Here is a 116585-nt window from a genome sequence, read left to right on the forward strand (position 1 = left end):
GTCTCTGGCAGGAATAATTCGGGAGACAGGATGTAAACTGTTGGTTCGAATTAACGCCGGTTGGGGGACTGAGTCTAACACACCAAACGCCCCAGAAAAGACTATAAGGAAGGAACCCGCCCTGTACGCAGGCAGCCACCTTTAGGGAACCAGCCTCAGCTATAATTGAGGGCACCGGCTGATGACGTGTTCATGGGCCTGGAGGCGATTGGCTCCCCAAGAGGGGCGTCAGCAACCTAGGGGACCCAGAGCCCTCGCTTATCATCGCGATAGCTGCGACCTCGGTGCGGGATGGCCGCGGAGCCGGGTGGAAGTGCTCCGAGGCTCCGGGAGCCGGCTCTCGGGGCCGAGACATGGCCCGCGGCCCCGGACAGCTAAGCGGGCCTCATTCGGACACTGTCGCCATGCCCAAGAGAGGAAAGCGGCTCAAGTTCCGGGCCCACGACGCCTGCTCGGGCCGAGGTGGGCGAGGGGCGGGGCCGGGCGGCGGAGGGGGCCTGGGCTGCAGGCTCTGGCAGGGAAGACTCCACCGGGAGCGGCTGGAGAGACTTTGCCTGGAGTGTGAGGAGGCCTTGGTGCTGTGCTCTGTTTCAGTGACCGTGGCCGATTATGCCAACTCGGATCCGGCGGTGGTGAGGTCTGGACGGGTCAAGAAAGCCGTGGCCAACGCTGTTCAGCAGGAAGGTAGGTTTTCGCGGATCTTTTAAGAGAGCATTGGGTGTTGTATTTTCCTGGGTTTTGCCCCGGTGTTTTTCCTGCAGGTCTTTGGGCATCTGGCCATGAGCGTGTTTGCTCGTTTCACTGTTTGCTTTCTCGTGTTGGGGGTGGGATGGGTGTGTGTAGCCTTGCTGACAGGTTCTGGAGCCGAGATATTTCGTTTCCTCTTTGAGTTAAGAAAAACAACTAGTGACCAGATGGGGTAGGCATTCCTTTAGTCTCAGCATTGGGGAGGCAGGTGAATCTTTTTAAGTTCAAGGCTAGCCCGGTTTACACAGCAGTCTAAATAGTGAGAAACTGTCTCAAAAGAACAACCCCCCCCAAACAACAGAATTCCACACGACTTGGTGTGCTCATTACCTTCCTCTGTCACTTCTTGATATCAGTCCCTCCGTCTTTGTAATTTATATATATTTTGCCATGCAATTGACATCTATTACTTTGGCATATTTTCTTTTTGACATGTTCAAGATTTTAGCAGTTGGATCTCTTAGATTTGTGTTTTATGTCACATGTCTCCAGTGTAAGGACAGGCTTAAATTGGATCCTGTCTCTTTTAAGCCCTTGCTCCTCAGAGTTGAGGTGCATGAGAATAGACTTTGCTTTTAATGTCTGCAGGGCTCACAGTGTGTGAATTGTGCACCCTCTCCCGAAGTTGGCACTTGGAAGGAGTCAGTTTCTGCAACTTTAGAGACAGTTTACCAATTGCTTTCTTTCTTTCTTTCTTTTTTTATTATTAATATACTACAATTTGGTTTCAGTTTTTGTTATAGATCCTCAGCCCTCAGCATTCTTCCACATTTCCTCTCTCCTCCATGGTTGCTGATACATTGGCCAAGTGTTTTTAGATGGACCAGGTGCATTTACTTCTTTCCTTGTTTGCTCCTAGTAAAATCTCTTTGTGGCTTGGAAGCCTCCCAGGTTCCTGCAGAGGAGGCTCTTTCTGGGGTGGGTGAGCCGTGTGACGTCATAGACAGCAGCGATGAGATGGATGCTCAGGAAGAGAGCACTCATGAGAGATCAGTCTCCAGAAAAAAGAAGAGCAGGAGACACAAAGGTATGGGCTTGCTCTCCAGAGCTTTCTCAGTTCTGTCTGGAGTGATTGATGCTGTCTTTTTTCAGTGTATGGGGAGCTCTAAGAGGTGGTATTGCTATTATACCTGTTATTGTCAGTGATATCTCTCTTCCAGGGTTCCCCAATTGACAGCAATGTTTATTGCACTTTACTCTTTCTTAATTTTGCTAGGTTATATATATATGTATACGTATATGTGTGTATGTATGTGTGTATACATTTGTATATTTCCTTTATATATGTGTGTACATATATATATCTGTTTGCATATATGGATATCTATGTGTTCACATTCTTCAGAAATTTTCCAATTTATGCTTTAAAAATTTTAAAGGCTTTTTTTAAGTTATGGAATATGAGTTTGTCTACAAGTATATGTGTGCATTACTTATATTTTAGAGCATATACTTGAGTAGTTTTGCTATTTCCTCAATTGTTCTGCTGTCTTTAAGTGGAGAACATTTCCATCATTCCAAAAAGAATTCCCAAACCATCAGCATCACTGCTCCCTGTCCCCCCACCCGATGTGATTTCATTCTCTGCAGATGTACCTGTTGTAGAAGTTCCATACAAATGAAATGATAACATGTTATTTTAGTCTGATTTCTTTCACATGGCTTAATGTGTTTAAGGTTCATCCATATGGAGTATGTACCAACAGTTTCTTTTTCGTTGTTTTTTTGTTTTCTTGAGACAGGGTTTCTCTATGTAGCTGGCTGTCCTGGAACTCACTCTGTAGACCAGGCTGGGCTCAAACCCAGAGATCTCTTTCTTCTGCCTCTTGAGTGCTGGGATTAAAGGCATGCATCACCACCACCTGGCCCAACAGTTCATTTTTATTGCCTTGTGTTTGGCTATTTTGCATTATAAAGCAACTTCAGGGATAAGTTTTGTGTGGGTAAATGCTTTCATTTCTAATAGGTAATAAGTAGTCATGCAGTTTTTGGATTGTGTGGTACTCTATAAGTTTTTGAGGAGTCACCAAAATGGGTGTATCATTTGATACTTCTAGCAACAGCATATGAACATTGTTATATTTCCACATCCTTGTCTATACTTATTATTTTACTTATGAAATTATAGTGGATATCAATTATCTTTTTTATGTATATGTATGTGTGTGTTTGTGAATTATTTGCATGCCTGCAGAGATCAGAAGAGGGAGTTAGATTCCCTTCTGAATTTGTAGGTAGTTATGAGTGGCCTGATGGGCACTGGGACCCAAACTGGAAGAGTATCCATCAAGTGTTCGTAACTGCTGAGCTATTTCTCCAGTCCCTTCATTAAAAAAAAAAAAGTGTGTGTGTGTGTGTGTGTGTGTGTGTGTGTGTGTGTGTGGTGTATTCATGCGTCTTTGCATGCGCGAACTTCTGTCTCCATGTATGTATATAATTGTGTCTGTATGGGAACCCATGGAGGCCAGAATGAGTGTTGGGTTCCTTGGAGCTGGAATTTCAGGCATTTGTCAGGCATTTATCATGCCTGGCTCCTGAAAGAGCAGTGTCCTGGTTGGGATGTTTTTGTTTGTTTTTGTCAGCTTGATACAAGGTAGAGATATTTGGCAAGAGAGAACCCCAGTTGAGAAAATGTCCCTACCAGGTTGCCCTGTGGGCAAACCTGTGGTGTGTGTTCTTGATTGATGATTAATATGGGAAGACCTGACCCACTGTGAGTGGTGCCTCCCTGTCCGATGGTCCTGGCTGATGAAATGACTATCTGAGTTCAGTCCCTGGGACCCACATCAGGAAGGAGAGAGACTCTCTGACCTCAACGCACATACTATGTCCTTATGCCCTCGCACATATACACATTCTATGGCATAAGCAATAATAATAACAATAATAAAAAAGGGCAGGGTGACCAAGCCATGAGGAGCAAGCCAGTGAATAGGACTTCTTCATGGCTCCTGTTTCACTTCCTGCCATAACTTACTTTAGTGACAAACTGACCTGAGAGTTGTAAGAAGAAATTAAACCCCTTCCTCTGTTGTTTTTGGTCATGGTGTTTACCACAGCAAAATAAACACCTTAAGATAAGCAGTAAGTGCTCTAAAGTTTGGAGCCATCTCTTCAGCCCCAGTGTCTGTTTTTTTTTTACATGGGCTTAGTAATAGTTCCTTTACTAGTGGTGATAGTGATGATGGTGGTATACACCGTTAATACCAGCACTTGGGAGGCAGAGGCAGGTGGATCTCTATGAGTTCAAGGCCAGTCAGTTCTAGGACAGCTAGGTCTACACAAAGAAACCCTGTCTCGAAAAACTAAAAAAGCAAAAACCAAAAAATAAATAATAGTTTCTTCATTTCTGTTAAAGAATTATTGGAGTTAATAGTTAAAATATACACAAAGGGACGTTGAAAACTTAAATGACATACAAATAGTTGTGTTTTAAAGGCCTTTGATAGATGGGAAGATGGCTTAATTGGTGAAGCACTTGGTGCACATACATGAAGGCATAAGTTCAGGTCCCCAGCACTCATGTAAAAAGACAAGACTGGCAGTGTGGGTGTGTGGCCCCAGCAGTGCTGAGGCAGAGGTAGGAAGGTTCCTGGGGCTTGCTGGCCAGCCTGCTTAGCTGGATCCTGGTTGGTGAGCTCCAGGTTCAATGAGAGACTTCATCTCAAAAAATGAGGTAGAAAAGTAATTGATGAACCTCTGGCTTTCAAACACACATACACGTGGTTACACATGAAAGTGTATACACACATGTATATACACACAACAAAGGCCTTTAGTACATTAATAGAAGATTTAATCAGCTGGAATTATCAGAAGCCATCAGCTTGAGGGGCTTCCTTGGACTCCTTTCTTAATGCATAAGATGAGAGAGTTGGGATGAATACCTTTAGGTATATGTGTAATAGTGGAACACAGAATATTGTTCTTTTTTCTGTTTCAGAGGACCTGGATGGGGCTGGAGGAGAAGAGTATCCTATGGATATTTGGCTGCTGCTGGCTTCCTATATCCGTCCTGAGGACATTGTGAATTTTTCCCTGATTTGTAAGAATGCTTGGACTGTCACTTGCACTGCTGCCTTTTGGACCAGGTTGTACCGAAGGTGCGACCACAGAGTGCCAGTGTTTTCTCTGTAGCTGATTTTGTGCTGTTTGTGAATTGGAGCTAGGCCCAAGATGATGTGCTCTTCTCATTTTCTTTACTCTATGCTTTGGCGTGACCCTAGCTTTGAACCTCTTGATACCTCTATAAATTTTATGTTACTGATTCATGCAGGTGATTGTTTTCTCTATGGTTGCCACCTTACCTTGGCTAGTGCCTTTTGTTTTTGTTTTTTTCAAGACAGAGTTTCTCTGTATTGTTTTGGAGGCTGTCCCGGAACTCACACTGTAGACCAGGCTCGCCTCGAACTCACAGAGACCTGCCTGCCTCTGCCTTCCGAGTGTTGGGATTAGAGGCATGCACCACCAATGCCTGGCTTTTTTTTTTTTTTTTTGTAAGCAGTATTACTTCAGACCTCAGAAAGAACTTAGATTTTCCCTCAGAGGTTTATCTTATTACAGTAAAAGTGCTAGATTTTAATATGGAGTACAGAGCTGTAGTGGACTTCTGAACTGTTGAACTGTCGTGGGACAGATGCTAAGTGCTGAGATGTCTGACAGGGAACCCAGCGGCTCTTCGCCAGGATGGGTCCTCTTTGAGCAACTAAAGTATATTATACTGTCAACAGTAGAGGCTTGTAATTCAGTAGAGCCTGAAATAGTCCAAATTTAACCCAGAAAAGGTAGAAAACTACAGAGTTACAAGGTGAAGAAGCAAAAGCCGTCAATAATGTAAGGAGATGGTGATGGTAACAGTTTCTGTGAGAACTGGGCAAGCTGGTATCCAGCAGTGGAGTAGTGGAACAAAGTTCACATGGAAACCAGGAGTCCTAGGGGACTGAATAAGAGCAGGAGAGACAGGTCACATATTGGTAGGAGTCATGTGTCATGTTTCAGGCACTACACGCTGGATGCTTCTCTGCCTTTGAGGCTTCGACCAGAGTCCATGGAGAAGCTGCGCTGTCTCCGGGCATGTGTGATCCGGTCTCTGTACCATATGTATGAACCATTTGCTGCTCGAATCTCCAAGAATCCAGCCATTCCAGAAAGCACTCCCAGCACACTAAAGAATTCCAAAGTAAGTGAAAATTGCTGTTGGGGTTTGGCTAATGAACTCTTGTATGGTGGGTCTGTTCCTGTGACTTGTTTATAGCTTCTTGATGGGGAGGGCTGTTGGTCCCAACCTATTAGGGTGCTAATATAAAGTTTTAGGGTTCAGAAGTTTTGTTTCTCTCAACACATTTCTGCTGTTCTGGGCTAGTTTATGCTATCTTTTCTTCAAGCTTTCTTGTGCTTTTAGTGTATTTCTTAGTCTCCAGCTTATTTTTATGCACTGTACATTTGACCAGTGTAGACAGAATGGTTTTGATAGTTTGGGTTAGGAAGAGCAGAAATTGAATGGTAGGTGTATAGTTTTCACAAAGTGCTTAGTCTTGAAACACATAGCATCAGGAACTCAGCTGATTGTCTGTTTTGTAATGTAACCTTGGCATCTGAGATTCCACTTCATTCTTGACTTCCTTTAAGGATTCTGGTATAGACATCTTCACTTGGTAAGCCCCGACCAGGCTTTTGCCAGGCTGTGGTAATTTGTCTCAGACTATAAGGTACTCCAGGTCATAGATCTTAGGATTCCAAAGTCTTCCTGTTTTAGTCTGCTTTTATCTTAGGAGTCTCTGCATAGTTTATACACTATATTCAGGTTTCTGGTATTCTGAATAATAAGTAGGTCTATTAGTCCTTGGCCCATTTTCTGCTCCCTGGTGAACACCTTTACCAAGCTAGATGAATGTAGTCATTATGGTTATTTAGGCAAGTTGATCTCTTAGCCCTTGTCTTACTCAACTGATACTGTGTAATTTTCTTATCTTTTGAATTTGTAGGTAATTATTACAACTCTGTTCTGCCCACTCTAGTCCATTCCATAGCACTTCCTGTTCTCTTGTACTTTGCCTTTTTGCTTGTATAGTTATATGCTTCTTCTCTCCTAGTTGAGCTCTAAGGCTATGTTAATTCCAGGAATTAAAAGGTACTGTTGATTTCAAGGTAACCAGATCGCCCTGCAGCACTTAGCAGTGGAGGTCATCAGGACCTTTGACCTAACCCTGTTTGATACAATGCTAGCTGATGGATTTAGGGAAGGAGTAGTGTGTTGCATGAGTAGAGTTTTACCCTGAAGCTGCTTCTGCTTGTAATGTGAGTGGACAGTGTCCCATCTCACATTTACAGTGTCTTCCTCCCTAGAAGCATTTAATACTATTCGATTAACTATAAGGAGAGTGGTAGTCATTGCAGAGTTAACCATGCCAGGTATGGAGCAGGGCAGCATTGATTGGGCAAACTCCTCATGCCTGACACATCTTAGCGGCTCCAGTGCACAATGCAAGGGCTACTGCTTACATTCTAAAATACCCATATCTTTACACTCTTATTACCATGTCTTTTTTTTTTTTAAAGTAGATTATGAAGCCAAAGTGGATTGAAAAATAAGCTCTTAACCCAGGTAGTGAGCACAGGCTACCTGGCACCCTCTTTTTGTATTGTTAGAGATACTCTGGAGAGGATACGGGTCCTGTAATGGCAGATGCTTGATGCATGGCCTCACCACTTACGTGCCTGTAATTGCATGGCACTCGGTTGCCAGCATGCCTAAAGGAAGTTGTCCCATATCCTGGACACCAGCTTTTCGTATTTGATCCCCTCTCTCTCTTTTCAGTAGCATAGCTTGTGTGGGACACTGGAGCCGTTGTGATGGCAGCAGAAGTGTTTTCCCCTAAAAGCCAAGCCCATTATTTTTGATGGAGCAGCAGGACGTACAGGGCATGTCTGAAGGCAGGACAGCTGGCACGGCGGACGACCCACCCCTTGCCCCCTGGGAGGTACTTCACTTCTTGTGCTTAACCCTAGCTATAGCCTGACTTCAGTGAGGGGCTTGCTTTAGACTGAATTCAGCTTAGCTCATTGGTTTCCATAACAGCTGTCTGTTCCTAGAAGGTCCTGAGTGGCTTGTTCCTGTTACAGGCTAGCCCTCCTTGCCTGCTTTGTGGCCTTGTTAACCATCTTGCCTGGTGGCTACTTGCTGCCTTTATATTTTAATGTAGAGCAGTGGCTGCTGAATCAGAGAAAATGCCCCACACTGTAGATACATATTTCTGTCTTTAAAGATGAGAACATAGGGGTTGATCTTAGTAAGCCTCTGAGGTTGACTTGTATTGGTCCCTCTTCTCCTTCCTGAATAGCATTGTGACTGTCTTCATGGTGCACCAGTGTCAAGTTGGGGTCTGTGTGTATCAAAGTAAATCCTCTGCATCGCAACTGTAGTTGGCTTTAGAGCTGTCAGAGATATTTTTGCTTATTAACTTTTTATTACTTAATAAATTTTAATATCATTCCCATAGTTTATTTTTGCTTTTTTTACAGTGCTTACTTTTCTGGTGCAGAAAGATTGTTGGGAACAGACAAGAACCAATGTGGGAGTTCAACTTCAAGTTCAAAAAACAGGCATGTATCCTTTTTGTCTCCGTATTTTTATAAATTTAATTTTTTTAAGATGATTTATTTGGAGAGCTGGATGGCTTGGAGGGTCAGGAAGTGTACTGCATTTATAGAGAACCCACGTTTTAGAGCATCTAGTACCCTCTTCTGGCCTTTTAGGGCACCACACTCATGTTCCAACCACTATCCACACCCTCCTTAAAATGAAGAGTTTTTTTATTTTGTATTAGTTTTTTTGTTATTGTTTTTGAGACACAGTCTATATATCTATGTATCCCTGACTATCCTGAACCTTGACCATGTAGACCAGACTGGCTTCAAACTAGCAGGGATTTACCTGCTTCTGTTGTCTCTCAAGTGTTCAGATTAAAGGTGTGAGCCATCATGTCTGGCTTGTCTATTGAGTGTCTTGTCTGTATGTGTCCATGTGCACTATGTGTATGCCTGGTACTTGTGTTGGCCAGAAGAAGGTGCCAGATTCCCTGGAATTGGAATTATGGACAATTGTTAGCCTCTATGTGAGTGCTGGGAACCAAACCTGAGTCCTTCAAGAATAGCAAGGGTTCTTAACTGCTGAGGTGTCTCTGCATCTTTCAGATATCTTATTTCATGAGTTTCATCATGTCTTAATCCTTTTGTGGGATCATAACAACGTACCAGAGATTGGGTTGTTTATAAAGAACAGATATTAATTTTCTCATAGTTCTGGAGGCCAGGAAATCCAAGATCAAAGTACTTGCATATTCTGTGATGAGGCTCTGGTCCTTTTGTTTTCAAAATAGTGTGCCTTATTGTACCCTGTGTATTCTCACATAGCTGCTGTGATGGGAGGCTAAAAGGGACTGAATTCATTTTAAAGCCTCTGCCCTTTTTTTTTTTTTTTTTTTTTTGAGATAGGGATTCTCTGTGTAGCCATGGCTGTCCTGGAACTCACTCTGTAGACCAGGCTGGCCTTGAACTCACAGAGATCCGTCTGCCTCTGCCTCCCAAGTGCTAGGATTAAAGGCGTGTGCTACCACCACCCAGCTTCCATTTCTTATATGACCGTAGATTAAATTTCAAAATAAATTTTGGAGGAAACTTTTTTTTGGGTTTTTGAGACAGGGCTTCTCTGTGTAACTTTGATTGTCCTGGAACTCGCTTTGTATATCAGGCTGTCCTCAAACTCACAGAGATCAGGCTGTCCTCAAACTCACAGAGATCCCCCGATCCCCCTGCTTGTCCTTCTGCGTGCTTGGATTAAAGTGTTTGCTATTAGTATTTTATATTGATGTAAAAAAAAAAAAAAGGAATAGCAACTTTGGTTTGTTACCCAAGATAAACCTTGAAAGATTCCCAGATCAGAGAACAGAGCTATAAGAGGTGTGTGTGTGTGTGTGTGTGTGTGTGTGTGTGTGTGTGTGTGTGTGTAGTTTTGGCTCAGTAAATAAAATACTTGTCACAAGCATGAGGATCTGAATTTGGCTGCTCAAACCCATGGAAAAACTGATGTGGTGGTGTGCTTCTGTTAGCCCAGTGTGGGCAGGTGGAAATGTGCAGAGTGCTGGAGCTCACACATCTACCCTCACACACCCCACTCCCACCCACATTTTGTGGGCAGCTAAGGAAAATTAAATATGCATAATACCTTGCTGTTCTATTGCTGTGAAGTGACACCATGACACTGACAGTTCTTATAAAAGAAAGCACTTAGTTGGGGTTTACAGGGGGTTTCAGAGGTTTAGTCCATTATCATTATAGTGGGAAGCATGATAGCATACAGGCAGATACAATGCTGGAGAAGTAGCTTGAGAGTTCTCTTTTTTCCTCCTGAGACAGGGCTTTTCTGTATAACAGCCTTAGCTGTCCTGGAACTCGTTCTGTAGTCCAGGCTGGCCTTGAACTCACAGAGATCTGCCAGCCTCTGCCTCCTGAATTCTGAGTTTAAAGGCGTGTGCAACCACCCAGTTAGTACTTTGAGAGTTCTACATCTGGATCTGAGCCTGGCTTGGGCTTTTGAAACCTCAAAGCTTACCCCCTTGGTTAGGGTTTTTATTGCTGTGAAGAGACACCATGACCATAGCAACTCACAATGAAAACATTTAATTGGGTTGGCTTGCTTACAGTTTCAGAGGTTCAGTTCATTATCATGACGGGGATAATGGTGGTGCTAGAATTGAGAGAAATATATCTGGCAGGCAACAGGAAGTCGACTGAATCACTGGACAGTATCCTGAGCACAGGAAACCTCAAAGCCCACCCCACAGTGGCACACTTCCTCCAGCAAGGCCATACCCATTCCAACAAAGCTATACATCCTAATAGTGCTACTTCCTGAGATTATGGGGACCAGTTACAGTCAAACTATCACACCTGGTGGTGACATACTTCCTCTAGCAAGGCCATATCTATTCCAATAAATCCACACTTACTATTCCCTCCCAAGTAGTGCTACTCCCTGATGACCAAACCTCCAGAGTACTGGAATTAAAGACATAAATAGTTATAATTTTAAAAACATATAAGAAAACCAAGAGCAAAATGAGAGGAAGGAAAGTAGGTAAATCATGGTAAACTATTCAGTGGTTGAGTATATATAAGAACTTTTTATGTGTATAATTATATATTTAAAAGTTAGGGAAGGGGGACATTTTAGAAATGTACTGAAATTATTTACATACCCTTTGGTCAAACATTTAAGGTATTTAGGCTAGTGAGATGGCTCAGCAGGTAAAAAGGCACTTGTCACCAAGCCTGATGACCTGAGTTCATTCCTAGAGCCCACATGGTGAAAGAAGAGAGCTGACTTCATGCGTTGTCCTCCAACCTCCATCCAGTCACTGTGCACATGTTCACCCACATATGTAGAGACAGACGCACATGAAATAAAATAACCATAATTTTAAATTTGAATAGTGATGATATCCATGGTTTTATATCTGAGGAAATTTGGGAATGCATTGCCAAAAATTTTGTTCAAATATGCTTATTCTGTCTACTGTTGCTTGACTCTGCCTATGATCTGGGTCACAGTGAAGATCTGCTTTTTCTCTCAAGCTTATCTCCTCTACTTAACTCACTGATGGGCTGTGTATAGTTACTTATCATCTCTCTCTCTTTTTGGTTTTTCAAGACAGGATTTCTCTACTAGGAGATGGTGGTGCACACCTTTAATCTTAGTGCTTGGGAGGCAGAGGCAGGCAGAAGATCTCTGTGAGTTTGAGGCCAGCCTGGTGTACAGAGTGTTTCAGGACAGCTAGGGTTACACAGATACACCCTGTCTTGAAAACAAACCAAAAATTATACATATAATTACATTGTTTCCCCCCCTTCCCACCCTATAAACTGACCCATGTAACCTTGACACTTGCTGTCTTTCAAATTCATGACCTCTGTTTCTTGATTTTTTTTTTTTTTCTCCCTGAGACAGGGTTTCTCTGTGTAGCCTTGGCTGTCCTGGAACTTGCTCTGTATACTAGCCTGGCCTTGAACTAACTCCTAGAGATCTACCTGCTCCTGCCTCCAAGTGAAGGCATGTGTCCCACTGCCCAGCTGCTCTCCCTTCTCTTGATGATAGCCAGTGCATAGCTTTCAACATTGAGCCATCTTGCTGGCCCCACAGTTTTTAACTAAAGTGGTTCTCATGAAGAAATGTGGCTCTCATGTCTTTGTAAGAAACTCACAGTCTGTGCTATCAATTAGATACCTTGTTTTTCCTGAGGGGAAGCCCTAGCAGTGGAGAAATGGGACAGGAGACCGGAATTACTGCAGGATACGGAATGCTGAGAGTTCTTTCGTCCTGATACTGGTGAATCCTGTTTCATGGTATCTGGAATTTGGAGTTCTATTCTGCATCTGTTCCTTTTCTGCAGCAGATACTCTGAAGTCTGACAAATCACATGGAATTTGCAGCCTTTCAAACATTGGGGAGTGGCTGTTAGAGCCATTTATTATCAGATGGTGGAAATATTATCAAATGCATATAGACCCATTGCTATATTTACTAATCTAAACATGCACTTTACCTTTTTTTTCCTATAAAAGATTTATTTATTATGTATACAGTGTTCTGCCTACATATATGCCTGTACTGCAGGCCAGAAGAGGGCACCAGGATGCATTGTAGATGGTTGTGAGCCACCATGTGGTGCCTGGGAATTGAAATTAAGACCTCTGGAAGAGCAAGCGGTGCTCTTAACCCCTGAGCCATTTCTCCAGCCCCTCTTTCCCCTTTCTTAACAGGTAAATTAATCTCTGCATTGAAACCAGTATGTATGCAGAAAGATGACAGAAAATTTTATCTCATGAACATTACCTGTTGGATTTTCCTTCATAACATCTTTAAGAACATACATATATTTCCTCTAAACCATTAGATTAATACTTAACCCTCCTTAGTCCCCTAGATTAAAGAGCAAGTGTATGGACCGGTTGCAACCACCCATTCAATATGAGGATGTTCATACCAACCCTGACCAGGATTGCTGCCTGCTGCAGGTTACCACCCTCAATTTCATCTTTATTCCTATTGTCATGGGGATGATATTTACCTTGGTAAGTGGGGGATTCAGCTCTTTTATAGATTCTCATTGTGTCTGTAGTTTGAAATTGATTTGTCGATTTAACTGTTGGGAAGGAATCACTGAAGAATAATAAAGCCAAAAATTAAAACCAGAATAATGCACATATGCACCCCTTCTCTCCCATCAAGTGACTGTACACACACCAAAAACAAAATAAAACCCACAAAAGAAAAAAAACAAAGCAAACACTTCCCAAATAAAAACAAAACAAAGTCTGAAATCAGACTTGCATATTAGAAAGACAGATATGGGGAGAGGCTAATTATTTATTTATTTTTTAAAAAAGATTTATTTATTATAAACACAACACCCTGCCTCCATGTACATCTACACATCAGAAGAGGGCACCAGATCTCATTACAGATGGTTGTGAGCCACCATGTGGTTGCTGGGAATTGAACTCATGACCTCTGGAAAGAGCAGTTAGTGCTCTTAACCTCTGAGCCATCGGGGAGAGGTTAATTATATCTGAGGATGTTTTCTTGTCTCTTAAGGGAAGGCTTTTACATCTTCCTACATGTGCAGGGATCATCAGTGGTTGAAAGATGGTGCTTTGAAGGGAGCATTGGTACACAACACAGTGAGCACTGTCAGGACCTTGGGCATTCATGTACTTCCATAATGGAATATTAAAATAGAGAGAACTAGCTCTGTTCTTATGTGATGCTCTGATTCTTCAGAACATGGCCAGTAGTTAGAGGAGTAAATAATATATATGCCTATAGGGTATATTATCCATGGTTCAAAAATACTTGTTTGGATAGACTGCCAGAAAGTTCATGTTATTTAGTATTTGTATTCTGTATGTCTTAGACTTAAGTTCAGCGATGTGTGCAGTTCTTCTCTATGATGAAAAGGCTTAATTTTTTAAATAATAGATTATGTGTCATGAAGATTTAAATAATGCACAAATTTATTAGGAAAGTATACGTGACTCAGACTGCCACTGTCCTATAACTACAATTAACCTTCTGGGGACTGTTTCTAAAGTGTGTCTGTTTATATGTTCAAGTATGCATCCTCTTGTAGCTAGTTTTCTAGTGTTGAAATTGTATCTTAATACTGTTTTTATCATAGGCACTTCTCCCTCCTTTCATGTTATGCCACATTAATGACCTCACAGTTATTCGTATTCTGTATATGCCATACTAATTCTGTATAGACCTACATATAAATACTTGAAGTATTTTTTTCTTTTTTGTTGTTGTTTTACAAAACAACGGGTTCAGGCTTAGGTTTCATGTATTAGATTTCATGCTTGACTTATTCATCAGTATCTTAACAGAATTCCATCTTTATCCTATATGTATAATACAAATGTCTTTTGTGGTAGAATGTGTACATGTATCCTAAGTTACTTATCTATCTGTAAGGCCCTTTAACATGTTAGATACACAAACCATTAATTACTCTTATAAAAATCATCCTGAACCTTTTTTGTCTTTACAAATGTGTTGGTACCATAACTTAAAAGATGAACCTTGAGACTGAACCAAGGTGTATTATGTGTAGACCAAATCAAGAAGAGCCCAACGAAACCAAGGTTAAATTAAATACTAAACATATTTCAATTTAAATGCTGAATGTGCCTTTCTCTCGTAGTTTACTATTAATGTGAGTACAGACATGCGGCATCATCGAGTGAGATTGGTGTTCCAAGATTCTCCTGTCCGTGGTGGTCAGAATCTGCGCAGTGAACAGGGTGTGCAAGTCGTCCTGGACCCAGTACACAGTGTTCGACTCTTTGATTGGTGGCATCCCCAGTATCCATTCTCCCTAAGAGCATAGTTACTGCTGCCCATCCCTTGGGACAGCTTCCAGTCTAGTCTGTTAGTAATCAGATTCTGTTTGGAGGGGCAGCTGGACTGTATATCTGATTAGTGATGCACATGCTGTTTGGGTTCCTGGGGCTCCGATTACAGGAGGTGGAAAGGTTGAATCAAGAGGAAAAACAAGTATGATTTATAAACGTTTTAATGTAAAGTTTGCATATTTCAAAGGAGAACCCTGGCCTCATTTTCTGTGTTAAACCCCAGCTGGTGCTGTTGAGTTTGTTTTATTCTTTTATCTCAACAAAGATGGATGATCTTGCACTAGGGAAAAAATTAGACTCTTACTTTTCAAGCAAGGAAGTTTTCCCTTATGGATCAGAGGAACCCAGAGGTTTAAAATGGTTGCTCCATTGTTGCTGCTCCTCAAATTCAAGTGAATATTTTTTTTCTTTTCCCTTTACCCTTCTCCAGAAATAAAGCAGGTGACAGGACTGTCAGAATCTTACAAGATTGACTTGTGCATCTTTTTAAAAAAATGCTTTCGGACATTTATTACATGAATATTGATTGTTTTGCTGATTTTGTATTTTGGGTTTTTGTTTTATTGCATGAGACTGATAGTGATGGTTATGATTATGTGCCCCTGGTACTATTCTAAGAACTTAATATATTGTGTCTCTAATCCTTGTGTCTTTCAAGGTAGTTGAAACCTTTCCCGTTTTATGGTTGAGAAACTGAATCAGTGACTTATCCAAGGCCAGAGCTGCTGGTCCATGCAGAGGATTCTGACCCGTGTCTTTTTTTGCACAACTTCAAAGGCCAGTCATTTTTCTTGTGGTACACAGTAGTAAAAAGGAGTAGGCAGAATGTGATAAATAAAGAAGAGAATGAGTTAGTTTGAATCTTTCACATAGACATGCATTAACTGAAAGGTAAAACAATTGAAGAAGAATTGTGTTTGTATTAAATTGTTAGAAAGCCTTTATTGTGCTAAAGGTCATTTTCAAAAAATGCACTGCATGTTGAAACCAGCCCTAAACTAGAATCAATTAGTGGCTTTTCTCTGCCCTGTCCTGTACTTTACAGCCTTTGCTTTTCTTTTTTAAAATCATCCTGTGTGGTTTAAGGAGCCTGGTCTTCTTTCTGTCCATACAGAAGTATTGACACCCTCCTTTGGTCAAAGTTCTGTCACTGGCATGCTCTGAGAAAAGGATCATGGGTGGTTTTTTTGTTTATTCTTTTGCTAAGAAGAAAACCTTGTTTCCTTTTCCTCCTGAGTGTGGCAGGAGGTAGGTAGTAAGACAGTAAATATTCTTATATTCAAGATCTTGAGTTCAACCCCCTAGTCTTCAGTCCAGCTTCCCTGCCTCAAAAAGGAGTCATCTTGAGACTCTTACTTTAGCCACTCGAAGTGTAAGGATTACAGGTGTGAGTCACCAGACAGGACAGAGACAATGTTCCTGAAACATAAAAATACTATGGGATAGGCACTATTGTGAGCTAAACTGCTAAGATAGTGTGTTGGTTTTTATCACTCTCCCTACCCCACACTATTTAAAGAACATTCTTAAGAAGCATCTGTTTAATATTACTGCCGACAGCTAGCCTTACCCCACCCCAAGGGGAATATTAATGTTGGTTGAACAGAAAGTGAGCCTGGGTCAGTAAAACAAACAAACAAACAAACAAAACCTGGACAACCAGAATTTGGGTATTTAATTACCAGAAGCAAACAGAAACCCAAGGTGAGCCCTTTACAGATCTCTGCAATCAAAAGTTTGTTTCTTTGAAGCAGAAGGAAAGAAGCACAGTCTGGAGTCCCCGAACAAAGGATGCCCTGGAGCAGGGATGTTGTCCTGGTGGGTGTGTCTCCCCTTTCAGGGTTACTTAAGGGGGGAAATAAATGTGGCTTACAATTGTTTTCTGAGTGCTTGTGCCAAACTCCATGGTGTGGTGATAGGTAACTGTATTCTGCCGTTGACGTTACTGTCTCTGCTGTGTTCTTAACACGTTGCCAACACTTGGTAAAGTGGTTCTTCATGGTTGCCATGGCTTCAGTCTTCCTCAGCTTTGGCTGAATTGCCTTTTCTGGCATTATTCATGTTTTGTTAATGGAAGGATCTGAGGAGTCTCTAGGATTGCCTTTTGGTAAGCACTAGACCACCTGGAGAACAATCGGAACTTTGAAGACTAGGTCTAAAAACTAATTTTCACTTCTTCAAATATATAGGTGTATACTATATACATATATGTAACTATATATGTATGTTTTTGCTCAGAGGGTAAAAAAAATACAAATTTAGCTTCTGCAATCCCTTCTGCAATCCCTATTGGAATTACATTTCCTTGCCTTTCTCTAAAAATGCAAAGAATATGTCGACTATATTGGGAGAAAATGATTGAAGGCTTGGTTAACTGATCTCAGTTACAACTTATGCAGGATGTTGCTGTTACAGAATGTGCATAGATCTGTAAGTGCATAATGCATGTATAGAATGGTTCTTCGATGCTGGGTGGTAGTGGCTCACACCTTTAATCCCAGCACAAGGGAGGCAGAGGCACAGACAGATCTCTGGATTCAAGCCAGCCTGGTCTACAGAGTGAGTTCCAGAACAGCCAAGGCTACACAGAAACTGTCTTGGAAAAAAAAAAAAACCAAACCCCCAAAAAAACCCACAGCTAGCTCTTCACACTTACAACAGTGCTTATGGGGGTATTTGTAAAGGATTTGAGTAGGCACTGTAATGAAACTTCACAAACCAGATGGTAAAGATACATTAATAGCCACGGGGGCAGGGAAAGGGAGCAATTCAGGAAAATAGGTTTAGCTAAAATTTGTCAGAATTTTGGCATATGAGCATGTTTTTTCATAGGATGTATGTATCATAGACAAACACTTCATTTTATAGTAACAGTGTTAGGACAGTCACATGCCTGAAGGCAAATCATAATTTACTGAAGCACATACTGTGAGAGTAGCTGGGTTTCCAGTTTCTCTATTTAAAAACGTGTGAAAGGTGACCAACTACTGGCCATTTAGGGAACAGGTTAGACTTGGTAGTGAGGTCCAGGGGGAGAAGCGTGTAGGATGTGCTGTGCATTCTCAGTTCCGAGGCCTAAACACCTACCAGATTAAATACTGGCCCTGCCCTCTCAGGCCCAACCAAGATGGCGCACAGTATCAAAGCAGCGCCCTTGTCACGTGTGAACCCGGTCTAGGGAGCGCCAGGGTGTTGGGGGCGTGGCCTAGGGGAGAGGCGGCCAGGCCCCGCCCCTGGGGGGTGGGGCCGGGGCATCCGCGGAGGAAGGGGGGCGGGTCCTAGAGGCCGGGTACTGGGCGGCGGAGGCTGCAGCTACCTTTGCGCGCTTGCCTCTAGGACGCCTCGCGCTGCCGAGGTCGGGGGCGGCGCCCTGCTGCCGCTGGGCCTTCGGCGATTCCACGCAGGTGAGCGCCCACAGCCCACTCCACTGGAAAGGATTCCCCTTTCCTCAGCTCCAGCTCCCCAGGACAGTTTGAGGAGGAGTCTCTGTTAGTGCGCCTTGGGAAACAGCCTCTGATGGTCTGGATGTGTCTCTGCGGGGCGCGGGTTTCGTCGCCCCTCGCCTTTGCTGTGCCCTGTGCCCTTGGGGATGAGAATGGGGGTCGATGCCCGTTTTGCAGGGAGGGCGTAGAGTTCGCCATCAGCTCCATCGCCTTCCTGGGAGGGGGCAGCCAGGTTGGACTGCGCCCCCACATCCTCTCCAGGAGTCAGAGCAAAAGCGCCTTTGGGCTTGGGGGCCAACTCTGCTCCTTTGGGCGAGCGCTTGTGAGAGGCTGAGGTCTTCGTTCTTCCCGGGGGTCTTCATCCCTCTCGCGTGCCTCTTTACGCCCTTGGTTACTATCGTCAGCTCTGCATTCCTGGAACTGTCAGGGTGTCAGGCCGTACCAAAGATGCCCCCCATCTCCGCAGTGCTGGGGCGGTGGGGTGGAAGGAATGGCTAGTCGAGGCCTGGGTGGGGGTGGGGATGAGGGTGGGCGCAACAGGAAAAGACGTTCGTAATAGAGATTCCTGAACTGGTGTGCCGGGTGGGGGGAGGGTGAGGGGCTTGCTAGTGAACACAGTAGGGGGATTACCCAGCACGGATGTTGAGGGTTTTATGGTGGGTAGGAAGGGAGGTCGGGCTGGAGGACTTGGAAATGTGTTGTAGGTGGTTTCTTTGAGGAGGAGGAGGGATCTAGGACTAAGTGCCACTAGGTGCTGATGTCACCTTTGAAGAGAAATGTGTTCGAGAGGAGGAGAGTTGAGGCAGTTCTTCAGTACTTGTTCATGGAGAGCAAGTGGTTAAGGGGGCTGTGCTTAGCCTGCCGATTCACTCCTGGTGTGAGCTTGAGGAGGCTCCTCCAGAAGCCAGGTTTCAGGGACTCCCTGCAGTCCTTTCCAGAGTTGTTGGGATTGGCACTTGGTACTTTGTTCAATATTGAGTAAACATTTATTGGACACCTACTATGTATCAGGCACCGTGCTAGCTACTTGATCATCTAAAAGCAGTTTAGGGCTACGGAGCAGATGAATGGTTCCTGAAATATTAGGCACTATTCTTCTATATACAATTCAGTTACATTGCTAGTGGACTGGCAAAACAAACAAACAAACAAACAAACAAACAACTGGATTTCAACCCACAGGATCCCCATCACTGACCATATAGTCTTTGGTAAAAATGACAGCTTCAGTGATTTTCATTGGCTGTTTTCTTAGCGTTTGTGCTAAGGTCTGAGGAGGCGCCCTGAGATAAATGATGTCTCAAAGTAATGAGATGAGGGATAGTACATTGGTTGTTATGGCTGTGGGGGCCCTAGATGCTGTGCAGTAGGACACCATCTCCGGAAAATGAGTGGTAGAGGAGACTGCCATGAGGGGAGTTCTCATCTGGAGGTGTTTGGGTCTGTGCTGCTGAGCATGTCATGGTGTCAGTATAGAGCTCTGCCCCAGCAGCTGGCTTGTAGAGGAAGGATTGGAGGGGCAGAGTAGAGGTGGCAGGCAGGCAGGCTTGCTCTTGGGTTCCCTCTGAGTTGATGGCTGAAATCAATGAGGTTTGCCGTGGTACCTTTCTGAGCCTCTGAGGATAGTAAGGCTAGAGCTAGGGAGAAGATGGGCTGGGACGGTGATGAGGCAAGGGCGAAGGCTCCTCAGGGCCAGGGAGCTGGGTGCCAAAAGGGCTTTAAGATACAGGGAAGTTAGCTGAGACCTCGTTATGCCAGAAATGCTCTCCCTTGGACCTCAAAGAGTTGTATTGCATTAGGTTGGTAGAGGATTTGCTGTATGAACAAGGTGTGCTGTGGTGACTGAGCAGCATAGAGAGGTTGTGTGAGTGTACACATGCATGGTGTGCATGCGTGTGCTTGTGCAAATGTGTATGCTGGAAATGAGGAGTCAGAAAGACTGAAAGAGCAAAGTCTGCCAGAGTCTGGGTCCCACATAAGGAACTGAAGAAATGGAGGAGAGGGAGTGGGGTCAGAGGGAGAGACAAGTGCGTATTGCAACCACATAAGTCACCATCTGTCCCCCTCCACCACTCCTGGCCTGCTAGCTCACTGACCTATAATTAGCTCTGGAGGGCATACGGTGCTGGCTCACAGAAGTGTGGCACTTTGGGTGGCCAGCAGAGTAAAGAGCAGTGGAGGGGCTGTGGGCCTGTGCTGAGGACCGTGTACCCAGGCCCATGACCCATCTGAGCAGGGCTCTGTATTGCTGATGTGGGAAGGGGCTGTAGGGAACTGAGAATGTCAATGAGCTGGAGCTGCTGGGGGAAGCGGTGCTGGGACAAGGCTCTAGGGGAGGGTCATATGAGACTTGGGGCCGGCAGACCCTAAGGACTCTCCTGTCCACTCCCGGCTGCCGCCCCACCACACAAACATGACTGCTGCCTGGTTTACTCCTCAGATTGCTGGTGGACTGAGGTGCTGCAGCATGGGGGCTTCCTTCAAGTGTTTTCTGCCCTCCCAGGAGAAGTCATTTCTAGCACAGGGCAGTGGAGTGCCTTTCGGTTGGGGACCGAGAGGCCTTAACTTCGGGTCACTTGCCCTGAGACCTTATGTTGCTCGTACTCCAGGTGGTGTTTTTAGCACCGACCCCAGTCCAGACCAGAGGCTGCTCAAATGCTGCTCTGTACAGGTATTCTCCCAAGAAGCCCGTGATACATCTTACGAGTTTCCTGTGTCTGTAACAGTACTCTTTGAGTGAGTATTGAATTGAATGGAAGTCATCGGTCTTCTGGTCCCCTGGGTTCCAGGAAGCAGCATCTCCTGGCAATTAAGATGTTTAACTTGCAGCAGAGAAGTGCTGGGATGCAGTACCATATTGTTGCATTCCGATGGGCGAACTGGCAGTAGATGACATGGAGATCCTTAAATCTGCCACAAAGCAGAGTATTTGGGCTTAGATTTATGACCTTGAATGATAAAAAAATGTGTAGACATAGTGCATCTTATATATACATATTTTATTAATTATAGAACTATGTAACATGTTATTGTATGGCTGTTTTAAGAAGCACTCAAATACTTTTTAAAATAATGTGGATGGGTGTTTTGTTTATAAGTATGACCACGTACCAGATGTGTGCCTGGTGCCCATGGAAGCAGAAGAAGGCATTGGATCCCCTAGAACTGGAGTTATAGATAGTTGCTAACCCCATGTGGATACTGGGACTCTGAAAGAGCAATCAATGTTCTTAACCACTGAGCCGTCTCTTCATCCTCCTGAAATGTATGCATACGTTTTCTCTCTCTTTCCTTCTTTCCCTCCTTCCTTCCTTCTTTCCTACATGAGCTCTAATTGGTCTTAATAATAAAAACCTGGGGCAAATGCTGAACGATCAGAGAGAGACAAGAGCAAACCACAGCCAACTCTTACCTTGCTAACTCTTCAGTCAAAAGAGGATGAGTTCCTGTCTCCTCCTGCTTTATATTCCTCACTCCGCACAGCCATATCACTTCCTGTTTGTACCTCCAGACCTCCAGACCTCCATATCACTTCCTGTTTGTACCTCCAGACCTCCAGACCTCTATGGTTAACTACAATTTATTTATTTGTGACAAGGTCTCTCTACATAGCCTTGACTGTCTTGGATCTCAATATGTAGACCAGGCTGGACTCAAACTCACAGAGGTCGACCTGCCTCTGTCTCCTGAGTGCTGGAATTAAAGGTGTGTGCCATTTTTCATGGCTACACTTATGTACCAAGCATTCTCATGACTACATGCTCACCTATTTGGCTACATATGATCCCCTCATTCTCTGTTTCATAGACACTCATACACATGATGTTTTTGACCACACTCGAGCACATGCACGCATAAACACTCACACGTGCACACACCCCTCTTACAGGGCTTGCATTTCGCAGTAGTTCTATGCCCTGATGCTTCACCCTGACACCTGTCAGCACTCTGACCAGGACTGTTGGCTGCAATGTGATAGCTCCTTCATGTTAAGACTAATGCAGTGACTTCCGAGCACTTATTTTTCCCATGCCAGAGAACATTTGTCCCACATAGATCCCTGGCTTTGAAAGATTTTTATTTTCCAAATATATCACACACATTGCTTTGTTTCTTCTTTTGAAAACTATTTGAGAACACTTGTTTCAGTGGATGGCTCTTATTAGGATGGGATGCTTGGAATGGTTTTTGTACTCAGTGATGGAGAAGCCAAGGGCTGTGTTCAGTGCTGCAGCCTTACCTCTTGGCTTGGATAATATACAGTCTCCATGAGATGGCTGGAATGTGAAAAATGGTTGACAGACCCCAGAGTTAGCTTTGTGACTGTCCCAGGTTTATTGTTGTGGCTCTATGGTTGGAACTTCACTTTAACAAATCAGGAGGATAGTATTTAGTATCTTATCTTAATAGACAGTAATGAAACTAGGAATTGTCAAACCATGTGTTAGACTAACATCCCTTTAATACAAGTGCAACTGCAGTCAAGTGTCCTGTAAAATGATAGATTTGTAATCGATGAGACTGAGGTAAGAAAAGGGGGTTTGTGGACCGATGAGATGACCTAGTGGTTAAAGGCACCTCCCACGAAGACTGATGGCCTGAGACTGAGCCCCAGACACCACAGTGGAAGGAGAAAACAGACTCTTGAGAGTTGCCCTCTGACTCCCACGTGCATGCTATGGCATCCATTCACCTGGCCTCATATATGGACACAACAGCAAATAGAATTTAAAAAGATAAATAAAAGAGAGCTCAGAACCCTTTGAGTTGGTCACACTGCTTCCACCATGCCTGCCCTTGAAAGTACCTTGTCAAAAAGTCAGTTTACAGCCTTTGAAGTTGGAAAGAGTCATGATCACTGGAATTGACTGTCATAGAGGAGGAACTAAACCATCAGGTGTGCCCAGGGTAGACCTGGTTTCTACCAGTGTCCTGGTGTGGTTGTTTGCAGTACCTTCCTTCATTGTCAAGAGGGACTTAGATTGGATGCTACATTGTGTGCTCACAGGCGAAATGAATTATCTTGGGAAGAAATGACCCATAGCTGGCTTCTTAGGGAGTAACTAGAAAATTGGACTTCAGAGGCTCTGGCCGAGGAGAGCTCGTTGGGTTAGCAGGTGCCTCCTCGTGTGCCCACCTGAATGTGCCAGGCATTAGGGAGGGCTGAGTGCCGAGGCTAGCAGCTGGTACCAATTTGTACTTTGATCACATGACCCCCTTTCAGAACCCTTCTTGGTCACTGTCTCCTGTGAACTCTTGACAACTTGTGAGATCCCTGAAGTGTTGTGTATTATGTCAGATTCTAAGTTCTAAACATTTGTAAATCTTTGTCAGTTTTAGAAACTGGAATGCAGAGGTCTTATAGGAGGTGCAGAGAACTGGACACCTCTGAAGAGTTTATGTCAGACTGCTAGCAACTGTAGCAGATCTAGTCCAAGTAGATCTAGTCCAAAACTTTATTCTCTGGGAATGGCTTCCTGATGTCAGATGAATTTTGATTTTCTGACAGTATTTTGGGTGGGATCATCCTTGAGGGTTCCAGGAGCCGTTGGTGCTAAGAGTTAACACAGTTTGTATGGCCAGAAATTGGTGTCTGCACTTCCTGGATGGTGACTGGAAATTCTGTGCCAGCTGTCTGAAGTGGGGGCTGCTAGCTATCACTCAAATCTCACAGAGGGATACTGAGGCTCAGAGAGCAGTATCTTCCCAGGGTTACACGAACAGCCTGCTCCAGAGTCTGCCTTTCAAGAGAGCAGAGGCCCCAGGGTGCTGGTGAGAGAAGAGGGAGTTAAGTGACCATAATTCTGGCCCAGAATTTCCTCCTTGGAGTTCCTGGGAGTCCATGAGGGATGAACTTCTAGAAAGCATTGCAACCATCCCACAAGCATGCTCAGTTTCTTTCCCATGAAGACTTGCTGTTAGTCTCCAAAGCGGCCTAGGGTTCTTATGTAGGGTCTACCTGTCTAGATGATGTAAGGAAAGGCCAGTGCCACAAAGAGGTATAAATATAGGTCTCTAAAGGGCACCGCTCACCATTGGGAGGGGATCAGACAAGGCTCTATGGATGAAGTGCGGGATGAGCTTGGGTGTCCAAGTTCTTTAGGAGAGGCAGGCCAGGCAAGGTCTTGGGGGTGATGAGCTGGACAGAGGAGGAGGAGACGCTGTGGCTGAGAAGAAAGGAGGGGTGAGCAGGATGAAGACATGAGCAGAGAGATGGTTGTTGGTGCCACTGAGGTTAAGGGACTCAGAAAAAAGAGTATAGTGTGCAGGTGAGTTGGTGGTGGGCGACACAAGGGGAAGCTTAGAACTCTGAATGGAGCCAGCGGAGGCAGGAGGAAGTGATTTGGGTGTGTGGATGGGGCTCTGGAGACAGGTCATGCTAGTAGGGAAATGATCAGGCCTTCCCCAGACTTGAAGAGAATGTCAGAGGAACGTCCCAAGCTAGTTCTCCCCCCTGATGGGTGTGACAGGGCATTCTTAGGGGCAACAAGTAGCTACACCACTTATCCTGGTTTTTCCTTTTATCTGTGACCCCAAGTCCCAGTTATCACATCTGAGACATGGGAAGAGGGATTGTGTCTTCCTTGTAAGGAATTGTAAGGATGAAAGTAACACCATTCTAGCATGTGATAAATGCTTACGCATCATTGTGGCAACCATCATTGGCATTTTTCTGGGTCACCACTTCCATGTCCTTAGACTCCCATCCTCCCTTAGTCTAGGGCATATAAGACCCCCTCCACCTTGTCCTGTTGCCTTTAAAGAGGCTCCTGCTCCCCTGATGCTCCTTTTTCCAGGTTGTGGTCTACTCAGGCATGAGCATAGTTCTGAGCAGCTTGGCTGTATTCTTTGCTATGCTAGGCAAGTGGTGTGGCCTGCCATCTGGTAGGGCAGTAGGGAGCCAGGCCTGTGTGAATATATAGCTAGCCAGAGCATCAGACTGGAGTGGCCATCCCTCCTAGGGGAAAGTGGGGGTGGCTTTGGGGAAGCCAAAGATGCCTCAGAGACTGTCTTTTATGTTTATGAAGCTAGAGGCCTACTTTCCAGGCACCCCTCCCTCCTTAACACACACTCACACCCACTCACTCTTGAGCCTTCTTCTGCTGTTCACAGCCTGCCCCACACCCTTCCTGGCAAAGCCCCTTGAAAATGCTGGCTTTGGGGACTGGCACTTTCTCTTCTGAATCAAGACCTGTGAGTTTGGGAGTTGCAGCTTCTGCTAAGCTGAGATGATAATTGCACTATTTAAAGCTGTCCCTGGAACCAGAGAAGCCAGGTGTCCCCAGGTGGCTGGTCTAGAGCTCCTTCTGCTTACCCACTGTGTAAGGATTGGGGTGGGTAGGAGGCCCTGTGTGGACCTTTAGGACTTTCTGCCTGGATCCTTTCTCTGGGCTTATCTCCTGCCGGCACTATGTGCCATTTCACCAGAGGAAGTAGAGTTGCCACCTGGCACCTAGTTTGCAGGGAAGCTGGGGAAAGGTTCTTAGCTCCAAAGTTGACTTGTCAGTTGTCAGAGTGGCCAAGAAGATTTGGGGAAGTTGGGTTGGACCAAATAGCCAGCACCTTATGCTGCTTATGCTGTTCACCCTGGTCTCACCTGGGGACCAACATCATTCTTTTTTTTTCAGTTTATTTATCTATTTAACTATTTTATGTGCATTGCATTAGAACCCCTGGAATTGGAGTTACAGACAGCTGTGAGCAGCCATGTGGGTGCTGGGAATTGAACCTGAGTCCTCTGGAAGAGCAGCCAGTGCTCTTAACTGCTGAGCCTCTCTCCAGCCCCTCTAGCATCATTCCTTTTCCTCCTCCTCCTCCTCCTTCTTCATTTTTTGTTTTGTCTTTGTTTTTTGGGACAGGGTTTCTCTGTGAAACAGTCCTGACTGTCTTAGAACTCACTTTGTACACCAGGCTGGCCTCGAACTCACAGAGATCCACCTACCTCAGCCTCATGAGTGCTGGGATTAAAGGTAGGCACCAACACTGCCCGACTCTAGCATCTTTCTTTCCTTTTCTTTTTTTTCTTTCTGAGACAGGGTTTCTCTGTGTAGCTTTGGAGCCTATCCTGACACCTGCTCTGCAGACCAGGCTGGCCTCAAACTGACAGAGATCCCCCTGCCTCTGCCTCCTGAGTGCTGGAATTAAAGACATGTACCACCAATTCCCAACTTTCTGGCATCTTTCTTAAAAGGAACTTTTCAGATGAGATGGGGTGCCATCACGTGACATGGCCACGAACAGAAGGATGAGGCAGGTTTTCCTTATCTCAATATGAACATGGTTCTTTCTCTGCCATGGTAGGGTGCTTTCTCCCCAAAGCCAGATGAAACAAGGGTTGCAGGTTCCTCTCACAGCCCAGGCCACAGGAGTAGTACCATGCCCGAGTCCATCCTGGTAGAAGTGCACCCAGATGTCCTCAGGTCTGGCTCTAGACTTCCTTTGTGCTATACTGTAGGATGCCCAAGAATCTGGCCCTGAAGCCATCTGCAGGGTGCAGTTGTTTCTGAGACTATTCTCCCTCTCCCCACTCCCCTTCCCTCATCTCGTTTCCCCCAGACTCTCTAGTGCCCAAGATCAGGGCCTGTGTATAGTAGGTAAGCCCTGTATCACCGAGCCACACCCCGAGCTCCATGCTGTTCTTGTCCACAGAATTGCTTCCACACAAGGGGCCTTAGCTCAGCCTTCTCTCTTCTTCCAAGCTAAAAGAAACCAAACCAAACCAAAACAACAACAACAACAAAAACAAACCAAAAAGCCAAAAACCAAACCCTTGAGGAAAAAAATTAAGGGGTGATGTGGGGCTGCAGAGAGAATGTGAGCCTGTTGTTGATGAATTTGGAGAGGGAAGGCGGGGCCCTGGGCCTGTCAATCTCCCAACCTGGAACACTCAGGGTGAAGGGCTCTGAAACACTGGGTAGGAGGAATTGCCATTGTTAGCATCCCCTAGGGCAGCTTATCAGAGTGGTGTTCCCAGCTGCCCTGGGGTGGGGAGGGAGTGTGCCTGCCTGAACACAACTTTCCATCTTGGTTCAGCTGGCAGAAAGGATCCCCATGAGAAGAGTCCATGTCTGTTTCTCCATCTGGGAGGATGTGTATGTGCTCTAGCTAGGTTCCTCCTTGTTCCCTTCTCTGCCTCTCTTACCCCATCTCCCGCTGTGTGTGTGTGTGTGTGTGTGTGTGTGTGTGTGTGTGTGTGTGTGAGGACATGTGCACGTGTGCGTGTGTGGTGTTGGCTTCAGCTGTGGCTGAACTCTGGAGTTTTCTACCTGCTTCTCTGTCTCCTCCTTGTCCCCCATTTTTGCTCATTTTATTAGGACTCTGTTTCCCCATTGGATTCAGCTCTGCCAGAAGCCTGTCTCTGATCTCTCCCTCATACTGGCTCTTGACCCTCCAAGCTGCCCATCTTTACCTGTTAAAGTAGACATAGGCTGCCCCCGTGTCTGTAGACGGGGTGGGTGAGGCAGGAAGGACAGCACCACTTATGTGTCATTGTGCGGGGGCCTTTATGCAGTTTCAGAGTTCTTCTCCAGTGGGCCACCAGAGGACACTCCGTCTGAGAACTGATGAAGATGTTGGTCTCCACTTGGGCAGGGAGGTTGAAAGCTGATGGTAGGCAGAGAAACTCCTAGCTGTATCCATGTCCAGCCTTCCTTTGCTGTGATACCAGCCCCTGGGCTGCGCATATGCTCATGCCTGGCTGGTGACTGCTGGTGGCAGCAGCAGTGGGGAGTTACTATACCCAGGGAGTAGACTCATGAGTACGCTGCCTCACACAAGGTCTCCCTCTGGAAGCACACTCTCATTCCCACCCCCAGATAGACCTGGGGTTTCTCTGTCATTCACCCTCCAACAAAGAGGTGGAGGCTGTGAATCTCCTAGGTTTGCATGAATTCTCCTTGGCAGACTTCAGAAGTGGGCAATGACTACCAGCCTAATCCCTGAATTATGGCATCCTAGCAGGTCAGGGCTCTCTGCCTGCCCCAGTGCCCAGGCTGTGCCTCTCTAAGACTTCAGTGCTATCTGAGTCCAGCCTCTGTGGGACTCCCAGCCTCCTAAGCCTTTTAACCCCTTCTGTACCTGCCTTGGCTTGGATGTGGAAGCTGTGGGGACAGGACAGAGACCCCATTTTCTCTCCTCCCACCTTCAGGTCTCAGGAGGACTCTGGGCAGCCTGCCGCCTGCTCCCCTACCGCTGACTGAATCATTTCTATATTTGGCCAGCAAGCCACGTGGGTGGGGAACCACTGCGGCTGCACTTCTGACAGCTGCAGGGGTGGGGGGCAGGGGCCGTAGCACAGAGGCTAGGCAGGAGGCATGTGCATTCTTTGGGAAAACTAATGAGGTACCACCAAGGTGAGTAAGCCCCGAGAGGGGCCATGTGCCACACCCCGTCCTCTCCCACTCAGGTTCGGGGCCTGCCTCTTCTGCCCCTCCCCTGATGCCCTTTTCTCTCCAGCTGGTCCTCACAGCACTCTCTTCTCCCACAGACCACACCGCCCTCCAGAAACCATGGGTGTTGCTAGACCCAGCTGGGATGCTGCCAAGCTCTGGTGCTCAGTCTAAGACAAGGGCTGCCTCCCAGCCCGGCTCGCCCAGCCTGTCATGGCCACACGCCGATGCTTCCCGCTTGTGTGGGGACACAGGGCACCCAGCCCCAGCCCCGAAAGGTTAAGCCAGTCCTTCTGGCTCCATTCCACAGGGACACTGCAGGCCCTAGGCTTCTTTCAGAGCAAGAGCAACTGATGCCATGGGAGAAACCCCTACCCACCCGTCTACTTGCCTGGCACTGCCTGTTCTGAGACCCACGCCCTGGGTCCTTCTGCAGGTGCCAACCCTGTGAGCTCTCCCCATCCCCTGACTTGACGCTGAGAAGGCTCTGTCCATCCCCATCATGTGTGAGGTGATGCCCACAATCAATGAGGGGGACCCCCTGGGGCCCCCGCACGGTGCCGATGCCGACGCCAACTTTGAGCAGCTGATGGTGAACATGCTGGATGAGCGAGAGAAGTTGCTGGAGTCCCTTCGGGAGAGTCAGGAAACTTTGGTAGCCACACAGAGTCGGCTCCAGGATGCCCTTCATGAGCGAGACCAGCTCCAGCGCCACCTGAACTCCGCCCTCCCTCAGGTAAGGATACAGGCTCTCTCTCCCCAGCTCTTTTGAATTCAACACCTTTGTGCCTTCAATTCCTCATCTATTTGAATACCAGACAGTGGAGTTCACGGAGTATTTTTATCTCCATGTTCCTATGTAAACCCTTTCCCTCCTAAGTGCCACTGTCTAGACGGGCTTTACCTGGAGAAATGAATGCAGAAGGAAAATCCTGCAATGACTGCCAACAATAGGGAGTCCAGACTACCAGTAGGTGGCACCCTAACCTGGAAAGAAACCTCATTTCTAACCGCTTTCTGACCAGAGACCGAGAGTTGACAGCAGTGGGAATCAAGGAAAGCAGAGATCGGAGAAGCCTTAGTGACTGTCTTTTCCAGTTTCCCTCCCATGCAGATGAAAACAAGAGACCTCACACAGACGACTGTAGGCCAAGCTGAACCTCAAAGCCAGGTGCCTTGCATCCCGTTCCGTGGTCTTCAACACCTCCAGTAGCTAAAACTTAACCACCATTTACCGTGCACCTTCTGTGGGCCAGGCATTCTGTAGCGATTATCTCAACAGATTCTCACGATGAAGCTGTCACTCTGTTCTACCAAGGAGGAAACCAAAGCCTAGGGGGATCAGTCAGTTGCATATTGCAGCAGGAGGGTTGTGAACCCTGACCCCCAAGACATTGTCTTGTTCTCTGTTTTATTTCTACTTCACTGCATGGGCTCTGGAAATCTGAGTTGTTTCCTGCTTAGTTGGGTAGCTGTTCAGGGGTGGGGTATAGTGGGGTAGGGTGGGGATGCATAGAGGCTGGAGTCAGAACAGAAGCATGAGTTATCCTGTAGCTTGTGAGAGAAGGTGCAGTCTGCCCAGTCACCGGGTCCAGGGAGGCTGAGATTTGTCTGTTTGTACGTACAGTACTTATGGAATCTACTTGGCCATCCTGCCCTCTCCACCTCTTCTCAGGAAGAGGTGGGTTTGGATGTATTGTACAGACCACCCTGAGCCAGTGGAGATGCTGCTTGGATTAGGAGAGGCAACCCTGAGATGCCTCATAACCTAAACCTCAACTGCAGGTCCTTTCTCCAAATTCAGGGAGAACCAGGGCTGGGTCTGGATTGGTGAGTTTCGACCTAGGGGTCTGGAGTCTTGTGATGGTTTATCACTAAAAACATGGGCCATGGTGGAGAGTTGATAGTGCCCATCACTAACCCTGGGTGATGTATGCAAGGTTACACAGCTGACTGGGGGAGAGCTGAAATTTGATTCCAGGTCTTCCCAACCTTTTTCATTTGAAGCTTCACAGTGATTGACAGGATCTGATGGTGTCTCTCATCACCTACACACAGTGATTGATTGACAGGGATCTGATGGTGCCTCTCATCACCTACACACAGTGATTGATTGACAGGGATCTGATGGTGCCTCTCATCACCTACACACAGTGATTGACAAGGATCTGATGGTGCCCTGTTGAGATGGCCTTTGGGAGTGGAGTGTGAACTTATCAGGAGGTGGCAGAGGGCTGAGTTATGTAAGGGGAGGGAGTCCTGCCCAGCGAAGGTGTGGTGCTTAGGTGTTTCGTGGGTGTTTGGAAACAATATGACACACAGGTGGTCTAGGTCTTAGAGTACACAGAAAAAAAGCCATGAGAGGAAAGTCTGAAAACTAGGAGGAGTTTGTACTTAACTCTGTGGACAGTATTATCCTTTGGGGGATTCTCCTGGCAGCAGGCTATCAGATGGGTTAGAGCTAGAAAGGGGGGGCACAGCATCCTAGGGTAGGGAGACAAGGTAGCTGCCCAGCTTGGGGCAGAGGAGAGGAGAGCATTATAGCCCTTTAGGTATGGAATGGTATCATGAGGTGTGGGCATGCCTTCAAGTCCTTTCTCTAGGGTGTGTGTGTGTGTGTGTGTGTGTGTGTGTGTGTGTGTGTGTGTAAACTGAGGGTCAAGGCAGCATCAGACTCAGGCTTCAGCTTCCAGATAATGAAATAGTTATCTTTCCTTCACTTTGGTTGTGGCCTTGATAGAAAGGTAGTCATCAAGGGTGAGAAGCCTTCTGTTTCTCCTGCTCTGCATTTTGGTCCCTTGCCACTTCCTTCTGTCCCTTTTTGCCTGGTCTGCAGTGACAAGGGGGTACTGCTTTGAGAATTCTTCCTGTGATTGTGAATTCTTGGTTTTTAAGGGGGCTGCAGAGGAGGGTGGGGCCCAGCCTCTATAGTATGTTTAGGCCACAGGGTGCTGCTATTCATCTGAAAATGGATTTTGGGATGGTATGGCGTCACCAAGTCAGTGGAATGTGATGGGCCTGGAACTCCAAGACCAGGCACTCTCACTAGTTGCTCATCCTCATAGAAGAGCAGGGGTTTGGAGAGTTGTCCCTAGGAAGGGACAGTTAGTGTATGCCATCAGATGCTGGACCGTAACCCTGGCCGACATCACAGGGCTGTGTGCCCTTCTGCTCTCATGTGGGTGGGCCCTTCAACCCATTTGTTTCACTGGCCATCTGCAGCTTGCAAAGTCACGGGGACGGGGTGGGAGAAAACTCCTGGGAATCACGCACGTGTGAACTTTCTAGCACCTTCTTTTCTCCTTTAACTCCCATCAGTTTCTTTGTGGGCCTCATTCCACGAGACACGCAGTGAGTAGCCTGCCCTCCACGACTCCAAAGGAGATGGCTAGAGCTGCTGGAGAATCACAAAGACTGAGTGGGGGGGAGAGTGTGTCTGGCCACTGAAGACTGGAGAGGCAGGCCGTGCAGCGCAGACTTGGTGTCTTAATCATTTCTGTGTAGTCCTGTTTCCTGGAATCCTAATATGTTCTTCACCTTGAGAAGCTCACATCAGCTGCAGGCTTCCTGCCCTGCAGTGGGGACAGGCTGGGGTCTGAGGGAGGTGGGCAGGTAGAAGTGAGGGGCAAATAAGACAAGCCTACCATATATTTGGGTGTTCAGGGCACCAGTTGGAGGTGAATCCCATGAACTGTGGGGTCTGGGGGGACTTTCAGGAATTTGCCACTTTAACTCGGGAGCTAAGCATGTGTCGGGAGCAGCTTCTGGAGCGGGAGGAAGAGATATCTGAGCTGAAAGCAGAACGGAATAATACAAGGGTAAGTAAGGGGTGGCCTTGTGTGTGTGCACTCCCTGACCTAAATACAGAGCAGGCAATGCCTTAGCTAGACGGGCTCTGCCTCCCATCCTGGGGCCATGGGAAGACTTCTTAGTCCCCTGTACTGGCTTCTTATTTGTGGTTCCTGGGTCATAGCAGGGATGAAGTTCTGGAGAAGAGGCCAGGGCAGCCAAGCTGGGGTCTGGTGTTGAGGACATTGTACTTTGTGATTCTGTGGGCCTTGCTTTGTAGCCCTTGGGGCACATGTCCATGGTCCTCCCTCCTACCTTCCCCTGCTCTCTGCCAGCTGCTTCTGGAACATCTGGAATGCCTGGTGTCCCGCCATGAACGGTCATTGCGGATGACGGTGGTAAAGCGCCAGGCCCAGTCACCTTCGGGTGTCTCCAGTGAGGTGGAGGTGCTGAAGGCTCTCAAGTCACTATTTGAACACCACAAGGCCCTGGATGAGAAGGTACCCACCCGCTCCGCCCTTCTCCCAGTCTATCCAGGCTTCCCCGAGTCACCTGCGCTCCTTCCTGGGCTCTCAGCACCCGCTGTTAGGGAACTCGTCTTCCAGAGCCCCTCCCACCACTGGCCTAGTTTCCAGTCCTACTAGGTTCTCTCCTGAACCTTTGCCTCTCCACAGGCCCTATGCCTGACAGTAACAGACCAAGTCTATGCTGCCCCAGCCTGAGTTCTGTGGGGATAGCTTTCTTCCTCCATCTCCCCCTACCCTGGGTAGGTTCGAGAACGGCTCCGGGCAGCACTAGAGCGCGTCACCACCTTGGAGGAGCAGCTGGCAGGAGCTCACCAGCAGGTAAGCTGCCTGGCTGGGTTTGCAGCTCCGAGACACCCAACTGGTTACCTACCCTCTTTGCTTCACTGTGCCCCTCCTCAGAGTTCTGCCTGCCCCGACTGGGGGCCAGGGGTTGAAGCTAGGCCAGGCATGTCTTCCCAGGAGGCATGGAATGTGCCGGAAGTCTCATCTTTGACTTACTGGTTTTTTGGGGGGTGGGGTTGGGGCTGTGTCCTATAGGTATCTGCCCTGCAGCAGGGGGCAGGAGCTCGGGATGGAGTGGCAGAAGAAGAAGGGACCATGGAACTGGGACCAAAACGCCTGTGGAAAGTGGGTAATGGGGAATTGGTTAGCAGGAGCCTGCATACCCCAAGACAGGAATGAGAAGTTCTGCCCCCCTGGGTTCAGTAGGAAGTTGCTTAGATTAGATTTAGGGTTCTCAGCAGAATTGCCACTTCTCTTTCCCTCCTCACTCCTTTGCAAAGTAATCTAAGGATTTTCAGTTTTGTGCTAATGCACATGATGTGCGTGTCCAGTGTCAGGCAGGGTTCCTTCTAGCTCTGAGCCTTTCTTTCCCTGATCTGCCCCTTCCTGGGTTACAAGAGGTGGAGCTAAAAGGAAAAACTAGAAACAAGAGATAACACAGGAGAGCAAGGGTATTCGTCCATTATCAGGAGTGAGCTACTAGGCTCGGTGGGAAGAAAGAGGACCTGGACCTGAGCTCTAATGTGGGGGCAGAGCTATGACCTGTGGGCATGCATTCCTTTCTCCCAGCCTCCCTGGGATGGAGCAGGGTGGGGTGTGGGATTCCCTGCCTCTTTGGCTGATGGTTCGCTGTCCCTGGAGGAGGACACTGGCCGGGTGGAAGAGCTACAAGGACTGTTGGAGAAGCAGAACTATGAGCTGAGCCAGGCCCGTGAGCGGCTGGTCACCCTGAGTGCAACTGTGACTGAACTTGAGGAGGACCTGGGTACAGCCCGCCGAGACCTCATCAAGTCCGAGGAACTGAGCAGCAAGCATCAGCGGGACCTGCGAGAGGTGGGCAGGGGCCCAGGCCTGCTCTCAGTAATCGCGTCCGACTGGGTACAGGTGTTGGCACTGGGGAGGGTGTGAAAAGAGGTCCAGGCACAGCTGGGGAGGGTTAGACTGAACACTTGGCAGGGTCCCGTGTGAGGAGGAAGAGGGGAGGGTTGGGGCAGGGCCAGAAACTGACAAGAGGAGTACAGATCGCGGCCCTTTCTGGGCTACGGCAGCCAGGTGCTAGTCCCGGAGGTGCAGATCTGAGACGGGCAGGGAAAGGCTGGTGACCTTTCTTCCCATACCCTCTGCTCTACCCAGGCTCTGGCTCAGAAGGAGGACATGGAAGAGAGAATTACCACACTGGAGAAGCGCTACTTGGCTGCCCAGCGAGAAGCCACGTCCATCCATGACCTCAATGACAAACTAGAGAATGAGCTGGCCAACAAGGAGTCCCTGCACCGCCAGGTAACTCCTGCAGGTGGAGGGCGGTGACATGGTACCTGACCCTGGGGTCCTGATGGTCATGTGGAAACTATTTGTTGGTGGCCTAGGAGCCCTGGGGATCTTACAGGTCCATTTGGGAAAAAGAAAGTCAGGCACCTTGGACAGAAAAGAACCAAGATTGTTTTGGTCGGTCACCTGCTCCCTGCTGAGGCTTGGTGATGGGGGTGGACCTAGCACTCCGTCTTGACTTGCTTTCTTCTCTGTACGGCCAGTGTGAGGAGAAGGCCCGGCACCTGCAGGAGCTTCTGGAAGTGGCAGAGCAGAAGCTACAGCAGACGATGCGCAAGGCAGAGACTCTGCCGGAGGTGGAGGCTGAGCTGGCTCAGAGAATTGCAGCCCTCACCAAGGCAAGTGGACCAGGGGCCTGAGGTCCTCTACCATCTCCTGTGTCCTAGGTTCTTGTGGGGCCAGGCAGGGTTGAGGAGCGTGGGAGCCGCATCAGGCTGGGGCCAGGGAGTTGGTCCTCAGTGTGAGACATCATGAAGCACACTACCTTTTGTCTCTCTCAGTTGGAAGAGTAATCCTTGCCCCCCATTACCTCTCAAGGCAGAACTGCCCCCCCCCACTCCCAACTCCCCCACCTCCCTTTTCGATACAGGGTTTCTCTGTGTAGCTCTGGCTGTCCTGGAACTCACTCTGTAGACCAGGCTGGTCTCAAAATCGCAGAGATCCGCCTGCCTCTGCCTCCCAAGAGCTGGGATTAAAGACATGTACCATCACTCGGTTTAGGGAGAGTCCTTTAAGGAGAAACCACTACAAGGATGCAGAGTACTTATATCATTATTTATACCATTCTGATGGATACATCTTTTTGTTTGAGGCTTTAGGATTTTCATCTCTGGAAAGATGAAATCCAAGAGGAGATACCATCAAAATCTGTGTGTCCCTGAAGGGGAAGCAGGTAGAATTTTAGGCTGAGCACATCTTTCTTTTGAAAGAAATTGAAGAATTGAGCATTCTAGACATAGAGACCATCTCTGGTAGCTTAAAATGAATCAAAGGTGGATATAATTTTACCTAATGGAGAGGTGCCTTTGTGGAGCAATGATCTCTGAGAGACATGCAGGCTGGAAACCAGTGGGCTTTGGAAGAGAGAAGGAAATGCGTGGACCTAGACATATGGTAGTGTAATCAAAGAATTTCGGAGTCTTGATTGGTGGGAAGCTCTGGAGGTGGCACTGATGTGTGATGACTGTGGCTACCTCCAAACCCTGGGGAAGAAGGAACCTTGAGCATGAACGCTTGACCCAGAGCCTGAAGTTTAGAGACTTCCAGTGGGGCAGATGGCCCTCCAAGGACAGGACTCACAGTCTTGACTGTGCCTCTGAAGACCTGGGACCCCATCTGCCCCTGTCACTGACAGACTCTATGACCTCTCCCCAACTGGGCCGCAGTGTCCTGATCTCTGTGATGGTGGAGTTGGCTAGGGTAGTCACCATGGTCTTTCCAGACCTAGAGTGGGGCACTAGATTTAAGTTACAGTAGAGGATGTTGTGTGTGGGATGCTGAGCAAAAACTGACAAGAAGGGGTGGGCTGAAGTGAGTAATGTGTTCAAGTGAGTCATAGCAGGAGGGTTTTAAGGAAGGGTTTCCTGACTGTAAGAGATGCAAAGTTCTGGGTACCTTGTCAACAGACACGGCAGGGTTTCCATCTCTGGAGATGACGGCCAGGAAGGGAGAACTTTCCACCTGGGCTTGTTTAGTAGTAAAGGTAACAGCCACAGTGAGGCCAGCGTATGGCATCCTTACTGTACTTCCATGTTTACCATGGATTATTCCTTTAGACCCTGTGAAGATCCAGTGGGCATAAGTTTTAAAGTTAGCTCTGAGCAGGAAGGAAATGGGAAAAGGAGACAACAGTTCTGCTCCAAGATGATAGGAGAGAGCTCGGTTTTTGTAGCACCTGTGACCCTGGTCCCCAAGACCACCTTGACACCAGGGTGTGTGGCAAATGGGGCCTGAGCAGAAGGAACAAAGACCTCCAAGATGACTGACTGTCCCTGCACCTAGGCCGAGGAACGTCACGGCAACATTGAGGAACATCTGCGGCAGCTGGAAGGGCAGCTGGAGGAGAAGAACCAGGAGCTGGCAAGGGTGAGGATGCCCGTCACTCATCTTGGCCTCCTCTCTGTCTCCAGGGCGGTCTGTGGAGCTCAGAAGAAGGGCCAGGGCAGGGGAAGAGCTTGCCCAGGGGCAGGAGGTGGCTCACAGTTAGGGAGGAGCTGGTTCAAGAGCTGGAGAGAAGAGTCCCAGAGGGCAGATAAGGGGACAAGCGATAGGCATAGAAACCAGGTGGAAATGGATGGTTCTGGAGGAGGGTGGTGAAAAGCCTTGAGATGGCCTAGTATAAGATGAGCGGGCTGTGCAGGTGCGTCAGCGGGAGAAGATGAACGAAGATCACAACAAGAGGCTGTCAGACACCGTGGACCGGCTGCTTAGCGAGTCCAACGAGCGCCTGCAGCTCCACCTCAAGGAACGCATGGCTGCCCTGGAGGAGAAGGTGAGGGGTCTTGGGTAGGCTGGGTGGGCAGGGTGAGCATGAGGCTGTGGCTGCCTGAAAGGGCTGAGTCAAGGTGGAGCCCAGTTGACTGGAGTGGGATTGAGACGTGGCAGTTAGCGTGTGTGGTTGCTGGAGGTGGTGGGGTATATAAAAGCACAGGGTAAAAGGCCACCTGGGTCACGGCTGAGGAAAGCAGGAGCGTTGCTGGCCAGGGAGGGCCATGCTGTCCTGGAGAGGCAGGCTGAGAGTGGGGTCACTGGCCAGTCAGGGCCCCTGGCTCACAGCTGCTCTCCCTCAGAACACACTGGTCCAGGAGTTGGAGAGCTCCCAGCATGACATAGAAGAGCTGCACTGCCACAAAGTACCCAGCTGCTGCCTACCCTGCCTGTGTGCGAGGGAGGCCCCAAGCACAGTGCCTGGTGGCCACACAGTTGCTCTATGCTGGCTTCTCTCAGTTCATGCGCACACTTTGCCATTGCCCTCCACTGTTGCCCAACACAGTAGCTGCAGACCATACATGCACTTTATCCATACAGAGGCTAGAGAAATGGAGGCCATGGACCTAGGCCACAGCGTTGGCTCAGACTCTGGGCCCACCGAAGAATCTGGTGTCTGTAAGGAAAGGGTCCTACACGCTGGGAATTTGTCCTTAGCCGTGTGTGGCACAATAGCCTGGTCACCACACGCTGCTGCTTGGCTTCGTTTGCCTTGCATTTGTCTGGTGTCGAGGGTTCAGCTGGCTGTAGCACTTTTCTCTGGGTTGGGTCCACTTCCGGCCTGGCCCCTTGCCACTCTCTGCTCATCTTCCAGTCACACCTCTTTTCTTTGATGTCATCTGTGGCCCCTGGCTGTGGACTTTGCAGTGCATTCTTCTACTGTCCCCAACTCTGTTGCCCTCTGCGCCCCTCTCTGACTTCCACTCTTCCCTCCCTGCCCCTCCCTGGCCCCGTCCCACCCTGGTCTGCCTGGCACAGGGACGCCTGTCTGAGGAGATTGAGAAGCTGCGCCAAGAGGTGGACCAGCTGAAGGGTCGAGGGGGGCCGTTTGTGGATGGCGTCCACTCCAGGTACTAGAGTGGGGGATTCAGTGCATGCTGGGTTATGGTCCTGGATGGACCTTCTGAAAGGAGATCCCTCACCAATACACTGCCTTCTATTCAGGATGGGAAATGGGCTCGGAGCGCTTGGCCAGTCCTTCAGCTCATGTGGGCACTTAGGAAGGGAGCACATGTCCTCTAGGCGGCGCTGAAAGGCAAGGAATCAATGGTTCTCTGCTCTGGGAGTAGGCGGTGCTTCCTGGCTCCTTGCCAGAGGCTGCACGCGTGCACAAGTGCATACACGATACACCCTTGAAAGGTTCGCTGAGCTACATGCTCTCCCCTATCCCACAGGGCCCTCTGTAGAGTTCACCACCTACTGTAGTTCTTTTGAGAGACCATTTTTAGGATTGCTGTTGAGAGCCCAGGACCACCCACATTCAAGTAGGAGACAGTGGACAGAGAGACATCAGGGAGAGTAGAATGGGGCAGCAAACTCTCCTTCCTGTTGGGAGTAGAGATGCCGTGTTACTCCTGTGGCCGTGGCATCCCCTTACCCGAAAGCATTGTAAGGCATGGTGAGTGGGGCTTGCAGCCACACTTTGTGAAGCAGTTGGCATTGAACTCACTTCTTAGCTCAGCGAGGTAGGATGAGGACCACTGCTACATGTTCTTGGCTCCTGGCTGTCTCTGTAAATCGGAGTCTCTTAGACACGCTGTTCCCTTCAGTCAGTGCTCTTGATGTCTCAGGGAAGCTGGCATTCGCTATTAGGAAGGCAGTTAGGAGAAATATACATGTATGTGTGGATGGGCAGTGTTTCAGAGAGGGAAAAGGATGCTGGGCTGGAGGTGAGAGGCCTCTGGAGGTCTGAGGTGGTAGCCATGTAAGTTTGCCAGGAATTCTGCTCTTGTATAAGGAGGGGGATGGAGAGAAGGGAGTTAGGATAGTCCTAATTTCTCCTTCCCTGCTGGTTGACCAGATGGAGCAGGCCCTCAACGAATGAGCACACCAAGCCCTTTGCTACTGCTTGCTTTCCTTGCTGACTGGGAATTCTTGGCTTTGCCTGTAGAATCACTAGATTCTTCTCAGAACTGAGGTTGGGGAGCTGCCTAGGTGCTCCGTCTTTCCAGGAACATGGCATAGATTGTAGGCTCTGTTGCTTCTCTGTATTAGACGCCATCAAGGTTTCTGAGCTGAGAACACAGAGTAGGAAGTATCACAAAGGAGGCTTCTAGATAACCCAGACACTGTTCCTGGGACCATAAACTCTTGTGCCTGGATTTTACACGTGGGGCAGCCAGAATGGATTCTGTAACCTGAACCTGTGATGTAGCTTCAAGGTTCTCCAAATCTTCCTGGGGATGCAGATGGCACATCAGGGTTGAATGTTAGCCAGGTGTTCGGCTCAGATTATCAGGAAACCTGGAGAGAGTTGCTAGAGAGAAGACCGAGAAACAAAGCCCCCAGAGTTAAAGGCTCTTAGCACTCCTCTCTTTGGATTCCTTTTCATCCCCCAGGCCAAGAGCCCTCCTGCGTGGCTGCTGTCACAAAGCCTGAGGTCCTCTACTTGAATGTCACTCTGACAGGGAGCTCAGCTTTTTGAAAGCATCCTAATCTACTTCTTGCCTGGAGAAGATCCTACTTGTGAAAAATGGGCCACAGCTCCGTATAGCTTTTCCCCTGGGTCAGTTGACCCCTGAGCACCAGAGCATAAGTGGGGCCTTGTGTGCTCCCATGGCAGCTCTTCTGATGTTTGGGACAGCTGTGTCCCAGACCGCTTCTCTCCAAACTGGTCATTCCCCAGTCGCTGGGCCCTCTAAGTGTAAGCTGGGGCCATCAATCTTCAGGGCTTATCTTTTCCCTCTTGCCACTCAAGGTCGCACGTGGGCAGCGCATCAGATGTGCGGTTCTCTCTGAGCACAGCCACACACGCACCCCCAAGTCTGCATCGGCGCTATACAGTGCTGAGGGAAGATTCTGCCAAGGTAAGGGGTGGAGGGATGTGTGTGTGGGTCTCCCTGGGGAATTTGGGGTTAGTTCGGCCGTGTGTCTGGCTCCAGTTACACAGACGACTGGCGTGTGGTGCAAAGCCTTGCCCAGCCTTGTCCCTTGTTAATGACAGCTGCAGCCTTGGAGTTGGGGCTCTTGTCAGCTGCAACAGCTGTCATCCCCCCTTGCCTCAGCCTCCTGGGGGGCAAGAGGTAGGGGTGGAAGAGGGCCAGTGGTCCCTGAGGCCCCCACTACAGCATGTGTGCGTGTGCCTGGGTGTGCACTGTTCATTTCTGGTGGCCAAGGGGGGGGGGTGGCAGGGGTAAAATGGAATTAACAAGCTTCCTGGAACAAAATCATGGCTTATAGTGGAGAGGAGGGAGAGATGACAGATTAACTGGCCCTGGGGAATGGCACCTGAGAAGCAGCTGCCAGTTTCTGAGCTGTCCCAGGGAGATGGGTGGGGGGTAGGCGGCGAAACAAGATAAAGAGCAGAGGAGAGCCACTGCCCTCCAATTGTTAATCCTTGTATGTTCTAGAACTCTAGAAGGCATGGATGGACAAGGAGGGAACACCTAATCTGATGGGGGAAAATTTGTCTTGACCTCTAAATTTGATGTGTAGGTGTGTTAGTATACTTGGAAGGCTGAGGCAGGAGGATTGTGAGCCATTTGGAGCAACATGGCAAATCCCCATGGGAAGGAAGGGAGGGAGGGAGGGAAGGAGGGACGAGAGAATAAAAGAGAAAGCAGGCATGCAGGTGGACATGTAGGGAGGTAGGCAGCTGGAGAGCTTGGAGGGAGGCAGGTATGTAGGGAGGCAGGCAGAGAGGCATGTAGGGAGGAAGAGAGGCATGTAGGAAGGCAGGCAAATCTGATCACAGTCTGAAGGCCTCTTTCTTTTCTACCCCTCCTGACTTTACTCTGCTGTTTACAACCAGGAGCTCCTTGCAAAGGAGATAGCAGCTAGAACATAACCCCGAGGGGGACACTGGGGCCTTGGGTCAGCGAGAGTGTGTTAGAGCCCTCTCTGGCCATTTTTCAGTATGGGATGAAGGTAGGCAGGGTCCTACTGCCTGGCTATCTGGGGATCTTATTGCTGCTCCTTTTGTTTGCTAAGGACTGGAAGCCATCACCGCTGCCAGGGGTGTTGGCCACTACCACCACCACTGCCTTTGACAGTGACCCTGAGATCTCTGATGTGGACGAGGATGAACCCGGGGGCTTGGTGGGCACTCAAGTTGATGTCGTCTCACCTGGTGGCCACTCTGATGCCCAGACACTGGCCATGATGCTGCAGGAGCAGCTGGATGCCATCAACCAGGAGATCAGGTGGGATAGGGGCGAGGCTTGCAGTGCCTGGGAGGATGGGCCTTTGTGTTGGGACACCCAGAGTAAGTATCGGCTCCCGTCCCTTCTTACAGCTTAGGGCCATAGTCAGGGATGCTCTGTGGCATCAGGCAAGGGTTTAGACTAATCCTGACCCCAGAGGGGCAGGGCTACAGATGACTCTAGGTGACATGTCTCCTCTCTAGCCCAGGAATTGCTGGATTCAGGAAGATGGAACTGTCTGTGCTCCTGGTATTCAGTTTGGCTGCAACAAAGCCAGCTAAGGGAGGGAGCTTCGTCAATGTTATGGTCATCTGGGAGGGGTCTAGTGACTTGTTCAAAGCCACATATTAAGTGGATGAACCAGGATCCAGATTGAGGCAGAAACTCCCTAGTGCCATGCCTTTCATCTCTAAGGAGACGTCAGAGACAGGGGAAAGTTGTCAAAACCCTAAGCGTATCCTACCTTTTTAATGAGCTTCTTTCTGTCACTGTCATGCAGTGAGGTGAAGTTGACAGGCTGATGAGGTCGGACTTTCAAATTTGAGGAGTCAGCATCAAGGCACACAGGCCAATACAAGACCCCCGTGTTCAACTCTGCAGAGTAAAACTGTAGGGGCAGCTGCAGTTCCTGCTCACAACCACCTTTTTTCCCAAAGAAAAAGGGCATCTAAACAGCTCCAGGGTGGGAAAGGTGTCCTCTCAGAGTGAGGACACGTCCCTCTCTTTGAAGCATAGTCACCATCTCTCTATCAGTGTGTGTGAATGTGTGTGCACACCTCTCTTTGAGTGCCTCCAGGCACGACACACCATCTCCCTGTTTCCCTGTTTGGTCTCCCCTGACAAAGATGAGTCCAATAATGGTGTCTGTTGAGAAAATGCTCAAGGTCACTCCTGTAGCTAGTGCAGGTCAGGGATGCCCACTGAGTTCATTATAGTGCATTAGCACAGTGCCTCCTTCCCAGAAATGGCGTTTGCTCAGCTGGGAAGGTGGGGCCTGTGGGTATCGCCCACCTTTGGTACCAAGGTGGCGGCACCTAGCAACGCCTCCGCTTGGTCTTCTGAGCTAACGGTCGGGTCTGGTTTGTTGCCCTGCAGGATGATCCAGGAGGAGAAAGAGTCCACTGAGCTTCGTGCCGAGGAAATTGAGACCCGTGTGACCAGTGGCAGCATGGAGGCCCTCAACCTGACACAGCTTCGCAAGCGCGGCTCCATTCCCACCTCTCTGACTGCCCTGTCCCTGGCCAGTGCATCCCCTCCACTCAGCGGCCGCTCCACACCCAAGCTCACGTCTCGAAGTGCTGCCCAGGATCTGGACCGAATGGGGGTCATGACCCTGGTGAGTCTGTGCACCGATCGAGAGGCCCTGTGAACCCTAGGCCTGTGCTGGGGAGTTTACACGGGAGGCCTGATCTCTCTCCAACCCTCTGGCACCCTTTTCCCATGACATGGCATACTAGGTCACCAGGATGCCTTTCTGGGTAGGAGAGGGTTTGTAACTTCTCTGCTCCCTCCCTTGGATGACCACAGAAGGTTAGAGCCATGCCCATTGTCCAGCTGCTTACTCTTCTTCAGAGGGAGCCATGATTTATCTTTCCAGGTTCTCCGTTTGCTGTGGTACATTTTCCAGGCTGGTGTGAGCCCTTGACTCCTCTTCTGTCACCCTAAGCAGGCTCGCCCTTTCCTCTTTCTCTTTTTCAGCCCAGCGACCTAAGAAAACATAGGAGGAAGCTGCTGGTGAGTACTTCCTGGTACCCAGATACTAGCGGGTTACGGCTCCCAGGCCCTCCCCTCTGGGCTTCTGCCCCCAGCCCTGGGGTCTGAGTTGACCTTGAGAAGCCACAGGGCCTCTCTACTGTTCTCCGATCTCTGCCTTGGCTGGGCTGGGTAGGCAGGCTCCCCTGCTCTCTCCCTCTACCCCCTGACAACCCCACTGTCTGTTCAGTCGCCAGTGTCTCGGGAAGAGAACCGAGAGGATAAAGCCACCATAAAATGTGAGACTTCTCCTCCTTCCTCACCCAGGACGCTGCGGCTAGAGAAGCTTGGCCAGTCAGCCCTGAGTCAAGACGAAGGCAAGAGGTAAATGGGGCAGGCTGCAGTCTGGTCTTTGTCCCACAGCCTCTGAGGGGCTGCATCTCACCTGCTACAGGTGCTTGACGGCTTCATTTCTCTCTGGGACACCATCAGGCGTGGATGTTCCCACATCTTCCTTGGTCACCTGCTTTGGTCGTCACGCTCCCTCACCCCCACCCACCCCAGCGCTGATACTTAACCCCTTCCTGAACTCTCTTACTGTAATTGAAGTGTATCTCTTCTTATCCACTCCCTCCCGCCTGTCATACTGTAGTGCCTTGGAGGGTCAAGACAGCAACCCCAGCAGCAGCAACAGCAGCCAGGACTCGCTGCACAAGGGTGCCAAGCGCAAGGGCATCAAGTCATCCATTGGCCGCCTGTTTGGGAAGAAGGAGAAGGGCAGGCTGATCCAGCTGAGTCGGGATGCCACAGGCCATGGTCTCTGCCCCCTTCACAGCAGAGGGCTGGGCGGGCATTGGGGCATCCACAGCAGGAGGGAGGGTCTGCTTCTGCCCAGCCTTGCTCGCCTGTCTCAGGCTTATAGGTGTGAACCAAACACCAACAACTCTCGACTGGAGAGATGAGGTTTTCTTAGAGCTGGGTCATGCTGGGCCGGTTACCTCGTATGGTGGCATGCCACAGTGGGGAGTCTGTATGGAGTCAGAGTTGGCTCCCTGCAGATGTTTCCACTCTGGAGCGTCTCTGGTGTGCCTTATAGGACCTGCAGGGTAACTGTACTAGCTCCCTAAGAGTTGGGTCCCCTCTAGATTTTACTTCTAAGTCCATCTGGTTTTCACAAGACTCAGGATGAAATCTGCTTTGTTTCCTTACGAGGGATTGAATTCAGGGCCTCCTCCATACTAGACAAGTGTTCTACCATTGGGCTTTGTCCAGAGCCTTTTGTTTATTTTAAGACTGGGTTCCACTGTGTTGTCCAAGCTGGCCTTGAAATGCACTCTGTATTCCACACTAGCCTTGAACTTATGATATTTCTGCCTCAGTTTTTCAATAGCTGGGATTATAGGCCTGAGCTACCAGCCTGGGTCTAATTATAACTTACGTGTTTTTTGTTGTTGTTTGTTTATTTGTGTAGGTGTGTATGTATGTGTGTGTGTGTGTGAGAGAGAGAGAGAGAGAAGGACAGAGAGAGAGAGAGAGAGAGAGAGAGAGTTGCTATGTAGCCTTGATACATAGCATAATGTATCATGCTATGTTTGTTACATAGCCTAGGATGGTCTTAAACTCGTGGTAAGCCTCCTGCCTCTGCATCCTGAGCACTGGGATTGCAGATTCTCTGGCCTGGTAGTTTTTTTACTGGACAGGAGTGATCTTCTGTCATCACGTGGCGGTGCAAAGCTTTGGGCACGCTTGGCGTGTGGAAGGCACACGATAAACGTCTGCTTTCCCCTTCCCTTGTTCCGCCCCTCCTTTCCTTTCCTCCCCTTTCTCTCCCTCCTTCTCTTTCCATCATTGCCCCAGTCATTGGTTCACACATCAAGTAACCCCAGTTCAGCACAGTACAAGGGGATGGTGCCATAGCTCTTCAGGAAGCCTGGCAGCTGATTAAAAGTGAAAAACCAAGGAGATTATTCCCAAACACTGTGCTGTGGAGATGGCCAAGGTGCTTCAGGACCCAGCAGTAGCTGTGGAGGGTCTGGGGACGAGGACAGGTTTTTCTTCCCTGGGCAGCTCTGCAGCGGAAGCTTGTGCGTTTACTGAATTTAGCTAAGACAAGAAGGGGATACTGGGAGAGGGTGCAGCTTAAGGAGGGAAAGCTGCAGAGAAAGGGCTGTGCGTGCCACTGTCTGCTCCAGTAGAGGAGGGAGAGGTGGAGAGATGGGGGCAGCGGAATGGATGGCTAACCCAGGCCAGCTCCTGATAAGAAGAGAGTGAGAAGCCCCCCGGAGCAGTGGGAACATTGCTGAATCAGAAGGAAGGAACTTTTGGACCTAAGTGTATAATTAGACCTTCCCCGACTTCACATTCCAAGGAAGGCGTGAATCAGAACACAGCTATCTGAGTGAAGAGGAGGATGGGGAGGGTGTGTGTCTCTGCTCCAGATGTGAGAGCCTCAGCCTGGGAGTAAGGCAAAGCACGCAAGAAGGGTGTGTGGAGCCAGCCTCAGGAGGGTCTGCTTGGTGGCAGAGGCATGTCGTGAGAAGTTGTGTGATTTCTTGCTCCTCGCACAGTACTGACACCTAAGTAGTTTCTGCATTCTCCACATCTGGTGCCATGTGAACCAGAGTGGCCAGGCCTACAGTGACTTTAGGGACAATGCCCTTTCTCAGGAATTCTCCAGAGTCTCATCATGAATCTGGGAGATCATTAATAGAAGAGAGTGAAGAGTGTTCCCCTTTGTAGTCTGTGCAAGTGAATGCACTTGATGAAAGAGACTGATATGCAAAAGCACACCCAGTGTGTGTGTGTGTGTGTGTGTGTGTGTATGCGTGTGCTGTCAGTGCACATAGAGACTGTTGGGAAATGAAAGCGTGTGGGGGTGAGCACAGAGAGAGACAGAAAGGCAGAGGAAGACAGACATACACATGGAGAGAGAGAGGGAGAAAGGGAGAAAAAGCGGGGTGTGCATGCGGCTAGAGATATTGCCCAAAACTTGTTTTATCAAGTCAGGATAGTTATTTCTGAATTCTTGTCCATGTCTATTCATATTTACCCAGGATGTAGCTTAGAGAAGTCAGGGGCTCTGCCTAGGGTTCTAGAGTGGGACAACTCTGGTCCGTCTCTCTGGAAAACACTCCTAGGACTGAGGATCCCCAGGGGATAAGCCAACTGGTGTCACTCTGGGGCTGCCTGGAATGTGGAGCCTTTGGGAGACATCCCTGGGAGTAAGCAGGAACCCTTCAGACTTGGCTGGGGTGCTGCTCTGTGCTGAGGAGGCGTCTGCTGCTGCTTCTTGGTTTCCTTGGCCCAGGCCAAGGCAGAAGCAGAGTGGCTGCTGACATGCCCATGTCTTCCTTTCCAGTTCTGCTCACAGACTCGGAGCTCAGTCTGCAGGAACCAATGGTGCCTGCCAAGCTGGGAACCCAGGCAGAGAAGGACCGGCGACTGAAAAAGAAGTAAGAGCCTCTGGCCAGGTGCAACTAGGGTGGCCAAGGCCCCCAGCCACTTTCCTTACCATGTTTTGTCATAGACTGAGCTCAGAGAGACAGAGCCCAGCAAGGCTCAGCCCATGTGGGCACATCTGAGCGGTCCCGAGTTGAGAGCAGGGTCTTAGGTTGATCCTAGGGAACAGGAAGCAAGAGGGCTGTTGGAGAGTAATCTGACCCATGGTTCTCTTGCAGGGCACATGGAGATGGCTAAGTCAGTGTGTGTGAGGTGTGAGAGCACTGTGGGCATGGGGGGTGTTCCTGCCCCACTTGGAAGTTTCATATTGCTTCAGGCATAGAGCAGAAGAATTCAAGGGTGGGAAGCTGGGGAAGTACGAATGCCAGCTCCTGGCCCAGCCTGGAGTGGTCTCCAGGAGTCAGCCTGGTTGAGAGGGAAAAAAAAAAAAAAGACTAGTGAGCCTGTTGTTCCTCCCCCAAGACACCAGCTACTTGAAGATGCTCGCCGAAAAGGAATGCCCTTTGCTCAATGGGATGGCCCCACGGTGGTCTCCTGGCTGGAGGTGAGCCTGGGCAGGGGAGACACTCTGGGATCTGGAGGGAAGACCATGTGGGGTAGGTTTGTTGGTCTCCCCATCTCTACCCAGGTCAGGATAGTCCTCTCTGAACTTAGGTCTCTTGTGTCTGCTCTTGAGGTTTGCTTTGCATCTTTGTTTGGTGAGATAAGGACTTCTGGAGCAGCAGGCATGACGTCCCTATAACTTTACCAGAGTGTTTCTCCCAGATGAATACGTATGTGCCATGCCAAGAAAAAGGGAACACATTACAGAGGCATCAGCTTTCACAGGCAGAATGACTCTTCCAGCAGGGTGCACTAGGAGTAACCACCCAGGTGATGCTGAGTATGCTCCATGTCTGCAGCTCTGGGTAGGGATGCCTGCCTGGTATGTGGCGGCCTGCCGGGCCAATGTCAAGAGTGGTGCCATCATGTCCGCCCTGTCAGACACAGAGATCCAGCGGGAAATTGGCATCAGCAATGCCCTGCACCGGCTCAAGCTCCGCTTGGCCATCCAGGAGATGGTGTCACTGACTAGCCCCTCAGCCCCACCTACCTCCAGGACTGTGAGTAGCCTCCTTCACCCTCACATCTACAGAGGTCCTGATGTAGTGTTTTATACAGTCTCCCATTGGTCTCTAGGAAGAGGGGAGCATTAAGGTCTTTCTTAACTTCCCATCTCCACAGAAGGCTCTCCCTGGTCTTCAGGAGAGTACAGTGTCAATTCTAGGAGGATCCCAGGGGGTCTGGTTCCCTGCCTCCCATGGACCACCCATAGGCTCCATCTCTCCATGCCTGCCTGGCAATAATTGCATTTCAGATCTCTGGAGAGTTTCTAGGATGGGCTGCTTAGAACTAGACCATGGGGAGCTGTGGGCTGGACCCATGGGTGGAGTTGGGGGAAGAGAGAGTTGTACTTGGGATCTCCCGCTGGGGATCCAGGACCAGGGTGCTTTCCTTTCCTCCTGCAGTCTTCAGGGAATGTCTGGGTGACCCATGAAGAGATGGAAACTCTGGCAACATCTACCAAAACAGTGAGTCTGCCCCTTGGCCCAAGAACTCCACGGGTGCCACTCATGAAGATTAAGAGAAGAGTGTGGGAAGCCAGGAGGACTGGCAGAGACCTAGCATCCCTGATGTTACCCATTCTGTTGTCAGGGTGGAAGTCTGTGGGAGGGCAAGGTGAGTTTGGGAGTCAGTGTAGTGTGCATTGGAGGTTCTGTTCCAGGGGCCATAAGACCCTTAACAGCTTTGCACCACAGAGGGCTCAACCCTGTTGTGGGCCTGAGTCACCAGCTCCCCGTTCTTGGCTTGGTCCTTGTTGGAGTAGGAGGGAAGACTGGGAGTGCCTGGCATCTTGCCAGTCAAGCCTGGGAACTGTGGAAGCATGTTTTTGCCTCACAAATGTATTACCCTCACCACAAACATGCATGTACACATCAGTTTTCTCAACTGTCCCAGTGAGCTTGTCCTGGTCACCTACAAGTTACTGGGGTATCTTTTCCCCTCTTTTGGGGGAGCCTGGGTGGAGGCTCCAGGTTTCTTGACTTTCGTGTCTCCCCTGACATGCGGCACTGGTTCCTGCTAGGACAGTGAGGAGGGCAGCTGGGCCCAGGTAAGACCCCTCCCTCCCTCCCTCCCTCCCTCCCTCATCAGAATTACTCTTAGAAGTCAGGGCAGCATCCTTCCACCAGGCTCTCTGAATGGCACAGCTGGCCGAGTCCAGTGTGTGCATGCGCTTGTCAATTGTGGGGCCATGGACAAAGTTCCTGCCCCCCCCGCAAACTCCCTTTTCATTCCCTTCTTGCTTTCCTAGGATGGCATGTGAGGAGCACTGGGGGGCTGGGCCCCCAGCATGCCAGACCCTGCACAGTTCGATGCTCTTTTCATGAACGATGAAACTTAGATTCATACAGTTTTCTTCCATTCCTTATCCTTCCAAAGGACACCCTGGTGAATGAGCCTTTCACTCCTTTACCTCGTGAGCACATACTCATTTAACACCTACAAGATCGGCCCTTCTAAACTTTCCAAATGAGTGAAGGGATAACACTAGCAGTGTAATGGATTGGGAGGACAATGTTGACAAGCGCAGGGACGTGTGAGGTAGTTGTTACTGTGGTGGAGAATGAGGCAGTGCAGCCATGCTTGTTCTTACTGGCCACACCAGTGACAGCACAACCTCCTGATACGACACTAGAGGCATCAGAAATGTAATGCTAAGAGAAAATGCTGATCCTGATGGCTTTATGGAATTTGATAAATCAAAAAAACACACCAAGCTAATGACTGTATTGTTCAGTGAATATATACTCTGACAATTGTAAAGCCTTGTTTCCAAGGGTAGAAGAGTGGTAGAAAATAAGAGTATAGCAGTTTTGCGTGGGGAGGGCCATGTGGAATGGAATGCCAGGGGAAGCGTAGAGGCTATACTAGTTCTGAACCTGGATGCTGACCTTGGAGGGTAACTTCATTTGTATCCTTGGTAGTAAACGTACGTGGCATACAATTTCACATATATCAGCATGTAAAATCTCCTTTAAAATTAGAACTTTTCAGTCTGGAAACATCTAGCAGGTAAGGGAGAGGTGGTAGAGGTGCTACCGAAACTGAACCCTTAGAGATCTGAGTGGTCGAGGAGCCCCTGGGGCTGTCATCCAGAGGCATTGAGACATAGTGCAGGCCCCATGAGACAGGTGGCAGTGACCTGGAGAATTCCTGGAGAGGCGACAGGCCTTAGGGAAACAAGCCAGCTGTCCAGACACAGGCTACTGTCCCTTGTTTGGTTTTCTGTCTTCAGGTAGCACTTAATCATTCCTTGGACCATGGAGCCAGCTGTTCCCCAGAGCCAGGCTGTCATTGTTTGCAGATCCAGTGTAACCTGGGCTCTTCTACCTCAGCAGGCTTGAGGCCAGCTGAGATAAGGGAGGCAAGGTGTCCACACACTGCACAGGCAGAGGTGACAGGAAGGACTCTATTTTTTCTGCTCCTTGCTCTTGTTCGCTGGTGTAGACAGCTGATAGCGGAGCAGACCTGGGTCATTTTGAGACCCTGAAATGCGTCTATCACTTCCCATCACTGCCAGACCTTAGTGCAAACCAGCTGTGAAGTGTTACTGAGCAGCTTGCCCTTCCTCATGGGTGGAGGGAGGAGTGGCATTCCTCCCAAATAGATATGCCATCGCTAACCTGTTGGCACTGCCCCCACCATGACCTCTTCCCTCTCGTGTCCCCAGACCCTGGCCTATGGAGACATGAATCACGAATGGATTGGAAATGAATGGCTGCCCAGCCTGGGGCTCCCTCAGTACCGCAGTTACTTCATGGAGTGCCTGGTGGATGCACGGATGCTGGATCACCTCACCAAGAAGGACCTGCGGGTCCACCTCAAGATGGTGGACAGTTTCCATCGGTGAGCGAGGCTGGAGCTAGAGCCACCACCTAGGTGTGGCCTCTCCCCAAGCCCTGGGCCTCTGTTTCCCTGCTATGAAACTCTCCCATGTTCTTGTCCCATTCTGCAGTTTGTGAATTTGATCATGTCGCCTTTAACCCTTAGGACACAAGTCATTTTTTCATTAGCATCATCTTTGAGAGTTCCCTCTCACTCTGAATTTCCTTGCTTGTCTTTGGGCTTGCTGACTTCTCCGTGTTAACCAAGAAGGCTTACAGTGAATCTGGCACTGAGTTTAGGCACAGTATTTCTTCTAGGTTGTGTCGTCATTGTGATGAAATACCCTGTCAAAAGCAACGTAGGGAAGGAAGGGCTCATTTTGGTTCACAGTTGCAGAGCACAGCCCATCATGATGGAGGCATGAAGAGGGCAGGAACGGGAGGCAGCTGGCCGCTCTGCTCCAGTAGTCAGGGAGAAGAGGGAGATGGATGCCGTGCTGTGCTGGTTTTCTCCTTTCTAGACAGTCGAGGGCCCCACCCCAGGGACTGGCGCTACCCACCGTTAGGGAGGACTGTCATACCTCAATTAGTCTAACCAGATAATCCCTCAAAGATGGGCTACAGGATAACCTAATCTAGATAATTCCTCACAGAGCCCCGAGGCTCATGTTTTAGACAATTATAGATACCCTCACACTGATAATCAATATTAAGCATCTGTATTAGTTTCTTTACTGTTGCTGTGATTTAAAAAAAATGCCTTGACAAAACAGCTTAATGGAGAAAGGATTTATTTTGGCTTACAGTTCCAGACCATTATGGTGGGACAGACATGGCAGCAGGCAGGGGAGGCAACGGCTTAGGAGCAGGAAGCTGGCTGATCCTATCACGTTTGCACCTAGGAAGTAGAGAAAGAACAGTGAGTGAGGCCAGGCTGTAAACCTTCAAAAGCCACCCCCAAGGCTTATTTCACCTAATGAGGCTTTGCCTCCTATGAGCTCCATGCCGTTTCCAACCAGCGCCGCTATCTGGAGACCAAATGTTCAAACACAGGAGGGACCAGCGCACCGCCACAGGGACCATGGACTCGCTGCGCTTGTGTATCACCAGTGGGGGTCCCTCAGCTTTGGACCTATGTCCCTTTATGCAGTGTCACTTAATCCTTGTCTTCTTTGACTGAAAAGATCTGTCCAAACCTGTCATGGTGGAGGTCCCACGCTGGCATCCTGGGAGCAGAATTTGGCCTAGAGACATTTTATTTGGCCCATGTGTTTTTTAAAATCATGAATTTGGTTGCCAGTATTTTGGTTTTGTTTTAATTTTTATTATGTTGTTATTTTATGTGTATGGGTGTTTTACCTGCTTGTATGTCTATGAATCAGGTGTCCCTATTGCCTGTGGAGGACTGAAGAGGACATCAGACCATTGTGAGTCATCAGTGGGTGCTGGGAATTGAACCAAGGTCCTCTGGAAGAGTTGCCAGTGCTCTTAACCACTGAGCCATCTCTTCAGGCTCAGCTGCCACTGTTTTAACAGGAATTTCTATCTAAATGTCTGGGATCCTGGCTTCTCTTGAAAAAATGGGAAGTTCCATGGCCACACTGCAGCCTGGATGCAACAGCCCCTCCAGCCTGCTTCCCAGCTAGCGCATGAACGACAGCCAGTATCACGGCTTACTCCCAGTCAGCACTGCAGAGTGGGGCTGGTGGGGATGGCTCTAAGAGCTGACTGCACTAAATGTTCTTGCCCATCTTCTTGTAGCCCGACTTGCTACTTAATCCAGGGCTTTGCCTCAAGCAGATAGTAAGACTTTTCTAGTTTTTGTGACTTTTCTAGTTCCTTCAGGACTTTGATATGCCACAGAGGTTTAAATATGGACAGGATCTGGTTAACCACTTCATGGATGAGGTAACTGAGGCATAGGAGGGAGCAGTAGCTTAGGGATGATGACAGAGCGCAGGTGGAAGGAACTAAGTCTGAGGACTCAAGTTCAGTCCTGGGCCCCTTAGCCTTTCTGACCCCGCAGCGACTTGTGAGGGCTGCCGGGAAGCTAAGCTACGTCTTCTCTGCCCATCACCCCTCGCTGAAAGGGAGTCTTTTGTCTTTGCCTGGGAAGCTGCCAGACCCAGCTGCACCTGTCTCCTCCAATGTGACTGATAGGCAGGAGATGTGTTGCTCCTCGGCCAGCCTGATGGACTGCAGGGATAGACCTCCAATCTTACCAGGACAGCAAGGGTCCTCCCTCAGCCACACTGTGAGGAGAGGGGAGAAAGCCAGCCCGCCACGTACTATAGGGCAGCTCCTCGGGTGCTTCAGGTTCCCGGGTATCACCATACACTTCGCCTCTGCCATTCACTCAACACTCCAATAACATTTTCTTTTTGAGTTTGGGACAAGGACTCACTCTGCAGCTCATGCTGGCCTCAAAATCACAGCACCTCTGTCCTGTCCCCCAAATACTGGGATTACAGGCGTGAGCCCTCATGCCTGGCCTTAAAAGCATGTTCTTAGGTCTGGATTGTATTCCTTTGTTGCAACACTTGGATCTTTACACAGGCAGTCAGGCATGCTGACAGTGAGCTTTACCCCAAGCCACCCCTCCCTGTCTTTGAAACAGGGACTCATGTGACTCAGAATGGCCTTAAACTTTCTGTGTAGCCAAGGATGACCTTGAGTTTCTGATCCTCCTGTCTCTACTTCCAAGTGTAGGGTTTATAGGCATGTGCCACTGTGCCTGCCTGGCCCCCCTGGCCTTTTTTGTATTTTGAGACAGGGTCTCACTAAGTTGTCTGGTCTTGAGCTCATTCTGTAATAACCCTTGAACTTGGGGTCCTCTTGCTTCAGTCTCCTGAATACCTTGGATTACATTTGTCCCAGTGTGATGAGCTGCTCACCATTGGAGGGGTTTCTGGTGTGGAAGTGCTGTAGGGTGGGTGAGTCCAGATTTGGAGGAGCTCAGATTAATGGCTGTGGGGTCCCTTCTAACCCAAGGTTCTCTGCCTGACTTGCTATTTATTCACCACTTATTATGACCTGCTGCTCTTTTGGTATAGTTAGTAAGTTCTGTAAGTTGTTTCTATGACCTGCTGCTCTTTTGGTATAGTTAGTAAGTTATGTAAGTAGTTTTCTCGCATCCTTAAGCACTTATAGAACACCTATGATGTTCTAGAGATTTATGACCAGTTAAGTTAAACAGTCCCCTGACCTCATGAAGTGTACATTCTGACTTGGCAAGATAAGATAGTTAAGGAGCTAGGAAAAAAATTAGGCCAGGTTAGTGTGTGAGTGTGGGGTGGAGGTGGTGCTGGAGTATTGTGAGTCTGCTGAGTTGTTGAGCAGGAGACATTTGAATAGAGACAGGTGAAGAAAGCGTGAACGATTTAGAGAAGGGGTGGGATGTCCTAGGCATAGCAACCAGTGCAAAGGCCCTGAGGCACCCAGGCCTCAGAGTCTTCTGTGTGTGAGGAACAGCACGGGAGTCACTGTGATTGCAGCACACAGAGCACGTTGGTCAGGGATGGGGACATCTTTGGCATCTTGTAAGCCATCAAAAGGACTGAGTGAGATGGCAATATGAAGGGGAGTATCTTAGATTTCCTTTTCCTTTGATTGTGAGTGGTGGTTAGTCTTTACTGTCCCAATGCCTGCAAAGAAGGGACATGCTAGTTTCATCCAAAGCCCTTCCCCAGCCAGGGCCTTTGTTAGTTTCTTCTTGCTGGAACAGAGTACCTGACACAGCCTGGGAGAGAAAGGATTCATTTTTACTCCTGGTTTGTGCCCTTGTGGAGAGGGAAGCAGAGAGAATGTCTCGGCTCTTATGCTGTCTCTGGCTCCCCTTTTATTCCATCTGGTTCCCAGCCTGTGGGATGGAGCTGCCCAGATTCAGGATGGGTCTCAAACCTCCCTAATCACCTCTGGAAATGCCCTTGAAGACACATCCAGAGATGCGTTTGACTAATCTGCTAGACTAGGTGGTGCGTTCTAACCAAGGTGACAGTCGAGACCTTCATAGGCCCTTCCTCCCTGAAGTAGGGGGGCGTGTAAGCAGCAGGAGGTAGAAGTAACCTCAAATCAGGCACAAGCCCTGGGTGTTCTTTGTGCCGGGTACCGTGGGTCTGTACCGAATGGGGGTCATGTGAACGGGAATGTGGCCACACCAAAGCCCTGGCTTAGGTGCTGTGTGCCTACAGAACCAGTCTTCAGTATGGCATCATGTGTCTGAAGAGGCTGAATTATGACCGGAAGGAGCTGGAGAAGAGGCGTGAGGAGAGCCAGCATGAGATCAAGGGTAAGCTGGTCTGGCTTGGGGAAGCTTGCTTCCACCTCCAGTCTGGGGCCCAATGAGCCTCAGGGAAGACTCAGATCTGAGAGGTGACTACGACCCCAGCCCGTCGGATGCAGTACACACATTCCGTCCACTCAGATGGAGTTCCACGTCCCTCAGACAGTGGCTACTGATGTGACCTCTGGGATGGTGCTGTAGACTGGTGTGCTCATAGAAGCTGGTGACCTGGGGGAAGGGGGACAGTTAGTTGGATGGTAAAGAGGCAGGTTTTAGACAGGACTCTGAAAGCAGAAAGAATAAGGTAGGTCACTTTGGCCTGGGGTGGGAGAATGACCCATTCTGGGACTCCAGGAAGAAAAGTGTTGTAGCTGGCAGAGATGCAGTGAGGTGACGCTGGCCCAGCAAGAAGCCAGATGCCGTGGAGGACAGAAAGATGTGGGAAGTTAGGGATGGAGTAGGAGCTAGGGAGCCGGGTAACTGGGCCTCTGCGTCTAGGGAACGACTTCTGTACCTGGAAGAGCCTGGGCCAGCCATGTTGTCTTCTTGTTCATTTCTTCCTCTACCCTCCAGATGTGCTGGTCTGGACCAATGACCAGATGGTCCACTGGGTCCAGTCTATTGGGCTAAGGGACTATGCAGGAAATCTACATGAGAGTGGTGTACATGGTGCTCTGCTGGCCCTGGATGAGAACTTCGATCACAACACCCTGGCCTTGGTTCTGCAAATCCCCACACAGAACACCCAGGTAGTCCTTCAGTCAGTCAGCATCCACCTATCCTGCATGCATGCTTTTATGCGTGCGTGCGTGCGTGCGTGCGTGCGTGCGTGTGTGTGTGTGTGTGTGTGTGTGTGTGTGTGTGTGTGTGTTTTGGTCTATCCTAGAGGGTGCAGTGTGCTCAGACCTCTGAGTGGTCCTGGTGCATTGCCAAAGCTCCTTAGGGAATGTGTGTGTTTCACATACAGGTATTTGATATTTTTCTTGTCACCACGAGGCTGTGGGTCACTCCAGGTCTTCCCAAGCCTCTTTCATAGCTGAGGCTTGGTACTTTCCTTTTCTTTAAGTTGCTTCTCTGACCCTACTTTTCATAGAGAAGAACAAGCCCTGGGCCCCGCAGGGACCATAGAGCCTGTATCTACTGCAGGGATCTGCTCCTGGGCCTCTAGACTTCAGCAGACTAAATATACCAGTGGGCACAGTCCAGAGACACTCCCTACCAGGGCTTTGCCTTCCTGTCAGCAGCTCAAAAGATTAGACATCTCCTTCCATTACATTTCTTAATTATTATTATAACTTTTATCAAGGAATATACCTACATTATCTTGACCCTGTTTATATTTTTGGCCCTTCTAACTTCCTGTGGGTGATGGATTCTAGATGCACTCACAGTTGTGTAAAGTGCTTCTTGATTTTAGTTGTCCTAAATATGCCTCTGTGGGCTCCCCCTGGGGAAAGATCCGCCTCTTCCTTACAGTTTAGCTTGGTGAGGATGTTTGTTATGTGACCGGTTCTCCCCTTTTGTAAGAACTGTGAATTTCATAAACTCTGATTATATTGCCTCTGGGCCCAAGCCTTTGTCTCTCTAGACAGAACGGTCTTAATTCTTTTAGCCTTCCCTTGTGTAGACTGGCTGCTGCCCCTGATCATTTTAGCTGCCCTTGTCTGAACTGTTTGCAGCTGTCAGATTGCTTTTGAAATTCAGCCACTAGCTGTGCTGGCTATTCTGGGAGCAGATACTTTTTGGCTTGAGGGAGGGTGGGGCTGTGTTGTCTCTTGGTTCTGGACAGCGTTGGCCTTGGTGGTAATGGCAGCATTCAGGGCCAATGTGTTTGTAGACTTGTCTGCTGTGACCCCTACTGACCAGTCAAAATACATAGCATGGAACCTTTCTTTTCTAGTAAAAGTTTGGATTTCCTCCAAATGCAATTTCTCTACACTTGCCCACCTCTAACTTCATTTGCAGGTTTCCTGCCTGCTCAGGCAGGGCTCTGCAGTTGATACACGTACTTTTAACCTCTCACGATCCAGGAGGTATTTGAAATGTTACAACACTTTTCCTTTTTGATCATTTGTAAGGCATAACGCTCCCACTCTGACAAACAGTATCCTAATAGAATTCTGTGCTTGATATTCCCCCCCAGAAATGGGCTTTCTCTTTTGAAAAGTTTCTGCACCCTTGATAAGCCTCTCCGCTGATGCAACAATCCAAATGAGACCAAATCAAACTGAATTAGAAGAAGCCCACATTTAATGGATACAATGCACCCGGATGACTTTCCAGTCCGCCAGAGAGGAGACAGGAAAGAGAGACTGAAAAACTACTCATTTGTTTTCTTGGAGGCAGTTTAAATACCCCGTGGGGGTGATCTTGAGCATCTCCTGGGTAGGGTCATCATTTGGCAGGCTTTCTGATACGCAACAGAGTTTGGCAAGATAGAGGAGGGGGTGTTGGGGTACCCTGATTTGAGGAGGGGTCCCCAAGCTGGATTCATCGCCCCAAGAATCAAGAGTCCACGCGCCAATTGATGCAACACGCAAGAGGCTTTAATTAGGCATCTGCAGATGGGCCTCTCGGTCAGCTTTTAGACCGATTGGCCCCGAGGTTCAATTACAATCAGCTTTTAAAGACAAAAACCACAAGTCTTTGGGAGGGGTCCCTATCTTGTGACGAGGGGGGGGGGGGGTTACGTGACTACTGACCAGGGGAAGTAGATATCTTCCTGACCTACACATTGTAAATTCCTCAAACCTTGGTAAGAGTTAATCATCTCTCCCTAAGTAAATGGTGGTTCCCACAAATCTTGTTTGCCCATCTCTGACACCCTGGTAAGTTCTTCACAGGTGGTCAGCAGCCCAGAATTGGCCTTTTGTGGGTTTACAGCCCTTCTGCAATTAAGGTTGCTAAAACATACATTCCATTCTGTGGTTTGGCCAGTTCCTGGGATGAGGTCCTTTGTTCACTTCCCAAGTTCTCTAGTGGGGTGCCCTCCCTGTTTAAGCTTATATTTTATTTCTATAAATTCGGGGTCTTTCAGGGGTTTAGGATGGAACTTCTACCAGAGCATTCCAGAACATACCTCTTTGGGTATGTGGATGCCAGGGCTGGCGGTGACGCTTCCACCATACCATCTTTCTCATTTCCTGTCTCAGAGTGCATATTTCCTCCTTACTTCCCCTCATCTTTTTCCTTCACCTTTCTTCCTTCTTCTTGTCCTCCTCTTCCTTCTCTCCTCCTCCTCCTCTTCTTTTTTTTTTTTTTTTTTTTTTGAGACAAGGTTTCTCTGTGTAGCCCTGGCTGTCCTGGAACTGGATCTATAGACCAAGTTGGCCTTGAACTCCCAGATCCATCTGCCTCTGCCTCTGTCTCCTGGGATTCAAGGCATCCACTACCACCACCTGGTATTTTCTTGACCTATTTATCTGACACAGTATGGAGTCCTTTATGGACAATGGTTGAAATACCTGGTGACAGAAAGTTTTGAAAACCTCACCATTTCTTTTTTCTTTTGATTGATTTATTTTTTATTTTATGTGTATGTGTGTATGTGCCTGTATGTATGTGCCTGTGTGTGTGTGTGTGTGTGTGTGTGTGTGTGTGTGTGTGTGTGTGTACCATATGCATGCAAGTGTTGCAGAGGCTAGAATTTTGTTTCTGGTTCCCTGGAACTGAAGTTGCAGGAAGTTGTCAGCCACCTGATATGAGTTCTGGGAACTGAACCTGAGTCCTCTGTAAGAGCAACAAGTGCTCTTAATGTCTGATGCACCTCTCCACCAACTCTGGTAGTTTCCTTAATAAGTTAATTTGAGGCGGTCTAGAAAAGTGTCTGTGTGCTACACAGCTCAGGGCTCCCATTATCCATGATGGGGAATTCTTTTAGTTTGAGTTTGTAATGTGCACGCTGTCAGATGACTTCATTTACTCCTAGGAAGTTTTGCTTACCCATGGTATGCATGCTTATTTCTCTTTCTCCTGCCCTCACCAAAGTGTAGTCAGCCATGGTTTTTCCTTAGAGACAAAATATAGGCTTTAAAAATATAATTTGTGTTTATTCATAGAAAATTGAGTATATTTGTACAATTTTTTGTCTACTGTTACTGCCTTCCAATTCCTACTAGTGCCTCCTTTCCTCTTCCCTCCCAAGTTCATGTCCTCTTTCTGTTATTGATAACTTGAGTCCTGTTAGTGAAGACAGTTTTTCCAACATAAAATCCGTCTATTCATGTGTTCTGTAATCCTCCTTTTTTTTTTTTTTTTTTTTTTGGTTTTTTGAGACAGGGTTTCTCCGTGTTGTTTTGGACCCTGTCCTGGAACTCGCTTGGTAGACCAGGCTGGTCTCAAACTCACAGAGATCCGCCTGCCTCTACCTCCCAAGTGCTGGGATTAAAGGCATGTGCCACCAACGCCCGGCCTGTAATCCTATTTTTAAAACGACATTTACTCTAATTTGTCCCATAAGAAAGGATCCTAAAGTTCAACAGTTTGACTTTTAATAGGACACTATTAGTGATTTTCTTGAAGCAGTAGCCTCAGGAAGATGTGTGAGGTTTCTAAAGAGTTAAGTGCACTCACCTCTTTACACCCCCCCATCTCTGCCCTCAGGCTCTAGGAAATAGTTGAAAGATACCATAAAGGGGGGAAATGAGATGACTCAGTGGAAAAAAGAGTTGACCACCAAGCAGGATGACCTGAGTTTGATCCTTGGGACCTGCATGGTGAAAAGAGAGAAACAATTCTTGCAAGTTCTTCTCTGACCTCCACAGTACATAGTAGCAAACAGACACACACACACACACACACACACACACACACACACACACACACACACACTAATGTATAATAATAAAAACTGAATTAATGGAAAATTTAGAAGAGAAACCATAAATGCTATTAACTGGAGCCTCTCTTTCTTTCTCTTACCCTGTGGGTTTTAGGCCCGTCAAGTGATGGAGAGAGAATTCAATAACCTGTTGGCCTTGGGCACAGACAGGAAGTTGGATGACGTGAGTACCTGGATATGAATTTAGAGCCTTGGTCAATGTAGGCCGGTGAGCAGTGGCTAGCCTAAGGGAGGAGAGCCAGCAGGGATGGGGAGGCATATTGTCGTGCATCAGTAAGCTGTGGGGAAGTCTCTATGAAAATCATTTGTGGTATCAAGACCAAAAGCCCGTGTTATACTTCTAGTATCTTCTACCTCAAGGCTCAGCCCTCTCAACCACGCATGGTCAAAGGTCGTCCCCAGAGGCTATATCTTTGGGGTGGCTCTTCTGTCTCTGTGTCTCAGACTCCACTACATCTCTCCCTGCTTGGTGAGACCGCAGCCTGTCCTCTGGTTGTGTGGCATTTAAAGACAGATGCTCTGCTGAGAAGCTGAGTGACAGCCTGCTCTCTGCTCCTCAGGGTAGTCGGCACTGCTGAACAAAAACTCAGGCCTTTGTCACCCCCAATCTCGACACTGCTGAACAAAAACTCGGGCTTTGACCGCAGGTCTCCTGTAACTTCACCCTTCCCTTTACTTTTGCATCAGGGCTTCCCGTTGGGTTCAGGGAAGACTTTGATGGCCCTGCCAGCCCTTTCTCCTCCTCTTGACCTGTTTCCCTATCACCAACTGCCTTGACCTTTCCAGTCGCTCTGCCTTACCTGACCGTGCTTTAAGCAAGTTAGAAAAGAGCTGGGAACTGAGGCGCACAACAGGGAAGCACTCCGGCTGTACAAGCAGATGACTTGAGTTTGGCCTCTGAAGCCTATAGGAAGGTAGAAAGAGATAACCAGCTTTACAGTTTTGTCCTTCAACTTCCACGGATGCACTGTGGCATGTATGCCCCCATGTTTATTTATAGGTTCTCCGTCTTCAGACCTTGATAAATTAAGGAATAGGACTCCAGCTTTCCATTCATTTAACAGTTTCTGAGGTAGGCAGCATTCCCAGACACCACTCGGGATCAGGGAACACATGCTTTGGAAGAACAAGAAATCATGTGTTTTGTTCCATGGGGCATAGGGCACCACAGAGAGAAAGGAGAAGAAAACAGGAGTAGAAAACATAACGAAACATCCTGCACATGCATGTAAAATGCTTTTGGGACAGGCCTATGACAGAGTTTTAGAAGTGATTACAGCATTTGTCATTCCAAGGGCACACATTACAAATCCCAAGGGACTAGAAACAGGAGGAGCTATTGAGACAGAAACGGGGTCAGTGGCCCTGCTGCCCCTGTCACTCTACCCTTATCACAGGGTCTGTACAGTCCTGAAAACAAAGGTGGAAGATAAGGCCGGGGCTCCAAAGGGTGAGTGGGTGGCCATAGGTCACCTTGCAGTGAGGTACCCCGTGGGATTGTGGCTCTGGGTGCCCACCTGCAGACCAAGTGATTCTGGAAACTTGATTAGCATTGAGGAGGAACAGATGATAGAGGTCGCCCCCTGAATCCTTTGTAGGAGCATGCCTCTGACTGGAGCAGGTAGCCGATGAGATGAGGCCGATGATGATGGAATTCCCATTTTACAGATAAGGAAACCGAACCTGGAGCGGTCATGTTGCTAGTAATGTGGCTGAACCAAGAACGGCAGCCTAGAAGTCATGATCCTTGGCAGTGCTTTCTAGCAACCTGGATAGTACCTTTATTGAGGCCCCAGAAGGATGGTGACTTCCTGTAGGGAGCCTGGAAAGAGAAATACTTTGAAAAAAGCAGTAGGCTCTCCCACCTCAGGTTGGGAAGGTTGGGGTGGGTATAGCCATGGGGTTGACTGTTGGACCAGACCTGATAGGAGGGACCTCCTTCTTGATCTTGAGTGAAAGATGTCTTGAGTCAACCCCTTCAGCCCCCACTCATCTTACAGGAGAAAATACTGAGGGCTAGAGAGTGAAGTTCGGAAGTTTCAGGGACCAGTAGCAACTCCAGTATGTATGTCCCTTGGTGCAGGGGGGAAGAGAAGGTGTTCCGCCGAGCACCTTCCTGGAGGAAACGCTTCCGGCCGCGGGATCACCACAGTGGTGGCATGCTGGGCACCTCGGCAGAGACCCTCCCGGTGGGCTTCCGTGTGTCCACGCTGGGCCCACTGCAGCCCCCACCCGCCCCGCCCAAGAAGATCATGCCGGAAGGTGAGTGCGGGGCTGGCCGCGGGCTTCCTCCCGCACCCTGGGGCCCAGCGGGCTGGAGAGGGGCGAGGCCGAGGCTGCGCTGCACTAACGCTGCGGTGGGGCGCGCACTAACCCGCGCGCTCTGTGTGTTCTCCCGCCGCTGCCGACTCCTACCAGCCGGGACGGCGGGGGCGCAGAGACTGGAGCCCTCCACGGTCCGGACCTACTCCTGCTGACCCCCCACCCTCCCGCCCCGGGTATGACGGGGGTGTGCCCCCGGCTCGGGGTAAGTGGGCCTGGCTGTGGCTGCGCTCGCCCGCCTTGCCTCCGCCCCGGCCCGCCCTGCCGCCGCCGCCCCCTCGCTGCAGCACCGCCCGGCTTACCCTTCCTGCTTCGCTTCATGCTTGGCCGCATGCTGCATCTACCCGCTGCATGCCCGGGGGACCACCTCCACTTACAGAGCCTGTTTCTCTCTTCTCTCTTAGCTCACTCCCACTATCTCTACGGACACATGCTCTCCGCCTTCCGGGACTAGCCACGGCCCTCAGGGTGGGTGTCCTGGTTTCGCAGGCTCAGCCGGCCCTGACCCCTCCTGCTCGTTTCCTTTCTCCCTTGGCTCCCAGTCTCACCTCTGTGACTTTCCAGTTGCCCAGGATCTCAGAATACGCTCATCCACTCCCTTGGCATCCCCACTATCTGAGTCCTACTTCGTGCCCCTTTTGTAAGTCTCTGGTGGATGTGGCCAAGGTCTCCTGTTTGTGGCTGCACCCAGGTTGTTGGTGCTTGGGATTCTATTGGAGGGAGAGAAGGGCAACGCTGAGAGAGTGTGTCACCACCTTCCCGCTTCTGGACCTAGTTTGGTCTGGACTATGGGTTCATCAGGCTCACAATCCCAGACCAAGGACTGAGATGGCCCTTCCAATAAAAGGCCATTTTGGACTCTGTCCTGCTTGGACTAATTGGCCTTCTGATCCCCTCCACTCTGGCTGTGCTGGATGGTCTGAGTGGTTTTGGTACCCCGTTTCATAGTATCACCCCCTCTCCCCCAAACCCCATCATCAGTGTTTGTAGCTTCTGCCTCCATGTCTTGTTTATGGGCGATGAGAGGTGTAGAGTACCTGAGTGCCTCCAGTTAGAGCCAGGAGGGGAACTGAGGAAGACTAAGGTAGAAACTCTGAGCCCAAGCTGATGCAGAATCCCAAATATGTGGGAGAAATGAGCCCCACAGCTTTGGGCCAAGGGTGAGGTCAAAGGAAAGTCTTCAGCCCCTTACTTAGTGGGAGGTACAGTCAGGTAAACTAGAGAGAGCTTGGATGGCCTTATTACCTAAGCCCAAAGGGCAGTGGGAATACCCCAGCCACACCTGGAGCTGCTACTGGACTGAGTACATCAGATTATGAACTGTTGACTCTGTTCTGAAAGGAGGGTTCCACTTTAGTGAATCATGTCCCAGGTTCAGCGTATCCAATGTGGGTTGAGACAAGTTTCCCTTTCGTGTCTTCATGCCATCTAGTCCTCCTTTGGGGTTCTTTTGGGGCCAGCTCAAGAAATTCTTGATCTCCTCTCTTTCCACTATTTTAATTGCTTTTTCTGGCAGCATGGTGGGGCAGGACAGATTTATGAGGAATGTCAATCACCTCCTCTTCCAGATCCATTCCTTAGCCTTAGGAAAGCTCAGGACCTCATATCAGGGTGGGCCGATAGAACCTGATACTTCATGGAAGAGGAAAGAAGTGCCTGGGTTGTGTTTGTTGAGACAGTGCCGTCCTGTAGGTGAGCAGAGTGGCTGGTTTGCCATCTCATCTATTGGGATTCTGAACAGGGGCTAGGCTAGCAGGCGGAGAACTGAGTCAGAACTCCCTGTCTGAAAAGGGCTGAGAGCTTTGTGTTGCTGTCAGGTAGAGGAAAGCTTGCCCAATTGGGGTGACTGGATGGGCTCAGCAGGGCTGGGGCAGGCAACTACCTGTCCTTGGTCCCATTGTTTCTGCCTCCCTACCAGTCAGGCTGCTGGGGATGAAGATGAGACACAATTGAGTAGAACATGAATTGGTTAGAGAGAAAGAACCCCGATCCTGAATGCTGGAGTTAGAGAAGAAGCAGCATCCTGAGATGGAAAGAGCTGAGCATGACAGCACCATCTGACTCCTAGGGCCTCTATGGGCTAGCTATGTGGGAGAGTCAGGCCTGCCCCTCCTCTACCGTGGGACCCTGTCATGATTTTCAATGTCACAGGTAGCGACTGGGAAGCCAGGTGCATTCAGGGTCAGCAGGGAGGGTGGCGATGGGGAATCTGCATGCAGTGATGGGAGCCTGCTGTCATGGTGTGCCCCTTGCCTCATGGTCACTATATTTATTTTTTCCTGGAGAGTCACCAGTGACCCAAGCTCTCCTTGCCAGCCTCCTGTGTCTCACCAGGTCCCTTCTCAGTACTGTATTGGCTCAGTGCTTCAGGAGTGTGTGTGTGAGTGCGTGTGGGAGTGTGTGGGTGTGTGGGATGTGAGTGAGTGTGTACGTACCAATAAACAACCTGGTTTTAAGATAATGTACAAATGGCCTCTGTTTCTTTATTAAACACTAAGTTCACTTACTATGATGAGCTTCTTTCACAGACCTTAGGGTTGCTGTTGCTCTGGGAAGGAAGTTCAGAGTTCTGAAACATAGGCAGTACCCTCCTGTTTATCTTGCACTTGACGGGAAAGTTAGCATTTGGGTGGTATGTACAAAGGTTTGTAGAACAAGGTGAAGGGTGAGAAGCCTACTTATCAGGCTTGGCTGTTTTCCTCTACTTGGATACTTTCACATTGAGCCTGGAGTCACTGCGACCCAGATTCCTCTGACATTTCTACATCCCATGAGCTTACTTAGCTACTTCTTGATTGCTAAGATACAATGACCACGCTGGGTGGCATACGCCTTTAATCCCAGCACTCGTGAGGCAGAGGCAGGTGGATCTCTGTGAGTTCGAGGCCAGGCTGGTCTACAGAGCAAGTACCCCGGCAGGTTCCAAAACAATACATAGAAACCCTGTCTCGAAATAACAAAAAAAAAAAAAAAAAAAAAAAGAAAAGAAAAGAAAAGAAAAAGACCAAGTCAACTTATTTAAAAAAATCATTTACTTGGGGCTTGCTTATAGTTTTAGAGGGTTAGAGTTCTTGCCCATCATGGCGGGGAGTATGAAGGTGGGTGCTGGCAGGGAAGTCAGGCAGCAGGCAGGTGGGCATGACACTGGAGAAGTAGCTGAGAGCTTACATATTGAGACAACCACCAAGAGGCAGAGAGAGAGAGAGAGAGAGAGAGAGAGAGAGAGAGAGAGAGAGAGAGAGAGAGAGAGAGAGAGAGAGAGAGAGAGAGAGAGAGACTGAGAGCATGCACACTGGGATGGCATGAGCTTTTAAAACTTCAAAGCCCACTCCCAGTGACACACCTCTTCCAACAAGGCTATATTCCTACTCCTTCCCAAACAGTTCTACCAACTGGGGACCAAGCATTAAAATATGTGAGCCTATGTTTATTTGTTTGTTTCTGAGACAGGGTTTCTCTGTGTAACAGCTCCCACTGTTCTGGAACTTGCTCTGTAGACCAGGCTGGCCTCGAGCTCACAGAGATCCTCCTGGCTCTGCCTCCCAAGTGCTGGTTTAAAGGCGTGTGCCACCACTTCCTGGTGGGGCCATTCTTATTTAAACAACCACAGTGGGTCTCCACTACTTTAGTTCAGGGTCAGTCCCTTCACTGGGTGGCATTAAGAAGCTATTCATAACGGGATCCCTGGCCCTCTCCTCTTCCCACCAGTTTGAATCTGCCAGTGCCTTCTGTTATGTCCACCAGTGCCTTCACCAGAAGACAGCTCAGCAGCTCATTTTCTTGCTTTTGTAGCTTTGACCCTTCAACTCCTTTCCAAGTCTCCCATGGGAGGCAATGGCTGGCACTGCAGTAGAATTAGGTAACAAATATCCTTCAGCTCCATGCCATTTTATACACGTTGTACATATATATGTATGTATATGGTGTCTCTGTGGCTGTCTGCTGCACTGGGCTGTGACAGTGCCCCTTAAGTCAGTCTCCTTGATCTCTACATTGAACAAGTGAATTCACTGACCTCATCTTAGAGAGTTGTTGAAGGCTTAATGTTAATAAAAGCTGACAAATCCCGGAGTACTGCTGTGTGTCAGACCCTTGCCTGTTCCTGCTGCTATTACAAAATAACTTCACACAGGTCATTTTTAATCAACAGAAATGTGTTTCTCACAGCACTGGAGTTTGAGAAGTCCAAGGGCAAGCCTCTGGCAGAGATTTAATCTCTGATGAGGGCCCAGTCTTCAGAAATGGTACTTTGTCAAGGTGTTTTCACATGCTAGAAAAGATTGAAGGGAACAAGGGACAGACAGGTTGCCAGGCCTCTCATAAGGGCATTAGCCCCATTCATGAGGGCACAGCCTTCATGCCCTGATTGCCTTCGGAAGACGTAACTGTTAATGCCATAGCATTAGGGATTAGCTGTTTTAAAGATTAAAAATTGTTTGAAATCTAAGTGTGAGTGTGTGGGTAACAGTGGAGGCCAGAAGACACATGGGACCCTTAGAGCTGGAGGGACAGCATTTGTGATGAGGAACTGGGGTCCAAGCTTGACTTTCTGTGGTAGAACAGCAAGCCCCATTAACCGCTGAGCCATTTCTCCAGCCCTGAGCATGAATTGAATATGAATTTTGAAGCAACCTAAACATTCAAATTATAACTTGTAGTAAACAGATTAGCTTGTAGCAATCAAATTACTTAATCTAATCCTCACAAGCCAGCAGTGTGGTATCATTGCCATTTTATAGAACAGGAAATTGTCAGATTAAGATCACACACCTTGTGAAAAACATGGATTTCAAGCCTAGGTCTGAGTCCAATACCTTGTCCTTAACTGTAATCTGTATGGTAAGTTCCTGACTTAGTGCCAGGAGTGCTTGACAGCTTAACTGCTGCTTCTAAGAGAGAGTGTCATGATTTCTGCAGCAATCCTAATTCTCTTTCCTTCTGACCTTTGTAACCACTCAAGTGGCCCTTGGCACCTGTGAATCATGCTGGGGAATAGTCCACTCATTTGAGCGATGAACCATGTGGCATGACACACACTGCATTCTTGTCCCTTCCATAGCCATTGGTGCCCCAAACACTGATGAGGCAAGAATGACAGAGTCCATGGGCACAGGCGACAGGAAGAGAGCCAGATACTAATTTAGGCAGAGCCTAGGCAAGGCAAAGAGAGGTGAGATGTGTCTACAAGCCTCGCATGTCCCCATCCCTCAGAGTCAAAGTGGAACTGATGAGCTGGCTACAGGAGAGAGGCCTGAAATGTCCAGAAAGCCATGACTTCCCAGTGTTGCCAGCCATTCTTTAGGGGACATAGGAAGAGCAGTCCTGTATGGAAATGGGTGTTCAGACATGCTGGGCTCCAGTTGAGACCCTAGCTATCATGTTTTCTTTCTTTCCTTCTTTCTTTCTTTCTTTCTTTCTTTCTTTCTTTCTTTCTTTCTTTCTTTCTTTCTTTCTTTCTTTCTTTCTTTCTTTCTTTCTTTCTTTCTTTCCTTCCTTCCTTCCGTCCTTTCTCTTTCCTTTTTCTTTCTTCCTTCCTACTTTCCTTCCTTCCTTTCTCCCTTCCCTTCCCCTCCTTCCCTACCCCCCTCTTTCTATGGCCTGTATGACCTTAGCTGTCTTGGAACTTGCTCTGTAGAGCAGACTGACCTCGAACTCATAGATGCTTGGGATTAAAGGCATGTACCACCAATACCCAACTTTAGCATCATATTTCTTTAGCATTTGGAGAAAACAAGGAAGAATTTGTTTTCCTTTGCTCTCTCTGGAAATGTTCTAAACATAGTGAGAGACCAGTTGTCTGGGTCTGGGTGATCACCCATTGTTGGGGAAGTCCTGTTATTTGCCTGTTATTTGTCAATAAAGTACTGCTGAGCCTATAGGAATCTAGATAGGTGGGGCTAGGAGTCCAGGAGGATTCTGGGAAGGAGAAACACAGAGAGTCAACATGTAATGCCATGGGGGTAGGAAGCCTGGAACTATTCTCCGGTAAGAAACATACTTAGATTAACAATTATGGGGTAATTACTTAAGTCAGAGCTAGCTAGTAAGAAACAAGCAAGGCCAACAGCTTCATAATTAATACAGTGTCTTGTGTGTTATTTGGGGACTACAAAGCGGCAGAGCCCAGGCGACTGGCGGGGGATAAACCAAAGCAGCTAGCAAAGATAAAGCTTCTCTTAACAACCCATAGCTGAGAAAGCATAGGGGGGAGAGTCGCCAAAGGGTGGTGGTATATGTTCCTATCAAGGCCTTCTTAGCCAGTCTCATGTGGAGCTCTATAACTGGAGTTTTCTTGTCCTACAAGGTCCCACTGCTTCAGCCCAAATGGACACACAGAGATGCTATATTCATCATAGAACTGTTGGCTAATGTCTAGGGCTTCTTATTGGCTAGCTCTGTCTTAATTATTAACCCATAACTGCTAATATATGTATTTCTATGTGGTCTTATCTTTCTGGAGAACTCCTGGCATGTCCTATCTTCTCAGTCTCTACGTGGTGTCTCTTCGAAGTCTCTCTCTGCCTACCTTTCCCAGAATTCTCCTCATCTCCTAGTCTCACCTATCTTCCTGCCTCTATTGGTCAAACATGTTTTATCAACCAGTAAGAGAAACATATATACAGAAGGACATCCCCCATTAGAATTCTAGCTCCCCTTAGGCATAAGTGCCCCAACTTGAGCCTTAGAAACCAGGAAACTAAAGAACATGGACATGGCATGTTAGGGGGTGGCACTTTGTCCATGGAACAGATACCAGAGTTGAGGGGACTCCTCTTTCCTACCATTGTTCTTCCACACCAATTGCCCCAACCACCTAGCACACCTGCAGCCACTAATGGAAAGGTTTTCTGGGAAGTTAGACACCTAAGAATGTTTACTGGGGGGCACAGATGGTACTTTAAGCATCCTATAATTTATAATAATTAGCCAAGCACCAGGAAGTTCCTATATCCACACTATCAATTGGCATGCCACTTTCAAGTAATTCTTGTCTTTTCATTCTTGTGGAGTCCTTAAAGTCCATTATTAGGCAACATTTGATTAACCCAGCTTGATTTATTGTAGTTACTTGCCATGATTGAGGGAATTTAAGTTAATTTCCCTAAAGAACTCCACCTCATTATTCATTAACATGAGCATTATCTGTAATTCTATTGTGAAGATAGAGAACTTGTTAATTTAAGGAAACCCTTACGCTTAATAACATTTATTTTATGAAAATATTCTGGGCTCCTGTGTGGCAGGGTTGGTCATTCACATTTGTGCTGTGCTGGCATATTGTGACTTGAGGACTTGCAAGCCATGATTATACCTGCCAGTGCAGGGGTGAGTTGACTCTGGTGACCATTGCCATTCTTCAAGTGTGAATATGCGGCTCAGTTTCTAGTTGACATAACTGAAAAGAAAGGGCTTTAACAGCCACCCCAGAAGCCGTGATTTCCATGGTATTCATTGAGTGCCCTTGCTCTTGGCCAGCACCCTTGTAGGGGCTTGGAAAGACAGGGATAGATGCATCACAACTGAAGGCAGTGGGGTGGTACCCACCTAAGAACCCTGGGAGGCACTGGGGTAGAGGACATAAGTCTCAAAAGAGCCCTTTGTAGTTGCATAGTTGAGTGTTTTGGTGTCTGTAAGAGAGCACACTAGACTAGAGGTAAGGTGTGGTGATGCAAGCACTTACTTCATCCCAAGGACAGTAGACCAAGGCTAAATTTATATTCCTCTTCAGGCTATCTGGGACACTGTAATTCAATGACACAAACTCAAAAAGAAGAAAATCCCACAAACCAGGATGGACAGTTGCGTGAGACAACCAGGCTTTGATGGGGCCTACCTTCTCACCCTCTCCAGTTCCCTGCCAAGTCTGCCTCATACTGTCTTTAGGCATTGTTTTTCCAGGAAAGTTGGGGAGGGGCCCATCTGAGCTTGGACAAGTATAGGATGACCATCAGTGCCTGCTCCTTTTAAATAGGCTCAAGTCAGTTGCCAGAGGGCCCCAGAGAACTATAGAGGGCCCTGGATGGACCATGCGCTGAATCCCTGTCTGCAATGGTTAGGGCAGCAGTAAACCCGACAAACGGCATGAGACAACTGGAATTAGTAAAGTTGAAGTCGGTGTTCTCGGTCCATCCCCATCCTAGTTCTTTGAACTCTGTTAATCCTTACACAATCTCCAGCCACAATCTCTGCTCTCAGTTTCCCATCCTCCTTCTCCCCTGGGGAATCCAGTCTTTGGAAAAGTAGCATCTCAAATGATGAAAACCATATCTTCACCTCTGACTGTTCTTTGTCTCCCAGCTCCCTCCTTTGAGCTGTAGGTGGGGACGGGAATATCCCTGTGCCTGGAGGGAAGGGCAGAGGGTGGTAAGGGGACATGCTATTTGTCCTATGAAGAACTGACAGTGTCTGACTTCATTGCTCTGTGTAGTCACCTCCTATTTTTCTGTAGAGCTTGAGGTCACGTGGATTCAGTGGGGAGACAGCTGAGGGAGGAAAGCCCCATAAACCCAGCTCTATACCTCTAACCTACATGTAGGCTGAGCGCTAGGTCTGAGCATGCTCAGTGGACCTATTGGGCTGTAAGATGGAACGCAGTAGACTGTGAATGACTGTGAAGTAAAGAGGGCTTTGTAGGCTGGCCTTGGTGTGCCCAGGATTTCCGAGGAGCTGGTCTTTCCCTAGCCGTGCATCACCTGGCTCCTGTGTCTAATGACCCATTCAGGACCACAACATCCATTCACAGGAATCCATCCCAAGTTGTCCCCCCTCCATGCTTGTGTATATGGATCCCCAAGGGGAAGGCGCAGTGTTGTCAGTGTCTCCCCTCCTGAGACATCATTGCAGACACTTTTCTAGCAACCAGTCTTTATTCGTTTTTTTAAAAAAGGAAATCCAAATAAGTTAGCAAAAGGATTACAAAAAAATTGGCAAAACCACACAATGCTTAGTTAACAAGAGAAGTCACCCCAAGAGCCCCCACCCCCTTCCCTGCCTGTCCCTGGCAACATCAGCACAGGAGACCTTGGTCAGATGGCAGCTTTACAAACAACACACAAACAAAACGAAACAATACACAAACCGCTGGAAGGTTCCCCATATCCACCGCAAAAGCTTGGCCCCCAGGGACTTTGGAAGAGGGTAGTTCCTCTCCCTTCTCTCTCAATTCAGGGCAGGCCCAGCCCAGCCCTGGCATCAGGAAGAGATTGAACAGTTGTGCATGCTTGTCCAGATCAGGACGCTGTCTCTCATTTGGGGTGGAATTAGAGGCATATTGTGATTTTAAAAAAGCTCCCGAGTTTGCCCCATTGGGGGACATCCACAAGGGGGTTCTCGACCCCATCTTTCTTTCCTTAGAAGGGTATGCTCTCTGTTAAATGAGGGCATCCATTCCCTCAATGGGCTTGGTGTTAGCCTTATATGAATGGGGAGTGGGTAGTTTGTCCTGTGGCAGTCTGGGGCTGTTTTCTTGGCACCAGGACAATCTCACTTAAAAGGCCCCTGAGGCAGAAGTGGTGGCCTTTGACACCAACTTGGGGGCTCACATGAACACCCAGCCTGGCAGGCAACCTCAGTTGGGCATAGTTTCATCTGAGAAGGCAACAGACATATCCTCCACTGTGATGCTGTCTACGATGGAGGTGAGGGAGTGCAGGTTGTGGGCATCTGTAGGGTCAGCTGCAAGCAGATGATCTGTAAGGAGAAAAGAGGAATGTTTCCTGGACAGGGGGCATGGACACAGGTTTTCCAGGACAGAGAGGTGAGCAAGAGTCAGGAGTTCTCCCTAGCTACTAGCACTCACTCCCCATGCTCTGTGTGTGTGTGTGAGTGTGTGTGTGTGTGTGTGTGTGTGTGTGTGTTAACTTGTGTGCTGCCTCTCTGAAATCCTCTAATGCCGTAAGGTTTTGGAAGTGGCTATCCCAAGGTGAAGCCAGGATAGTGTATCCTAGGGAACTGGGCACAGTTTTGCAACACTGACTCAGCAATTCCCAGGGACCCTTGGGGAAGGGTCAGACACCAAACACCAGCTGGGATGCTGTTGGAGGCTGTGACTACTCCTTAGTTGCTCAAGGCTACAGGGAGGCACAGGGCCTCCAGCCCACCATTTGGGCCCACAGGAAGATGACTGGAACATAGAATAAGGTAAGAGAATAGTCCAGCCTAGTTAGGGACTAAGTGATTTGAGCCAAGGTCAGGATTAATTTACCTCCAGGGTTGGGACCGAACTCCAGTGCACTGGCCCACTCTGGACTGCAGGAGGCGCTGTGGGAGTTGCATTCACTGGGCACCTGTAAGATGAGGCCAAGATCCAAGGTCAAGTCTACTGCCATCCTCAGGTATAATATATCTCTGCCCGGGTTACAGGGTAGGTTACCCACCCTAGAATGTCCGCATAGACACCCCACTTTCTAGGTCTTCCCTGACTTCTAGGATGGGAATTCGCCTTCACACTTTGTGGGTAAGGGTGATAAGCCAGTGACCTTGGAACAGTTCTAATGTGTTTTGTCAGCTCAGCCATGGAGGTCGTGGGTTTGGGACAAAGCAGGTTTCTTTTGCCACTTGGTCTGGCCTTTTAGGTGCTGACTCGAGCATGGGAATCAGCCTTCGCCTTCCCCTGGGCCGCCCTAAGCCCTTACTGCAGGCCTGTTTCTGGGCCCCTTCCGTGCTCTGTGTCCATCCACCCCGCCCCATCTGTATTTACTATCCACTGCCTTTGTCTGGTCTGGAAACAGAGCGAGCACAGACGGTCTCTGGACAGTCTGGCTGACAAGGAAAGGGGTCTTGGGATTCCCCCAGGGCCTTGCTTTGCACCTGTTCCAGCTCTGGTGGCCCGAAGCTGACCAGGCACCTCCCTCTGGCCCTGTCCCGAGGACTGGTGCACCAGCCACTTACCACGGGCTGGGGCCCGCCCCCGCCTCGGTAGCGGAGATCTCTCTCCTCCTGGTTGAGGGAGCTGAGCAAGGCCTGTAGGCGCTCAATGTACTGGATGGCACTGCGCAGGATTTCCACCTTAGGCAGCCGCTGGTTGGGGTTGAGCAGGGTGCTCCTCTTCAGGGCCTCGAAGGCCTCATTCACTTTCTTGAGCCTGCGCTTCTCTCTCAGTGTGGCTGCCCTCCGCCGGTCCACAGACACCGACTTCCTCTTACACACCTTACATGCCCACGGCAGGCACTGGCCTGGGCAGTGCTCAGGGGTCCCCAGTCCCTTTTCTTCCAGGGGCCCTCGGGCTTCCGGGCTCAAGCTAAGCTCAGTTCTCTCATAGCCTGGGGGCTCGAAGCCCTGGAGGTGGACAGGCAGATAGTTTTCCCCGTCATAGAAGTGGGGCTCCTGGTAGAAATAGGGGGACGTCTCATACAGCTCCATCGGGTCGGAAAAGACTTGTTCCTGCCACTGGTCCCCAAGCTCCTGCAGCCCCTCACGCCAACTGCTGGGTGCCATTTAAACCCTCCCTGCTGGCATGGACCCAGAGATAAATATAGCCAACGCCACAGAAACCTGAGCCCCCCTCTAAGCTGTTGCTGCACATCAAGACGTTTACAGTGGATTACATGTGATTTCCCCTTCCCTCTCCTTTTGCCCCCACCCCACCCTGTCAGCCCGCCCCTGGCCCAGGCGGCTCCTGTGCACGGGTCGGGAGGCCGTCGGCTGTAATTTGATTAGTTTTCATTTCTCCACAGCCCCTGTGGGGCAGGGAAGGTGGGGGTGGATGCATTCCCTCTCTCATCTGCTCCTTTCAATTACTCCTATCTGGGCCGCCTGCCTACTCTCCTCCATGGTCCAAGGCAGCTGGTGGACAGGGCAGAAGAACCAAGACAAGGGTTTCTTTGGGCTAGAAGGGGCCTCCAGAGCCCATCTAGCCTTCTCTGTGCTGCTTGGAAGCACCGTAAAACATACTGCATCAGTCCTATGAGACCCCCTAAAGACCTACCACCACAGCAGGACCACTCCAAATTTTAGTGTGTGTGTGTGTGTGTGTGTGTGTGTGTGTGTGTGTGTGTGTGTGTGTATGTGAATCCCTAGGGTCCACGGAGGCAAAAGACAAACTCAGGAGGGCAAATGGATTCAACTTCTGAGTTTCTATGGCAGGTTGGCCTTATGTGTTCTCTTAGGTCTCATGTAGTTGGGCATGGATTGAGGCAAGAGAACTTGAGGACTTCTCAAATAAGGGGTGTTCTTAAGTAGGAGGGGAAGTCAGTGTTGAGTGAGGATTAGAACTCACACCCTCTACATTGTCATCCCCCTGCCAGTTACGAGCTATTCAGCCTTCTGTCTCCCTCCTTGGTCATCTTGATCATCTCTCCATGCTTTCCTCTCAGTGGTGTCTCCTGCCCTGTTTTGACACTAGAATCATATCGACTCCTCTCTGTGGTTGGGCTGGTAAGGAGAAGAGTCCTTTATATTGTTTGTGTCTCTCCTGGGCCACCAGCCTGGGCTCTTCTATCCCTTCCTCGTCTGAGTCATCACCTCTGCATGCATCATACAACTCAAGAATGACAGGTGTATGTGTGGGGTGTTCCATTTCATCTCTAGCTGCATCAGTCTGTGGTTACCTCAGTAGAGGCAGTGGTGGCCAGGAGGACAGTTCTAAGGGCAGGCTGCAGGCCGTTGGCCACCTTCTTACACCCCACCTCTGATTCCCGAATCCCTTTCCTGTGGGTATCACATAGCAACATATTCTACTGACCTGTAGCTCCAGGAATTCAAAAACTAACCCACGGGTCAGGGTTTTCCCCAGGACCCTGCGTACGAAGTGTGAGCTACCCCGCTGTACCCTTTCCGTGGAGCAGGAGACGGGCACATTGAACACTCAGGACAATGAGGGGAAGCACTGTCCTGGTGTGGAAAGAGCTGTGTGGGGTTTGGAGGACTAGCTTTCTGTCCTTCCTGAAGCCAAGAAAATGCTGCTGTCCTTTGAGGGAGGGAACAAATCGGAAGGGGACAATAAAAAAGCCCCCAGCAAAATAAGACAGCAGCGTCCTTACTTCATTTCTTGACTTCACTCATGGGATATAAAGTGCAGCACAGCATGTGAGTTCTAAACCTGGCCAGACCATAATCTCTGCATTCAGCATGCTTCCCACCCCCTCAAAAAGAAGAAACAAACAAAAGTTTACCTTGCTTCAGGTTATACTCCAGTCCTGTGAGCCCTGAAAAAAAAGGGTGGGGGGTGTGTCATGGCTCCCATGGAAACCTAAAAATGGTATCTTTTGTTCTTATGGGACCCAATCTGACTTACCCTAAACAATCTGCCTTCTTCTCTGAAGCGGGAGCAGAACGGACTTGTTCTAAGATGGCTCACAGGACCCTGCTGCCTAGTAGGTGAACCTGGACCCTTAGCAGTGAAAGCTCCATTACAAAGCTGTTAATGCCACAGCCAATGAGATGGGTGGCCATGGTGGCACACACCTTCAATTCCATACTTGGAGAGGCCAAGGCAGGAGGACTGCCAATTCTAGGCTAGTCTGGGCTAGTTGGGGGACTGTCTCAGACAAAATAAAAACAAAATCAAACAAGGACAACATGGATCACTTGCAAACAAATGGCAAAGTCACTGAAGCCTAAGCCTTTGTGGAGGGCGGGGCAGGCACAAGTGCTGAATCAGGTCTTGGGGAGCCCGCAGGATGAGGACACGAAGAGGTGAGAAGATGGATCAGTTTGTGTGGACTTCAGGGTTCTGGAGAGGGGGCGTGGCTGAAAACAAGTCTGTACGTGTAAGAGGCCCAACTGGCCGTGAAGGGACTTGGACACAGACAAGGAAACCACATTACCCCCAAGCCCCATGACAATAATTCAGGAATGAGACAGCAAAGGTCTGAACCATTGGCTTGGGCAGGAGAGTGGATTTGATTGGGAAAACACACGTTTCAAGCTGGCAACAGGGGTGAGCGCTGCACGTGTGTGTGTGCATGCGTGCATGTGTGTGTGTGTGTGTGTGTGTGTGTGTGTGTGTGTGTGTGTGTCCAACACATGGAAACACCCAGTGAATAGAAGACTCACTCTGTGCCTTGTCATCTCTCTGCTCTGTGCCCTCACCTGCTCTCAGCCTCATGCTCCTCAAATAGGTGTCTGCTTTAACTATTTGGACCACAGAGTCAGGACTGGAGGAGGGAACTCCGCCCCCCCCCCCCAGTCTTTCAGTCAGGAAACTGTACTGAGCCCTGGCTGCCAGGTGACACGGATAGGAAGTCATCTATCTGCCCCCTGTGCTCACAGCTGAGTGATAGCTGTGTACCCACATCCACCTTTCCATGGTAGAAAGTGCTGTGCTGGGTGACAAAAGAGAAGACTGGGAAAAGGACAAGCATAGCCCAGAGGAGAAATGGACTCTCCTTTCTTTGTTCAACCTACTCTGTGTTGGTCCCTGAGTGGAGATGAGGACTGTTACTAGACACAGCTCTGGTCTGCAGGAAGCACCACTGGATGTAAATGTTTGGGTGGGGTGGTAGGGGTGTGTCTGGGTCCCTGTGAACCCTTGTCTATAGATGTCTTTGTGCATGTCTGAATAAGGTGGTCTGAAACATGCCAGGCCCCACAGTGGGGCAAAGAGGGACTGAGGTGGTGGAGTCATTCAGGTTTCTCCGATTTTTTCAAAATCCCGATGCAGAGGTTAGAGGTAGTGGCCCCCTAGACACCTTGTTCTCTCATCAACTTGTAAGGCATGCCTTGTCCTTGGTCTTTCTCCCCCGCACACCCCAACACCCCACAAGCTGCCCTCTGATGGACGGGAACACATTGGTGCCAGGGACAGAGAAGTCTTTGTGTTCCACCATCAGTGGTGATCCATCAGAGCTGACCTGACAGCAGGGCATCCAACCTTAATCCCCACCCCTGCTGTGTGGGCATATAGGGGGCCTCTGCCCCTAATGTAGCCTCCCCAGGCAGTCATGCTTTCTCCGGGGAGGAAGCCCCTATCTCCTGCTGAGGCTTCAGACCCAGGCTGTTGGCCTCCCACTCTGACCATCCAACTTGACTTTGTCTATTTGCATGCTGGGCTGACCTCATTTGCATGGTAGAATCAGGTTTCAGAAATCCCCTTCACCTGCTTGCTGTTCCTTCTACTGCTGCTATGGCTGTCTGGTCCCTAACCTTTTCTAGTCCCTACAGATGAGCAAGTGTCTCTTTTGGACTTTCATGTGCTTGGGAATAGAGGCACGAGAAGGTATAGAAAGGGGAGCCTCTGGCCTCTCCAAACAGACCTCATTCTTTTGCTTTTCCAGGCAAAGTCTCTGAGAATTATTTATTGGGACTAAGTGGGAATTGGGTCTTGGTAGTATGTATATGTTTCAGTAAGGATTCATAAATGCGATGTGCAAATCAACACTATTTAATGAGACAGTAGCTTTTTTTTAGTGGGGTGTGAACAGATAACAGGGTCATAGACCATCAAAGCTACAAGGCAGTTGAGGATCAGGTAGTCTATCTTCCTTCTATACAGAAGGAAGCAGGTACAGAAAAGGGACTTGTTTGAGAATGCCGAGGACTCAATTTAGGGTACCAAAGGTGTCTCTTCTTGGGAGGCCCGATTTTAGACCTAGGGCCTGAACAAGTGAGGAAGGGTCCTCATGCCTGTGCAGCGCGGGACAGTTCAGGGAGATCTTAGTGGAGGCAGTTATGGAGCAAGGAAAAGAGGGGACAGGATGAGTGTGAGAAGAAACCTTGGGACAAGAGGCTTAGAGGCACATGAAGTCAGAGCTTAGAGCCGGGACAGGGAGAGGCCCTGGTCTGCGGAAAGTGAATTGTTTCCATAAGGATGAAGTGTCAGGTACCCAGTGGGAAATGCCATCCTTGCCTGGAATCTGGAGCTCGGAGCCAGTATTATCCTTTAAGAATTTTTGGCTTTGGGGTGGGGAAAGGGGCAGACCTGGAGGCGGAAGAGGCTGGGTCCTAGGAGTTGGGGTCAAGGAGAGGTGGTTGCTGGAGACAATGCAGAGAACTGGTGACCAAAATAACTGAAGCAGGGCTCGGCAGAGCACGAGGCCATGTGAGCCCAGGGCCTAGCTCCTGTGGGACCTTTGGAAATAAGGGTAAGGATTGTGAGTGTGCCCGGCCCAGTCACAGTGGGCCCTCTAATCCTGGTTGGGGCAGAAGCTGTCAGGAAATTAAGGGAAGTGGATGGATAAGGAGGCTATGAGACAGGGCAGGATGCTGTGTTGTCCCCGCTGTGGGTCTCAGTCTGCCCACCTGTAAACCAAGGTGCTGGACTCAATGGTCCAAACAAATGGCCTTCCCCTCAACTCAACGTGTAGGCCTAGAGGAAGTGCCAGCGGGTGTAAGGTAAATCACGTTGGTAAACTGTCATGTGCTGCTGTACTTGTTGACAGCAGACTCTGGGAGTGAGGAACCTCCCCCACTCCATCTCGAGTTCCTTGTTGATTTCATGTGTCCTTCCAGACTCCCTGTCTTAGGGCAGACTGGCCTCCTGGGTCTGAAACAGGGAGCAACAGCTAAGGGTATTAGAGACATTTATGCCCTCAAGAATGAGTAAAGGTAAACTACTTCCAATGGAGGATGCTGTTCTTTATGCCACATTAGAAAAATGTGCACAGTGGGGATGGAGGCCAGAAGCACCCATGGAGAGCACTTCCTGCTTTGCCTAGAAGTCTCACTCAGAACTTCACCGCAACTCTTTCTCCAGGGCTTCCCCAGCTGCTTCTGTAGGGTCTGGTGTAAGTGCCCAGTCTGATGAAGTTCTCTACAGGCCACCTGCCACCCATGCTTTTCCTTTTGTTTGTCACATACCCAGTAAGCTCTCCTTCAAAGCTGGGCGTGTGACTGTGTAGATTGTTCTCTGTATGGAACAGGAACTTGGAGTAGGAAGGCATTGGGTCTGTGGTTGCTGTTTACTGGTGGATCTTGTGGTCCTGGGCACAGAAGGCAACACCTTGGCATACACACTAGGCAAGTGCTTCCTCACTGAGCTCCACTCCTGGCTGGTGCTCTGTAGGTGGCTGAGGCAGGTCTTACCCCAAAGGGTGAGCCACTGCAATCAGATAGACAGGTTTCTTTTGGATATTTTGCCCCCAATTCATTTTTGCTCCTATTTCAACCTCACCAGAACTGTGGGGCCTGTGTTCTTCACACTCAACTTTGGTTCAGCCTCCTTGTTTGTCCCCTTCTCTCCTGGCCACCCCCTACAAGGTTTCAGAAGCCATAGTATGCCACCCCACCCCCTTCCACTCCCCAAACTGCTTCTATTTCTGCCTCTTTGACAAGTTGTGACATATTTGAGAGCAGCTGCTGCTGGGGTGGAGATGTCTTTGCTTTCTCTTGGCTCTGTCCTCTGCCCCATCCCTCTGCTGACAGCAGCCCCTTCCCAGAATGCATCTTACATTATCTTCTTGGCAAGCCAGATACTGGCTTTCTCTAGATTTCTGCAGGACTGCCTGGGGCTCCAGAGTGACCCAAGGGAGCCTTGTGGTACAGAAAGTCAGTGGGGGTAGAATCCTTGTCACCTAGTGTGGTTTGAGTTGTGTGGTTTTCGACAAAGTTCCTCCACAATGGGCTTCGCCCTTCTGTGCTTAAGATGGAGGTGATGACTACTTGTCTGCCCTGCTAATTTGTTACTGTAGAGACTAAGGGAAGTCTTCTATTACTCCTGTGTGCTCTGAGGGTGCGTTTCTTGGCTGGCCTTTCTTCTGACCTAAAAAATGTGCTGGGATCCCTTCTGTCGCAAAGATCCCTCAGCTGTGGTTCCGTCTCCAGCCTTCCCTTCCTCCCCACGTTTCTAGAAAGAGGAGTTAACACTTCCTCACCTCCCATGCACTCCTCTGCTCATTGGCTTCCACCTCCTCCGGGTCGCTAAGGCTGTTCTTTCCAAGCAGAGGCCCTCAGCAGCTGGAGCTTGGTCTGCATCCTACTGGATTGCTCTGCGTCATCTGGTCTTATGGACCGCGCCATTCCTGAAACCCCTCTCTTTCTGCCCTGTATCCCTCCATCTTTGGTTTTCCTCATCTTACCTCCTCCCGCCCCTTCTGCCCTCCTGCTCTTCCTCGAGCCACTCTTTAGGAAGGTAACTCGATTCCTGTTCTTTCCTACTGTGTTCCTTGGCAATCTTATCCTCTTACCTAGGCTTCAGTGACCGTGTGACTATGTGCTGCTCCTCACTGTGATGGGCCGGTAACTCCCGCTTCTCCACTCTGCTGCCACCACTCCCTCGAGTTGGTAGGTGACTCCACTTAGTTGCCTCACAGCTCCTACAGTTAAATATTTCCTCCATTCCAGTATTATCTTTATTGCCGAGTGATGCCACCATTCACCAATAATTTTTCATCATTTTTTTTATCCACTCACATTCAGTAAGTTCCATCTTAGTAATTTCTTTATTCACAAAGGACCAGAAATCAATTTCCACCAACCAGAATGAGAAATCTCGCTGGCTACACGGTCATTTGGCAGAGATCACAGCAGGACAATGCCTTGGTATAAAGTAAAGGCTACTCTGTATCTGCCTTCAAAAAGTTTAGAAGGAAGGACAAGTGTAGCCCCTAGATTGAGCACTCCCTGGGTTTGGCATCTAACACATGGAAGAGTCACAAAATAAGCCTCAAAGCCACCAATTTGATGTAACTGCCTGAAAAATAGTGCCCACTATGCTTTAAAGGATTACAGCCATCATATGTGTTAAGTTCTCAACGATAGTCATTCTGTCAGCACTAGACAACATGACAGAGAGATGGCCCCCGTCGTTAAGAGTACTTCCTGCTCTAGCAGAGGACTCCGGATTGGCTCCTAGTACCTGCACAGCAGCTCACAACTGTCTGTAACTCCAGCTCCAGGGTATCCAACACCCTCTTCTGGTCTCTGTTGGTATTGCCTGGGTGTGTGTACTGTACATACTGATATCACACACACACACACACACACACACACACACACACACACACACACACACGCCCCTAGAAAGTAAAATAAAAAGTAGTAGATAACAAAGAAGCAAGAAAAAATGTGACCCCTAGAAGAAATATCGGTTCATTCAAATATCCAGAAATGACAGGGGTGGTAGATTAGCACTCAAGCCCCTTAAAATAGCTGTTATAAATATGCTCAATATACTCAAGGATTTAAAAACAGGAAGCTGAGTTTGAGAGCAAGTTACCAGTATAGCTAAATTCCCATGAGGACTTTCTTTTTCTTGTTCTTATAAAATGACAGCCTCATGCTGCTGTGCTCTGTTCTTGGTGTGTTCATGGATCTCTCTCTCTCTCTCTCTCTCTCTCTCTCTCTCTCTCTCTCTCTCTCTCTCTCTCTCTCTCTCTCCTCTCTCTCTCTCTCTCTCTCTCTCTCTCTCTCTCTCTCTCTCTCTCTCTCTCTCTCTCTCCTCTCTCTCTCTCTCTCTCTCTCTCTCTCTCTCTCTCTCTCTCTCTCTCTCTCTCTCTTCTCCCCCTCCTCCTCCTTTGATTCTCTTGCCTCAGGCTCTGTGCCTCTACACCTGGCTGGCTCCATCCTCATTACCTAATTATGTCTCACCCCCCTCTACAAACCCCATTCTATTGGGGTTAAGGGACTCTGAATTTAGGAGTCATATAAATCACTCAATTCATAATAGAGTAATATATGATTAGACACTGCAAACAAGTTTTATTGAATAGGACACAAAAGCAATGGAAGCCATATAAAATGAAACGGGGGAAAAATGGCTAAAAAAAACCAAACCAAACCAAACCAAAAAGAGCTTCAGTGCTCTATGGGAAATACCATACCAGGTAGATTTACTTACATGTAACTGAGTCCCAGAAAGGGAAAGAGAAATAATAGAAGAGAAAACCAGGAATTTTCGAAGTTGATGAAAATTACAAATTTATGTATCCAAAACATTCAATTAACCCCTGAAAGAATAAATAAACACAAATAAAAGCACACTGAGGCATATTAAAACAAAATTGATTAAAAAAACCAGTCATCAAGAGAAAAATGCAAACACTTGGAGAAACCAAAGTGCGTCTTATATGGAGGAACAAAGATGACTAATGACTGCCAGTTTCTCACTAACTACTAGTAAGACCAGAAAAAGTAGAATATCTTTAAAGTCTGAAGAAAAGAAAATGAGTCAACCAAACTCTACACACAGTGAAAATAGCTTTTGGAGTGGTGATGGGAATGAAGACTTTTCAGCCAAGAGAAATTGGCAGGATTTGTCACCAGCAGATCTTTAAGAAATGTTACAGGGAATTTCCTGAGAAGAATAACTTGATAAAAAAGAAAAGTAGAGACTTAAATGTACCTAAAGGAATAAGGAACACCCAAAGTGGTAAATATAAATAAATAAATATATAAAAGGTTATTACCTTGACTTTAAAATTAATTTAAAATACAGTTACATATTTAAAGCGGAATATTACTGATGTGTTAAAGGTTTTATAGTGCATACATATAGAGATAAAATATATAATAATGGTAGTAGAGAAGATAGAAGGTGGGAAATCAAGGTATACTGTGGTTGCACTTCTCCATTATGTATGAAGTAGTAACAGGTGAAGGTAGACTGTGACGAGTTAGAGATGCACATTGCTAACACTAAAGCAGCTCTACTCAAAAGTAAAACACAGCGGTGTACAGCTGATGAGGTATACGGTAAAACACAGAGGTGTACAGCTGATGAGGTATACGGTAAAACACAGAGGTATACAGCTGATGATGTATACGGTAAAACACAGAGGTATACAGCTGATGAGGTATACGGTAAAACACAGAGGTATACAGCTGATGAGGTATACGGTAAAACACAGAGGTATACAGCTGATGAGGTATACGGTAAAACACAGAGGTATACAGCTGATGAGGTATACGGTAAAACACAGAGGTGTACAGCTGATGAGGTATACGGTAAAACACAGAGGTATACAGCTGATGAGGTATACGGCTGATGAGCCCATGCTGAAGAAACATGGGGGTATTTAAAAATAGCTCACCTAAGAAGGGAGGAGAGATGAAACAAATTTAAAGGTTCGTGAGATGGTAGGCTTAATCCTAACCTCATGTGTAAGTGCACAGATATGGATAGTTCGTTTTAAAGAGCGAACTCCAACTTTGGGCTGTCCAGAAGAAACTATGGTAGATACGTAGTCAGGCGAGAGTAAAAGGATGGGAAAACATATACAATGCAAACACGATTCATAACAAAGAGCAGTGGCTATATCAGTATCAGATAGAAGGAGCTCTGAGAATGAGGAGCTTTGCTGGGCGTTACGGTTGACTGTGAAATTTCCTCCAAGGGTTTGGGTGTTTGAATACTTGGCCCTCAGCAGTGATGCCATGCTAGGAAGCTGTTTACTGCAGACCACGGCAGGTGGGCTGTGAGGGAATAGCCTTGCTCTGTTTCTGGTTCCCTTTCTGTCTCCTACTCCTTGAAGATGCGCAGAGTCCTGGGTTCATGCTTTCATTGCCATGCACTCCACTGTCCCTCCGCAGCATGATGGACTGATGGCCCCTGAAACATGAGCCAAATGCAGCCTTCCTCCACTAAGTTGCTTCTGTGAACTATTTGGCCACAAGGACACCAATACACTATCTCCAATACACTACAGAAAAAGAGGCACATTACATAATGATAAAAGGGCCAATTTATCAACATGATGTGAGGTCCTGTCTCTAAAATGCCTTGAACGTCTATAAAACAAAAACTGAAAGGACAAATAGACAAATACAGATTTACAGACTTCCGTATTCCTCCCAGCACCTGATGGAGTGAGTAGCTGAAACAAGTGTGGAAATGGGGGGCTCAAATAGCTCTTTGGTTTTACCAGTTAATATTTGTAGGATAGCCCACCCAACAATGACAGAACACTGTTTCCCCAAAAATACATGTAGAATACTCTTTGAGATCCTATGCTGGGCAGAAAAACCTGTCTTTCCGTAAATTTAAAATATTCATAATGATGAACCGTATCTGGACCACAATAGGATGGAGTAGGAATTGTGCTAAACTATGTTTCATTTGATCTTTCCTGGCGACTCCAGGCAAGTGACAGGTGTGTACTGCATAGGAGCAGAAACTCAAATTTGTGGCAAGCCAAAGTGCAGCTCGGGATCACTGTGATTCCACTGTTAGCTAGCTCTAGCTAGTGTACCGGAGAGGATGCCTATGGGAGCTGCAGTGAGTTCCGGATCCTGATGACTAATGGCTACCAGCTCCCCATCTGCTCTCTCATCCCAGGCCTGTACCCCAGCGGCTCCCCGAGGAAAGGAAGGCTCTTAGTGGACGTGCCCCCGGTCCTCCCCACAGTGACTGCCTGTGTCTGCTCGGTGAGTATCCTCACTGACTTTCCGTAGGTGCTCCCTCCAGCTTCCTCCCTGTCATCTCGGCCTTCCTCCTCAGGGTCTCACTCACTAACTTTGTTCCTGGCTGGCCATTCTCAGCTCATCAGGCTTGCTCTTCCGGACAGGGCCTGAGGACTTCCTTGAGCTCAGAGACCAGAGACACCAGGCAGCTCAGGTGTCTTCCCAGCTCAAACTGCCCTGGTTATTTGGAGTCCACCAGGAGTCAGTGTCTGCCTACTGGTCAACTTTCCCCTCTGTCTTTGTCACTTGAGAGACTCTTGAGCCGGTCTGCTTGAGCTGAAATAATAGACATGTCCCCCCATTCCTTCTTAGTGAATCGAAATTCTTGTGCTTACCCCTCTGTCAGATGGGACAGTCCTAAGAGTAGAAGTAGTAGCTCTTCTGTCATCCTGGGAACTTCCTGATAGGAGGGGCTTCATTTCCCCTAAAGGGTGGGTGTTTCTGACGGCTCCCTACATGTCTCCTCAACTAGACAGGGGCCATCTCTCTCATGGGACCCTGAATTGCCTTGCTGGCGGTTGCTGGGAACCCTGCAGGTATACAGTGGGGATTCTATGGGAGGCACTCTGGAGGCTGTGCCTTGGGAGAGGAGCCCTGGGATCCTAGATAGAGGTTTCCATCCAGGGCAGGCAAGTAGACTGCGCCAAGCAGTTCTCAGCGCCAGCCATAAAGCAGCACCCGGGCCTTTCTCCCCCTAGGAAGGGGTGAGCTGGAGCGCTCTCCCATGACCCTTTTGGTCACTCACACCCATCTTACTCCTCTGTAGAAGACAAGACATGCCGAGTGGTGCAGACACAGCAAGCCTGGATGCCACAGAGCCCTGGCTCTGTCACTTGCTAGCTGAGTGACCTTTTTATTGACTATCTTGGAATCTTGTTTCCTCACAGGCCAAATGCTAACCAGAGAACCTGTTTCTCTGGGGTATCTTGTGCTCTATGAATATAGGCTGAATGAAGAGTTCATATTGATTTCCTTTCTTTGGGGGAATTTGGGAGCGGTCTAACTGGCCTCTGATAAATCCTAGTGTCTGTGGGTGGAACAGGTCATTGACATGACATTTACTTCATTCCCAGCCTTTAATCCACCCCAGGCACACACTTAAATAAGTTCCCAAAATGGAACCCTTGGTAATGCATTCCTGAGCTCTAGTCATGAGAAAATCCTATCCAGCGTCACCACCACCCCCATGGTAAGTGGCAGGCGTGTCTTTCCTTTGACTCTTCTGTAACTGGAATGGGGATGTGGCATAACTCACTGGGTCTGGATTCTAGATCTAGCTCTGCCATTAACCCCTTGTGTGACCTTGGGAATTGGAAGCTAATATTTATCGAGCCTTACTGCTTGCTGGGCACATTCTTCATACATTACCTCACTCATGCCTCACAATGTATCTGTGGGGCAGATGGCAGTCTCCCCATCTTACAAAGGAGAAGCTTGAGGATCAGAGAGGTGTAGATACTTGCATCAAATCACACAGCTACTAAGGACTGCATGGAGAGCTCCCTTACACCACAGCCACAGTGGAATTCTCCAGGACCCAGAGTTTCCTGGTCTGTAAAATAAGAAAATTGTACCAAGCTAATGGAAAGATCTAAGGAGATTTCTGCTCAGCTTCTTGGCCAGCCTCCTTACTCTTCCCCAGTCTTCTCTTTGTCTCTCCTGGGCTCTCTTTGCCACCTTCTCAGTGAGTTGGTGTGAGACCAAATGTTTCTCTAGAGTCTGGGCAGTCCGTCTGCTGCGTTCCCCGCATAGCTGGCTGTGGGAACACTGCGTTCCACCTCCTGACCCTGAGGTCTGGAGTGTTTTCTTCAAGCCTCCTTTCTTGTCTGCATTCTCTCCCTACAGGGCTTAGGCCACCGGTGGCAAGGCCTGCCGGCCTCTCTGCCTCCGAAAGCAGATGGCCTCCGGGTATTTGGGGTGGAGTGGGGGTGGTGGCAGCTGTAGTTACTTCCTAAGCTTCCAGAGGGAGTCCACACAGACAGACATTCACCGATGGCATGTTCATTCTCTCCCTACCTCCCCACAGCCCTGACTTCATCTTCTTGGCCTAGCTTTGGCACCCTTAGCCTTGTGAATTGACGACCTTCTAACACCAGGTGTCTGGCTTTCCAAGTCCCAGTCTGTTTGTCATGCTCCTGCCTGTAAGCAGGCTGCTGGAAGGAATTGCTTCTCTCTTGGCAGGGGAGGCACTCACACTTCCTGGTCCAAGGGTGAGGAGCAATGTTTTCTGGAAGTCTTCAGAATTAACTGCATTCTCCCCCCTACTGTCATGTGATAGGAGCTGAGTAGTCAGGGGAAAGTACCCTGGGCTCCGCATAGGCTGCAGGGAAGTAGGGGACACTGACAATGTGACATCTTCACATGTCATCAGCAACAGCTATGCCATCATTTAGGGTTTTCCTGTTTACTGAATGTCAGGATAAATGCTTTGGACACATTGGCTATTTCCCACAATGAGCCAATGAGTTAGGTTTCATTACCATTCTCAGAATGAGAGTCATGGCTTAGATGTTTGTTAAGGTCCTGATGGAAGGTTGAGCCTATGCTTCAGCTAAGCCTGGCTTCCTCTAGGCAATGACAGCTCTCTTCATTAAGGTATTCTTCTTCAGGCCTTGGGAAACCTTGGTGACCAGCTTATTTCCGAGTGTATATGCAGTAGGCACTTTGCAAGTGCATATTATGGCTGTCTGTTACATACTTGTTTAGCTGAGCTTAGTGATATCTATGGTATCAAAACAAGCCCCTTTCTGCACTTAGTTTCAGGACCATTTCACAGCAGTCTCCTGCTCTCAACCTTGGTGAATCCCTACCCTTTGAACCTTCGTGGTATGACTCAGAGGGGCACAGAACAATAGACTAAGAGGGCCAGGGGCCAGTGCCTTGGTCATTAAGAAGGGGAGATGCCACCTCAGAGGCAGCTGAATTGATCAGTGTGCTGGGGCTTTCTTCGTTCCCAGGCAGATAGCCTTACAGAGTAATACATTTCTGAACATTCCATCCTCCCACGAGAGAAGGAGCCTGACTCTAGAGCCTGCAGCCCCAGGGTGGGTGCGGAACTGATGGAAGCTCACCCCCCCCATGCTGTCTCGAGCATGGCCTGGAGCAGGTGGTACTCCTGACTTGCTCTTGCTGGCTGTCTCACTGAGGCTTGGCTCCTGGCCTTGGAGGTTGAGAGCCAACCTCTGGCCTTTGACACCTTGGGGTACCCCCCAACTTGTTAACCACAGTGAAATCATTGATTCATAAATCATCAGAGCTGGAAACATCTTAAACCAAGTGTCTCATTTTAACAAGGAGAAACGGAACTGGTTAGGGAGTGTCTTGCTTAAGGCAACAGATGGCAGAGCAGAGTGAGCCATATTGGACTTCAGCAGTTGGCCTGCCCTGTCCGTAAGAGCCAGGAAATGTCTCATGCCTTCCACAAGTAATCACATTACCCTTACCTGGATGATGATCACATGTGCTCTCTCTCTCTCTCTCTCTCTCTCTCTCTCTCTCTCTCTCTCTCTCTCTCTCTCTCTCTCCTTTCCTAAGAACCAGATATTTGTCTCCACCCCACTACAATTAAAGCTTATCCAATTAAAGCCCACAGCGTCTCTCCTCTGTCAGATGGCAAGAGGCGAATGGGACATGGTGCGGCATGTCTAGACCCTTGGCTGCTTCTCCTTCCCATGCAGAGCCAACAGAGAGCTCTGCTCACGGCTATCAGGTCCTACATTGGTTACTCACTCCCATCAAGCCTTAGTTTGTTTTTTTTTTCATTTCGGAATCAAGGCTAATAAGGCACTTGGCTTAGTGCCTGGCACACCATTGCTAATAGAATGTTAACCATTATTTATTACTGGTGGAACAGTAATTATTCTTGAAAGTAGTGGGTCCCTGCAGGGCTTCCCATCTAGCCTAGTGGGTTGGCCCTGGGCTCCATGGTGTTTCTGTGTGGTATCCACCCCACACCCCTGCCACCGCCCTAACATTCTAGGGGTCCTTGCAGAGGTGCCAGCCCAACCCTGGACCAAACCATTGCTAACCGAGCCTCTGACACTTCACAGCTCTCTTCCTATTGTGACTCATGAGTGACCCCTGGCCGTCTGCCTGTGAAACCCCATAGGCAGACCTGAGTGAAAGATTCCTACATCTCTGCCGCCATCCATCCTCGCTGTAGTCTGTTTCTGGCAGGGTTTTCATTTTTCTCCACTGTGAGATGTAAAGCTCTTGTTTGTGCGCAGAGGCTTCCTCACGGCAGATGTGGAGGAAATCTCCTGGGAACACTTCTCCGGGAAGGAAGTGCCCATTTAAAGAAATTGCACAGAAGTGATGTGCTCCCTCCTCACTCAGCTCCCTCCTGGCCGGGTGGCAGCTGCAAGGTGGGTGGGATGTGCCCAGAAAACACGAGGGCCTATGAGGCAAGGGCCACTCACTGCAAAGGGATTGGAAAGGGGCTTTCTACATCTTCAAGTCCAATGACTCCACAACCTTGTTGGGAGAGGAGATGAGAGTTCCAGGGCTCTTTCTTCCTCATTACTTCTCCTGCTAAGCAAGCATACCCTTGACTAGTCCCCGGTGTCCCTTGGGCCCTCTCAACCTGTCAAAGAGACAATTAGTTGATGTGAATGGCCGTAGGCTATGGACTGAATGTATTACCCCTTCAAATCCATGTGTTGAATCATCACCCAGGTGTGATGGTGGTATTTGAGGGAAAGACTTGAGAGGCAATTAGGGTTACATAAGATTATGAGGGCGAGGACTTCATGATGAGATTGGTGCCCTAATAAACAGAGACACTAGGGAGCTTGCTCTCTCCACATGTGCAAACGGACAGAAAGCTGTGCTGAGAACAGCAAGCAAGCAGTTTCCAAGCCCGGAAGTGAAACCTTACCATGACCTTAGCATGCAGGCACGATGATGCCCAGTTCCAGTCTATAGCACTATGAGAAAATTAATTTCTGCTGCTTAAGCATCCCAGTAACTGCTATCTTGTTATGACAGTCTGAGATGACTAATAACTATAGACATCAAATAGGCAGGTCACTGTGTGTTCTCACTATGCTCGCAGGGGCTTCCTGTAGCTATTCCATTAGTGAAGCCTAGGACAAAGGCAACTGTGCTTTTGCTCCCATTTGAGCCATACAAACAAAATCACGTGTTCATGAAAATTTAACTAAAAAGAAAGGGATATTTATAAATCGCAAGATACAGAATAACAAGTCAATAGTAACCGTGGGTTAGCTGGACTTTTTCCTGGCGATTACCGAATACCTGATAGAAACAGCTTCAGGGCGGAAAGAGTGATGTAGGTTCTGGTTTCCCTCTATCACAGCAGAGAAGGTGTGACAGGTGCCACTCATATGATGGTAGATGGGAGGCAGGGAGAGCAGCAACAGGTTAGAGCCAGGCAATGTCTGGCCCCAGTGATGAACGCCCCCGAAGAGGCCCCGCTCACTCTCCAATTCCCAATAGCATATTCAAAGTCTGAGCCCATCAATGGCTAAACCGCTCTTTAGGTCAGAGTTTTCGTGATCTAATTATCTTTGGAAATGCCCCCATGGACACAGCCAGAGATCTGTTTTACTGATTGCTTTAGGCATTTCTTAGTTCTGTTGACACTCAAGACTATCACTCCTCATATTCCTTACCACTCAGTTTGGGAAGGGGACCAGTACCATTCATTGTTTTTGAATGACTCTTTCCCATCCACTCTGTGAGTGGAGGTGACTTAGTTAATTTTGTGCTTATGATTCTTTTATAAGATTGGCCCATTTTTATCTCCAAATGGCGTATTTTTCAGTTGATGCGTTTTTAAATAATTTATTATGGAATCAAAAGTGTGTTTCTTTTATGACTATAATCTTTCATCTGTGCTGTGTGTTACAATCCTTTTCTTTTCTATATGTGATGAGTTCTATAAAGGGAATGACATCCCAGTTGTTGAATTTTGTAATTTTTTTCCTGTTTTAGAATATCAGACACTATGTTTCAGTGAGTACTAGGTTTCAAGCTGCCTGATTTCCTGTGTGGAAGAGTTATCTAGAATCTATATGTAGAACCGCTGAGGCCCAGGATCAATATGTTCTAAATGTTGTTACATTGTGTTGAAATTGTTCCCCAAAGTGATTGTATCAATTTATAATGCACACTTTTTGTGCATGCATGTGTATGGTGTATCCAAGTGTGTACCCAAGCATATATCTATACCCACACCTGGAGGTTGGAAACAATATAAGGTGTTTTTCTTTACCCCTCTCTGCTTATTCTGGACTGACAGGGCCTCTCTCTGAACCTGGAGCTCACCATATTTGATCTGGGCTGGTGGCCAGAGAGCCTCAGCTATCCTCTTGTTTCTACCTCCACCAACTTTGGGGTGTGTACAGCCATGTCTGGCTTTTTATGGGTGATGGGGATCCAAACTCAAGTCCTTACATTTGTCCACGTGCTCTTACCCGCTGAGACATCTCCCAGCCCCAATAACCCTACTGATAGTGATATTGTCAGATTTAGATTTTGACCCTGTTTCTTCGAGACAGGGTCTCTCCATTTAGCCCTGACTGTCTTGGAATTTGATATGTAGACCAGGATGGCCTTAAACTCACAGAGATATCCACGTACCTCTGCCCCCAGAGTGCTGTCATTAGATGCCCGCACCGTCATTCCTGGTCTCAGACTTAGATGGCTGCTATCACTATTTACCCAAAGGGGATGAGGTAACTTCTTGGTTCGAGTCTGAATGTTCTTCTAGCCAAGCTTTCGTTTGGATGCTTATTGGTCACGGGGAGTTTTCTGTGAAATTCGTTTTTGTTTATTTTTATTGTGTTGCACTTTCCATCACTGTATGAAATACCTGAGATAAGGAAACTTAGAAGGAGGAAAACTTTATTTTGGCTCCTGGTCCTAGTTTGCTTTCTGTAGATGTGATGAAACGCCATGACCAAAGGCAACCTTGGGAGGCAAGGGTTACTGGCTTACATAATCCAGTTATAGTCCATCACCGAGGGAATCAGGCCAGGAACAGAGACAGCAAACACCACAGAGGAAGGCTGCTTCCTGGCTTTCTCCTCATAGCTTGCTCAGCTGCTTTCTTTCTTTTTGGTTTTTCTGAGCCAGGGTTTCTCTGTAGCCTTGGAACCTGTCCTGGAACTCGCTCTATAGACCAGACCGGCCTTGAACTCACAGAGATCTGCTTGCCTATGCCTCCCAAGTGCTGGGATTAAAGGTGTGCACCACCACTGCCTGGCTCAGCCTACTTACTTACATCATCTAGGAAGAGCACCTGCCTAAGGGTGGCCCCACCCACAATAGACTGGACCCTCCCACATCAATCACTAATTAAGAAAATGCCCCGCAGACTTTCCTCTAGGCAATCTGATGGAGGCAGTCCTTCAATTAAGGTTCCCCTTTTCAAGGTGACGATTTGTATCAGGTTGACTAAAACAACTAAACGGCACATGGTGAATGCTGTGACTTTTGACTCCACTGTTTGGGTGTCTGTCGCAAGGTGGAGCATCATAACATGGCATTTTACTTTTCTGTAGCTATGACAAAATTCCTAGCAAAGGAAATTTAAGGAGGGAAGGGTTACTTTGGCCCACAGTTTGAAGGTCTGATCTGTCCCGGCGGAGGGTGAGGCAGCTGGTCACACACCCACTGTCAGGAAGCAGTGAGAAAGGTGAAGCCCAAACTCAGAGCCTTTTATCTAGTTTGGGATCCAGGTCGACAGGACAATGCTGCCCGTTTTCATGGTGGGTTTATTGCTTCTGCATAGAGATTAAATAGGTCTTTAATAATAATTTTATGTACATGCTAAATGAGCCTACAAGTTTTAATAGTTCCCATATACATTGTTTAGAAACATTATGTTAATAGTGACGTTATCAGTTAACAAGGTTTTCCTTTTACATTTTTACATGATTTTTCTAATTTGATTTTAAGTCTTTTTTCTAATTAATCAGTGTGTGTGTGTGTGTGTGTGTGTGCGCGCGCGCGCGCGCGCACACACATGCGCGGGGGAGGATGGGGACACCTGCATGCCTCCGTGTGCTCAGAGGACGTTAGGCATCCTCCTCTCGCTCTGCCTGTCTCTTTGAGTCAGGGTCTCTCCCATTTTCTCCTCCAGGCTGAAAGCCAGCAAGTGCTAGCCACCATCTTCTGGTCCCTGCCCACTTGAAACTGTACTTACAGTCTTGTTCTGGCCGCTGCTACCTGAACTCTGGTCCTCACGTTTGTACGGCAAGTGTTCTTACCTCCTGAGCCACTTATCTAGTCCCTTCTTTTATCCGCACCTCCCAAGACAAGAACTCACTGTGTAGGTCAGGTTGGCCTTGAGCCCCACAAAAATCTACCTGTCTCTGTCCCCAAAGTTCTGGGATTAAAGGCATATGCCACATTTCATTATATCTTATCCATCTTAATTTCGTGTTGCTTTATTGCAGTGCCTCCGGCTCTGGTGTGATGTTGAAGCCATAGCAGCAGACATTCTTATTTATACCTGATCTCAAAGGAGAAATCTTTGTATATTTTATTACTAAGCAGGATATTCGATGTTGCTTTTATAGAAAGACTTTAAAATCAGATTAATGGGATTCTTTCCTAGTCCACTTTACAGTGATTTTACATTATAAATGAGATTTGGAGAGATGGCTGGGCATTTATGAGCACGCACATCTCTTACAAAAGACCCGATTTTGGTTCCCAGCACCCACATCAGGTGGCTCCCATCCACCTGTAGCTCCAGCTGTGAAGGATCCAAGGCCCCTGACCCTCGGGGCACTGCAGTAAATGCGCACAAAGGCACACATGTACACATAATTAAAAATAATAAAATGGATATTTTAAGAGAGATTTGAATATTATCAAACAACGTTTTGCATAAGTGGAGAATGTGCCCTTTTTGTTTTATCCTTTGCTGTGCATTATAACTGCGTTGATTTTAAGTTGAATTATTTTCATACATAATGTTTACAATTTTTATCTTATGTAACACTGTGTTTGATTAGTTGATATTATGTGTAGGGTTTCAGTTATGTGCATGAGAAACAAAATGTAGCACTGTGAGTATGCTACTCTCATAACATAAATTAGGAAGTGTTCTCCATTAGTTTGAGGGATTTGTTAAGCAGCTTGGTGCTCAGTCCTTCATTAAATATGCAGAAGATTCCATTTAGGAGCCCTTGCAGTGAGTGCTCGAGTTTCATTGATACTGTTTTTATTTTTTGTTTTGTCTTGGAAGGAGGATCATGTTCCCCATTGAAGACCTACGTAGGTTGAGGGTGGCCTTGAACTCTTTCTTGGTCCTCCAGCCTAGGTGCTGAGGTTACACCACCACCTACCATCGTTCTCTACAGTTTGTGTGTGTGTGTGTGTGTGTGTGTGTAGAGAGAGAAATGTTTGCTTACATTTGTTTCTATTTTCGTTAGTGTTGATTTGGGTGCTGGAAACCTAAGCTGAGTCCCCTGCAGGAGCCTCGTGAGCTCTGCCCACTGAGCCATCTCTCCAGCCACTGGATAGATCACTTACTAAAAGGCTTAGCTTGCCCCGCTTCCTCTCCCTCCTCATTGTGCCTTTCACTGGGTTACGGAGCTGCAAGAAATGTAGCCCCCACCCCCATCTTGGACTTTGTACTCTCCAGACCAGAGTAAATAACTTGTTTGTAATTCATTCTGTCTGTGGTAACCTGCTACACCAGCAGACACTGGACCAAGGCACTCCTCAGTCGTCGGAATACAAGTTGCAGCTCACCAGGTTTGGGCTCTTGTGAGAGATGCTCCAGGGTTAATATGTGTGTGCTTGAAAAGTGCATCATACAGGTGTTGAGTTTCGAGTTTGGGTCAGGGTTGTTAATCATTCTACTAAGAAATTTTCTAGGTAGGGGCTGGAGACATGGCTCAGTAGTTAAGAGCACTGGCTGTTCTTCCAGAGGACCCAGGTTCAATTCCCAACACCCACAGATAGATCACACCTATCTGTAACTCCAGTTCTAGAGCTTCTGACACACCCATACAGACAAAACACTGATGATCATAAAATAAGTAAATAAATAAATTCTCCAGGCCTTGCAGTAGTTTTGACTTTATAGTTTGCTACTAAGTTAGGGTATGATGATGGCATATACAGGTGTTATGTATATATAATAGGTTTAATGTACAATGGGTTTCCTAGTAAAACATAATGACTCAAAGTAACTAGAGGAGAAAAGGGTTTATTTCATCTTACAGCTTATAGTCCATCATCCAGGGAAGTCAGGGCAGGAACTCAGGCAAGAACTGATGCAGAGATCATGAAGAAGTACAGCTTACTGACTTGCTTCCCTGGCATGCTCAGTCTGTTTCTTAGACATGTGAGGACCACCCACAATGGAGCTGAGCCTGCCTACATCCATCATCCATTAAGAAAACGTGATATAGGCCAGTCTGGTGGGAGCATTTTCTCAGTTGACGTTCTCTTTTCCCAAATGGTTCTAGCCTATATGAAGCTGGCGTAAACATTAATCAGCAAAGTCATCTACTGATAGAGGTATGGCAAAATTTCTAACTACAGTTGTGTGTTTATCTATTCATTGGAGAGGAGGGGTGTTTAATGTATTTCAAGGCTGTATTACTGATAGACAGATTTTTTAAATCTTTCTTTGAATGTATTTCGTTTTGGATTTTCGAGACAGGCTTTCTCTGTATGAACTTACTCTTTTAGTTATAGTTTACCTCTTTATTTCTGTTAATACGTTTTAAGACTTACTTTGTCCGTATTGCTACACCAGCCTGCCTCTTCATCCTACTCTCTTTGACAGGCTCTCTCTATGTAGTCCTGACTGGCTTAGAACTTACTGTTTTAACCAGCCTGGTCTCGGAACTCACTGAGATCCACCTACCTCTGCCTCTAAAGTGCTCATAAAAGGCATGCACCACCATGCTTGGCTTCCCAACTTTATTTTGATTAGTGTTTGTGTGTATAGTTTTCTACATTCTTTTAATTTTCTTTTAACTTATAAAGTGTATCACTTAGTATTAAAAAGTTCATTTTCGAAGCGTTTGATTTATTGTCATTCAAACAGTTACAGATAATGAGGCTAAACCCTGTCATGTTTATGTATTCTATTTCTCCTATATGTACAGAAAATTCTTGTTTTCTTTTTTTTTTTTTTTAATAAAGGACATCGATGACTTTTTGGGGAGGGAGGTTTCAAGACAGGGTTTCTCTGTGACTTTGGAGGCTGTCCTGGAACTAGCTCTTGTAGACCAGGCTGGCCTCGAACTCACAGAGATCCACCTGCCTCTGCCTCCCAAGTGCTGGGATTAAAGGCGTGCGCCACCACCGCCCAGCCTTGTTTTCTTTTTAATCAATTTATTCCACTACCCTCTACTCCATTCTGCATATAGTGTTGTATTACTTTATATTTTATTCTCTGAGTTAAGGTAAGCTAGCATCTTTGGCATACTTTCCCTTCAGTTAGCATTAGTTTTCATCGCTGTGTTGCTGTGACAGAATGCCAGACAGAAACTACTTAAAGAAGGAAATATTTGCTTTGACTCCTAGCGTGGAGTGTCAGTCCATCACAGAAAGGAAGGCACATGCTGGAGGTGCCTCATAGCATCTGGCATACTTCTACACATCTAAACATACAGGTTAATCACTAGGGCAGGGGGCAGGCCACAGCATTCTCAGGCCTGCATTTCCTCCAGCTAGGCCCACCTCCTAAAGATTCTTTATCCCCTCTCTACATTGCCACCTACTAGAGGACAAGCCTTCAAAACATGGACCTCCCTCCCCAACCCACCCCTGGCCCAGGAGGGTGCACATTTCAGACTCAAGCATGGTGGTGGTGTTTGATAAAGCTCTCTCCCACTTTAATGTACCCCTTCTTATGCCAGTGTCATGTGTCTTAAGTCTAGACGTACATGAAGCCACACAAGATGTGTTTGTTCTCAGACAGACTTTTATTGTGACACTGGGACATTTTAGCCATGAACCCTGGATCCCCAGCAGCAGCAGAATGGGGCAGTGCTCTGGGGGAACTGTTTCTCTCTGCCCCAGGAGCAGCAGATGGACTGACTCTGGGACTGGCAGTGCAGGGCAGAGGAAGGAGAAGAAATCACTGAGGACCAAACCCATAAGCCAGGTCACCATGGTAACAGCTTCCAAGACATTACTTTTTCACAGGCACTATTTGTGAGGGTGAGCTCATATTTTATTCCTCTTTGTCTTGGGTGTCTTTGCCTGCTCTGCCTGCTTTTATTCTCAAGTATACTTTAAATGTTGGTCTGCTGGTGATAAACATTAATTACTTTGTTTGAAGACCTTTAGGCTGTATCTTTAAGGGTTATTTTTTGCTGTTTATTCTTTTTTAGACTTATGATTATTGGTGGTCAGCATTTTAAAGATTTTATTTTATTTTATGTATGTTTGCCTGCTTGCCTGTATGAGTGTCATGCACCTGTGCATACCCAAGAGGCGGATACCCTGGAGCTGGGTTACAGGCAGTTAAGAGCCAAACCTGGGTCCTCTGCAAGAGCAAGCGCTCTGAACGACCATGCCATCCCTCCAGACCTGTCTTCTCCAGCCCCGTGGTACGGTCATGTTGAGCACCACTTGATGCCACTTGATTTCTTTTGGCTAACATTGTTTTTCTGTTGAAAAGTCACCGGGCACTCTTACTCTTTCACAATATCTGACTTCCTGTTCTTAAGAACCCTCTCCGTTTGGGTTCTTCCTAGTCTAGCTATGCTGTACCCTCTACCTAGGTGTTTAGGTGGGAGGGTTTCACAGGTATTCTTGAATCTGTGGTTCTATTTTGGAATATCCTAGGTATCTCCAAATCCTGCACGTATTTTATCTTCTCCTCTTGTACTCGTTACCTCCTCCCCGCGCCCCCCTGTGTGTGTGTGTGTGTGTGTGTGTGTGTGTGTGTGTGTGTGTGTGTGTGTGTGTTGGGCTTTTAACCATGTCTATCGCATATTTCTCGCTATGTGTTGTATTCATGACTTTGGTGTATGTGTGCGGCATATGCACTTATGTGTATGTGCGTGCACAGTTGCATGTGGAGGCCTGAGAACAGTCCTGGGTTTTGTTCCCTGGGAGCATTCTGTCTTGTTTTTGTTTTGCAGACAATGCTTCTCATTGGCCTGGAGTGTGCTGAGCCTGCTAGCTGGCTAGCTTGTGGACCCCAGGAATCCTCTTGCCTCCACCTCTAAAGCACAACAAGGATTAAGTGTGTGCCACGATGTTTGGCTTTTTTTTTTTAACATGGTTTCCTGGGCCTTGAACTTAGGTTCTTATATTTGAGCGGCAAACTCTATACCAGCTAAGCAGTCTCCCCAGGTCTTTTACTATGGATTTTAATCTGAGTATTTTCTAGGGATTCAGATTCTAGTTTGCCAATCTTCTCTGTCACTGTGTTTCATCTGTTATTAAACACATTCTTGTGAATTCTTGCATCGAGAGGCCATGCCATGTGATTGACCTGTACATCTAGTTTGTGTACAAATATGCTGTGAAGGTCCTACACTGATGACATCACCCTAGTGATGCAACCTCTGGAACTGTTTCCGCCATCTCAGTGACGCATATTGGGTGCTTTTCTCTCGGACTGCTTTTTAGCATCTTCTCTTTTGGGTATTGAAAGTTTTAAATAGCCTGAACATTTCACCGTGGTGTTTTAGGTGCTGCTTGTTAGTTACAGTTCTCTCCTCGGGTTAGCAGACTGTATCACCAGTTATCTGTTTTTCAGTTCTGAGACATTTTCAGTCATTTACTCTTTGTCCATTGCCTCTGCCCTTTTACTCTCTCTGGCCTTCTGGAATTCCATTTTGATCTTTCTTTCATTATTCCATCTCCTTGCCTCTCTGAACTGTATTCTGGGTAATTTAGAACTGCCTTCTAGTATCAGAATGATCGATTCAGCTTTCCCCCCTTTATTTTGAAAATATTTTTAGTTGGGAAAATGCAACACCACTCAGAAAAGTATGATATCATAAATGTCAGCTTGACTTTTTTTCTGTTCAAGATTTTAAAAAAATTTTATGTGTATCAGAGTTTGTCTACATGTATGTATTTATACCACATGTGTGAAGGAACCCATGGAGGCCAGAAGAGGGTGCTGGAGTCCCTGGAACTGGAGTACCAGAAGGTTATGAGCCAGGTCATCCAGGCTGCTCTTGGTGTTAGGAGACAAACCTAGGATTTCTGCAAGAGTAAGTGCCTTAACCACTGAGCCATCTTTTCAGGTGCCTCCTCCATCCATCCTCCCTCCCTCCCTCCTTCTTTTTTCTCAAACCAGGCTTTCTTGGAACTCACTATATAGACCAAACTGGCCTTGATTCACAGAGATCCATCTGCTTCTGCCTCCCAAATGCTGGGATCAAAGGTGTGAACCACCGTGATAGGCCTTGACAATTAATTATAAAGCAAACAACCAAATCACTACCTGAGTAATAAAAAAATTATCAGTAGCCCCAAAGCCATGGCATGGCATGTTCTCTCTTTCTCCCTAATATTCCCTTTACCAGACAGAGGGAAACCTAATAGTTCTCAACCTTCCTTTAATACAGTTTCTCGTGTTGTGGTGGCCCACAACCATAAAATTATTTTCATAACTACTTTGTAACTGTAATGTTGCTGCGGTTATGAATCATAGTGCAAATATCTGTATTTTTTGTGGTCTTAGGTGACCCCTATGAATGGGTTGTTCAACATCCCACAAAGGGGTTATGACCCACAGATTGAGAACCACTGCCCTAATGGTCATGTATTTATTTTTTTCTTCTTTGACAGTAATTCTATCAGCTGTTCCAATTGAGTTTACTTATATTGTGGCTGTTATATTTGGGTCTGCTTCTTTTATTTAACATTATTTTTAAAGGTTAATCCACATTTGCACCCATGTTTAATCTTTTTTCACCACTATGAAGTAGTCTTCTGCATGATTGTTATAACTTATTTTGTCTTGGCTGATATTTGAGTTAATTTTCCCCCTTTCTGGAAGAGCGGCATATTCATTGAACATTATCATATAGTTGAACAAATGTACAGAAGTTTCTGTAAGTTATATACTAATGAATCTTTGGTTTCCCAGCCTTGGCATGCTGGTCTCGGCAGTTAAATCTGTAGTGGGGGTTTTCCTGTGCACTGAGGGATTTTTGTTAGGTTTTTGTTTGTTTGTTTGTTTTTTGAGACAATGTTGTCCTAGCAGTCCTAGAACATTTTGTAGATCATACTGGCGTTGAACCCAGAGATTATCCTGCCTCTGCCTCCCAAGTGCTGGGATTAAAGGCATGTGCCATTACACCCGGCGACTGGGGGATATCCGACAGCAGCGGTCCTCACACGATGGATCCCAGCAACACTTCTCCTATTCTCCCAGGCATACCAACTCAGTAGCCCTGGGCTGTGGACTACTGTGTTCTGTTTTTCCTTTACAGTGTGGGTTTTTTTTCCTCCGTGATGTTTTGTTTCCCTGAGTTTCAACATAATTTTAGTTTTATTGTTATTATTTGGTGTGTGTGTGTTATTCAGTATAAACCAGTGTCATGTATAGGCCAGTGTGATATGATAAAGCTTTAGGGGGTCCTTCGGTGGAGGACCATGGTGGATTCCATGGCAGGTTAGGGTGACCGAGGTGGAGGGCAAACACGCCAAGCAGACAGAGCTTAAGTAAGAAGTTTTATTAGAAAGGAGAGGGAGGGGGAAGGAAAGAGCAAAGAGGTAAAGAGACACAGAGAGAGGACAGAAGAGAAGAGGGAGTCAGGAACAGTCCTGTCTGCCCCAGGGGAACAGCAGGAAGAGAGCGGGAAAGAGCAGAAAGAGAGGAAAGGGGAAAGCAGAGGGGAGAAGAGCGGAAAAGAGAACGGAAATGGGCGGAGGGCTTTCTTTTAAAGGGGTCCTTTGCACCTGCGCACGCGCAGACTTGTAGTCATGGAACCCTGGGCTGACCAGAGTACTGCCTGAGTGCATTCTGCCAGGTGGCAGCATAATGTCTGAATCCTTACCCAGAGGATGACTTCAGATGTCCAGTTCTCTCTACCTCATTCCCTTGAGAAAAGGTCTCTCACTGAACCTGGGTCTAGGCTGTATGTCAGCAAGCCCTCTGAGGTTTATTTATTTATTGACTATAAGCTTGTTTTTGTGGTTGTAATCTTAACTACTCCCCCAGAGGTTCATGTATTGAACGTTTGGTCCCTGACTGATGGTGCTTTGGGGATGTTTTTTGAACCTTCTAGAGCAGGGCTTAATGGAAAGAATTAAGCCATTGGGGGTTATGCCCCTGAAGGGGAGGTTGGGATAAGATCCAGGCCCCTTTCTTCTTTACTCCCAGGCTGCCATGGATAAACAGCTCGCTCCACCTCGCTGCACCACAGTTCCAAGCATACATGGCCTCAAATCTCTGAAAACACGAGCCAAAATAAACAGCGCCTTATTGACAAGCAGCCAAATAATACTCTCGTGGTGCTCAGCACTGCATCTGAAGGGTTTTCTTTTCCTCCCTGAGTGTCTTTTGTTTGTTAGCGTCTGACACCCGTGGGTGCTGCCGGCTCGGGATCACAAGAAAATGAATTCTTGGCTTAAAGTTTTGGATCACCAGGCAACTGCATGAGTTCCAGGTTCCAAGACGGCAGAAATGGTGCTGGCTTATTGTGAAATCACTCTTATACTAAATCGTAGCCTCTGGGTTTGATTGACTGGTTTATGATGAGGGTGGGATCACCTGCCGGAGACCTCGTCAGTGACAAACCCTTGCTGCCTTGAGAGTTACTGAAAATTGAAGGTCAGTAAATGTGATTCTGGGGCAACACTTGTCTTTCTGGATACCTTTCATGTGACCTTAGGATTTGGAGTTTATCTTCAGTCTGTCCTAGTTTATTGATGCATTTAGAAAGAGGTTTCAAACATTCTGTCCAGTATTTGTTGTTGTCCCTACTGAGAGGTTTAATCAATAAACCACTCTGCTGTCCCTTAGAACTGGTATCTATAACTTTTAAAAATTAACAGCTGCTGTGGAGCTGGTTGAGCAAAGACCTGGGCTGTTACCAGCAGGACAGGAGAGCTGGATTTAGCATGCAGTCGTGCACTCCTGTAGGTCTGTGCTAGGTGGGGAAGCCCATGAGGATGTGTATACAATAAATAGAGCCTTGGAGTGTACTGAGAGCACATCTCAATAAAAGCTTCAGATGCATTTGTGGTGACAGCTCTCAGGATGGGTGTCACTGGGGAGAAAAGTGGACCCAAGTACAATGGATGTCAGGTTCCTGGCCTTATCCAGTGCTCTCGAAACTACCAGGAAAGCAGCCTCCTCCTCATTCTTCTTTTTCCCCCCATCTTCTCTTCCTTCCCCCATTTCTTCCTTCTCATCCACTTCCTGTTGTTTTGATGTTACAAACAATATCGCTACATGGCCCAGGCTGGCCTGGAACTCCTGCTCTCCTCCTGAGTGCTGGAGTTATAAGCATGCATCACTATATATGAACTGTTTTCTTTCACCTTATACAAGTCCCCATAATAGTCATGCCACCATTGCACCAAGAGGTACACCTTGCTTTGCATTTTTTATGTTTTGAAATTAATCTCTGTTGCGTGTCTCTATGGAAGGCACAATCCCTTTCTTTCCTTCTCTCTCTCTCTCTCTCTCTCTCTCTCTCTCTCTCTCTCTCTCTCTCTCTCTCTCTCGATTTTTTGAGAAAGGGCCTCACTAAGTAGCTGTGGAACTCAGAGATCTGCCTGCTTCTTCTACTGCTAGAGTTAAAGGTGTGTGCCATCACACCTGGCTTGCTTTCTGATTGAATTTGAGGCCAGATATACAGAAAGGAATTCACACATGGCCCTGTAAACCTGACAGAAAGCGCATAGCTGGCACTGGAGAGATGACTCAGTGTTTAAGACCATTTGCTGTTCTAAAGGGGACCCAGTTTGGGTTCCCAGCACTTACATATTGACTCCTAATCATCTCTAATTCTAGTTCCAGAGGGTCCAATGCCTTCTGGCCTTTGAGGATACTATGTGTATGTGTATGTATATGCTGTACATACATACAAGCAAACACTCATATATAAAACATCTTTAAAAAACCAGCTAGACTTGTTAGTACACACCTTTAATCCCAGCAATTCAGAAGCAGAGGCAAAATTTCTGTGATTTTGAGGTAAACCTGGTCTATCAGAACCTTTCTCAAGCCCGGCGGTGGCACACGCCTTTAATCCCAGCACTCGGGAGGCAGAGGCAGGAGGATCTCTGTGAGTTCGAGGCCAGGCTGGACCAACAGCCTCCAAAACAATACAGAGAAACCCTGTCTTGTAAAACCAAAAACCAAAACCAAAACAAAACAAAAAAAACCCAGAACCTTTCTCAAAAAACAAGCAAATAAACACATAAGGCTAGGAAGTCATAGGCCCTGGGTAGCTGATGGCTGTTGTTTTATTAAATGGACATGTTATTAAACTACCTGCGAAAAACGTTATGTCACAACCACAAATTAGGACCACCTTCAACTTGATCAGAGAAACAACTTCTTGCACTGCAGTTAACGTGGAGACTCACAACCTGTCAGAGGGCTGGAAACAGTGACTGTCGAGCATAAAGTGGGGCTTCTGTATCAAGCTCCCTAAGCCCAAGGAATACCACAGAACATGCTGCGGGTATAATGTAAGACCCAGAGGACCAAGGAGGAGTGCCACAGCAGTCTCCTGATGTGACATGGCTGCTGCTCTCATGGACTCAGCGGGTTTGGCCACTGCACAGGACCAAGTCAGTCAGCATCCTACACCCCGGTTATGGATGCTGCAGAGACTCATGAGGCCTCAGCCAGGCTGAGGAGCTATTCCCATTTGATGGCTGCTAGGGTCATTTTCCTTTGGGGGTGTGGCCACTGTTAGGATGCCCATGCTATGTGCTTGCAGGCAGCACTAATTGAATTCAGCAGGTTATTAAAATAAAAAAAGGGAGAGGGCATGGAGATGGGAAGGGGACATATTAGGGAGGACCTGGGGGAGTGAGCGGTGGGGGTGTGTGTGTTCAAGATACATTTTATACATGTATGAAATGGTCAAAGAACATTTTTTATTTTCTTAAAAAAATAAGCCTGAAGCAAACTCACACTTGTCAAATCTGAGTCCCTTTCCTGTCATGTGGCTTTGTGCCCATCAGATAGTGCTATATTTCTTTGCAGCTGGGGATACTCATGCAGTGAGAAACAAGAACAGCTCCAGGGGTCAGCCTTTAGGCCACACATTCAACATGGCCATCAGCAGTGGCAATGTGTCAAACAGGATTTGAGTGTTTACATGTCTTGAATAACCCTAGAACCTGCAGTCTGCTGAGCTGGGTCCCTGAAAGCCTTTTAATTCCCATGGCCCTTCTTCTGGGCTAGCAGCTCAGTAAATTTTTCTAGTACGTTTCCATGAGTTCACCACCCAACACCATCAGCATAAACAGTGCCTCCGTCCTCAGCCTCTCCTCAAGTATCCGTTAACTCGGAGTTGAAGTGCAATGTGTTAGTTGCTTTTCTGTTACTGTACAAAACAAAGTGACCAAGGCAACTTATGGCAAAAAGGATTTTGGCTTATTGTTCTGGAGGGTTAGAGTACACAATGGTGGCAGGCCGGAGGCATGGTGGCTGGAGCAGGAAGCTGAGAGCTCTCATCTTCAAACCACAAGCAGGAAGCAGAGCAAGAGGGAGAACTGGGAATAGGAAACCTTTGAAACCTTGCAGTAACTTCCACCCCCCAGTAACTTCCTCCAGCAAGGCCATACCCCCTAAACCTTCCCAAACAGTGCTACCAACTGGGGTCCAAACATTAAAATATATGATTATATAGGGAACATTCTCATCCAAGCACTGAACACCAGAACAAAAACGTTCATAATTTTGGCAACTTCCTCGGTAGCATCATGCAGGAATGATTTTCCAGGCCTGTGGAGCATGCTCTGCCATTGCCATGCAGCCACCTTTCCCTGGGGATGGACCACTGAGACCCCTCTGCTTCTACCCTTCTGCCTCTCCTGTCTACTGCAGGCCTTCATCTTATCGAGGGGCCTGGATTTTATGTATTTATAACCATACTAGTAGGTTGTTTTCGAAACAGTGCTTCTCTGTGTAGCCCTGGCTGACCTGGAACTCTCTCTGTAGACCAGGCTGGCCTTGAACTCAGAGATCTGTCTGCCTCTACCTCCTGAGTGCTAGGATTAAAGGTGTGAGCCACCATCTCCCACCCTGCTAGTAGTTAAGGTAGACTGAGTTCTAGTTTTATCAGAAGTCTCCTATGGAAGGCCTTTCAGGGCCAGGGGCCATGTGTCCTGGAGAGATGGGGAAAGACACTGGTGACTATGAATGGTGCTTTACATTTCTGAGCTGTTGAGTTAGTATTTATTGGACACTCTGTGCCAGGTGGTGTTCTGGAGACATCCCATGTAAGTCACTCATGGGGAGGATCACTGGGTCCTTAAGCTACACTGTGCTTTTGGAATAGGGCAGCGCCACAGGTCCAAGGAAAGATGATCATTGCCTCCAGGCAGCTGCTTGCCTCTTGCTTTCACACTGTTGACATCCTCTGCCCCTGTGCCTCTTCCAGTCTCCTCAAAGAGTGAGACCTCAACCTAGGGGCCATACTAGACTTGCCTGGAGACCTCCCCCAGCCATCATCTGACTGTGGTGGCCACATTGGCCACCACTCTGTTGTGCGGCTTCCACACTGATCTGTAGGGGGTCTGTTTCTCTGTCTGTCTTCCCTGTTTAGGAGGTCCCTTGACTTCAGCCTCTAAAGGCATCCATAGAATGAATGAAAAAGTGCTATCATTTCCACCTGAGGATTTCTGGATCCCACTTTGTCAACTACCCCAGGCTAAGGCTAAGGCAGTGCTCTTTCTCACTTCCTAATAGATGTTTCTGCTCCACTGCTGCCTGCTTTCTTCATTGCCTCAAGGGGCTCACTCTGTAAATTTTTAAAGTCACGTGTGTGTGTGTGTGTGTGTGTGTGTGTGTGTGTGTGTGTGTGTATGTGTGTGTGAAGCCAGAGGACTTGTAGTACTTTAGGTCCTGGGGATTGAATTTAGTCTCACTAATCAAGTGTGCTCTTGCTCTGATTCAGCCCTTTGATGCTTCTCCTTGCCCTGTGGATAATTCAGGGCTTCCGTTCCCGCCTCTGTTCCTCCTGAACCCGAGTCTAGTCATGACTCTGGGCACCTGAAGCACACACTCCTGTGTGTGATGTCCTTAGCTCTCTGGTGGACTTCAGGGAGTGCTGGAAGGGATAGTCATGGAGGACCAGAGATGGATGCAAGCTTCTGTCCCAGTGAGAACTTTGTCTAGAGAGCAGCATCTAAGCGGCACTGGCTACGTTGTTATATAACTCAACTTTCCAAACACAACTCCAGTCTCCCAATCTCATTTTTCTTCCCCCTCAGCTCTTCCTCTCTTTCTCCCCTGTCCTAGTTAGGGTTGCTGTTGCTGTGAAGAAACACCATGACCAAAGCAAGTTGAGGAAGAAAAGATTTATTTGGCTTACACTTCCACATCACTGCTCATTGTCAAAGGAAGTCAGGACAGGAGCACACACAGGGCAGGCACCCGGAGGCAGGAGCCGATGCAGAGGCCACAGAGGGTGCTGCTCACTGACTTGTTCCCTATGGCTTGCTCAGCCTGCTCCCTCACAGAACCTGGGACCATCAGTTCAAGATGGCCCCACCCACAACGGATTAGGCCCTCCCACATCAATCCCTAATTAAGAGAATGCCCCACAGGCTAGCCCAATCCTATGGAGGCATTCCCCTGATGCCTATACCCATGTCAAGTTGACATAAAACTAGCCAGCACGCCACCCTACCCCACTCACTTCCCTTCCCTTCCCTGTCTTCTTTCCATTGCTGTTTCACTTAAGCATTAGCCATCTGTTCCTCAGGCAGCTTTGTAGCAGCTGACCAGTAGTAAACAACAGTATCAGTGCACTCAGGACTCTACCATGGTGTCCAACCAGGCTGTTTTCATTTGTCTGTATTCTCCTGTCTTTGTATGCCTACATCGTATTGCATACTTGTAACCATAACAGAGTTTTAATTTTGTAGTCTGCTTTTAAATTTAATATGGAAGCATTTTCCATGTTCCTACACAGTCTTCACAATTATCACTTTAATGATCTCATAATATTCCACTGAGTGGACACACCAAGTTTCAGTTAACTGTTTCCTTTCTGGCAGACGGCTGGGACAATAAGGCAATTTTCACTCCCTTTTCTTCTTCCTCCTTTTAACTTCTTCACTCCCATCCCCTTTTCTTTTTCCAAATCCCGTCCCTTCTGTGTAGAAAGAGGAATCACCTTGCCAGGCTACAAGATTATGGAAAAAAGTGACTCAAAAATTATCCTTAAAGTGGTCTAAGGACATTGTGCTTCTGAAACAGTGTAAATGGTAACCCTTTTTATTCTCAAGAAGTAGGAGCACAGGGCCAGAGAGGACCAGGTTGGAGAAGGCTCAGGCTTGTGACCGGGACATATTGTCTATAATGGGAGAAACAAGAGGTGGAGTAAATGGCTGTCAGTAGGAGATGCTAACAAAATGATGTCTGATGGGTGTCCATGCTGGGGCAGGAAGTGGCATTAGAAGGGACCGCAGGGCTGTGTGTGCTGATGTAGACACGCGTGAGTGCTCTTGTGATGGTCAGAGGATAACTTTCATGAGTCCGTTTTCTGTCTACCATGTGGGGCATCAGGATTGAACTCAGGCATCTGGCTTGGCAACTGGTGTTTTTATCCACTGAGTCATTTTATTGACCCAGGTAGGGCTTTTTGTAACAAACTTATTTGCAGATTGTTTGTGGGTCACTACTTACATAAGGACAATAAGAACTCAGACCTGCGTAAGAACATGAGGGCTGTAATATATGTGTGTAAATAACACATGCATGCAAGTTATACAGATATACATAAATGCTTGAAAAATGCTCCCAAAGTGTCACAGTGGTCACCTCTGCTCAGACGGGTCAGAGGGAATCTAAGATGAACTGTAGTGGCTTCACTTTTTATTAAGAAAAGTATATTCAGGCTAGGTCTGGCAGTTCACACTTGTAATCCCAGCACTTGGGAGGCTGAGACAAGAGAATTGGGAGATCAAGGCCAGCCAGCCTGGACAATATGAGTCCCTGTCTCAAAAAAAAAAAAAAAAGAAAGAAAGAAAGAAAGAAAAAAGAAAGAAAGAAAGGTACATTCCCAATTTATTTTAACATGTTTTTGGTTGGGAGATGCCTCAATCACTATAACATACACACACACACACACACACACACACACACACACACACGAACTTTCCCATTGTCTTGTTTACTATTTGCCATTGTACATTGATAAAGGACCTGGCCATCAGGAAATAAAATTAAAATGTGTCTAAATATGCGAAGGTCCTACTGTAGAGAGTGGGTTGTTAACGTTCTCCAGGTGAAAAGATAGTTTGTAGGTTGTTTGGGGCAGTGTTGGTGGCCTGGGGAAGAAAGAAGATGAAATCCTCCCTGTTAGATCCTGTCTCTCAGCCAGGCCTTCCTGCCCACTCTAGGCAGGTGGACGTTGGGAGTTTTGAGGTGGAGTCTTTGCCCTGAGTCCTAGATGGAGGACAACAGATGCGGCCACACAGCCCTGCTGCCCAGACCGAGGGGAACAGGTGGAGGCTGAGGGGTCAGAGTGTGAATGCTGGCGATTCATGAGTGTTGCAGGTGGGCGGAGTGCCCAGGACAGGGGCAGTGACAGCTGGGCAGCATGTGGGCGACAGAGGGACCAGGGAAAGGGGTGGGGGTGGAGGCCCTAGAGAGCAGAGGACAAGGGAGGGAAAGAGGACAGCCTCCTGCCCCCCACAGCTGTGGCACGAATGAGGTCAGAGGTCCCAGGCGGCCAGGAAAGGTCTAGGAAGCTGTAGGACGAGGGAAGAAACTGCGCAGGCAGGGTGCCCGTCTCCTCTCCGTCTCCTCCTCCAGCCCCAGCTGTCCTTTGTGTAGCCCTAAACCCGAGGCATCTGGGCCACTCCAGCAGCTGTGCCAGGCCTTTGGCTGGGTCAGGGATTGGGCAGCCGGGGAAGCAGCTGCCACTGCTCCCCCTGGAGACTGGGTGGAAGAGCAAGGAGGTGGCTAGGTTGGGGAACTCTCAAACATGTGGCAGGGCCATACTTCTCTGTGGAGAACTCTTTTCTCCTACTGCACTTACCTGAGTTAAGTGTTGGGGTAGGCCAAAGAACTGCAAACGGCAGTTTGTATGAATCTGCGTCAAATGCTCAAGTGCTGCCAGTCACAATGCCGCCATTTTCTCCCAGCTGCTCATTCAGAGAATTCTATAGTTTATGCTTTACAGATGGGGAAAACCGAGGCTTCTTGGTCATATTCTCAGAAGGGACATTGGAGCAAATTTACTAGGCCCTAGAGACCAAGCTCACAGCCTTTTAGGAGAACTGGGTGGGGGTGGGGGGGGGTCTGTGCCCAGATGAAGAAGGTTCCCAGAAGTACTGGAGGTGGGAGGTCAGTACTGAAAGCAGATTCCTGAGGCAGGCTGGCGGGAAGCAGAGGGTGCCGGGAAGCCTGTCTTTGGAGATCTTCCCAGGGCAGGGAGGGCTCCCAGCAATGCTCTTTGGGCACTTTTGGGAGATTTTGCCTGAAAACATGAGGTGGCAGGGTGGGAGCAAAGGATTTTGGACTGGGCATCAGGGGACCAGCGTCACCACTGGTGGGCATGCTTGCTGGGCATTCCTAGAGCTGGTCCCCTGGCCCTTCAGCTGAGTTCCAGTATCTGTGTCCCATCTTGATGTTCTTCTGAGCTGTCACCTAAGGGATCCGCCCTCTGGGTTCAACGCCCCTCCCAGGCTCCTGTCCCTCCAGCAGGGGGCCCCAGAGCTCCAGACAAGGGCGCAGACCGGCACTCCTTAGCTTCACTGTGGGACGAAAGGGCGGAGAATCGCTGTCATGTCACCTGCAATGCCGCAAGGGACAAGAGAGCCCCCAAAGATAACGTGGTCACACTGTCCTTTGGCACCTCGTTCTGGACCGTAGGCCACGTGCTACTGTGCCCCAGGCTCTGGTCCTGTGTGATGAGATCATCCAACTTTGGGGTCTGCGAAATAGCTCAGTGGTAGAGGGCTTGCCTAGCACGGGTGAAGCATAGGGTCCCAGGGAGCAGAAAATGAAGACACCTACCCATCAAAAGGCTCTGTGTCCCTAGCACGAGCAACCATATCTAGTGAGTGACTTTTAGGAATAGGAGTTAATTTCTGATCTGTGGGGTCCATAGAGGGGCCAGATGGTAGGACCACAGACCACCTCTCTTCCCTGGCCTTAGGCAAGTGGCTCTGCTCAGGGTGCGAATTCCTTCCGGGTTCAGAGCTGAGGTGACGTGGATCTGAAGGGAGTGTACAATGGCATGTACAGTTGTGCTTAAGATCGGGGGATGGGGGCCAGGAAAAGACAAGCGGCGGGAATGAGCCTGTGTGACCGGTTTGGAGAGTGAGGAAGGAGTGAACATTCACTGTCCTGTGCACGCCTCACTTCCATGCCTGCTGGAGAGGAACGCAGCCTATGAAAATATGTATGTGGTAGACTTTCGGACAGGCTCACTGCCCTGGGGCTGCAGCTGAGCAAACGGCTCTCCTCCCCAGTTGGCTCTCTGCTTGGCAGGATGAAAGCCTGTCTGGCTTCAGTGTCAGCCTTCATGCCTCAGACTGGTACACAAGGCACCACACTAAGGGCCATCGTAAGGCCACTACTGTTGCTCAGAACTACTGTTGCTTTTCAGGCCCCTCTGTTGTTCCCTGAGCTGTGGTGCTTGCACGCGTGTGCGCGTGCGCGTGTGTGTGTGTGTGTGTGTGTGTGTGTGTCCCTGACCTTTTGTAGCAGCATTGTTCACCAAAGACCAAAGTGAAAGCAACCCAAATGCTCATCAACTGAAGATTGGATAATCAAAATGTGGACTGTCCATGAAATGAAATCTAAGTACTGAGCTAGTGAAATGGCTCAGCGGGTAAAAGGGCTTGACATGCAAGCCTCATGACCTGTGTCAGATCGATAGAACCCACGGTGGGAGGAGGCAACAGACTCCCAAGTTATCCCTCTGACCTCCACAATAAAAGGAGGAGGAGAAGGGGGAGAGGGAGGAGGAAGAAGAGGAGGAGGAGGAGGAAGAGGAGGAGGGGGAGGGGGAAGAGGAGGAGGAAGAGGAGGAGGAGATAGCCGTTGTTGTGTATTGATACATGCTACAACTCAGATGAACCTTGACAACATTAAGACATTTGAAGGAAGCTAATCACAAAGGACCTTTGGTGAGTATCCAGAAAAGGTAAATCCACACTTTGTTGCTGAACATGGTGTCCAGCCCTTTAATCCTAGCAATTCATGAAAGCTGAAGCAGGAATATCACTAATTTGAGGCAAATCTGGGTTGTATAGTGAGAATCTGTCTCAACCTTTCCCAACACAGATTCGCATTTCTGGGGCTGAGGAGGGAGAGTAGTTGCTAATGGGCATAAGGTTTTCTGGAGGGAGATGATGAAAATGTTCTGAAATGAAATGATGGTGGTGATTGCACAATTCTGTGAATCTAGTCTCAGAACTACTGCCTGTACACTTTAAATGAGTGAACTTTATGATACATAAATTGTTTCTCAATAAAGCTGGTAACATTTTTTAACTGGGTGTCCTGAATGTATTCTGGTAACTCTAGTTGGTGAACATTTGGCTGGTTTCTGCTCTTAAGCTATTCCGAGTAACACTGCTGTGAAAATCCACCCTGTCTTCTCCCTTCCACATCTCGAGGGCTGGCGCGCTCAGTGATGAACACACAGAATCAGCTGCTTCTCTTTATTGAAGGACAGCGATGGATGGGTGGAGAGGAATAGGGAGGCACAGAGAATTTGGAAGCCAGCCTGCCTAGCCTCTAACAGAAGTCACACGATCTCTCCCTGCCTTGATTTCCCCTTCTGCCCAGTGAAGGGGAGGGTAAACAGATAGTCACTTGTCTTTTGGGGGGTGGTGTTGAGGAGTTCAGGAAGGTGCTACTCAGGGTAAAGTGGACTGTCCAGGGTGGCATGGGTTCTAATGGGTCTGTCAAGTGGCGGAGCCACTCCGTGTATTTGGATGTTGAAGGGTGGCAAGAAGATCATCCAGAGGGACCACGTTGACTCAGATAGGGTCAGGGAAGCCAAGAAATCGATGACTTGTGGCTGGTGAGCTAGGATGGGGTGTGGGCTGGGCTATGCCCATCAGAAGAGGAGGAGTTCGTGCAGGGCAAGGCTGAGTCTCTATTGATGTGAAACGCCATTGGCTGTGTAGCAATAAAGATGCGATTCCTGCAAAGGCCTGGGAGCATTCCTGAAACACCCAACAAAGGACCAGGCTTAGAGGGTGGGGGAAGCCAGGGGTTTCTGGGTGTGAGGACAGGTAGAGCACCAGGAAGAGTGCCAAGTCCATTCGGCAGTGGCTATCTGCTTCTGTCCCCATGGGCATGGAGAGGTGGTGTGGAGAGCCTGGCCTGTGCAGTGTCACTTCCTCTGATTCATCTCCTCACTGCCTTCGTCTCTGAAGCTGCGAGCATGCTCAGATCTCCCTGCAGCTAAAACCAACCTCTTTTTGACCTCTTTTTCCTGCAGCTAACCATCCATCTTTTGTTCTTTTCCCTGCCAAGCTATTTCAAAGACTAGTTTGCACCCACGACTTCCACCATTAACTAACTGCAGCAGCTTTAACCCCTGAGAGATCCTCATTAGACCTGCCCTTCCCATGAGGATTCTTCCACGTCTCCATTCCCTTCCTGTCACCAAATATGACTGCCTCCCTCTTGGGCCACTCAGCACCTCTCTTCCTGAAATGCCTCCACTCCCCTTCTGGAAGCTTTTCCTCCTGGCCCTGGCAGCCACAGCCTAGCTTCCTTGCACCCTCCTTTGAGTAATCTTGCTCCTCCCCCAGACCCAGTGGGAATCTTGTTCCCCAAGGTCTCTATTCCCACCTGGACAGAGATGACTAGATTCCTGTTCCACACCCTTGGCCTTTCCAGAAGCCCGCAGAAACCCTTAGGGCCACATGTCACGTGACCTACCCTCTGTCTGTACTGTCAGCATCTCATCAGCCATCAGTGTCTCTCCTGGACCATCTTTACCTTTTGCTTTCCCTTGGCGCTGTGCTTGGCCACTGAGCCCGGGAGTCCTCCCATGCAACATCTGGTCATCTTCTCTGTTCCCACTTTCTGTTCAGCTTCACACTGTCTTTGGCCGAGGCTGCTGACACATCTCCAGCCTCCACCTCCTTCCTCGGGCCCTTTGGGATTGTCTTTCTGAGTCAGATTGTCTTGGGTTAGGCTGAAGTTCAGCAGCGCAGTGTTTGCCTAACATGCACAGGCCCTGATTCAATCCCAAGACCCACAAGAAATGAGGTGGCAGCGTCTAGATCCTTCAGTCCCCTGTTCAAAATCCTCCAGAGCTTTTGAATACCAACAAAGTAGGCTACGGTTGATTGTTTTACATCCTGAGACACACTTCCATATAACAAGAGAGACAGGGCTGCTATTTCTTCTCCCTGATAAGAGAATTGGGCTCAGGGAATGTGGGGAACTATTGGGCTTGCCCATGCTAAATGTGGAGCTGAGACCTCGGCCGCTATTGGTGTCCCTCCCTGGAGGTTTGGTCACTGTCACTTTGCTGCCCAGACTCAGATTGGAGCCTCGTCAAGCCCCTCATCTTCCTCAAGATACAGTAAACACTTTGTACCTTCAGGCTGTTTGTCTACCCACCAAGGTCCTTCCCATGCCACCTGTCTTTCTCCACAAACACAGAGCATCCCGCCCCTCCTCAAGTCCAGGCTCAGCTTGCTTTCTCTGGAAACCTTCCAGCCGGTGCCTGCTCAGGAAGCTGCCTGCCTAGTCTGTGGCACCTGGAACACACCGCCTTGAGCTCTGGCAGACACTCAGCAAATGGTCCTATACACACCATCTTCCTAAGCGGGCTTCAGGCAATACAGCCAAGCAAATGAAGGAATGGGTGGTCTGCCGAGCCCCTCCTTAGCCAAGAACACCTCTGTGGTTCCGCTTAAGCCTTCCCAGTCCTGACTTGTCTGTGATTATTGGCTGGGAGCTTCAACTTTGCTGTCTCCCAGGTGTGTAGTGACATTCCAGGGATGCTGTCTGTAGGAAAGTCTTCCTGAGTGCCAAACTGCTATACATTTTGTGCAGGGTCTTTATTGTGCTGTCAGCATGGGTCCCTGGATCCCACAGGGTGTGTTTGCATCCTGTCCCCCTTCCCGATGGAGAGAGATGGAAGCTGAGGACTCTCTCTGCCCCCTGTGACTTTGGCAGGTAGGACCCAGAGCTCACCTCACCACCTGGCATTTTCCCAGGCCTCAGTTACGCTCTGACTTACAGGGAGGTTTGGGTAAATTTATTCCTCCATTTCTGAGTTTCATTTCTCTGGTTTGTCCATGGAAGCATTGGGTTAAAGCTCAAATGTTCATTTTTTCCCCCACATGGCTAATAATCTATATTCAAAGCCTCATAACGAACAAAACCCAACCAATCAAACAAACAAAAACAACAGCACATATGCAAAACAGAATTCTGCCTAAAGCAGAAATGGCTCTCCCAAGACCTTAGAAACCCTCATCCTCCTCCCTCACCTGGGGCTCTTCTGCCAAGTTCTTAGGTGTCTTAGATCCCCACATGAGAAGGCGTGGCCTTCCTTCCCTTCCACCCTGGTAGAAGCTCAGCCGGAGGTGGGAGAGACTGAGGTCAGAGATCAGAGGCTTTCCCTCATCCTTCCAGAGACGACTCTATATGAGGGTCATTTGTGCTTATGTCTGTGACTGTGAACTTTTTCTGGAGGTCCTCACCTTCTTATCCCAGCCTGCCTTCTGATACACAGAAGGGGTTCTTAACTGTCCCTGAGTAGAACGAGGTGAATGCATGAGGACAATGTGGTTAAAAAGAAATGACCTCAGCCCCTTTCTCTGGCGACTGGAAAGGGGGAAGAGAGGGAGGAAGAGGCCTATATTTCTGGTCTTCAAAGGTAGAGCAGTGTGGGACTGGAAAAGGAGGGAGCTTCCAGGAAGTGATCCGTGAGATGGACTGAACTGGAGTGGCACACTGCCCTCCAATCTCTTTGTCCCGACTTCTGGTTCTTATCCAGGTCTGTGTGCATGCAGTGCCCAGAATAATGCTGGAAACCACGAGAAAGGAACCAGAGTAATCTGCCTGCTGGAATAAAACTGTATATTTCTCCTTTCTTTTTCTATTTTCTGTATGGTGTAGAGGACTCCCTGCATTCTAAGCCAACAGCCTACGACTGAACTACACCCCCAGTCTTAGAAGTTGTTTTTGTTGTTGTTTTGAGACAGGGTCTCAATATGTAACCCAGGCTGGCCAGGAACTCACTGTATAGATCAGACTGATCTTGAACTCCTGATCCTCCTGCCTAAGCTGTCTTAGAGCTGAGAAAACAGACATGTACCATCATTCCTAGCTTCAGAGGAGAATCCTAAGACCTCTTCCATTCCCCAGGCAATTCCGGAAGTCTACCCAAACCTTGACACCTATGTTTTCTCTCCTTGTTGGCATCCCCAAGGTTGGGCAGGCTTCTGGGGTGTTTTGAGGCAATGTGGAGGACTCCAGAAAGGAGAAAGGTCAGGGTTGTTCCAGTAGCATCTTCATCTCTGCCAGCAGAGAAACCAGGGGCGTGAGGCTTAAAAGGGAAAGACAGGACTGAAAGGAAATTGGGTAAAATCAGGGCCCTGGGACCTTTTCACTTATTGTGACATCATCTGGCCCCAGAGTCACATGCTTAGTAAAAAAATTCACTTAGGTACCTTTAAGGGCACTCAAGCCTGGTACCTGTGGGATTTGGTCCCAACATAGCTCCACTATCAGCACAGGGCAGATTTCAGTATTTTGAACTTTGGACTCTCCTTCCCTCCCCTTCTCCCCATTGGCCTGGGATTGCTGTTTCTTTTTTTTTTAAAGATTATATTGCATTTTATTTATTTAGTGCCTGTGTGTGTGTGTGTGTGTGTGTGTGTGTGTGTGTGTGTGTGTGTGTGTGGAGTGCCACAGTGCACAGATGTGGAGATCAGAAGACAACCTTTGGGGGACTGTTCTCCCCTTCCACACTGTGGGTCCTGGAGATTGAACTCAGGTTGTCTGACTTGGCAGTAAGCGCATTTACCCACTGAGCCATCTTGTTGGCCTTCTGCTTGCCTTTTTAATACACAGTCTGTGCCCAACTCTCCTTAAGCCAGCGTACGCAGTTCTCATAGCCTTCTAGGAGGTGCTGTTCCTGGCCAAGCCATCATACAGATAAAGGAATCAGGGCTCTGATGGAGGCAGGGAAATCGTGGAGGGTCATGTGGCTGTGGGAGGATGGTCATTTAGTCAGGGATCTGGGGCATGTGTGAAAAACAACATCACAGTTTTGGCACAGTGTCCGTTCCAGCCACTTGGCTCCTCCTCTGCCTCTGTCCTTCCACAGTGTCCTCCTCTCCCTCAAGCCTCTGGCTGCCCCAGGCTAGGTTTGCCACATGGCTGACAAGAGGCAGATCAAAATTCAAGATAGTATCACAGCTATAATTCAGCTGTAGAACATGTGGCTAGATTGCATGAGGTCCTGAGTTCTGTTCCTCAGCACCAAACAAACAGACAAGCAACCAAAACAAGACAAAACAAAATGAAACCAACCAAGCAAACAAATACTCTCTTTGCCTTGCATGGTCCTGGGTTGTATCTGTAATTCCAGCATTGGGAAAAAAGAGCTAAAATGACTGAGTTCAAGGCCATCCTGGGCTACATAGCAAGTCCTCGTCTTACAAAATTAAAATCAGTTAGGAGAAAGATTTTGTGCCTCAGCCTGTGGTGTGGGCAGTGGTAGAATCCCAGCTGCCCTTTGGCGTGGGGAGGAGCGGAAGGTAGGCAAGGCCTGTCAGCTGGCCTTCATGGAAGGATGGCTCCTTTGTGATCAGATTCAGATTTCCTGTTCTCTGAGGGTGGAAGTGGAGGGCGCTGTCTGTCTCCCCCGTGTTGGGCTTCCCCCTCTGAAGAAAACTGAATTGCCCTCTCCCTTCCTCCCAGCCACTGGGGTTCCAGAAGCTGTTCCCTACTGTGCTAAGCAGTGGCTCTCCCTCCTGTAGGCAGAGCCCTTCTCCTCACCCTGAGACCCAGCATGCGAGCAGCAGGGCTCTGGGGTTCCCCCAGCCTGACTAATCCAGCTACTGTGCAGTGCAGGCCCTTCTCCAACACACAAACAGGAGTTCTCAGGGTGGGATCTCTAGAAGGCACTGAGGGGGCAGGC

General features: G+C 48.2%; 3 protein-coding genes and 1 long non-coding RNA gene across 9 annotated transcripts; 2 read left to right on the forward strand and 2 right to left on the reverse strand.

Moving 5' to 3' along the window:
- The first annotated feature begins 256 nt into the window (after nucleotides 1-256).
- On the forward strand, nucleotides 257-15182 carry Tmem183a (transmembrane protein 183A). The gene is made up of 8 exons (XM_005073378.4): nucleotides 257-462; nucleotides 595-684; nucleotides 1607-1774; nucleotides 4691-4850; nucleotides 5746-5926; nucleotides 8269-8349; nucleotides 12721-12876; nucleotides 14508-15182. Exons 1-8 carry the CDS (start codon nucleotides 354-356, stop codon nucleotides 14691-14693), a joined length of 1131 nt encoding a protein of 376 aa, XP_005073435.1. The 5' UTR covers nucleotides 257-353; the 3' UTR covers nucleotides 14694-15182.
- Nucleotides 15183-17980: 2798 nt separating this feature from the next.
- On the forward strand, nucleotides 17981-64529 carry Ppfia4 (PTPRF interacting protein alpha 4). 6 transcript variants are annotated; one of them, XR_002383453.2, is made up of 30 exons: nucleotides 17981-18122; nucleotides 28648-29285; nucleotides 32266-32367; nucleotides 32674-32838; nucleotides 33109-33183; nucleotides 33403-33492; nucleotides 34009-34200; nucleotides 34501-34647; nucleotides 34899-35033; nucleotides 36697-36780; nucleotides 37055-37186; nucleotides 38161-38252; nucleotides 40100-40208; nucleotides 41332-41543; nucleotides 42639-42879; nucleotides 43242-43277; nucleotides 43486-43619; nucleotides 43888-44051; nucleotides 46594-46687; nucleotides 47157-47238; nucleotides 47597-47797; nucleotides 48203-48265; nucleotides 48820-48846; nucleotides 50467-50642; nucleotides 54811-54908; nucleotides 55476-55651; nucleotides 59837-59905; nucleotides 61827-62004; nucleotides 62161-62269; nucleotides 62469-64529. XR_002383453.2 is itself a non-coding variant. In XM_040739032.1 (30 exons), the coding sequence occupies exons 2-29, from the start codon at nucleotides 29052-29054 to the stop codon at nucleotides 62217-62219; spliced, it is 3567 nt and encodes a 1188-aa protein (XP_040594966.1). In that variant the 5' UTR covers nucleotides 17981-18122; nucleotides 28648-29051; the 3' UTR covers nucleotides 62220-62240; nucleotides 62469-64529. The 6 variants fall into 6 exon arrangements, 3 of the variants coding, with proteins under 3 accessions (XP_040594966.1, XP_021084797.1, XP_012971331.1); XM_040739032.1 differs by having other exon boundaries at nucleotides 62161-62240; XR_005874356.1 differs by having other exon boundaries at nucleotides 17993-18122; nucleotides 28986-29285.
- Nucleotides 59376-61827, reverse strand: LOC110341495. The gene is made up of 3 exons (XR_002383456.2): nucleotides 61260-61827; nucleotides 60543-60646; nucleotides 59376-59610 (listed from the first exon to the last, which is right to left on the reverse strand). It is a non-coding gene; the product is annotated as an uncharacterized LOC110341495 (long non-coding RNA).
- Nucleotides 64530-70912: 6383 nt separating the features above from the next.
- On the reverse strand, nucleotides 70913-73602 carry Myog (myogenin). Its single transcript, XM_005073375.4, has 3 exons — nucleotides 72955-73602; nucleotides 72269-72350; nucleotides 70913-71754 (listed from the first exon to the last, which is right to left on the reverse strand). The coding sequence occupies exons 1-3, from the start codon at nucleotides 73498-73500 to the stop codon at nucleotides 71633-71635; spliced, it is 750 nt and encodes a 249-aa protein (XP_005073432.2). The 5' UTR covers nucleotides 73501-73602; the 3' UTR covers nucleotides 70913-71632.
- Nucleotides 73603-116585: the final 42983 nt, after the last annotated feature.

The sequence above is a fragment of the Mesocricetus auratus genome, unplaced genomic scaffold, assembly GCF_017639785.1.
Source record: "Mesocricetus auratus isolate SY011 unplaced genomic scaffold, BCM_Maur_2.0 Super-Scaffold_100676, whole genome shotgun sequence".
Classification (NCBI taxonomy): Eukaryota; Metazoa; Chordata; class Mammalia; order Rodentia; family Cricetidae; genus Mesocricetus; species Mesocricetus auratus.

Coding starts and splice junctions, on each gene's coding strand:
- Tmem183a (XM_005073378.4), top strand. CDS start 354: ATGGCCCGCGGCCCCGGACAGCTAAGCGGGCCTCATTCGGACACTGTC. Junction 1,775..4,690: donor GAAGAGCAGGAGACACAAAG/GTATGGGCTTGC, acceptor TTTCTGTTTCAG/AGGACCTGGATGGGGCTGGA. Junction 4,851..5,745: donor TGGACCAGGTTGTACCGAAG/GTGCGACCACAG, acceptor GTCATGTTTCAG/GCACTACACGCTGGATGCTT.
- Ppfia4 (XM_040739032.1), top strand. CDS start 29,052: ATGTGTGAGGTGATGCCCACAATCAATGAGGGGGACCCCCTGGGGCCC. Junction 33,493..34,008: donor GACCAAAACGCCTGTGGAAA/GTGGGTAATGGG, acceptor CTGTCCCTGGAG/GAGGACACTGGCCGGGTGGA. Junction 59,906..61,826: donor CAGACAGGAAGTTGGATGAC/GTGAGTACCTGG, acceptor CCTTGGTGCAGG/GGGGAAGAGAAGGTGTTCCG.
- Myog (XM_005073375.4), bottom strand. CDS start 73,500: ATGGCACCCAGCAGTTGGCGTGAGGGGCTGCAGGAGCTTGGGGACCAG. Junction 72,351..72,954: donor GGGGCGGGCCCCAGCCCGTG/GTAAGTGGCTGG, acceptor CTCATCTTACAG/GTGCCCAGTGAATGCAACTC. Junction 71,755..72,268: donor GTTCGGTCCCAACCCTGGAG/GTAAATTAATCC, acceptor TTCTCCTTACAG/ATCATCTGCTTGCAGCTGAC.